This window comes from Phascolarctos cinereus, unplaced genomic scaffold (assembly GCF_003287225.1).
Source record: "Phascolarctos cinereus isolate Bilbo 61053 unplaced genomic scaffold, phaCin_HiC Scaffold_3;HRSCAF=262, whole genome shotgun sequence".
NCBI lineage: Eukaryota > Metazoa > Chordata > Mammalia > Diprotodontia > Phascolarctidae > Phascolarctos > Phascolarctos cinereus.
The window spans coordinates 37197863-37342041 of NW_027555736.1; the positions used below are offsets into that span (position 1 = coordinate 37197863).

At 38.7% G+C, this 144179-nt stretch overlaps 1 protein-coding gene across 4 annotated transcripts; it reads left to right on the forward strand.

The window, feature by feature from the left end:
- Positions 1–14754: 14754 nt before the first annotated feature.
- Positions 14755–119613, forward strand: WAPL (WAPL cohesin release factor). 4 transcript variants are annotated; one of them, XM_020994577.2, is made up of 20 exons: positions 14755–14862; positions 15391–15465; positions 17569–18089; positions 46338–47381; positions 51915–52033; positions 79974–80069; positions 81269–81421; positions 81747–81883; positions 84986–85097; positions 93255–93482; positions 104572–104683; positions 105368–105465; positions 106531–106607; positions 107642–107817; positions 108202–108317; positions 108661–108822; positions 112987–113194; positions 114369–114457; positions 116732–116827; positions 117185–119613. In XM_020994577.2, exons 2-20 carry the CDS (start codon positions 15458–15460, stop codon positions 117248–117250), a joined length of 3618 nt encoding a protein of 1205 aa, XP_020850236.1. In that variant the 5' UTR covers positions 14755–14862; positions 15391–15457; the 3' UTR covers positions 117251–119613. The 4 variants fall into 4 exon arrangements, with proteins under 4 accessions (XP_020850236.1, XP_078006900.1, XP_078006899.1 ...); XM_078150773.1 differs by having other exon boundaries at positions 14756–14862; positions 51933–52033; XM_020994575.2 differs by having other exon boundaries at positions 14756–14862; positions 15395–15465.
- The last annotated feature ends 24566 nt before the right edge of the window (positions 119614–144179 follow it).

Sequence of the window (144179 nt, forward strand, 5' to 3'; positions counted from 1 at the left end):
TACAGCATTTGGTATGTGCCAGGCATCGTGCTAAGCACTTTTACAATTATTATCTCATCTGATCCACACAGTAAGCATGTGAGGTAGATGCTATTATTATCCTCATTTTACATATGAGGAAACTGAGGCAAAATGAGGTTAAATGACTTGCCCAGGGTCACCCAGCTAGTTAAGTGTTGAGGACTCAGGTTTTTCTGATTCCAGTTTGGTTGCTCTACCCACTGAACCCCTTATAGCTGCCCTACACAATTACAATATTACAGAGAAAAGTAACTTTGAAAGATTTTAGAATGTAATGAAAAATTCTGAGTCTAAAAGACTGGAGACAAAACATTTCACTAACCTGCCAAGAGAGTTTGGATTAACTCAAAACATAGAAAGAGACAGATGTTTTCAGATGTAGCAAATGTGGTGATTTATTTTGCTGGCTTAGTAGACACAGATCATGAGCTTTATTTTTCAGGGTTTTCTTAACTTGCTCAGTGGGGGGCGGTGTCTTTGGAGGATTATTAAAAGAAAAAAAGGATATCGGTGCTATGATACACCACATTTATTTTCAACATAATGTACTGCTGAGCAGGGTGTTGCTCTGAATGAAACTCAGGCACTGAACCACGGTGTCTCTTACAGAGGAATAGTGAAGATATACTTCATCATCTTGCTAGTAAAAATAAGTATTTCAGCGCCCTGCTCTAATAAGGTAGGACTATTGCTGATATTACTGTTATTGGAGAATATTGTTATTGGGGAGGAATTCTGTTATTGGGGAATGGGGAATATTTACCGAAAAAAGTAATTTAGAAACCAGTTTTATTGTCCCTGTTTTACAGATGGAGAAACTGAGGCTCAGAGGTTCAGTTGCTTTCTTGAGGTCACATAGCTATAGTTGTACTGTTAGAAGGAAACTATTCCAACCCCTTAGGGATCTGAAGTCCATGTGGCCAAGGTTACATACCCAACGGCAGGAGCAGGATTTGAACGCAAGTCCTCAGACCAGTGCAAATTAACTGCCATCTCCCTTTCCCCAGGCTGCCTCCTCTCATGTCTGTAAACCAGTCAGCTTCAAGACTCACTAAAACAAAGTCTCCTAATTCCAAGTACAAGGCTCTCTCTGTGCTCTCCCACTCTGCCCTAGCAGCCCTCCGTTTCCCCGACTGCAGACTTGCTCTACATGCAACATCAAGATCTGTCTCTCAGTCCTTATTTTAACAGAGTAACCTTTCCAAGAATGTTCCTTTTTCTCAGCTGCCAATTTCCAGGTCTAACTTCGAGCTGTTTCTCCTCAGACCTGGCTAGCCAAAAAGGCCAACTGCCGGTGTGGAAGACGGAGTAATCTTTTGGATATTTAGAAATTTCCTTAAAAAACTGCTCTGTGGATAGGGGGGATTGAGGTGTAAAAGGAAGGATAATACAGGGAGGGAGTAGCCACAAGCAAAACCCTGACCTAGATGATTAAAAGTGAGAGGGGGGAGGGAAGAGAAAGAACCAGGATCTAAGGAAATCTCCTAGACACCTGGAGAGTAGCTGAACAAACTCTGATATATTGCAGTAAGGGAAAATTACTGCACCGAGAGAAATAATGAAAGAAATGATTTCAGAGAATCTTGGGTAGTAATCTTTAGTGATGCCAAATTCTGGGCACTTAAAGAAAATGAACAGAAGGCAGTTCAGAAAGGAGCATAGACAAGGAGGGCAGTAATTGAAGATAAATTATAAGTTCATTATATAGTAGTAGCTGTTTTTAAACCAAGCAACATGAAGGGGAGATTTTCAGTTTCACGTGTAAATCCTCTTGTGTTCTGCTGTGTATATGAAAATGCTCCTTTCTGGTGTTTAAGTTTTTTTATTTTTATTTTTAAGAAAACCAATTTAGTAATGAAGTCATCTAGAAAATGCCCTTCTTTGGGGGTGTTTAAGTTTTTTAAAGTTTTTTTTTTTTAAAGAAATGAATCTGCTAATGAAGTCACCTATAAATGCCCTGTTTGGGGTGTTTACTTTTTTTTTTTAATTAAAGAAACCAAGCTAGTAATGAAGTCATCAAGGAATGGGAAAAACTGCCATTTCCCCAGCTAGCTACTTTATGGAACACAAAACAAAACTCAGCCTTCGCTCCTAGCACTTGGTTCATCAAACATGAATGTGTGTATGTGACTGACAGAATACTGGACTTGGGTTCTGATCACTGGCTTTCCAATTCAAACTTTGCCACTATAAAGCCGTGTGATCTTAATCAGGATACCCTCTGGCTCTGACCCTCAACTTCCTCACTGTGAAACGGGTAGTTGGGCAGGCAGACTAACCAGGTCACCTGAAGCTTATGCCTTCACAATGATCTGAACCTTTGGACCTAAGGGCAGGCGACAGGTATTGTTTGCCAGTCCTTTTGAAAAACCCTGTAAATTTTCTGTAAATTAAATTGAGGCCAAGGCTTCCAGAGAGACATCTGGCTCTGTCTAGGGGGGGTGCGAGGCTGCTTAAAAGTCTCTGTGGAACTTCGGTCTTTGGGCCACAAGATGGCGATGTTGTCAAATGAACCATGGATGGTGCGGGGCAAAGGCTGGGGAGGTCAGAGAAAGGTGGGTCAATGGTTTGGAGCTGGAAGGCACCTCCAAGGTGGTCTAGTTCAATTCCCTTATTTTATGGATGGGGAAACTGAAGCCCAGATGGGTTAAGTGACTTGTCCAGAGTGAGGCAGTGCTGGGGAGACATCTGAACACAGGTCTTCCTAACTCCGTGTGCACTACGGTGTATGCTCTGGCCACCACCATAATGGTGTGGTGAGCTCTTTCCCAATTAGAAGGTAAGCTCCTTGAGGGCAGGGACCTCCCTCTTTGTTCTTTGTCTCCCCAGTGCTTAGCACTCCGCCTAGCACGAGGTAAGTGCTTAATAAGTGTTTTTTCTTTCATTCAATTTTGCCCTGTCCTTGGGCTCTACTTTTTTCTATTTGTGTCCTTTCATTGTAAGTCTAAAACCATTTTTTTTAACCAGACCACAGCCCTAAATGAATATTTAATTATGCACATTCCTAAACCCATGGCTGGAATTGGGCAAAAAACTACACAATGGAGGAATGAATGCTGAGTAAATTCCTCAATTAGGGGCCCATTTACAATATTTACAGAGCCTTTAAATCAGCTCATATTCAGTGGCTAATAAGTATCTGTTAAATGAAAGGTCAGTGAATTGAACTGAGAAAAGTTCTTCGGCCTTTGTTGGTCTAATCTAAGATCTGTCAGTAAAAGCCTTGCATTTTGCCACATCTTGCATTTTTAAAAAAATTTTATTAATTTATTTTGATTTATCAACAATCACTTCTATATGCTTTTGAGTTGAAGGTTTTTCTCCCCCTTCCCCTCCACCCTCCCCAAGACGGCACACAATCTGATATAGGCTTTACATTTACATTTCCTATTAAATATATTTTCACATTAGTGAAGTTGTAAGTAAAAATTAAAACCAATAGGAGGAACCATCAGAAAGATGAAACAAAACTCAACAGAAGGTAAAAATAAGTGATAGCGATTCGACTTCCATAGTTCTTTCTTTGGATGTGGACAGCATTTTTTGCATTTATTTTGATGTGCTGGAATTAAGTCTACACCATAGAAACACAGACGACTAGAGCTAGAAGTCCAATCCTTATTTTACAGATGAGTAAACTGAGGCCATTGAGCTACTAAATGGAAGAGCTGGGACTCCAGTTTGGGTCCTGACTCAAAGCTTGGTTCTTTTCTCATCTGACTCTTATTGAAACTATAAATGATTATTCTTTTTTTTTTTTTTTACCGAAGTCCAAACTGAAATCTGATGCATGAATTGGCTAATTGTTTTCCTTGCCCTGAATGCCAACACTAGCCTCCTGCCCAGTCTTTTCGTCTATGTGATGCTGGCGGAAACTTATTGATCCAAGCAATGATGAATTTCATAGTTAATCAGTGAAAGGACAAAATCTGTGAAAACAAGAGCAATGTCTTTGAACCAGATGAGTACCAGATCTACCCTGACAGATTATTTCTTACAGAAAACATCTGGAGTAAAAGGCGGAAGCTACATTTGCACAGATCTCTCTGGGAAAAACGTGAACAGCCCACAACTGAACTTCAACAAGTCATTCTATGGAACCAAAGATGAGGAAACTGAGACAGATCAAGGTGAAGAAGGGGTTTGGCCAAGGTCCTGTCCACAGAAGAGGCAGAGCTGGGATCTGACAGAATACCCTCTAATGGTAAATCCAGCAAACCGGCCATAGCTCTAGGCTCACTTGCAAAGGTATTAAAGGTCACTTCAATAAATAGTGATTGACACCCTCTGATTTACCAGACATTGTGCTAAGGGATTGGGGCACACAAAAGTAATATGATGGTGCCCCTGTCCACAAGATGCTTCCAGTCTTTGTAATTCGAATGAGACAAGTGCAATGATCACAGTTCTCATTCTTCACATACATTAAGGTCCCCAAAACACCTTGTAAATGAAAATATCATTATCCCCATTTTATAGATGAAGAAACTGAGGCACTAAGCAGGCAAGCAACTTGCCAGGCAGCTAGATGGTTCAGTAGTTAGAGGTGATGAAGACCTGAGTTCAAATCTGCTCTCAGTCACTCCCAAGCTGGTTGCCACTAGGAAGGCCACTTAATCTGTCTTCTTCAACCATCTGGCCAGTAATATATGGATGGTAATAATAGTACTGACCTCGCAGGCTTCTAAGGATCAAATGAGGTGAGGTTGCTTTAAAGTACTTTGCAAACCTAAATGTAAGATTTTATTAATATTGTGTCTAAACTAGAATTGGAACTAAGGGATCAGCATTACAAGTCATTAGGCTTCCCCTTTCCTCGGCCCTCCCCCCAAACCCTCTCAAAAAAGCCTCGGAGGCCATGTATCCTGAGGGAGCTAACCCAACCATCTTTGGAAATTATGCCCTAGGGCTGTGCTATCCAGATTGGTGAGGAAACCCTGCCCCCTAAATCTAGGTGACCCCATATCACCATGGCTGTCTTCCCAGCACATAGTATTTTCATTTAAAAATTTCATTCATTCATTCATTCATTCATTCATTCATGGCAAGGAGAGATAAATGGCCTAACCAATACACAGTGTGGTGTACATCTGTCCCAAACTAAAGGAGCAGGCCTGGACAGCTTAATTTTCACCTGGAATCATCCAGCCTTAATCTGCCCCTTTCACTCCTGGCGTCTAACAGTGTTCTAAAGAAGGGATTTCTGGTTCAGTATCTCAATGTCATGGACCAGCTAACTGAAAAAGAGTATTTGATGGACAAAAATAGCCAGATATAGACTGTGACTCTTCACTGAAATCCCAGAGAAAGTCTATACTTGTGCACCAAAGCTCCACCTCCTTCCTGGGCTGGAGGCAGGCCCGTTTTCCTAATGGATGGACCCTTATCTCCCAAATCCTCCATGTCAGCTATGACAAAGGGTAGGCAAAGAAGGTTCAGGAGCTAGAGAGGTTGTTGCTGCCTGCCCAGCTGGAGCCACACCCCCTGAGTCCCCACCTCCAAACAGGCAGCAGCCACCTCTAAAAGTAGGTCACAGGCGGTTGGCTGCTCTTTGCTGCCAGAGGTGCCGCTGGAGTGGAGCGGGCGCCCTAAGAACCGACGCAGCACAGTGGAGGTGCAGCACAGTGGAGGTGCCGGGAGCTCCTTGGCCCACTTCCTCAAAGCAGGCTCATGGCCTGTGGAGTCCAAAATGAACAGGTCACCTCCTTTGCCTTGAGCTCTCAGAAGTGCTGGATGGCAAGCTCTTGACCTCCTCCTCTTGTGGCCACCAGAGAAAAGGCCTGTGCAGTATGAATTAGGGCACGAGTCGGTCATCCTTGGCAGAGATGCCACTGTCTGGCGCACAAGCCCAGCCAGCCCAGCTTCTCAGTCCTGGGCCGTTATTTGGCCATGATCTGTGCCATAATTTCCATCAACCAAATAGAAGGGCATAGAGGACCACTGTGGGGAAATTGGCCTGCCCTCTACTGCCCCAATCTATGCTCCACGAATATGAAAATATTAGGTACAGCTACGTGATATAATAGACAGAATGAGGGCCTGAGTTCAAATCCTGCCTTAGGCACTGACTAGCTGTATGACTGTGTAAGTCACTTTACTTCTCTGTATGCCTCAGTTTCCTCATCTGTAAAATGGGGATGATAATAATAATAATAATAATAATAATAGCAGCATCCATTTCCCAGGGTTATTGTGAGGATCAAATGACCCAATCAGGTAAAACACTTTGCACAAACTCAATATGCTATAAAATTACCAGTTGTTATTATTACAGTTATTGAATATCACATATATATACATATATATACATATATATATACACACACACACACACACACACCCCTATGAATCTCTAGTTCTAACATGATCCACCCCAGTACGACCGTGAGTCCTTCAGCCTTTCAGCCTCTTACAGTGGGGCCCTTCCATGTCCCTCTGTAGCCTGAGCTGAACTCATCATAAATCAAGTATTCATGAGCACTTCCAGGCAGCAGTGCCTCAGCAGCTGCTAGGAGGACAGACACAAAACTGAGGCAGTCCGCAGCCTGAAGGGGCTTAAACTCTTGCAGGGCTGGGGGCATGGCTGGATAAGCATTTATATAGAACCCACTGTGTGCCAGGAGGCAGCTAGATGGCTCAGTGGGTGGAACACCAGGCCTGGAGTCAGGAAGATCTGAGTTCCAATTCGGCAAGTCTACCCTCTGCCTTAATCTACTGCAGAAGGAAATGGCGACCATTCCAGTTTCTTTGCCAAGAAAACCCCGAGGTGGCACAGTGGATAAAGCACCAGCCCTGATGTCAGGAGGATCTGAATTCAAATCCGGCCTCAGACCAAACACTTGACGCTTACTAGCTGTGTGACCCTGGGTACGTCACTTAACCCCAATTGCCTAAAATTTAAAAAAAGAAAGAAAGAAAGAAAGAAAACCTTATGAACAGCATTGATGTGGCATGGTCCACAGGTCTGACCAATGGTTGGACTAGACTACGTGACTGAACAAAAACAATGAACTAGCACCAAAAAAAAGAAAAGAAGCATAAGTGCTTTTTTACAAATATCATCCCATTTGATCCTCACAATTATCATCCCCACTTTGCGGCTGAGGAAATTGAGGCAAACAGACTACCCCAAAGTCCCACTGTGCCACCAGCTTCCTCTAGTAGGAGGACAAGAGTGTGTATGTGTGTGTGTGTGTGTGTGTGTGTGAGAGAGAGAGAGAGAGAGAGAGAAGTAGAGGATAGGTACAAACTAACTACACAAGGTTTGGAGGGTCCCAGCTACTGGGCTGAAGTCTCACTGCCAAGGCATCCACTATTCATGACCACACGGACCCTGGCCAGAGTCTAGAGTTTCACCAGTATACAAATGTGTGCCTGTGTTTGGGGGAGGAGTGAGTGGAAGGGTCACCACGTGGCAACAAGTTGGTTTGTCCCACAGTAATTTAAGTTTTCCCTGAATTCAGAATTTGTAAATCAACCAAATCCTTAAGCCTGAGGACTTTCATGTTATTGTTCCAAGAGGTTTTGCCTCAAGCTGGGAAAACCCACTGGGAGAAGGGTCATCTTTCAGCCTGAGGAGCCAATACTCATCCATAATGGAACAGTGACCCAAAGAGCAGGATTCTTGAAGAAGGCCTCTCAGTCAAGGGTGCTAATGCTATTTGTTGGGCCTTGGTTTGCCTGAGAAGTGGAGCTGGAGCTACAGGCTGCCAAGAAAGAGCCCCATGGGGCACACAGCGAGAGCACGTGAAGCAGCAGATTGAGAAAGGCCCCAGAGAGACTGTGGCTAATTGTCACAAGGGAACTTAAGCGGATTGAAGCTCTGTCCTTCAAATTCCTTCCCTCTCCACAAAAACTCCGAAACCAAGTTAACAGGAAGCATTTCTTAGAAATCAGAAGTCCCTCCCTTCTTTCCTTTCGGAAAGCCTATTCCTCATAATAGCGCAACCCCTGGCCCCAGGTGGTGAGAAGAGACAAAAAAGAGCAGGCACCCATTTCTAGCAGGAAAACTTGGCTAGGTCTCTGATCTGAAAGGACTGGCTGCTCTTTGAATAGGTCACCTTGTATGCACACAAACTCCTGGATGCTCCTGCTGAGTGGCCCACAGGCCCAGCTCTGAGGAGTTCCAGGGCCTTAGGAAGTGTGGTCTAGATCTCATCAACTAGTCACCATTGGCTATCCCAAATGATAGGGATCCCTGACCATGGTCCTCATGAGATCTGCAATCATGCAAATTCTCCAAATCACATTGGGATTCTAATGACCAGTCATATTACATTAAAGCATCTAGGGACCATTTTCCTTCACACTGCCCCGCCAGCCAGGTCTCTGCATCACAAAAATGGCATTAGGTAACCTGTCACAGCCCTGTATGCTCCTTTACTGAAACAATTCCACGAGTGAGGCCAAGTGAGGAGGAATCTAGGGCTCACAGCAGGGGCCTGGCTGGTTTGGGGTCACCCAGTTCCCCCTAGTCAGGACTGAGAGCCCAATCCAAAGCTCTTTAGGGCAAGAAGCTCTGCACTTTGTTTTTATCAAGAATAGAGGAAGGTCTCAGAAAATGCAAGCCCTGGCTTTCAGATGAGAACTGAGCCCTTTGTAAAGCTAATCAGCATTTATTTCCTCTGTGGCCCTTATACAGTCACACACACCACATAAAACCTTCTACTATTAAGGCGAAAATACCTGCAACCTGGTCATCCTGGCAGAGAAGGAGCCTCCTACATTCAACTGTGGAGTTTGCTTTCACACCGAGGGACAACCTGAGGAGCCTCTCCCTTCCCCCAAAGTCAGCTCCCCATGGGTATCACCTCCTCTCCTCTCCCCTCCCCCATAGTCTAGCTCTCCTATGGAGTCACCTCCTTTCTGCTCCTTCCTAGTCTAGTACCATGGAATCACCTCCTCTCTCTCTCATTTACCTCCTCTGCCCTCCCTACTCTCCTATGAGCCTAGATCCTGGCAGTGCCCCAGGCTTCCTTTCCTATCTGCTTATTCCCGACTGAAGGATCTCAGAGTTGGACTGGGCCTTGGAGTCCAGCCTATGGCTGAAATGAAAACTCCAAGGGTTCCCATGCTTATTGATTTAGAGAATGATTAAATTTAAAGAGTTCGTTCAGCACCAACTCTGTCTCTGCCCTCAAGGACCTTACAGTCTATCAGCGAAAAGACAACATGCACATAACAAGACATACTGGAGACAGTCTCAGAGGGAAGGCGGTAGCATTAAGGGGGATGGGGGAAGGCTTTGTGCAGGATGCAGCATCTGCATGGGTTTTAAAGGATGAGAGGAATTTCAGAGATGGGAGAAAGGACAGAGGAAAAGGCATTCCAGGCACAGGAAACCAAGGAAGAAGTGGAAATACATGTATAGGGAACAGGCCAGCTGGGTTGCCTAGGTAGTGCTCAGAGAGGAACGGGATGAAACAGGAGGTGAAAGGTGGCCTAGGGCCAGAAGCAGGCCTTGAATGACAGACAAGGCTGGGCATTTTCCCCCAGTAAAATGAATCCCTTGATTTTGTCAAAGATGAAGGGAAATTGATAGCTTTTTTAGGTGAGCAGAGGGAGATAGGCTTTAAAAAATTAATGGATAAATCATTTGTGATTGTGGGATTAATAAAAAATAACTTTTTTAACCTGTGAAATCTATTCCATGTTGTATGCCACCAGATTTTCACTTTTGTTCCCCAAAACGAGATCAAGATGCTTTTTTGAATTCACTGATAGGTAGTGAACGGATTAAATAAGCGCTTCCATTGATATCTGGCTCTGCCATGCACTGCTCATGTGACCTCCTGGTCCATAAACTGAAGGCCTTGGGCTGGGTGACTTCTGAGGTGCCTCTCCACTGAAGAGATGATCCCATCCTTGACCAGAGGCATAGGGTGGTGGAGGGAAGCACTGAACTGGGGGATCAGCAGGGGACTCAAAGACCTGGCTTAGTGACTTCCTGCCGTGGTTCCATTTCCTCATCAGTCAGAATGTTCTTTAAGAACCCTACTAAGTCTAAGTCCCATGATGATGCTAGACAAAGGACTTTAAGCTTCCTTTGGAAGACAAAAGGGCCTGAGAAAAAGGTCCATGAAGCGGCCCAATCTAACCAGCTCTATTCCTAAGGACAAGTCTGGGAGCAGCAGGAAGAAGGGACTGAAGGAGGGCAAGTCTGCAGGAAGGCCTGGATGAAGGTGGCGGCAGAAGAAATAGGAAGAGAGGAGGCCAGAGATGTTTCAGAGCTAACAGCCACAGGACTTGGGAAGTCACTGGCTACGAAAGGAAATGTAACACTCAAAGTGAAAGTGGCAGTTTCTCACCCTAGGTCCATTGGGCTTCCTGGCTCAGTAGCCCAGCCTACTGAATGTCTAGCCAGACTCCAGCTTTCAGGGTCTTTCTCTAACATTCCCAGAAGCTCAGTTGTAAGCGTTTTTCTTTAGAACTACTTCCCAACCACGTTTTGCCTTTCCTTCACCTATACTTACACAAATGAGACAGCAACATACTCCCAAAAAGATGTCTCGGGAAGTTTATTCAAATTTTCCTCAAAAGCAAGGTCATTGGGGTATGTTCTAGGGATCCCCACCTTTTGAAATGAGAAAGCAATGAAAATCCTCTATACCAAGAAAAAGAAATTCACCAAACAACAAGCATCTATTATGCACCTACACAGCCAGGCACTCTGCTAAAAAAACTAACAAAAAACAGATATAAAGGTACCCTAAAATGACCTATTTTTCCCTTTATTTCCCTTTATTAAACTAAGAATAAGAACAACGATAATAGTAGCTAGCAAAGAGCTTTCCAAATGTGTCTCTTTTTTCAAAAGGTCCCTCCTGATCTGGTCATTTTTTTAAAGCCTTAGCCCACAGGGCACATGGTAAATGCTTAATGTTTGTTCCTTTCCCCTTCTCTCAAACGACTTTTAAGGCATTTTCCTTTAAAGAAGTTTATACAAATGAAAAACAAATATTTCTCATGAACTTTAATTTGTAACCACGTGCTAGACTAAGGGAGGACAATATAGGCAGTACACCTGCCAGCCATTATTTTCCTCAGCAGTATTTTCTGAAACCTATAATCAAAGGGTAATTGTAAATTCCCTTGGGACTTTCCTTCTCAAAGTCTAGTTGGGGGTGAGAGGCTCTAACCCTCCTTTGAAGACAGGATGGGTGGTCTTTTGCGGAATCACAATTTCTAATGTGACAATACCAATACTTTGGTGTGTTTCTAGCCTTATCGTTAATAAAAACTCAATTTCAACAAGTATTTCTTAACTGCTGATGGTGGTGTTTTCAAGAGACTGTCCCTACTCTCCAAGTTGCTTGGGATAGATTCTCCTTGGGGAGACATGAAAAAATCATGGCACCATTCACTCTTGTATCACCTGCTTCAAAGTTTGTTCGAGTGAAATGTAGATGAAAGTGCTCAGGCAAACAAAGAAAATGGAAATTAAACAAAGGAACCCAAAGGCTGCCACAGGGAAGAGTGAATGAAGTTAAGCAAGGTCGTAGTAGGCATCTTTTGCCTGCCACAGATGCCCGACCAACAGGGCCTGCAGTCAAGAGGGTACAAACAAAGGCTCAGGGCAAGCTTATTTTTCTTAAGAAAATCCCAAGACCTAAATGTAGTCTTTATGTTCTAAGTTAGCTGGATGAATGTAGAAATGTGACTGTTACTCAAATTTGGGTCAGCATGACAGTTGATTAAAGTTGAGAACTACACTCTATATGCACACATTCATTTTAGTCGACATTTCAGTTAGTTCAGTATTTTAAAATGGGAAGAAAACAAGAGACACCTAAAAAGGGCCTCTGGAGTGTTTTTTAACTCCTTGGCCTTTCCAAACAGCCACTGGGCCTACCCCATGAAGAACTTACCTATCTTGAATTCAGAGGGTTAACAGCAAGCTTTATACACCTTTGGTATAAAAATCTTGCAATTATCTCCTTGCTCCTTTTGACTTTTTGATCTTAGCTTTTGCTTCTGATGATAATTACCCCTTAATTAGCACCCACCACTGTATCATCTAAGTAATTATAGTAAGTGGAGCCTCCACCCCAACAAGGAGTCTTCAAAGAAAATTATAAAATAAGGTCCCACATTGACTTTTTAAAGCAAAACTGCTTCAAATAAAACACTTCTGCAGAGACTACACCCTGAAGAACAGAGTTCAGACCCAACTTCCATTCAAGCCAGGTGCAATAAAGTTGGCTTTGAAAAAAGAAAAAAAAAGATATTGTGCATAAAAGTTGAAGGATACAGGTCCAAAGTTAGGATACAGGTTATCTATACTTACACTAATGTATTTGACTGTGGAGCTTTAATCATTCTACTGGTAAGCTGCACCAATGCCTTGAATTGGAACTGTTTTCTGTGGACTTATAGATAGAGCTTCACTAATATACTAGCTACATATTGTTTAAATTATTCTGTATGATTTAGAATCAAGTCACTTTTAAGTGTTTCATAAACAGTCTATTCATAGCTTTAGGCATATGAATGGAAGGATTTTAGGAAAAATGGTAACTAAAAGCTTATTAATTTCCCAAGTAATTACCTAAAGCTCCATTAATTTCCTCTCTTCCCCAAGAATAAGACCACATGTAGATACAGAAATCATGAATATGGTTTTATTTTAATATCTTTATTAAACTTTAAGTGGGAAGAGAAATGATATAGTGATAATTTTTAAAAATCCCACATATACACTGTCAAAGTTGCTAGATGGAAAAATGCAATCTCATAGATGACATTCAGCTCCATTCCCTTATGTTTCAAATGAGCAAACTGAGGCCCAAATTACTAAAGACATGTACTTGTACCTCAAGGTCACCCAAATAGCTACAGGCAAAGGCAGAATTAGAAACCAGGTCTCCTTATGCAATTCGACAGTAACATACAATTGGGTCAAGTAAATCTGGTTTTCCATTGATGAGGTTTTTGAAGGTTTAGTACACAAAAAACTAGGGAACATATAATCAATGTGTATCCACAATGAGTTCGTAGCATCGAGAGTGGGGGGGGGGGAGAGAGAGAGAGAGAGAGAGAGAGAGAGAGAGAGAGAGAGAGAGAGAGAGAGGAGAGAGAAGGAGGAGAGAGAGGGGGGAGAGGAGAGAGGAGAGAGAGAGAGAGAGAGGAGAGAGAGGAGAGAGGAGAGAGGAGAGGAGAGAGAGAGAGGAGGAGAGGGAGAGGGAGAGGGAGAGGGAGGGGGGAGAGGGAGAGAGAGGGAGGGAGAGAGGGAGAGGGAGAGAGGGAGAGAGAGGAGGGGGAGAGAGAGAGAGAGAGAGAAGAGAGAGAGAGAGAGAGAGAGAGAGAGAGAGAGAGAGAGAGAGACAGAGAGAGACAGAGAGAGAGAGACAGAGACAGAGACAGAAGAAAACAGATCTAGTTACCTGATCCCCTACGGATCTGTGACATCAGTTGCTGGAAGCTGTCAATTTCCAGGATGACTCATTTGGAGCACTGAAGCAGTGAGGAATGTTGGATAATAAGGATTTTCTGATCCTTTAAAATTAAAATAAAAAAGAAAAAGGTGCTTGGCTGCTTTCCTCCTTAAAGGGTATTTTAAAAATGTTTTCGAGATATCTTCATGAACGCTGCATTTTGTCGCAGATTATGTGGGTCAAAAGAGAGGCAGGGAGAGAGAGAGACAGAAATAGGGGAGACAGAAAGAAGACACAGACACATAGAAACAGTAGAGTACGGGGTGGGCAGCCCCCGTCTCTCTCCAGCACCACGTGCACCCAGCATCCCAGGGCACACTACCCTCTTTAAGTAGCCCATGGGAGCCCGGACTGACCATACCGGCAGGTGGGCACACTCTGCTCCCCTACTCGGGGCCGGGGCTGGGGCTGGGGCAGAAGTCGGTGCATCCCAGTCGGAGCTCGCGGGCGCCTCCGGGCTCCTGGGCTGCGGAAAGTCCCTGGAGAGTAAGCCATGGACACTGAGGCGTCCGCCACGGCCCCAGCCTTTGCACTTTCTCCCCCGGCCGGAAGCTTCCGAAGGCGCTGGCAGCAGCAGCCCGAGTCCCGGCCCCCCATGGCCCCCCTCCGCCGAGCCCTGGCCCTTCCTCCTACTCTCTCTTCTTCCGAACACCGCGGTTCGCCCCCGCCTCCGCCCTCGCCTCGAGAGTCCAGTCGGGAACTACATTTCCCGTCGGCCCTCGCGGCAGAGACCATGGCGGGCCCCGGCGCGTGTGGCGCCCTGCGCCTGCGCGACGGTTGGTCCGAACGACGCTACGATTGGCTGCGGCGGCCGAGGCCGCGCTGGGCCTGTGGGAAGCGCCGTGACGGAGCTGGCGGCTGGGGGAGGAAGGGGGGCGGCCGGCCGGGGAGCGCAAATGGCGTTGAGATGGTTCAGGGCCCTGCTCAAACTCCTGCCCTGACCACTCACCGGGCGAGGAGGCGGCGCAGGCGGGGGCGACGGCGGCGACGACGGCGGCCCAGCACGAGGAGCTAGTCAGCGCCTGCGGCGCGGACTGGGCGGCCTAGGCCCGAGCCGGCGGCGGCAGCGGCAGCGGCAGCGGGGGAAGTTGCGGGGCAGCCGCCGCCGGCGCTTCCCCCTTCCCCCTCTCCCGCTCCTCCCTTCCCCGCGGGCTCCTTTTGCTTCGGAGCGGACGCCGGTGGCGGCCGGGGCAGCGGCAGCGGAACTCTTCTTTTTCTTCCCCCCCCCCTCCCCCGGCTCCTTCTTTCTCGCGCGCCAATCGTCCGGCCCCCCCCTCCCCACCCTCCCTCGGCCCGCGCGCGCGGGGCCCCAGCGGCCGCCCGGCTCGCGCCGCCCGGGGGCCGCCGGGAAGGCGAGGCGGCGGCGGCCGGAGCTCGGAGTCTCCACCCCGCCCGCTCGGCGCCCAGGGTAAGTGAGGTTCCGTGGCGGCCGCTAGGCCCCGCCCGAGACGGGGACCCGGGAGGGGGCTCGGGGTGCCCGGTGCGGGGCGGCCCGGAGGAAGTTGGGGGGACGGGCGGGCGGAAAGAAGTGTCTCGATCCTCGCCCCCCCTCCCCCCCCGGCCTTTCCGGGCGGCCGCCAAGTCCGGGGCGCCTCCCTTCCCCCTTCCTGTGCTTCTCGGTCAAGTGCACGGCGGGCGCCGGACACGCACCCGCTTCTGCCCCGGAGAATTTGGCTGGGGACGGGGGGGGGGGAAGGCGACTTTTCTTGGGGCGCCGTCGGAGCCTCGGGAGCGTTTAGTTAGTCTAGTCCGCGACCCTTCGGGAAGCCAAGCCCGGGGAGGGGACGATGGGAGAAAAGTGTGTGCACTGGGACCCCGGGCTCGCGGCGAGCCCTCCGAGAGGTCCGGGGGGTGGGGCGGGCGGGGGAGAAGTGGGTGTGGAAGGAAAAGACCCCAGAGATCGGGATCACCGAGTCCTCCTTTCTCTCTGGCCCAGACAGGTTGATTGGAGGAGTTGCAAATGTCTCTGAAGGCCCCAGTGAAAAGTTGAGACCCACGCTCCTATGCACATGTAAGTGAGACCGTGACTGTAAGTTGTCCGCCCACCCCCTGGGGTCCCCTGCAGGCTGGGGTGGTGGTGCCTCTTGTGTCGGGGCGTCCCTGAAGCTTTCTGTGAGCTTTTCCAGTTTAGACCTGAAAAGGCTTGACTCGAGATTGAGATTTTCCACTGGTCTCTTGCTTTTGGCAGACTCTCAGGTGTTAACTTTTTAGGTCACGGAGTAAGAAGGGCCCTGAGAAGTTGTTTAGTCCAGTCTCTTCATTAGAAAGAGGAGAAACTGAGACCCATAGAAGTTAACTGATTTGCTTAAAGCCACCCAAGTAGTAAGTAGAAGATTCAAACCCAAATCCAAGGAATTCCCAGTCCAACACTCTTTCCCACTGTGCCATATTGACAAATATCCCAAGTGTTTATGTATCCTACACTAATAAAAGGACACAGGGATTCATTGAAGTTTTTCTGGGGAAATGACCAAGTTCTTTTGTTTACAGGCAAGTTAGTTAAATAAAGCGTTTTGTTTCTATAACATTTAAGAAAGAAAAACACAAAATTCACCGATAAAATCTGTGGTGCAAGGGGATACAGATATCTCTTGTTCCTACTCCCAAGGTTATAGGAAATGTTCCGAGTTTATCATTGAATTTCATATCTCATAAGGAAAAAAACTCCCAAAAGATCAGTTGGACAGTGATTCCTCATAAATGTTAGTACATCCAAGAAAAAAACCCCACAATATTTGGTTTCAGTGAAACATAGGGCAAATTCTGATACAGAAAACCATTGTTGTGATATTTCAAAATGAGGCAAATCTTTCTGTGTGTAGCTTATAGCCCATTTCTTTCAAGCTCATTAATTCCAGTACAGTGAAGCTGTAGGCCCCTCTAAGAGTTTATTATAAATTCAGTGATTTCAGTAATGTGAATTTAAAAAGGTTTAGTAACAGTTAAATGGAAGGAGGTGGTTAGTGAAAGAATATATGCATGTCATGTGCGGTATGAAAGAAAAATGGTTGCTCTCTCCACCCCCCACCCCACCTCCCCATTTGGGTGAGTCCCTCCTCACCCTTTTGCTTTGTACATTTTCATTTTGGGTACACATTGTTCCTCTCTGGTCCCTTCCTCTCTTCTTCCTTGTACACCCCCCCTCCCCCCCCATTGAATGTAAGCTCCTTGAGGGTAGAAACCTTTCCTAGTATTCCTTAGCTAGTACCTTGAAGTAGCTGGCACTTACGTTGTTGCATGGTATTAATCTTTTAGTTAATGTAACCTATCCCTTTCTGGAGACTTTACATAGAAATACAAGTTTCTCTAAACATGTCTTTTCTTCTCTCTTGAATACATATCTATTGTGTAAATAAATCAGAATGAATCTTTGAAGTTGACAGATAGAAATAAAAAGAAAATGAAGTTGTATATGTCTATGGTTTAGCTGCCCATGGAACTAATGTTAAAGAACCCGACTTAAACTAGTTTATCAAATACAAAAGCAGTAACTTTAAAGTCAGACTAAGTTAGTATAGACCCAATTCTTTTTCTTTTTCCTTTTTATTTTTTGGCTAGGCAGTTGGGGTTAAGTGACTTGCCCAGAGTCATGAGCTAGTGTTGTGTCTGAGGCTGGATTTGAATTGAGGTCGTCCTGATTCCAGGGCTGGTGCTCTATCCACTTCGCCACCTAGCTGACCCCTAGACCCAACATTTTTGAAGTTAACATAGAAGTATACATTAGATTCAGTGTGGTGCCATCTTTTCTTTTTTTTAATCTAAAAAACCAAAAGCTTAGGAATCTAGAAACACAGTGCAACCCAACATTAACTTGTCTGATAGGTAAATACTACTTAATTACATTTTGTTTGTTTTTCATGGCTTAATATGGTACAGTGTAAGAATTGAAATATTCACACTACAACTGTTTTCAAAAGATGAGTATCTAAATTTTAAACTTTTTAATCATTACATTTAACATTTTGAAGTGCTGTATAAATGAGTACAGTACATTGACTATTGGTTCAATTTGGAGCCTTAATGAGTTGTATTATTGTTTGGCAGCTTATTAATTTTATGTGTGGTATTTAAAAATTTTAATTACAATAGTGGTTATTTTCTTGATTTTCCACAGAGAATATGAAACAGGTGTCAAAATGACATCCAGATTTGGGAAAACATATAGCAGGAAAGGGGGAAATGGCAGCTCTAAATTTGATGAAGTATTTTCCAACAAACGGACCACCCTTAGTACAAAGTGGGGAGAGACCACCTTTATGGCTAAACTAGGCCAGAAGAGGCCTAATTTAAATCCAGATATCCCAGAAATTCCTAAGAAGCCTAAAGTAGAAGATGAAAATTCAGAAGATCCTTTTGGATTTGATAGTGATGAAGAGTCTTTACCAGTTTCTTCAAAGAATGTGGCCCAGGCTAAGAGTTCCTCCCAGTTGGAGCCTGGTGAAGCTGCTCATCTGGGTGACTTCACCTCTGTACTTGAAGCTAACAGCTGTATTAGTCAACCAATCACCGAAGACATTATCGTGTCGAGCAAGTGTTTACCTTGTGAGAGTACTTTCCTTGGTTTAAAAGAAAAGAGCACAAACCGAGCCTTAGAAGACGGTGAAAACAAAAGTAGTGCAAAACTAATAACTAAAGGTGAGTCTTTATTTCATACATGGAAACCCATTTGTTATAGTTGTCATAGACAGCTCCTTTTAAGTATGCATGCCCTTTACTTTTATGTAACTTAGAATATAAACCTTCCTTAGTCAAAATTTTTAGCTTTGAAAAATGGGGGATAGATAAGATCATAATAACTCTCAATTTTGTAAATAAATTTCAGAATTTTGAGAAAAACAGTTGGTTTTTTAAAAAGTTTATTTTTGTAAACTAGATAATACTCTGCTATAGAATAGCATTTTGTGTATGCTCCAGATACCTTCTTCCTTTTGGATATCCATAAATTGGATAATGTGGACTAGGTTATTCGTAATTATAAAATACCTTATTTGTTAAACTTAGTATTTGGTGGGGTTATGTGGTTATTGGTAGTGACACAATAACATGAATATTTAAATTATAGAATTAGCCTAAGTTTAAAATATTTAAATAACCTAAAGTCTCGGTTCCAGGAAACAAGTATTAGTCATAATTAATGTTTTCAGTTTTCTTGAGTATAATAAATTAATATTTTACCTTAATTCTTGATGAGATTTGATGTGGGGCTGAGATTAATGTTAAGGCCGGCAGTGCCCAGTTTATGAAAGAATGTATTCTCAAAGTTCATTTTCTGTTTTGTTTTGGAACTTGTTTTGGAACTTGAAAGCTGTTTCCTCCTAGGGTCAATGTTGTTATCAGTGGCAGTTTGGTTTCTAGGTCAGCTAGAATGTAAATGGAATTTTATAGCTGGAAAGGACCTAAAGGTTCATCTCATCAGCCCCACTGCCCCTACCTCTTGCCCTCTTCTACAGAAGAAACTGAAGTACAGAGAGGTTTGTGATTCACAGTTGAGTATTTTTGAGTTAATCCATAATGTAGCTGAAATAGTACTAATAGTTACCCTGAGCCTTGTGTGTGGGAGTGAAATACTGGAGACTGGGTACAGGTTGCAGTGGTTTGGCAACTGCCATAGTGGCTTACAGAGAGAATGAGAATATAGCAAGGAGACGAGGAGGGGGCTCCAGTGACTTCCACAGCAAGGGGCAGAGAGAAACAAGAAAGAAGAAAAGGGTGTTCATTAGGTATGGACTGTGTGCAGAGCAGTGCTATGTGCCAGAAGAGATGCAGAATTTGGAGAGGGATATGTGTGACATATACACAGATACATAATAATGATAAGTGAATAAGGGATATGTAAACAAAAATACCCAGTGAGGTATGATCATCAATAATGATTAGGTTTCCAAGCCAGTCTAATTAATTTAGAAAACTTAAGTCCTTGCCTGCAAACATACGCAGATCTCACCCTTAACCTTTATTTGACCTGGCTATCTCCTTAAGCTTTCATCCTTTCCTTCTTCCTTTTGATCCTAAAAGGAATGATCTATTCTTGCTGCCTCTGCTTCTTGTCTCCCACTCAGCCTTTTACAGATTAACTTTTCCTGAGGTTTCGTAGGATCTCTTTGAGTTGCCAGAATTTGTTGGTCTTTTCTTTATCTGAATCCGCCTTGGTTGGGCAGCTTTTGCCCATTGACTTTGAATCTTCTCTCTCCTTGATATTCTCAACCATCTTGGCATTTGAGACACGACTCTTTTCTGCCTCCTTTGCTGGGTAGTCTTCCTTTGTTCCCCAAGGCTTTCTCCTGGTCCTTTTCCTTCTACATGCTCTTCCTTGGTGATCTGATCTTTTATGTGTTCAATTATCATCTCCAAACATCATCCCAAACATGTACATCCAGCCGAATTTCTGGAACTCTCGCTCCACTTGGCCAGCTGGCTCCTAGAATCTCCATTTGGGTGGCCATTTGGCAGTTTAAAGACAACTTGTCCAAAATAGCTCATTATGTGCCCCCTTTCTCTGCTAACACTCTTGGTTCCAAATTTCCCTAGACTTCTTTAGGGTACCACTGTCTTCCCAGTAACCCAAGTTTGAAATCTTTTGCTGTGACCTCTCCCTCGTCCTCTGTATTTACCTAATTGCCAGGTCTCTTCTTCCTATTCTATCTCAGTCCTGTCTTTCTGTTTACACTGCCATCCCCACAAGTTCAGGCCCTCCCTCACTTACCTCTTGTCTGGCCTATTGTAACAATCTTTTACCTGTCTGGTCTACTTCTGGTCTCTCTTCTCTGAAATCATCCTCCACACACAAAGTAATTGTCACTTCCCTACTTGGAAACCTTCTGTGATTGCTGACTTTATCTCCAGGATAAACTAGCAACTGCTCAGCCTGCTTTTAAAGCATTACAGGGTCTGGCCTCCCTTTCATCCAATCTGTGTTATGTTTGTTCCCTGAACATTTTGTTCCCCATCTCTGCCTTTGAACAGGCTGTCCCTACTTTGTCGGTTCTGAGGTTCACTGCTGGAGCTCCTTCCCTCCTTCAGGTTGTTAGTGTTGTCTCCAACCTGTAATTCGCTTGTACTTACCTTGTTATCATTCAGTAGAACATAAGCTCCATGTGGGCAGAGGTTCTTTTTGTCTTATTTGCAGTGCCTGGTGCAGTGCTTTGTATATAGTAGAAGCTTAAAAACATTTATCGAACTGATAAATTTCTTTCATTTTAGCTGGTTGATGACCTAACAAGGAGGACGTTTGAGAACTACAGGTCATTGCCATGCCATAGGGAGACATCAGAGTAAGTCTTCAGGGAATTAGAAATTTGCTTGCAATGACTGGGAACAGCTGGGGCAGTAACAAGTTCTTTGAATTGCAGATCAATTATAACACTTCTCTATAGGGTTTTCTCCATTCAGACCAATCAAATCATTGGAAAAAGCTCATTCAGACTTATGACTGGTGACTACTGCCCCCACTGGGAAAGTATTTTACTGAATTCAAATTCACTCCTTTATAAAGGAGTGTATGGTTTGGAACTTAAGGTCAGTTAGTCAGTAAGCATTTATTATGTGTCAGTCTCTGTCAGGTATTTCAAGTTAAAGACCTCTGTGTACGTATAAAGGAGAAGAGGTAACACGTTTATTGGAGGAATTGGGCAAATACAGAGACAGGAGTTAATTTTTGGACTAAATTTAAAATGTTTTAGATACTTATTTAATAGTAATTAATTGGATAACATGAACAATTTCACTGTCTTCTCTTCTTCCTCCATTTTACTTATAAGAAAACTAAGGTTCAGTGACTTACCCAAGGTTATGCTGCTTATGTCCGTTCCCCCCCCCCCCCCCCCCCCCCCCCCCCCGTGGTGGAACTCTGACTCTTGGTCTGATGCTCTTTGTATTTCACGAGGCTGCCTGCCTTTTCTTTCAGTTGGCCAAATTTAAAGTAGATCAAGAAATCAAGACTATACACTGTGGAAGGGAGGGATTTTTCCATTGAATACATTTTGCCAAAAGTAGTAACCAAAAATTAATTTGTTAGCATTTTTACGTTGCTAAACTGAGTTGATATTTGTCATTTAAATGGTTTCACAGTAAGTAAACAGTTTGTCTTGCTTCCAAATAAGGGGTTTATCCTGATAGTCAAAATTAACCTTGTACAACTTGAATAAGAGACTAATAATGCATTTATTCTAGATCCATTAAAGTCTTAAATAATTTTAATAGAAATACTAACCATTTTAACAGGTCCTTTTAAAGTCAGCTTTAATAATGTTTCTATTTTGTTTGACAATGAAATGAAAGTAATGTAAGGTATAAATGTAACAGTGGAAAGGTAAATAATGTAAATAGATTTCACCCTGCTGTAAACTAGATAATTTGTTTCATGTGAAAGTTTTTCTGAAGTAAAGAAAAATCACTCATGGAGTTGTGCAACAAAATACATGGAAGGGATCATAAATCAACAGCAACTAAATGCCTAGAACTTACCCATAACTGTGGGAGATACCAAAGAACTGGCAAGCAGTTCTGTACTCCTGAGGAGTTGCCTTGCATTTCTTTGCCTATACTGTTGAGTAAGTGCTTTTAAAAAAATCAAACTGCTTCCCCAGAAGTTAAATCTTGTTGAATTTTGAGGTATATTTTGCTTTAAGACTGATTTTGAGGGTATTGATTTAAGGTGACTAATTCTTAAAAATACTACCACTTCAAAAAAAAAGAAAAAACAAAAATACTACCTCTGTACATTTACATATGCTTTTATATTTTTCAGTGTGCTTTTACATGTTGTCTTTGAGCTGTTGTGAAGTTCTGTAACCCTCTGAAATAAAATGTAGTTTGCTAGCTATCATGTGGGGGAATTACCAAGTAGGCAGAAGGTTTTGGAAATAATTAGCCCCAAGGTTCTAATTAGAATGTTGGTATGGTGGAACCTTCACAGATCCCCACTGCACCCCTGTTATTTAGAACCACAGCTATTTTCCCTTTCTCTCCTAGTATTCTCATATGTACCTTTCGCCCCCAGTCTTCTCTCTTTTGCCTCTTTTTTAACCCATTTTATTTTTTACACATTCCTTCATCCTTAACACTTTTCGTCTTGTATTCATTATAATTCCTGACACTAACTAAAACTTGGTGGTCTTTTGAATACACGACTTTTTCCAGTATTGGGTGTTCTCATAACTCCAAGAGGAAGATAAGGCACCTTTTTGTCCCCCTTTCCCACTGTCACTTTCAAAATCTTTCCGTCTTTCAACGATCTCCCCTGCTTTGTAAGAACATGGATAACTGACTTGTCAGTCAAAATTTGGGACATGCTCCTACTTTTCCTTAATGACTTTTGAACTTGGTTTGCCGATTTTACTCCATCTCAACTCCTGTCATCATTTATTTATGTTGATGACCTCCAGCTGTCAAAGTTCTCCATCTCTACTCTACCTCACCCTTCTGAGAGGGTGGTAGTCAGTTAGTTTTTGCCATCACTCCCCAACTACGTTGTCTCCAAGATTCTGTTCTGGTTCTTGAGTCTCATTGTAACTTTTGCTTCTCAGCTCCTCTCTTGCCTTCATTTCCTTCCCTTCACAGTCTTGACCTTATAGTCAGCTATTTCAACAAGGCGCTATCCTCTTACCCTCAAGTCTCTTGTTCCCCTCTCCTTTTGCTGTTGCAGCTCTATTATTCTCCAGCCCTGAGTCACTCTCAACATCTGTTTCTCTGCTCCTGCCTCCAAGCCATTAATATCATCAGAGGAATTCACAAAATTAAGTTGACTGAGTCCACTACAGAGTCATACTAACTTCAGTCTAACCCCTCATACAGTATAGCCTTTGACATCCCATTCCTATAAATGGCTTTTCCAAGCTTTTCCCTTTGTGGTTAGGCCTTCAGCGTTAGCTCTGTCTATCTCTTCTCTTTCCTCAGAATACTGAGGCCATCGGTCAAGTTCGTCTTCTCTTAGACAAACTTAAAAACTTCTCTAATTCCCTTCAACCCTCCTCTTTTTCTTTGGCCATAGAGGGAATGAGGTAATCTTTCTCCTTGCCAAGGTTAACCCCTGATTTTGTGTTCTTGATCACGTCATCTCCCCTCTGCTCCAAAACCTGCTTTATCTTTCATCTCCGCTCCCAGTCTTCAGTCTCTGCCTACTTAGACTCCTGTTCTTAAAACAACAACAACAACAAACAAAAAACCCACACACACTCCTTTGAACTTGTCATCTTGCTAGCTGTCATTTTAAATCATTCCTCCAAGGCCTTAACTGCTACATTGACATAGAGTAGCCTCCACAGTCGCTTCCCCTTGTTCTTTCCTCAAACCCCTACAACTTGACTTTCAGAAAGATCTTTTATTCTGGGGCAGCTCCCATCTCTGAGGTCACAAGTGTCAGCCCCCTGCGATCTTTCTGTGGCATTTCATACTGTTGACAGTTCCTTTTTGATTCTCTTCTAACTTCCTAGCCTCTGCTGAGCACTGTTCTGAATTGTCCTCTTTGTCTCATTTCCTAACTGTAGGCATCCCACCAAAGGGTCCATCTGTCCTTTTCTCCCTCTATACTTCTTTCCCCTTGGTTCTCTGATCATGTTCCACGGCCTCAATTTAATGCTTCAAGTCTGAATTTCTCTCTTGAGCTCCAGTCCTGAATTTCAACGCTCCGCTAGACAGTATGTCATTGTGGGTGAGGTGGTGATCTTGGAGTCGGGAAGATCTCATTTCAAGTCTTAACACACTGCTGTGTAGCCGTACAATCACTTGGCCTGAGCTTTAGTGTCCTCATTTCTAAAATGGAGTTGAGAGCGTGTATTGTGAGCCTCAAATGAGATGATCTATGTAAAGTTCTTTGCAGACTTTTAAAACATTCCATAAGTGTCAGCTTTTACCTCTGTTGTGATGTTCCACCACAACTCAAACTGAATATAGCCAGAATTTAAGTTACCATTCCCTTCATCAACTCCCAAATCAAACAAGCAGCTTATGTTATAAAGGGGGAGACCTTTGTACCTGTGAAAATATATGCAGCATAAATAGAAACGTAGGAAATATATGCACAGAATAGTTAAATACAAAGTAGTTTGGGAGGGAAGGCACCAGCAGTTGGGGGAATAAAGAAATTCATACAGAAGAATGGTGCTTAAGCTTCATCTTAGAGGTAGAGGGAATGGTGGAGATACAGTATAGGCAACCTAATGCAAAGAGATGTAGTGACATTTTTGAGGAGCAGAGAGAGGGTCAATTTTGGTTGATTCTAGAGTTCAGGCAGGAGACTAATGTCCAGTGAGGCTGTAAAAATAAATTGGGGCCAGATTGTGTGAGGCTTTGAAAACTACACAGAGTACTTTGCATTTTATCCTGAAGACAATAGGAAGCCACTGGATTTCATAGGGGAATGACATGGTCAGATCTGTGCTTAAGGAAAACTACTTTGACAGCAGTGTATAGGATGAAGTAGTAAGAGATTTGAGGCAGGGAGACCAGTTAGGAAGAAGGCTATTGCGTAATCTAGGTGAAAGATAACAAGGACCTAAACTAAGCGGTACCTTTGCCACCAGGTGTGAGAGGAGAGAGAAAGAGATTGGATTAAAGATGTATTTATAAAGGTAGAAATGACTATTTTTCAGCTAATTGGACATGTTGAGTGGAGGAGAGTTGAGGTGTTGAGGCTAATGCTAAGATTATAAACACAAGATATTGGGAGGATGGTGATGGTCCTGTCCTTCACACCTGCATGACTGCAATCCTAGTTGACCAGCCTTTAATCTCTTCTTCCTCCAGTCTGTGCTCATACAGCTGCTGAAGTAATGTTTCTAATGCAAAGATAAAGTACAAACTCATTAGCCTGGTATTTAAAGCTCTCCACAACCTGTTTTTGAGCCTATTTTTCAAGCCTTTCTCACTACTTGCATTCTACTTCCTTTTTTCCCCCACTTTATTTGTTTTTGTTTGTTCATTCATTCATTCATTCATTCATTCATTCATATCTTATTCCCTGATGTCATTCGCCACTTTCTTTCCTCTACATTTGCATTGGTATCTTTCCTACCCAATCCTTCCATATCTGTTTGTTGAAACTTCTTTTTCAAGGTCCAGTTCAGGTGTTTCCATAAAAGCTTTTCCTCTAGCTGTAAGTAATGTTTCCCTCAAAATTTTTTTTATAGCAATGTCTGGATCCTTTCTTTGGCCTTTATCGTATCCCTACCCCCCCCCCACTTCCCTTAAATTTTAAACCCTTTGAGTGGCAAGGTTGGTGTGTTTCATCCTTCCTCCTCCCAACCTCTCATCTACCCCTTACTTAGAAGCCCAACTCCCTTTCAGGAGTCAAAAACAAAAGATCTCCCAAAATGAGGATCTACAGAATTAATTGCTAGTGTATACAAAGAAACTACTCAGAACTTACTAACTTTGACCAACCACAGTTCCAAAGGATTCATGATGAAACATGCTCACTTCCAGAAAGAGATGATGGACCCAGAGTGTAGATTGAAGCATATTTTCTTCTAATTTTTCTTACTTTTTTGGGGGGGTGGAGGGACATGACTAATGCAGAAATTTGTTTTGCGTAGTTTCATCTATTTGTAATGAGTTTCATTTTTTTTGCCTTCTCAGTGGATGGGGGAGGGAGAAAATTTGGAACTAAAAATAAAATTGAATTAAAACTTTGGAGGTAGCGTGATTCTACATAAAAAAGACTCTGCCATTTATAGCTATGTGCCTTGGACAAGTCATTTTATTTCTAGAATCTTGGATCTCTTAATGGGATAGGTGAAAGTTTTGCTCAGTTGACTTAATTGCAAGGAAGGACCAGATAAATTCAGGAGATATCTGGATTACAAAGTATCTTGAAAGAAAAGTTTTAATACCTTGGAATAATTCAGATTTACTGCTTAGAAAATTTATTCTAATCTATATTAATGACTATAGCAAGGCTCATTTGTAATGAATAAATTTCAAAATATGCTGCTGTTCCCCCAATAATCTTATTTACACTATTTACTTGACTTAAGTAAAAAGTAAATTCTTTCCCAGCTTAGGGGAAAATTAATGAAAATCAGTGGATTCCACATAAATTATTGTATATAATCGTTTTAAAAATTATGAGATTTAAGATTTTTAACTTTCTACAAGGTTAAGTAAGTTTCATATGAGTTGATTTTCTGTATGAATGGATAACACTCTTTGGATGAGGAAGGATAGTCTCAAATTTTCTCATTCTTTTGTAATGAATTTGTATTTCCTTGGAGCTCTAGAATTTTGTTTTGCTAGAGGCACATGATAGATATAGATGAGCAGTGTATCTCCAGCGACCTAGAAGCAAGGAGTGGAGCAAGGGATATTATTGAGATCTGAAAAAGAAGATGGGCTGGTCATGTGGTAAACTTGAGAGATAACAGATGGATAGTCTGAATGCTGTGGTAATATAGATTGTAAAAAGTCCTACAGGAAGGAAGGTCTCCACTGCTTTGGGTACACCATCTATGAAAGGAGAATATGGATACTGTTGAGGATATTTGGGGGAAACTGTGGCTGTACTGTGTTTTTTATGGGAAGAGGGGATACTAACATGGATGGGATCATAGATTTAGAGCTGGAAGGATCTTAGAGATTATCCTGTCGGATGATAAAGGTCAGGGATCCATGGAAGTATAAATAGGTACTCCCTCAGTTCCATCTACAGTGGAATGTTCACTGCTTGAAGAACTTAAATCCATCTTAGGCTTTTATGTGTAGTTTTCAGTAAGCTTTAAGTTTATGCAAAGGTGTCAGTTGAGAAAAACATGTCTTTGACTTAAATATTTTAATTATTACAGAATTTCATTTGGAACAGATCAAAGTAACTATTCCAGTTACTTGAATACGCATTCCTTCTACAAAGTATCATTCTAGCCTTTGCTTAAAGGTCTTCAGCAAGGGAGAACCTACTTCTTCTTAAGGTGACCCATTGCACTTTGCCATAGCTCTAAATTGCTAGAGAGTTTTTATTTATCAAGAAAACTTTTCTTACAAGCCTTTCCAAAACGTCACATTTTCTCTTTTGAAAAGCCGTCAAAAACAAAGTAAAATAGCTAAAACAAAATCAAAAGGACGTTACAGAATTGTCCTGTGCAGAATTAACAACATTTAGACTACGCTGTCGACCAGTTTGATTACGGCATCCCCCAGATCCAGAACTTCACTTCATTCCTACATCCTGGCCAGGAACAGAACTGGCACCATGTTCAGATACAGAGAGGAGGCCATATTGCCGGCGAAATAAACTCCAGACCAGAAATGATACTGCACTTCTCCTCTTTTTTTGTTAGGAAGTTTTTCCTTATATTCAACCTAAATTTCCTTTTTTGTGACTTTAACCGCCCTCTCAGGCCAAGTAGAGCAAATTAAAAAGAGAGGGTTTTATGACAGTAGTTGAACATTTTGATTCTGCAGCTCTTTAAAAGAGATGCAGTTTTATTTATCTGGAAGTTTTTACTCCTCCCCTCCGTTTTTCTCCAAGTAGAGATAAACATGAATTTACTTTAGTAAACATGATTATATTTGTAATGTGCAGTATGCAAAATAGTGTGCTAATATATATACTGATTTTGTTTACATTATCACAATTAAAACTACTTTTTCTTAATACCAAATGGGAAACCTTTTGGAAATTTTTAAAGACTGTAATTGAAGTGATTCAAAGATATGTGTAATATAGTTGGGTACAACTTACATCAATGTGCAGCGCGCCCCCCTCTCCCCGGCAAAACAAACACACACACTCTAGGGGTGGGGGATTGCTGTGGCTGAAAATTCTTCCTCTGGCCAATCTAGTGATGAGCCTCTTTGAATTTAGCCAGTCTTAAAGCTGTGGCATAGCTTTTAAGAACTCAAAGTCATTAAATAGTGGTCCCTATCAAGTCATAACTTAGATCCTTGCTGTCAGGAAACTTTCCTCCTCAGCACTCCATTGAAATTGCTCTTTCAAAAGTCACTAGGTGGCACAGTGGATAGAGCAATGGCCCTGGAGTCAGGAGGACCTGAGTTCAAATGTGGACTCAGACACATAACCTCACTAGCTGTGTGACCCTAGGCAAGTCACTTAACCCCAATTGCCTCGCTAAAAAAAAAAGTCACTGCTGATCTTGTCACCATATCTTTGATGCTTTCTTGTCCCTTGACCGCCGTGATAACAACTTTCTTCTTGACTGATTATGTTTCATCTCCTAACTCCTAATAGTTCTCTAATGAGCATATTCCTCCTCTCCCCTCGTGCCACGTTTGCATTCCTCAGAGTTTTGGCCGTCTCTTGGCTCTGTTCAGCCAACTTATAACATTTCTGCTCTTGCATTCTCTCTTGCATATCTCTATCCATTTCTTTGGTCTTGAGTGCCTCTCACTTGGACTATTGAAGTAACCCCACTCTCCTCTCAAGGATAGCCTCTCTTGCCTCTAATGCACACCACTTTCACATAGCTCAAGATTTGGAACCTTTTCACCCTTACCATATAACTTTGTTTTAGAAAAACTGAATTACTTAACTTTTCCCCATATAGACCCTCCAGGCCTCTAAGCCATATAACTGGAACCCTATTCTTTCCATGAGGTCTGTTCACCTCAGCTGAAAGTGAGCTTCCCACTCTTTAAACCACTTTGTATCTTCCATTCTATAGTGATAGCAGCAGCTTATGTTAATAGGTTTGCAAGGTGATGTGCATACATTTTCATTTGCTCCTCTAGGATCCTGGTACTATTATCCCCATTTTATGAATGAGAAAACAAATAAGGCTGAGTTAAATGACTTGCTTAGCATTATAGAACTGGTTAGTGCTGAGGCTGCATTCAGCATTGGTCTTACCACCCTCATCAAGTCCAGCATCCCATTATAGTTGGGTGTTGTTTCTTGTTCAGTTGTTTTTCAGCCATGTCTTTTAACTCTCCAAGATCCCATTTGGGTTTGGTTTTTTTTTTTTTGGCAGAGATGGAGTGGTTTGCTACTTCTTTTCTCCAGATTATTTTACAGGTGAAGAAACTGAGGCAGTTAAGTGACTTGCCCAGGGTCATACAGCTAGTAAGTATCTGAGGCTGCATTTGAAGATGAGTCTTTCTGACTCAAGGCTTGGCACTGTCCACTGAGCCACCTAGCTACCCATTTCTTATTATAACTTATTTATTTATGAGCCTCTTGTTTCCTCATCTGTAATATATGTACATGTAATAAATAAATGTACATGTAATTATGTGTGTATTTTATTTAGCTCCTCTTTTAGACTATAGCCTTCTTTAGGGCAAAAGCCATGTCTTCTTTGTAATTCCCACAGTGTGCTCTCTGTATAGCTGGTGCTCAAAAAATGACATTGAATTATCATTGTCTATAGCTACTACAAAATATAGAGGTGGTGATACCTGTGAGGCAGTTTGTATAGTTTTTATGATACAGCTTCTAATGTTACTATGTGGCACTTAGTAGTTTTCCAAGTGTCTTCATGTATTTTCTTACAAAGGATAAAAAAAAAATCCTGAGTAGAGTAAGTTACGGTATTCATATGTTAGCCATAAGGAAATTTACCTTCAAGTAGGTTGTGACTTGTTAGGCTGTGCCACACAGGTGGTTCCTTGGCAGTTGTCCTGACTCTTTTTAGTCCGTTCCACTTGCAGTGTTATGCTCCCACTTCAGATGTATTAAAACTTAGGAGCAGTAAGTTTAAAAGGGACATGGTTTTGTGTACTATGTACAGGGGTAGGAACCTGTGGCCCTCTAGGTCTTCAAGTGAGGCCCTTTGACCGAATCATTTTATTAAGGGGATTTGTTCTGTGAAGTTTGGATTCAGAAAAAGGTTGTAATCTCAAGTTTCTCTAGGTCTTGGACCCAGAGGGCCATATGTGGCCTTGAGGCTGCAGGTTCCCCATCCCTGTCCAGTAATTTGATTTACTCTTACTTTATTAACTGGGGATTTTTCATCACATGTACTTATTACAAAACATCAAGAGACTACCTCAAGAAGTCCATGTAGCAATTGGACTTAAGTGATTGTTAATATGGTGAAAGTGACATATGTTGGTCCAGCGGGGCAAGAGGTATTCCGAATGGAAGATACTGAATTTTAAAAAATCTGGTTTGGATTTTTTTTTAAATGTAGTTTCAGAGTTGTTCTAGTTAATATTTTCCTTATTGGGGCATATAATCAGCTTCTCTAATTAGATGGTTTCTGGAGGACATTTTCCTGGACTACTTTGTGGACACTTAGTTTAGATGGTATTCATATATTGAAAGAATGAATAAATGAATAGGGTAGATTAATTAGTGAGGAAATATTTACAAGTTAAAGTCCTCTCAAACTGTTTTTTTCTTTTTGGCTAGGCAGTGGGGTTAAGTGACTTGCCCAGGGTCACGCATCTAGTAAGTGTAAAGTGTCTGAGGCCACATTTGAACTCAGGTCCTCCTGATTCCAAGGCTGGAGCTCTAGGTGCTGCGCTGTGTAGCTGCCATCCCCTCAAACTTTTTTAACTGAAGTAATGAACTGTTTATAATTATAGCATCTCTTCACAAAGTATGTCAGAGTTCCTAAAAGTTTGTTCTCTAGTAGGTTATTAGAGCACACTTTGTTTATATGTCTATTAAAATTTACTTAGCAAACTATTGATTATAACAGCTTTTGAAGTAATGTCACCTGATAGTTTATGCCTTAAAGCAACATATCTTGCAGGTTACACTGAAGTATTTGTTATTCTCCCGCACACCTTGTATATGTGTGTGCAGTGGAAATCCAAGATCAGGCAGTTTAGAGAGGTGGAAGAGCAGCAAAAGGAAATTTTGGAATTTGGAAATTGTAACATTTATATAACTAGAATAGTAGCTAACATTTATGAATCCCGTTAGAGTTTGCTAAAGTGCTTTACTTAAATTATCAGTTTGACCTACAGAGCAGCTTTGTAAAGTACATGCTATTGTTGGCCCCATTTTGCAGATGAGGAAACAGAGGCCCATGGAGACGTAAGTGGGTTGTCCAGAGTCAAACAGCTGGAAAGTGTAGGAGGCCAGACTTGAACTCCAAAGGTCTCACTTCAAGTTCAGCCCCATATCTGTCCTTAGCTTCCATGGCCATCAAGTAGGGCCTGTTTTTCTCCTAACTTATTTAGCTTTAATCATCTACATCTTAGACAAAGCTGTTTTGTCAGCATTGATGCTGTTAGAGAATAGAGAGTTGCCAGACATTTAAGAAACTGGTGGGTATGGGAACTCTTGAGGGAGTACCTTCTCTCCTGGATCCAGCTTCCTTCATTAAATCTTAGATGAGATGGTTCATTTTTAAAGGTTCTTAATACTAAAAATGTGCAAAATGCACTAGTTTTACCTTATAGCTTATTGAAATACGTGAGAGAATATATTCAGCACTTACCAAATAGTTTAAATATAATAGGATCATATATCTGAATAAATTTTTTTGATTATAGGAATATAGTCTTAAAGCTGGACTTCTAAATATCTAGTCTGTGACTCCAAATCATTGTTTTTCACTTCTAGTGCTCTCCACCCAACCCCTTTAAAAGAAACGAAACAAACTGTATTAGTGAAACTGTTAAGTAGTTTTGCTTTTGTCCACATTTAGTATCAGTACGTAGTTTTGTGGGGAACAAGCATGCTTAGTTCTTTAATACTGAAAATGCAATGATCATTTGAAAACTTATCAAGAGGAGATTTGTGTGGAAGTAATGAATACTTGGAGGAAGCACATTTCCTTAAGCAGGAAGGATCACTAGAGCATTTGACTCCTAATACAACACACTGTTGTTTCTGTTTTGCATGAAATGAATATATTGAACTGAAAAGTGTATTTTGATTTTTTTTTTACTGTTACCACAATACAGCTAAAGTTCTTTGTCATTGTCATCATTATTATTATTTATGGTGTCCCCTAGCAAAGTGATTTCTTCCTAAAGTTCTACTTAAATTTATTGAAGATGTGGGAGAGCTGAAACTTGAAGCATCTTGACAGAATTGTATGTAAGCCAGATTGGGTGAACCGAACCTAGGGTGAGCTTTGGAACAAAATTATACTTTCTCCCAATATATTTCTTCATTTGCAAAATGGGAATTGGACTAGATTGTTTCTGAGGTTCTTCCAATTGTATGTAAAGTGCCTTATAAACCTTGAAGTCCTATATAACTCATAGGTGTTATACTATGTTTTGTACTTGAGATATTGGCATGTTTGGGTTTTCAAAAGTTATTTTTTCCCCTTGCTTTTGATGTTATTCACTTGTTTCAATCATGTCTGACTCTGTGACCCTATCAGGGTTTTCTTGGCAAAGATATTGGAGTGGTTTGCCATTTCCTTCTCCAGCTCATTTTATGCATGAGGAAACTGAGGCAAACAGGATTAAGTGACTTGCTCAGGGTCACACAGCTAGTAAGTGTCGGAGGCTGGATTAAACACAGGTGTTCCTGACTCCAGGCCTTTTATTCACCTACACCACCTAGCTGCCCCTTGCTTTTAGAAAATTCCAGAAAATGATTGAAACTTCCATTTAAATTATTTTGAAGATAGAGTAGCATGTAAACTTAGTCTGAAAATAGGAATTGTCAGTGTTTGAAGAAAATGCTAGTGCTGGGATAGTTGATATTTTGATATTTTCCTTTGTTTTCTGAAAATTTTGGAGCAATAGGTACTATGTTCTACTTAAGAAAGACCATAAAGACCATTCCTTCAGTTTTTCCAGATGCACAGCTAGGTAGCACAGTGTGGTGGGCCTGGAGTTAGAAAGAACTGAGTTCAAAAAAAAGAAAACTGAGTTCAAAAGTGGCCTTAGACACTTACCAGCAATACGGCGCTAGGCAAGTCATTTAACCTAACCCGTTTACCTCAGTTTCCTCATCTGTAAAATGAGTTGGAGAAGGAAATGGCAAACCACTTCAGTATCTTTTGCCAAGAAAACCCCAAATGGGGTGATGAAGAGTTGGACATGACTGAACAACAATATTAAAAGACTTAATAAAAATTGAAAAGTATATAGGGCACTTGGTTGAAATTGGGGGTGTGGGAGGGCTAAGGGGTCTTCCTTTCTCATCTGGATTGTGAGTGCATAGGCCACTCACCTTAGCTTTCATCAGCATGTAGAAGGTTTGACAATATTGTTTTTCTGACCTGGCCTTGGGAAGGCTGAGCCTTCTGCTCCCAGCCAGTCACCTTGTAGGATGGGGGTGGCAGTAGGGGTGGGGTGGTATTTATGCAGACACCAGAATGGCTTAACTCTACTATAGCTTAGAACTTATTACCTCAGGTTCTCCACCATCCTCAACCTTTGCTCCTCTCCAGGTGTGACCATGGCCAGCCCAATTTAGTCAAATTATCAGAATAATTTAGTAGTTATATTTGAGATGATCTTTGTGGTGGGCTAATGTTTTAGGTCAGACCTCTTTATGTAATTAATGAGCACATATAATGTAAAGTATCCAACACAGGGAATAGCATGTTGTACATAAGTAAGTTTTCCAGCAAATTGTAGTAGTATGGGACAGTGTTCACAACACTGAATTTTAAGTCTTCTAGTGTGGATTCAAATCCTAGTTCTGCTCTGTGGTCTTGGGTAAATAAGTCATTGCACCCCTCTGGGTGTTTTTCTTTATAGAATGGTTGGGTCAGACCACATGATCTCTCTGGTTCTTCCATGTTTAAATCTCTGTTCATAAATTTAATCTTTAAGTGCTAAAATATAGTTATTATGGAAACTTTTCTAGCATATTTTACTCAGTTCCTCATACTAGTAAACAGTATAATTAATGTAATTTAATTATATCTTAATAACTAATAGTCATTATTTTGAAATTACTTGTCAAAGTGATAGGCTCGTCTACTTTCCTGACTCCAGGTGTTTCCATAGACAGTGCCTAGAATGTGCTCCCTCAACATAGCTGCCTTTCGAAATAACCTTTTTTTCAAGACTTAGCTCATGTTACCTCTCCCATGAAACCTTTTTTTTTTTGATCCTTTGTTCTTATCCATTTTTTTTTCTTGTATTCCTCTACTTCCACTAAATTGTAATCTGAGGGCAGGAATTGTGTTCATCTTTTTCAAGGGTACAGCATCAAGTGAGTTGTAGACACTTAGTGCATATTTGTTGAACTAGATTACAACGAATGGAATAATCAATCTTTAAACTATTAAGAAATAGAGATGAGAATTTTTGACAAGGAAAGGCATGGTCAGGCTTATAGATACCAAGTCTTCCACTGAGCATGCTTTGGAAAAAGCATCACAAATTCAAAGCGCTCCAAGATCTTTACTCCTCAATCCAGTTAATCAGACCAGTTTTTTGGTTTTTTAATATGCTAGTGATCCTGAGAGTCCCTTTAGAATTGAATTTCCCCCTCTCCTTTTTTTTTTAATGAGTTCATAAAAGCTTATAGAGCTTTGTTAGTTACTAGGGACATCTCTATAACTCGTGGATGTTCTTCAACTTAAAAATTTCTGTAATTCTGGGTTTTGGGGTTTCAGTTAAATGAATTGGTTGCTTGGCTTTATTTTTTTCTTGTTATTTTTTAATTCAGTTTTATTTCGTTTTCAGTTCCGAATTCTTTCCCTCTTCTTACTCTCTTCCCTTACCCATTGAGAAGGCAAGAAAAACAAAGCCAATTACAAATATGTATGGTCATGCAAAACAAATTCCCATATTAGCCATGTCCAAAAAAAAAAATTTGCTTCACTCTTGAATTTATCCGGCATGTTTTATCATGAGTCCTTTGGAGTTGTGGTTAGTCATTATCAGTTCCCAAGACTTTCAGAGTTGATTATCTTTACAGTATGACTGTTAATGTGTAAATTATTCTCTTTGTAAGTTCTTTTTAATTCACTTTGTATCATTTCGTAGAAATCTTCCCAGCTTTTTGCAAAACCACCTCTTCATAATTTCTTAAGAGCACAGTCCTATCTCGGGTTAGGGATGGCTTTCCTCCCACCCCCACCCCCCTAATCTGGAGAATCCACATAAAAATTTTTGGCCCTCCCTCTGTACCAGAGAAGGTCTGAATTTTTTTCTTTTTCTTTTATGGGTTGTATACATTACCTTATTGTAAAATTTGTTACGTTTTTGGTCATAGGCTATATATAGGTCAATGTTAAATAAAAACAACAGCCTTTGTGTGTCTCCTGGCTTTTGCATTCTTTTCTCAAACTTTAACTTCTTACTGATTTGAACTTTAAAAAAAGAAATTGTGTATATTTATGTTATTAAAAGATAAAATATGTTGATATTATACAATACTAAACATATATTTTACACATTCCTGAGTTTCTAAACTTTTTCTGTGTTGTCTGCTGGCCTTCACATTGTTATCTGTGGCTTCCTCAAAACTCCTCCCAAATTCCTGTTTTATTTCTTATGCCAACCTGCAATAAATCAAAACCTTGATGGGGAAAGTCACGATGTGGAAGAAGATAACTGTACGTTCATGTCACATAACTTGTTCAATCCTTTCCCAGTTGATAGGCATCCCCCTCACTTTCCTTTTTTTTTTGCTACCACACAAAAAGCTGCTATAAATATTTTTGTACAATGTGGATCCTTTTCCTCTTTCTTTGACCTCTTTGGTTTCCATATTTTATTAATTCTGTATTTTAAAAAATCTTGTCAAGTGAGAATTTACTTAAACTGAAAGAATGCCTATTTTTTTCTACTACATTTAAAAAATGTTTTGGGGGACACGTCCATGGTTAGAAAAAGTCTTAACCAGCTAAGCTTTTAACTTAAATACTTTTAGTGTCTTTTGTCTTTATTTTATTGATAACTCTTTTAACATTAGGAATGTTGATATAACTTTGGTAAAAGGCTTATATTATAGATCTTTAAACAGTACTACAGACTGTAAACATAATTTTTTACATCTGTAATGGAAATTAATTAGGATGACAAGAATATAAGGCAATTGGGGTTAAGTGACTTGCTCAGAGTCACGCAGCTAATGTTATGTGTCTGAGACTGGATTTGAACTCAGGTTCTCTTGACTCCAAGGCCACTGTGCTTTATCCACTGTGCCACCTAGCTGCCCCTAAAAGTCTTCATTTTTTAGTGTTTTGATACTAATTTGTTCTCTATTCAGAATGCTCACTGACACCAGTCACTTTTGCTAATGTAGCAGTACTGGAATTTGAGACCCTTTTCCTTCAAATTTAATATTCTTAAGCCAGATGTGAAAAGAAATTCCAAACAAAAGTCAAACAAAAACAAACAAAAAATCCTGCTTAATTTCTGCTGCACTTGGTATTTTTATTTTTAGCAAGGAGGCTCCACCCTCCCAGTTCTTAATTTAAATCCTTTTGTGATGATTTTCCTTCACCTAGGCAGTAATGTTTTACTTGAAAGGAAGAATTTTGGTGATTGTGGGGTAAGTCTTAGCCTGAGAAATTTGTGTCTTTGTCCTTCTAACCAGACAGGGCCACTAAAAGTTTTTGAATACCATGGTAAGACTCTTATCTTTAAAAGGTGATTTTGGCAGTCATGTGGCAGTATGGGTTGATCAGTGAGAGCAATTGGCAAGCGAGCTTGACTTGGGTTCCTGACAATATTTTAGAACAAAATATTAAAAGGATCAAAAGGATAGTGAACATGACAGGGTTACTTTAAGACTGTAGATAAAGGAATTGATGAGTTTACCAGACTTTGACAAAGTCTTTCATACTATCTTTTATAAACCAGAGGGGGAGGTTTAGGCTGGATGATAATGCATTTAGGTAGATTTGGAAGAGGTTAAGCAACCAGGCCTAGGATATAGTCATTAGTAATTTAGTGTCACCTTGGAAGAGAGGTCTCTTACACTAGTGCCTTCAAGGATCTGTCCGTGTACTTGCTCTGTTGAACTCTGTTGTCAGTGACATGGATGAATGAGATGGCATGCTTAGAGAGTAACAGAAAGGAATAGTTAACATGTGAATAACAGAATTATCCAGTATCCAGAATGATCTCAACAGGCCAGGATGATGGAACAAATCTAATAGAATAACATTTACTAGAGATAAATTTAGTCTTATCCTTGAGTTCACAAGTCACCGTTACAAGTACAAGGTAGGGGTGTCTAGAGCAGTTGTCTGAAAAAGTGTGGGGATTTTGTTTAGTTATAAGGGTAGGTAGTTGATATGGCAGAAAAGCTAATATATACTTACGGTACGTTAAGAGAGCTATAACATCCAGAATCAGGGAGATGTGATTCTTACTGCACTCTGCCCAAGTCAGATCACATCTGTAGTGTGATTTAGTTTGGTGCTGTACATTTTGTGAAGGGCATTGATTAACGAGAAATGTCCAGAGAACAGAAATCAGGATGGTAAAAGACCTCAAGACCTTGCCATATCAGAAACAGTCAAGGAAACTCAGGATGTTTAGCTTGGAGAATAGAAGAGTAACAAGATAGTTCTCTTCAAGTATCCAAAAGTCTGTAGTGGGGAAGAAAGAATTAGATATTTTTTTCTGCTTGGCTCCAAGAAGCAGAACAATAGGATAAAAATGGTAGGGTCACAAATTTATGCTTGATATAAGGAAATACTGGCAGTTTGTGCTATCACAAAGTGAAATGGCCCACCTGGGAAAGTAATGTGATTCATGGGGCAGCTAGGTGGTGCAGTGGGTAGAGCATCTGCCCTGAAGTCAGGAGGACCTGAGTTCAAATTTGGCCTCAGACCAAACACTTGACACTAGCTGTGTGACCATGGGCAAGTCACTTAACCCCATTGCCTAGACAAAAAAAATAGTAATGTGATTCCCTTTGTTAGCAGTCTTGTGTGGAGAACTACTTTTCCAGGTACGTAACAGAAGGAATTTCTGTTCAGATGTAAGCTGGACTCTGTGGCCTTCTAATTCTGGGATTCTCTGATTTCTGTGAACTCACTCTTAAAGGTTTGAAGAAAAACCCTTGAAGTATTGAAGAAGTTTATGTACATAAAGTATGGAGGGGGGGAGTTGGAGAAAGGAAGGAGGGAGAGAGAGGAGTGAGATGTCTGTTTCCATTCAGAGAACCTGAGTTCAGATCCCAATTCTGCTAACTATATGATCTTGATTTTATCAGAACATAGTGCCAGAGTACAAAAATATTTATAGTAGCCCTTTTTGTGGTGGCAAAGTATTGGAAATTGAGGGAATGCCCATCAGTTGAGGAATGGCTGAACAAGTTGTGGTATGTGAATGTAATGGAATACTATTGTGCTCTAAGAAATGGTAAGCAAGGTGGACTTCAGAAAAACCTGGAAAGACTTGTATGGACTGATGCTGAGTGAAGTGAGCAGAACCAGGAGAACATTGTACACAGTAACAGTCAAGTTGTGCAATGACCAACATTGATAGACTTAGCCCTTCAGGATCTAAGACATCTCCAAAGATCTCATGATGGAAAATGCTATCCACATCCAAAGAAAGAACTATGAAGTTTGAATGCAGATTGAAGCATATTGTTTGCTATTCTTTTTCTTCTGTTTTATGTTGTTTCCCCTTTCTTGTGGTTCCTCCTATTGGTTCTAATTCTTCCTTACTATGTGACTGGTGTGAAAATCTGTTTAATAGGAATGTATATGTATAGCCTATGTCAGATTGCGCACCGTCTTGGGGGCAGATTTTAAAACTCAAGCTTATAGAAGTGATGTTGGTGAATCAAAATAAATAAAATTTTAAAAAAGCATAGTGCCTGAATTCTAGCTTGTCAGATCCAGAGGTGTGATTTTTTTTTTCCCTCTTGACCTAAGGAATATTACTTCCTTGAAACTTGTTTTTTGGACTTATAAATATTAGGGATAAATCTTTTAGGAACATAAAATCTTTGATAAGTCCAAGGTAGCCTGGTCTCCAGCTGAATGGTTGAGGCATATCCGAAAGAAGAAGAATCTAGCTAAAAATATGTTTTGTTTGACTCAGCAAAGCATTTATTAAGTTTCTACTCTGTGTCAGGCACTGTTCTAAATGCTGGGATTACAGAGGCAAAAAGAAGTAATCCTTGTCATAGCTTCCTTTCTGTGATTGAGATAGTAGTTTTTGAGGGGGAAGGTGCCAGCAACTGAGTGGAGGAGGGTGGTAATCAGGATAGGCTTCCTGTAACAGGTGGCACTTGAGCCTTAAAGGACACATTCTAAGAGTTTCCTCTTCTCTGAAGCAGAGCTGAGAGAGTCTGTTCTAGATGTTGGGGGGCAGCCTGGGCAAAGTCAGAGGCAGGAGACAGAATGGTGTTTGTGAGGAACAGCTAGGGGGCCATGTGGCTTGGATCACAGAATGTGTGAAGGAAAGTCATATTGGGGCAGCTAGGTGGCACAGTGCATAGAGCACAGGCCCTGGAGTCAGGAAGACCTGAGTTCAAATACGGTCTCAGACCAGACATTTGACACTCACTAGCTGTGTGACCCTGGGCAAGTCACTTAACCCCAGTTGCCTTTGGGGGGGGGGAAGAAAGTCATGTGCCCTGGAGAGAGGCAAGGATAGAGCCAGAGATGAAAGGCATTAGCATTTGATCTTAGAAGTAGGGACAAAATTTAAAAAAAAAAAGAAGCAGGGAGGATCACTGTCTTCATTTCTTTTCATGCCTCTTGCTTTTGTTATAAGTGGCAGAGCCAGTATTTCCACCTCAAGTCCTTTGACTTCAAATTCAGTAGGGTTTTTCCCCCCCTGTGCCATTCTATGATGCAAGAGTTATGTTGTCATAAGAAGCGATGACTATGAAGACTACAGGGAGCCATGGGAAGACTTAGATGAATTGATGTAAAATGAAGTCTGCAGAACCAGGAAAATAACCCACATGACAACAGTCAAATGGAAAGAACAATAATAGCAAAAATTGAAACTCAGTACTCCTTATAAAAATGGCCCAGGTTTGTCCACAAAGATGAGATTTGAAGATAGGTTTACTTCTCCTGGAAATGGGAAGCTGTGGACGTAGAACAGTGCATATAATGTTGGACTTGGTTGATATATTGTTGGTTTTGCTAAATTTTTTTTTTTAATTTCTATTTTTCTCTAAGGAATGATTCTCTGGTGGGGGGCGGGTATGGTTATATTAACATAAAAATGTCATAAAAACAAATCTAATCTAGACAAAAATTAGAATGTTAACACTCAAAATGCATTTTATCATCTGAACAGTGCTGTGGATGTTGGTTAATTTTTTTTCTTAAAGGATGCAACACAAAACTCTCTTTGCCCCAGAATGTGGCTGAACTATAATAGAATTTGCCTCAACCCTGAGTCTTCTGAGCATGAAATTTAGGAGCAAAGACCATCTCCTTCTCATTTCCTGGCATTAGGGCTTGCTTAAAATATAATTTGTAATACCATATTGTTGTGAATATGACTTCCATTCTAAATATAAAATTGCTTTAAAATCCAATTCATTGAGTATTTATTAAGCATCTACTAATATGTAAGATACTCTGGGAACTATGGATTCAAAGACAAATTCAAAGTCAAAAAAACACATCTTTAACCTCAAGGATATTGCATTCTATTGGAGAGAATTACAACATATAAAAGGGTATAGGCAGTGTGTCTGTCTGTCTGTGTCATAGTAATTTGAAGTGTGAGAGAGTGCTGACAACTAGAGTTATAGGGAAAGCCTTGTAGGAGGTAGCACATGAGCTAAAGCCTTGAATAATAATTAAATTGCTTAGATAGAGTGTATTTCAGGTAAGGGGTGGGGAGATGGCTTGTGCAAATTAGGACAGTTTTGGCTAAAAGGGAAATAATGTTCATTGAGCTTTGAGAGGTAAGCTGGAGTCAGATTGTGAAGGACTTTAATGTCAAGCTGAGGACTTTGTATTTTAAACTAAAGGCAACAGGGATCTGCTAGAGGGGTTTTTGAGTGGGGCATGTGGTCAGGTTTGTAGTTTAGAAAAATTATTTTGGCATTTTGTGAAGGTTGGGTTGGAGAACGGAGAGCTTGGAAGTACAATTAATAGGCTATTGCAGTGGTCCAGGTTAGAAGTGATGAGAATCTATTCTGGAGTAGTGGCCTGTGAGATATTAGATATTAGATATATTACTAATTTTAGACTAGTTAGCTTTATTGCAATCCAGATTTGGTTAGTGGTGTGTGGTCTATATTTGGAGAAATGTGGTGAGGAGCATTTGACTTATTCTCTTCTACCTTTTATGTATGTTTCTTTATAAGGTACTCATTGTCCTCATGCTATCCCCAGGGGGTGGAGAACCTGCCTCCTTGAGGCCACATGTGGCCCTCCAGGTCTTAAAGTGGAGCCCTTTGAATTCAAACTTCACAAAACAAATCCTCTCAATGAAAGGATCTGTTCTGTAAAACTTGGGCCCCGTCAAAAGGCCATACCAAGGACCTAGAAGCCCACATGTGGCCTTGGCTGCAGGTTCCCCATCCCTGTGCTAACCTATATGCACATTTCTTTTTTTAACAAGAATTTAGTTGAGAAAGTGAGGGGAGATGAAATATAGGATAGCTTGATGTGGTACGGTAAGGTAACAAAAGTTTTTGGATTTGGACATGTCTAAAAGGAATAAGAAAGGAAAGGGAAAAAGATTGAGAGGGCAGTCTGCAGAAAAATGGGAGTAGATAGAATCAAGGGGTACATGTAGAGGGGTTGGCTTTGGCAAAGAGAAGGATATCTTCTGGCAGAGGATGGGAGATTGGATTTTAAAGCAGTTTTACATTTAGGATGCAAAACTCACTCCCTCTGTGGAATAAGAGGGATACAAGCTGAACAAATTCCTACTAATTCATTTATAAATAGCCACCATTGGTTAGGGGAGGCACATTAGCTTTGTCTTGGTCCTCTATAGGATCAGCTTTTCCTTCTTTTTTACAATAAATACTTGTTTTCTTTTGATCCCAAATTCAACTGATTCCTTATAAGTACTGTTTTATTTGTTTGACAGCCATGGTAGAAGACTTTCAACTGTCATTGCAGTGTCTCTTTGTATGTGTCATTTTTATGTTGGAGGATTATATAGACCTACATTTTGTTTTATGAATTGTTGATTTTTTTATCTTAAATTTGTTTTGTCGAGAAGAATTTTTCCCTTTAGATTTTTCTTTTTATTCTTAAAAGTTTCTTATTTTTATTAGCAGCTTTTCTTTTTATATCACATTCATTTCCAAATAATATCTCTCCTCTCTCCCCTTCCCAGCAAACCATATCTTGTAGCAAAGAATAAGAAGAAAAAAAGTAGCTCAGCAAAACCAACCGAGATATGTAACATATATGAGAATGTTTGCAGTAGTTAACAGCCAGAGTGCCACACCCCTGCAATATTCTCAACAGTTTTCCAGGGCCACCCTTGGTCAATCAGTGTCTTCATTTTTGTTCTTGTTGAAGTCGTGTTTATTATTTTCTTAGTATTGTTTACTTAGCATCCTTTCATATAAATCTTTCTATGCTTGTCTGAAATCTTCATACCTGTCATTTTTTTATGGCACAATAACATTCTCTTAACATTAATGTACCACGCTTTGTTTATGTAGCATGACAACACTCATTTTCCCTTCTTAAGGGAGTTCAGCATCTAATTCACCCTCTCTTCTTTCTGCAAACTGGTCCTTATACTTGAGGACTTTATTTTTACACAAACACACACACACACACACACACACACAGGGAGATGCTCCATCACACTCCTTAAGTCTTCCATTTCTTAAATGTATTTCACCATATACTCCTGTCATTGCCTTCCACCCCTTCTGATCCTCTGCTTTGCCCTCATTGAGACCATTGTCTGACAAAGGTTAACTTTCCTATCTTTCCAACCTATAACCCAGTAGCCATTTCAACTCTACAGTGTCTTATAATCTTAAATACCATGCCTCTTTTCTTGTTCCTTTTGCCAAATTTCAGCCTTGGATTACTCTTACCATCTTATATTGCCTGCTCCTATTCACAAACCACAGAATGAAGCTAGAAGAACTTGTAATTATACTAACTGGGTACGTTACAAATTGATGTTATCCAACCTCAACTAGACCCTCACTGCAACAAAGCTTCCCTTTAATTCCTCTCTAATGAATTCCCTATCTCATTTACCAAAGAAGATATTCCAAACCTTCTCAAGCCCTTCCTACTTCTAGCTCCACCCCCAACTCCCTTACTTTACTGAAAAAAATTGAACCTATTCACCATCAACTCCACTTCTATTTTTTTTTGTCTCAAAAGGACATCTCCCACTCACTCCTCCTTTCCCCTTCCTCTGGCAGAGGTTACCCTTCTCTTTGCCAGAGCCAGGCCCTCCATTCTGTGTTCTCCCATTTTTTCCACCAGATTGCCCCCTCAATCATCCTTTTTCCCTTTCCTTCTCTATGCCTTTCAAACACGTCTAAGTCCAAAACCCACATCAAGCTGTCCTGTACCTCCCTTCCCTTTCTCAACTAAACCCGTGTTTTAAAAAAATAAGTTTTTAATTGAATTTTTTTTCCTAATATCCTATTATCACCATAGTATTCCATGTATTCCTCCCACCTTCCCATGTGACAGTATTTTTTGGAGGAGAAAAAGTCAGCACAATTGATTAATACATTGAAAAAAATCTGAAAACATGCACACAGTGTACACCATCTGTGAACTTCCTACCTCCACAAAAAGCTAGGTGGGGATGTCGTCTCATATTTCTTCATTGGAGTTCCAGTTGATCTTATATTTTTACTGTATTGACTTTAATTTTTTTGGTGTCAGTCTTTCTGTTTGCATTGTTGTGGTTAACCATGTATATTGTTTTCTTGGCTCTGTGGACTTTATATCAGTTCATGTAGATCCTTACATATTTCTCTGTATTCAGCTGCATCATTTCTTGTTTAGTTGGGTTTTTTTTTTAAGTTATATCCGAGTCTTCGTGACCCCATTTGGGATTTTCTTGGCAAAGATATTGGAATGGTTTGCCATTTCCTTTTCTAGCTTATTCGAAAGATTAGGAAACTGAGGCAAACAGGGTTAAGTGATTTGCTCAGGGTCATACAGCTAATAAATATCTAATGCCAGATTTGAAAAATGAGTCCTATTCTAGGTCTGGCTCTCTATCTACTGCATAATAATGCTCCATTACATTCATGTACCACAATTTATTTAGCCATTCCCCAATTGATGGGGTTCTACTTTGTTTCCAGTTCTTAGTTACCACAAAAAGTACTGCTGTTAATGTTTTGGAGTATATGGGAACTTTTTTCTAACAATGGCATCCTTGGGGTTATGAGCATTGTAATTCAGTCTCTGGGTTTTCATGATACAACTCTTTTTTGCTAGCTCATCATCTAAATCAGGCCTGCACAACCTTTGACCTGATGAAGGATTTCAGGTACCCCAGGGGAAATGTAGAGTATGTTTTTTAGGGGCCACTTGAAATCCTTTGGCAGATTGCAGGTTGTGCAGGCCTGATCTAGATCATGCTTCCAAACTGTAGGTATCTCAGGGTTCTGTCTTGGGCTCTCTTCTTCACTGTTTTCACTGCTCACTTGGTATTCTCATTGTCTTTAGTGAGTTTAACTTTCACCAATGTAAAGATGACTCAATGAGCTGTATATCCAGCTCCATGTTCTCCCTTAAACTTCATTCCCACATCATCACTTGCTTTTTGGATCCTTCCTTCCTTCCTTCCTTCCTTCCTTCCTTCCTCCCTCCTCCCTCCTCCTCCCTTCCTTCCTTCCTTCCTTCCTTCCTTCCGTCACTTGCCCAGGGTCACACAGCTAGAAAGTGTTATGTGTCTAAGGCCTGATTTGAACTCAGGTTCTCCTGAATCCAGGGCCAGTCCTCTGTCCACTGCGCCACCTGGCTGCCCCTTTTTGGACCTTTCAAAGTGGATGTCCTGAAGGCATCTTAATTTTCATTAAGTATAGATCTGATCATATATCTTTGCACATTACTCCCTTTCCTGTACTCGAATATACACCCAGATTTTGGCCTTTTCCTTGTTCTTCAAACATGACACTGTATTTCCTATCTCCTGTGTCTTTGCTTTGGTGATTACCTCATTTCTGAATGCATTCCCTCTTTATTTCTCCTTATAGAGACTATCTTCCTCAATTCAAAATTACTTTACAGTTGTGGTTGAATAGTTCACAACTTTACCAGTAGTATTAGTGTACAACCTTTCATATTTGTTAATAAACTACAGTCCTTCTGTGAATTGTTTGTTCATATCCTTTATTTCTCTATTAGTGAATTTACTTATTTGCCTCTTTATTCTAAACCAATAGTCACTGCCTGTCCTGCACCGTAACTTCCCTCTCCTCCCTCCCAAACCCCTGTCCCCCAGCAGGATACACAGAAGAGAGAGAGTATGTGCATTTGCTGTAGTAGGATCCCTTCACTTTAAAAGGGAGGGGAAGAATGTGATTTGCATTAGTTCTCACTATTTTCCTTCATTGTTGGAGATTTTTTTTTAAGCCTTAACTTTACCGAAGCAAAGCAAAGATGAACAGATTTTCAGTGAATGCCTGGAAATGTACAGATTGATAAGTGAGATCAGTGTAGTGCACATAGGACCCATTTGTTGAAAGTGGTATTAAGTTAATTTATAAGAGGAAGGTGACGTTCAACTTTGTGTGGGGCAATTTCTGTTCTCATTCTCTTCTCAGATGTTATAGTGGTAGAAGTATCAGCCAGAATAAAGCTCAAATAATCCTTTTTAAGTTTTGCTAAATCGTATTGCGATTATGTGGAACTTGTGCTGATTGTAAATCAAATATGAATTTAAGAGTCATAAGATATATCACAAGTAGGAATTTTTTTAATTCTTTGTGTCCCTAGCACCTAGCAAAAGTGCTTGGCATATTAGGTAAGCCCTTGATAAATTCATGATTGAAAGTAAAGATGATTTAAATTTTAAGATAAGGGCTTGAGCTTTTTGATATAATGTTAAATTTCTTTGGGTGTATATCTCAAGAGTTTTATCATCTTTTCATAAATATTTTGGTAGCTATTCTTGCTAATATTTTCATATCCATTAATTTATGCCTTTTTCATTTTATAGATAAAGTACAGAATTTTAATGACAATGAAAAGAACAGTCACTTTATTTACAAACATACTGAAGGTGGCAATAAACAATCCAGCCCTGAAACTACAGCCATTTCTGGATACAGAGTTGAAGCCAAGGATTCATATGATGCTTGGGATTCCCAAATTGGGAAAAGGTCAGACTCTCCATCAGAAACGTCCCAGACCAAGGTATCCCTACGAACCGGTTTATATGAATGGGATGATGTTGCAGATAACAGACCAGGAGATTTTATTTTAAGTTTGGATAGTGATCATCATTTAGAGATAAAGAATAAAGAGGAGTTTACAGGTAAAGATGAAATGGGAGATCTGCAAGAAGCCATTAATGAAGACCTTCTGCAAAGTGTTCTCAGGCCAAGCAACTGTAGGACGTATTGTAGGTCCGGTAAAGCAAAATCATCACAAGGGGCATCACACTTTGATAAGCTAATGGATGGCACCAGTCAGTCTTTAGCCAAAGCAAATAATGAGTCAAATCAAGATGGTCTGAATCCAGTTCGGAAAGTTGGTGTAAGTTGTGGGACCAGTTTCAGAGGGACTGTAGGACGGACTAGAGACTACACTATTCTGCATCCGTCTTGCCTATCAGTTTGTAATGTCACCATACAGGATACAATGGAGCGGAGCATGGATGAATTCACTGCAGCAGCTCCTACTGACTTGGGTGAAGCTGGCCGCCTAAGAAAGAAGACAGATATAGCTACCACCAAGACCACCACTAGACATCGACCTAGCAATACCAAATCCAAAAAGGATGTTAAACTTGAATTTTTTGGGTTTGAAGACAATGATGAGGCAAAGGTTGATGAAGGAGGCTCTGGAAGTTCTAATTACAAAATTAAATATTTTGGATTTGATGATCTCAGTGAAAGTGAGGATGAGGATGAGGATGATTGGCAATTGGAAAGAAAAGCAAGCAAAAAAAGAACTAAATCAGCACCATCTGTCTCCTTTCAACCTCCCACAGAAAGCAATGATAATTATTCCCAGGATAGTCAATCTAATGCAAATCCAGGTAAGTGATTTTTTTAAATGAATGCTAATATTAAAGAGAAGTTAAAATTATTTGCAGACTTCCAATGGGATGTTTAGTGTTTTGCAGAACCTTAATGCACTATATATGGCTATCATTAGACCAATTTGCACCCCTTTTTAAAAACTTTTTCCTATCTGAATGTGGACTTTACTTTTTTTTTTAAATTTTTGGTCTGGACCTGTGATTTTTCTGTAAGAAAATTCATAGGGAAAATTCCCTCCACCAATGTAGATGAGCACCCATTGTGAATGTTGGTGGAGAGAGTTGCCTGAAGCAGTGAGAGTTTACAAGACTTGGCCAGAGTTATATAGAAATTGTATGTCAAGCAGGCCATGAACCCAGATCTTCTTGACTCTTAGCCTGGCTCTTTGCCCATTATACCCAGCTTCCTTTTTATCATCATGGGCTCCATTGATAACTTAAACATTTTCACATCTAAAATTAAGGAAGCATGTTAATGTTCAGTTCTGAATTGGGGGAAACTACTTGAAAGTTGGAAAAGTTTTTCCAGGTTTTTGTTTTTCATTTTACCATTAGTATTTAAGGAATATAAGTGGGAGAAAAAATCTTAAATGTGGATTTCAATATTTACCTTTTCTCTTTTAGATTTATATTTCATTGCATAGGGAATTTCAATAACAAGACTGATTCGATTTGATTCAGTCGTGTTCGACTCTAGGTGGCTCTGTCTACAGGTTTTATTGGCAAAGATGCTAGAGTGGTTGGCCATTTCTTTCTGCATTGTACCCCATTTTGCAGATAAGGACCTGAGGCAAATAGAGGTTAAGTGATTTGTCCAGGGTCACCTAGCTAGTAAGTGTCTGAGGCCAAATGAGGTCAGATTTGAACTGGGGAAGAAGAGTCTTCCTGACTAGTTCCTGGTGCTGTAGGCACTACAGCGCCACATAGCTACCCCTAGCTTCACCTAGTGGCTAACTATTAATGGTATTGAATATTGGAGGATGTTGTAACCTGGGTTCTGCCCCCTGAGTTGCTGGTTTTCGGTGAAGAAAACATACCCTCCCTGCCATTCCTCTCTTCTTCCCTTGTAAAACACTCAGACCAATCTAGGTTATTGTTTTTTTAATCCAGTGATTTTATTCAGCTATTTGGTTATAATTCATATTGAAAGTTCATTTTGGTTTTGTAGGTTATAGGAAAACATGACTTTAGGATGTTGGCCCCACAGATCTCAGTGACTTTTTCCACTGATTTTATTATTACATATATCTTAGAACGAAAACCAACCAAAAAGATTCCCATTGTGATACGTGTAGGGTCCAATGATCACAGAATTTGAGATCTGGAGGGGACCATACCCATCTAGTTCAACCCATACCTAAAAGGAATTTCCACTATATCATACCCAACAAGTGTTCTGTCCGGCCTCTGCTTGATGTCCCTCGAGGAGGGGGAACCCGACACTTTCTGAACTCCACCATTCCACTTTCTGGCTCTAATTATTTTTATTAAGCCCAAGGCAGTCTTTTTGCAACTTTTACCCATTGCACCCCATTTTGACCTTTAGGGCCAAATAAGTCTAATCCCTTTAGATACTTCAAAATGGCTGTTGTGTCCCCCTCTCAGTCTTTTCAGGCTAAATATCTCCATTTTCTTTAGTTCATTCTTACTTGGAATAGACTCAAGAACTCTTAGCACCCTGGTTGCTCTCTTAGACCATCTGTCATTTATCAGCATCCTACTTGGAAATTGTGTCCAAAAGGGAATACAGTACTGTAGATGAGATGTGACCAGGCCTTCCCAGCTTATACTTGATGATATTTGGGGCTTCAGAATAAAACTCTACATTTATCTCTGCTGGATTTTATCTCATTAGATCCATTCCAGTACTGTAGCCAATCAGGATTTTTTTGGGTCTTGACTTGGTCCGCAGTGTTAACTATTCCTCCAGATTTTGTCATCTGCCAGTCAGCCATGACCTTGCCATCTCTGCCTTGATCTAGGTCATTGATAAACATGTCAAAGAGGGCCTAGCACAGATCACTGGGATTGATGCTGGTTCTAAATCCATCCGATTATGTTATTGTCTACTCCACGCCTTCTCCGCAAGAGTGGTATGAGATTATTTATCAGAAGTTTTGCTGGAATCTATGTCCATAACATTTCCCGTGAGAAAGGGAAATGAAGTTGTTCAGGTGCGACTTGTGCTTGATAAAGCCATGCTGCCTCATCTGGATTCCAATTCCTCGTCTAGATGTTTACCAACTATCTCTTTAATAGTCTGTTCTGTTTAGCTTATAGTTATAGAATCTTCTCTCTTCCCTTTTTAGAAAATTGCAACATTTGCCCTTCTCCATTCTTAGGTACCTTTCCTGTTTTACACAGCCTTTCCTATATCACCAACTGTGGCTCAGAAGTCACAACTGCCCCTTCTTTCTGGACCTGAGGATGTAGTTGATTTGGCTTAAGTGATTTGAATTTCTCAAGGGCACCTAGGTGCTTTCTCTACCTGGCATGCAAATCACCTCAGATTCTTTGCAAAAATGCAAGTATGTATAAACTTTGGTATGCCATAATAAACTGAAAAGACTTCCTGGCAAGAGATTTTCTCTTGAAAGACCAGCCTATCTTGAATTAGGAGAAAGTTGTTTTTGGGTAGAAGATTGTTATTTTATATCTTCTGCAACTCAAGAAGAAAAAGAGGGGCATAATTGGGTTTCAGTACAGTCAATAAACATTAAGTATTTACAGTGTGCCAGGCATTGTGCTAAGCACTGGGAATACAAAGTCAAATGACAGTTTTTCCTCCCAGGGAGCTTACATTCTAATAGGAGAGACAGCGTGTAAAAATGACGTACAGACAAGCTAGGTAGGGTAAATTGGAGATAATCAACAGAGGGAAGGCACTAGCATTATGGGAAATTGGGAAAGGTTTCTCATAGGAAATGTAATTTTAGCTGGCACTTGAAGGAAACCAAGGAGGTGTGGAGATGAGCAGTGAAAGCGTTCCACGTATGGTTGGATGTATGGGGGTCAGCCAGTGAAAATTCAGTGAGTCACAAATGGTGTGTTCTGTATGAGGAATAGCTAGGAGGCTAGTGTCACTGTATGATCGTGTACTGGAGGGCTGAGTAATGTGTAAGAAAACTGAAAAGGTAGGAGGGGACCAAGAAGATCATTTTGACTGCTGAGTAGAAGGTAGACTGGAAAAAGGAAATATTTGAGTTAGGGAGACCAAGCACAATTAAAAATCTGCCATATTGCCTTAGATCATATATTAATTAAGGGTCCTTCAGAATAAATTATGCATTTTGTCAAAATTCATAGGATCATGGATCTAGAGCTGGAAGGGACTTCAAAGCATAATCATGATGTAGGATTTAATTTAATCTAGATCCTCTGACTCTATAACTAATGCTCTTTCCACTGTACCTTACTGGTTCTCTTGTCTCACATTTTTTATTTTGGAAGATTAAATGTAATGGTTTAAATGGACACGCTTGCCAGCATGGCTTATGGAACCTCTCAGCCTGACCATAACAAAACGTGTTGCCAGATTTTTCAGGGTTAGGGCCAGTTTAATTTTTCTGCCTTTCATAGTGTTTTTCATTTTTAAAAAAGAAAAAAAAACTCTTTAGACATTGGTATCCCTAGCCTGTGTTGTGTATCTGTGCGTGGGGTATGGAGTGCTTATAGTAGATAAAAAGCCCATCCACTTCCGGAGTCAGAAAGACCTGGAGATACTTAAGTCACTTACTTAGTACTCAGCAGCATACCGGGTAGCTCATAAGACTGGGACTTGCAGATTGGTAGATAAGAGTTTACTCCATCCAGACACACCCTGGTCCCTCTCCTTCCCTTGCAGAGAGAGAGAGAGAGAGAGAGAGAGAGAGAGAGAGAGAGAGAGAGAGTGTGTGTGTGTGTGGTGCAATATAGTGCAAATGTAGATATAAATGTTTATGTTAATACCTTTGTGTGAGAATTTCCCTCAGTACACACAGAACAAACCCAAACCCTCTAGTCTGTAATTTAGTAAGTTTAATATTTAGAAGTTGCTGTAGTCTTGTTGATTAGGAAGTAGTAGAGAGAGAATGATATGAACTGTATTTTGAACTCAGACCTTCCTGACTCTTAAGTACAGTATTCTCTCCACTGTCATGCTTTTTCTATAGAGATTTAAAATGAAACTCTTGTGCTTTATTTTGGGAATAGGCCTCCTTGGACTCAGGTTGCTTTGTTCTCTCTATAAGAGGTTAGAGAAGTGGAGAACTGCTAGGTCACAGTGTTGTTTGGTTTGTTAGTTATGTTCACTGTATCCCCTGTATTTGCTTGTTTTTCTTACAAAGGAAGGTTTAATTCTGAATGGGTTTTTTTCCCCCTCTGGCGATGACTAAAAATAAATGTGATGCCTTGCATCGATATCCATGTATAATAAAAGCCACTTATATACATTTCTTTCTCTGTCTTCATATTTCTTCATAGTAATTATTTTATTTAGTAGATAATTAAATTAAACTGGTAGAATTTGCTGGTTGTGAATTACCATTGCAGATGTTTTGGACTTTTCAGAGGATTCACCTGGTGTGCCTGGAAACATAAAGAAGACCACAAATAAACAAGGAGATAAATCAAAGGAAAACACTAGGAAGATTTTTAGTGGCCCCAAACGAGTAAGTACTATTGGCAATTTTGTTTATTCTTTGAAGTCCCCCTCTTTTTTTTTTTTTGCTTTGCTTTTTAAAGAAAAGTTCAGATCTCTAAGAAGCTTATGTTATAGAATAAAATGTTTTGCATATGGTTCCTATAGATATGACAGAATTTTTAAAATAGAGAAGCACTTTTTTGCTTAAAATTTTAATTTGTGACATTTTTTCCCCAGTCTTATTGAAAAAGACTAGAATATGTGTGATTTTATGTCTTTTTTCCTGTACCTTTTTATGCCAGTTTCCAAAAATGTTGTCTGAGTAATTCCTCACACATAACTTGTTTGGTGCTTATAGAACATGAACTATTCATTTGGCTTAGGGAAACATGGTCATTGATTAATTGTAGAATCATGTAAGTAGATGGGGAAAAAAGTAGTTTTCTGCATTATACAATGTATAATATGTTTGTGTGAACATGATTGTAGAGCCCTATGTAAATGTTTTTGTTTTTTAACAGGGGAGGTGTGTGTTAAAGGCCTGTCATTATTGGTCTTGGAAAGCTTTAAGTGACCAAAGATACCAATTTATATTGACACCCTTTCTTCAGATGAGGTTCAGTGAGCTATTCAGGATCACATAGCATTTTCATGCGCTTGAGGGGGTGTGTGTGTGTGTGTGTGTGTGTGTGTGTTGAGAGATACATACGCTCTGGTACACATATTAATGACATTTCAAATTAGTTTATTGGACTACATAGTCTTTAAGATCTTTTTCCAGCTTTTAAATGTATTTGCTACAGTACTTTTCATTTAATATTTAAGATAATATATTTGGGGCGGAGGTGGGAGGAGGCGATTATTATAAATGGTTTAGAAAGCAGTGTTTAAAATTAGTTTTGGTTGAAGAATCGTCTTAGTTTAGGCCTTGAATAAAATAAAATGGGCATCTGAATAGTATTTTTAAAATATTAAATACAAAATATCAGTGGTACATCTTTAGACTACTGTTGAATCATTAAAAGTTGTGACTTTGGGGGCAGCTAGGTGACTCAATGGATACCGGCCCTGGAGTCAGGGAACCTGAGTTAAAATCCGACTTGAGACACATAACACTCACTTAGCTGTGTGATTCTGGGCAAGTCACTTAACCCCAATTGCCTCACTCCCCCCCAAAAAAAGTCATGACTTTGCAAAGATGAGGAATTATGTAGAATGTTGTATGTTTTGGCAGACATGGTCAATATGTTGGTTTTTTCAACTCTTTACAAGGGATACCTTGTTACATATCAGTGACTGGGATATATTTGGAAAGGAATGTGATACAAAAGCAAAAGGTATCGCTAAAAGTAAGAATACTTTTTTTTTTTTAGTATATATCTGCTTAAGTATAGGAAAGAAAATAATTCCACATAAAGGGCTTGAATAGCAAAAATTATACTTACATTAAATATCAAAACCAAGTTCCCCATCCAAAAAACCCCAAAAACCCAGCTTGGTATTGTTATCATTCCTTTTGATATATCTAAACAAAAGTCCTAATTGCTATAACTGCAGTGATATTATTCTGGTCATGAGTAATAGAAGCCATATGCTCTATATGTAGTCCAGAAAGGGGGAGGGGGTGCTTTTTGTTCGTATATGCATACAAACATTGTTTTTGAGTATGGTCTCATGGTTTCTATTTTCCTCATAAGAAGAAAAAGTTTACTTCTTTTGTTATGTCCATCCCCCACATTTTAATAAATGAAGAATCTGATTAAGTTAAACTTTGGCTAGTGGTAAAGGCAGAATCAGAAGACACATGATCTCCTGCTCAATCCAGTGGTCTTTCTGCTGTGCTTCAATGTCTCTCCTAAAAAATGCTTTATGAGTTTTTATGAAAGCTCCAAGAGGTCTTTGTAGCTCCCCTGAAGGGTAGTTTCAGTTGTGTGGTGACACATCTGGTTTAAAAGGCCTTTAAAAAATCAGGAATTAGAAGCCATCTGGTAGAAACTGACATCTAATGAGGATATAGACCATTCCTCTACCTTTAAAAGTAGGGCTTTTTGCTCTGTGGCATACAAGTAGTAGGTTAAAATATAAAGAAAACAAAAAGGTTTAAATTGTGGTTGAATTATGGGATGGTACAACAACAATACTAAGAAACAGAAAGGCGCCTACTTTAGAAAACATGGAAGAAAATATCCAGCTAATAACTAGATATGGGTAAACATGGAAAATTAAAAAAAAATACATAAGAATACATTGTGGTAAAACAAAAGAGATATGAGAACTGAAAATTAACTAAGATTTGTGTGGAACGAAGAGGGAACATCTTTTTTGTTCTTTTTTTTCTTCCGTTCTTAAGATAAGAATTTGTTCTTAATCAGTTTGTTTTTCGTGCACAAATAAGGACTAGGCCTGATTTTGGGGGACTTCAGATTCAGTAGACTTCTCTATTAATATAGAATGGTACTTTCTCTAACATTTAGAATCAGAGTTGCTTAGAGCACCTATAATGGTTAAATAACTTTAACCCAGGTCTTCTTGGCCTTCTACCCAATGTGACATGCTGTCTCATTCATAAAGAAAGGAACTGAAAAAGATCTATTGAGAAATTTTGGTCAGGATACTTCATGATACTATAGAGGATCATAAAAGGTGGAGCTGAGCAGATTATAAAAAATAATCTCTGAAGTCTTTACCCACTGCTTTGATATGACCTCCCACTAAGCTGGATTAGAGCTGTAGCTTTATTTCTTAACTGAAAGACTCATTGTCTATTTCAGTAAGGATAACATCTAAAATAGTCATGAGACAATTTATTAAATAAATCTGTGAATATACATCATCTTGATATGAAAAACTGCCGGAAAAAAATCTATTGTAACACAAGAGAAGTAATTTCCATTAACATAGCTTCAGTTTTTAATTTGTTCTCCTGGTTTCTTTTTTATTATTATTATTATTTTTCAGTCAGCAAAATCAACCTTCTTTATCTCCCTTCCCTGTCAGCTAAGAAAAACAAAACCTCTGTTACAGACAAGTAGTCGAGCAAAACAAATATCCGCATTTACCACTTCCAAAAATTTTATCCCATTTTGTACTTTGAATCCTATCAGTAGATGAGTAACATGTTTGATCATGAGTCTTCTGTAATTATAGTTGATTAATAAACTGATCATTGAGCTCCAAGAAAGTTCTTTGTCTTTACAATATTGTCATTGTATATAACTTGTTAATCTGATTCTGCTCACCTTATTCTGCATCATTTCATACAAGGTTTTTCTGAAACCATCTTCATAATTTCTTACAGCACAATAATATTCCATCACATTCATATCCCATAACCTGTTCATTCATTTCCCCAACTGAGGGGCATTCCCTCAGTTTCCAGTTCTTTGCCACCATAGAAAGAGCTACTTTAAATAAACATTTTTGTTTATCCTTAATTATTGTTTATTTTACTTTGGACATTCCTTCTTTAATTTCTTCTCCCTCTTACTCCTTTCTCCTCTAACCTTTACCTCCTTTTCCCGATTAGTATTTCTGTAGCCAACTCTTTTGTGTTTTCTTCCGTTTGACCAGATGATGGGCCTGTTCTTTTTTTTTTCTTGAAAAGATCATTCATATAACTTTTATTTCACTTATATCAACTTAATACTCGTGTTCTTAACAATTAGGAATGTTCTGAAAATTTCATAAGACAGTAAACAAAGCTAGTCATCATTTCGTTTCCCTGTTAACTTTTTATAGCATATTCGTGTTTGGTGACTATCCAAAAAAATCACAAAAATAAAAAAATCTTTTTTAAAAAAATAGTTTAACCATATGGGTTTTTTATATAATGAATTTATGAATATCAAGTGTTTCATTTTTATTGCATTTTTTTTGTGTGTGGGGGGGTGAGGCAATTGGAGTTTCTGCCCTTCCACAGAGTAAACTGTCTTAAGGGACATTTTTGCACCTGTAGTCATAAGTGTGTAGTTGTTGAGATTGTGTATTCCAGAGATACGTATGGCATGGCATGTAATATCTATGAGGCATCTGTTTCTTCCACAGCCATGAATGCTTCAACCCGAAAGAACCATGATAATTTATTCCCCTATAGTATTATGTTCAGTTTGCTGGGTAAGTTATTTTTGCCTATAACGATATTCTTTGCCTTCTGGAATATCATTTCAAGCTCTCCACTTCTTTGTGTTGGTGGTTGCTACATCATATGGTGAACTTGACTGGATCCTCAGTACTTGAATTCTTAATTTCTGGATACTTACAGCACTTTTTATTTTTTTAATTTTTGACCTAGATAGAAGATTTTGGGTTTTGGCTCTGTTTTTGGAAGTTTACATTGTGAGGTTTCTTTGAGGAGGTTACTGGTCATTCCATCCTATTTCCATTTTGCCCTCTGGTTCTAAGAGATCTAAACAACTTTCTTTAAAGATTCCTTGAAATTATTTCAAGTTTTGTATACCAATATTTCTTAATAAAATAGTTTAACTCTTTTGGTCATGGTGTGCAGATATGATTCTTAAATTTTTTCTCAATCTGTTTTATAGGTCAGTTGTTTTTGCCCTGAGATCTTACATTTTTTTTCCCAATCTTTTGATTTTGTTACTATTTCATGTTCTTTTATGGAGTCATTGGCTTTGGTTTATAGTCCATTCTACTTTTCAGCGGTTTGTTGCTTGGACAAGGTTTTGTACGTATTGTGTTAAGCTGTTAATGCCCTTTTAAATTTTTTCTTCCATTGCTCTCATTTCTTTTCTGATTTTTTTCCTCCAGCACTGCTGTTTAGTTGGTTTTTTTTTTTATAATTTAAACTTTTAACATTGTAATTGAATTTTTGCCCAAGCTCTGTTTTCCTTTCAGGTTTTGCTTGTAGGTTAGTAGATGTTTTGGAGTCTTCTGGTTTTGTATCTTGAGAATTCTGTTACTGTGACAGGTTTTTATGGTGCAATTCTTTTTTTTTTTCTTTTGCTTATTCTTCCAGCCTACGTCCTGACTTTAGACGGTATGTTAGGGCCAGGCTGAGTGTGCTGTTAGTGAAAGCTCAGGCTGAAGGAGCTGCAAGCTCTCAGTGCTTTCCAAGTAATCTGATCCAGCGTAAAGTCTTGATTGTTGCTCCCTGGTCTGAGCTGCATCACTGCTGATGTGTTTGTACTCAGTCCTGCTGCTTGTAACTTTCAATCAGGATTGGATCTGGAGCATCTTCTAGATCTTTTTCCGTTGTGCTTTATCTTGTTAATCCACCGTCTTGCTCCATCATTTTCTGATACTTGTATGATTTTGAAGGGGGATGTTGATATGGTCTGAGAGATGAATATAATATTGGGACTCCAGAACAATGGTTTCTTGAGATGATGGGCAGGCTAGAGTAAACAAAAGATATCATTAAGATCAGTTGTGTCCAACTCTTTGTGACCCCATTTGGGGTTTTTTGGGCAAAGATACTGGAGTGATTTGCTGCTTCCTTCTCTAGCTCATTTTAATGGATGAGGAAATTGAGGCAAAGAAGGTTTAAGTGACTTGCCCAGAATCATACAGCTAGTGTCTGAGGCCAGATTTGAACCCAGGAAGATGAGTCTTCCTGACTCTGGCCTGACAGTATCCACTGTGCCACCTAGCTACCCATTTATCATTAAGATAAAGTGTTGCTATGTATATAGCTATATCGAATTGCTTGCCTTCTCAGTGAGGTGCCTGGGAAGGGAAGGAGAAAGGGAGAGAATTTGGAACTCAAAGTTTTAAAAACATTTGTTAACAATTGTTTTTTATATGTAATTGGGGAAAAATAAATACTTTTTTAAAAAAGTTAAAAGTGTTGCTATTTTGGGAACAATCCACATGGAAAATATATTTCCATTATGTATCCATTGGAAACATAATTGACCTCTAGATATGCACAATGACCAGACATTGAAATAGTTTATTTAAATTTTTTAAGTAGCAGGGAATTTTTTATTAACCTATCTCTCCCATTACCCCCTTCATCATTGAGTAAATTTTTAAAAAAATTTCTCATTATATATCTACATGGCCCAGCAGAAGAAATTCCCTCATCAGCTATGTCCATAAACATCTCATTCTGCATTTTAAATTCATCACTTTCCCATCAGGAGGTGAGTGGTGTGGTCCATCTTCATTCTTTTGGACTTGTGGCTTATTGTTGCACAGACAAGTGTTTCAAAGTTTTTTCTCATAATATTATTATATAAATTATTCTAATTCTACTCACTTCACTGTCAGTTCATAAAGTTAGCATAGTATTACTCTATTACATTCATAAGCTATGATTTCTCTATCTATTCCCCTGGATTTTCAATTTTGGGTTGCCCCAAAAACAGTTGCTGTGAATTTTTTTTTTTTTGGTACTTATTTCTTCTTTGTTCTCTTTGGTGTATGAATCAAATAGTGATACGTCTGGGTCAAAGGGTATACACTCTTTGATGACTTTGTGGCATAGTTACACATTGTTTTCCAGATTGGCTGAACTAATTCACAGCTCCATAAGCAGTGCGCTAGTCCCACATTCCCTCCAGCATGCCGTTTTCCTCTTTTCATATCTTTGCCATTTTGATAGGTATGAGATGGAATCTCACAATTGCTTTAATTTGCATTACTATAATTTTTAGTGATTTGGAGCATCTTTTCATAGGATTGTTGATAGATTGAGTGCCTCTTTGCATATCTTGAAGTTTATCTTAATCTTATAAGTTTGAATCAATTATATATATTAGAGCTTTAACCCCCCCCAAAAAAAAACTTCTGAAGATTTTTTTCAGTTACCTGTTTCCCTTCTACTTTTTACCACATTAAATTTATGCCGAAATGTAAAATTTTATGTAATCAAAACTCACCATTTTTTCTTTTCTGTAGCCTTTCTATCACTTCTTTAGTCATGAACTCTTCACCATTCATAGATTTGAAAGGTAATTTCTTTTTGTTCCTCTAATTTGTTTATGATGTGACTTGGTTTGGGCGGGGGGGGGGGGGGGGGGGGGGGGGGGGGGAGGCGAGGCAGTTGAGGTTAAGTGACTTGCCCAGAGTCAGGCAGCTAGTGAGTGCTATGTGTCTGAGGTCAGATTTGAACTCAGGTCCTCTTGACTCCACTGTGCCGCCATATGATGTGACTTTGTGTTTAAGGTCATGTATTCTTTTGGATCTTAATATATTGTGTAAGGTGTTGGTCTAAACCTACTTTCTGCCAAACTACTGTTCAGGTGATAATTTTTTACCATTTCAGGTGATAATTTTATCTGGCTTCCTGTCCTAATATAAATATTTCCGTAGCTGCTAAATTTGAGATGAAGATTGAGTTGTTCTCAGAAGGTAGTTTTCTCTTAAGCATCGTATGAAGTATATTAGAAGTTATTGGGAAAATATTTGGATCCTTTGAAAGAAAAAATGTTTTCTTTTTGATGAAATAGCAAGTATAACTTCAAGAAACCAGTATTTTGGTTTTTCCACTGGTAAAAAGAAAGTACTGGGAACATCAGTGGACATAATCTTGAAGACACACTAATTTTAGTTTGCCTTATGAAAATAACCTTATTGTCCCACACTTCTCCTTCAAAAACATACACGCGGAGCAGGTAGGTGGTGCGGTGAATAGAGCACTGGCACTGAAGTCAGGAGGACCTGAGTTCAAATCTGGTCTCAGACCAAACACTTGACACTTATTAGCTATGTGACCCTGGGCAAGTCACTTAATATCAGTTGCCTCAAATAAACAAACAAACAAACAAATAAATAAATATTGGAAGCAAAACAAAAAAAACAAACTTGCACAAATTGCTGTCTCTCTCCAGCATTGAAGTATTGTAGTTCCTAATTCTAGAAACAACTATTTCCATAATACCTTCTTTCCATTTTCTCCTTTGCTCTGTTCATTGATTTTCTGACTGTGCAAAAGTTAAGCGGTCATTAACTATAGAAGTGAAAAGTATTGAACCACAGGTCTGTTGCCTCCTAATAGCCTTGAGATCTGATACTCATAAAAAATGTTTGCATCTTTTTTGAGGGGGGTGGGATAGGAGTGAGCATTGTCATTCCCGTTATATTTTCTCACCTGTTATCCACACATGTTACCTGGTTAACTAATCAAACTAGTTGTTTCTTCCTTCACAATCTATATAGCAGGATTCATTTGTCCTGGTTTGGAATATTTAGCAATAAGATGTCTAGTAGAAATGAAATATGCATGTGAGTGTGTGTGTGCGTGTGCAGTATTGAGGTTTTAAGAAAATTATACCATGCTTTTTAAATTAGAAGGTGATTTATTTAGTACACATACACATTCTGAAAGTTTTAGATTATGTAAAATTATATGTGTTTAAATGTGTTTGGGGTGTGTGTGTATAAAATTTTACATGATCTACAGTCTTCAGAATAAGCCTTTTGTTAAAATGGCCCTAGTAAGAGTGTTTTGAATGGAATTTTGATTTAACTAAACCAAATATTCTTGGGCATTTAGAATATTCTGAGCAAAAATATTCAGTATTTAGTGAATAAATCATGTTACTATATTGTCTTTTCTAATTTAATTCATTTCAATGTACACTGAAACCTGTTTATGATGTGTTCTAAAGCACTCTATCAATTTGTTCATTTGAAATATTGCATTATAATGGAATTTCACTTAGAATTTTTATTATTGTTGAATGGATTAGAGAATATCATTATAGTGAACCATTAGTGAAGATTAATATCTATAATATGTAGCATCTATATATTAACAACTATTCTGGACATCAGCTATGACTGTTGGCAGTGTCTTTTATAGTAGAGCAAAATGAAGTAGTTCAGGTAAAAGAGAATCAAGACTAGAATGAGGATAATCAGAGTAAAATAAAAAATGTGTTCCTCTTTGGGAATGGATTGTGAGCTTGAGGAAAGATTGAAGATGAGAATGAGTAGGGAAATTCCTGGAGGGGATTTGACATCAAGGACAAAAATGGAGGGATTCATTTAGGCATAAAAATGGGAGGAGATAGTACCTTATCCTTGGAGAGACGTTGGGGTCAGGATTTAATAGAAAGAGACTGGAGGCATAGGCAGGAGTGAAAAGCTGGGAGATTAGAGGGACAGGGGAGTGTGAGTAATAGAACAGCTAATATTGTCAGTTGTGGTCAGATGTGGGTACACAGAAGCTTAATAAATGCTTTCCGGATTGGGATCTGAATGGCTCAGTTTGAAGGGTGGGTATTTGTTTGAGATTTTGCTAATTGACCTTTTCAAGGTCTCCCTGATCCCTAAGACAATGTGTCTTTCTCATCCATAGAGCGTCTGGCTCCTCTCTCTTCCAGTAATTTTTGCATTTTTGTTCGTCCCTAGGGAAATGTCAAGATAGAAACTAATTAATAATAGTCACAGCAAGTTTAAGAATTGTACTTCATTTATCATTTCTAAAAGGTATAAGAAAAAGAAACCCTTAACCTTGATTACAGTAAATAAAAATATTTGCTGAACCTTGTTTCCCAGTGTAAAGGACTTGTGGGACACTTAATAAATTTGGTCATTTTTCTTCCTTGCTCTATACCTTAGAAATACATTCATTTCTAGAGTGATTCATGTTTCAAATTGTGAATGACATGCTGCTTTTTTCACTGTCCTGTGTCTTATACCCAGGAAACATTACTAACTTCATAGTCAAAGATCTATGAGGTGAGACATCTTCTTTTAACAGACTTGTGATTTGATTGGGAAGTAAAGCTCTTTGACTAACGACTTCCCTGCTAAAATATGGCATCACATATTCCAATGAAGACCTTTAAGTCAGAAGATAAATGAGATTAATAAGAAGTTGTTTTAAATTAAATACTGATTTTTTTTTGATAGCAGCTTTAGCGCAGATATGGGCATAGGAGAAAGCATAGATAATTTCTTGGAAAAGAATAAAAAGATAAATCAAAACTGGAGCCTGTTTTAAAGATAACAACACTTGTTTTCTCATTAGAGTATATTGAATCTCAGAGATAGCTTTGAGGGGCGGGGGTGATGGATGAAATGGGTCACTCTGAGCCTAGACCTAGAGGTCTTTGAGCTTCAGAGTAAATTTCTCAAAAACTAGTCAATAGTGTAACTTAGGTGTATTCATGACACCTGCATTGTAATTCTGCGTTGTGTTCTCACTTTTTTTGTGAGGCATTTGGGGTTAAGTGACTTGCCCAGAGTCACACAGCTAGTAAGTGTCAAGTGTCTGAGGCTGGGTTTGAACTCAGGTCCTCCTGACTCTAGGGCTGGTGGTCTGTCCACTTTGCCACCCAGCTGCCCCACGATTTTGCATTATTTTAAACATTAGCTTTGTATTGTAAACTCTTGCTCCATTAATTTAAAAACTGAAGGATGACAGGAAAGCTCTTTGGATTTTCGTAAAGTCCCATCCTGCCCTGCTCCCAGAAGAAGCTAGTTCTCTAATTTGGTATGGTGGGGTTTGGAACTGATGTGGCTGTGACAGTTGTGGAGAGCAGTGAGAGCAATCATCATTTTAGCAATTTCAAGCTCGCTACTCTGGTAGAAAAAATTTGCCAAGAAAAATAGGGAGAAATTGGAATATCCACAGTATGACATCTTTTTCTGTCATATTTTCACTCTTGTGCTGCTGTTCATGTTTAACCTCTACTTTCCATTTCTACTCTGTATTCCACTATCCACCATACTTTTTTTTTTCCCTGTTGGATGAATGATTCTATAATAGAAGTCAGTTGAAAGACATAATGTTCGTTATAAGGAATTTTGCTTTATAGGCAACATTTCGAAAAAATGTAGTAAAGTCCTTGTTAGAAAACATTTTCATATTTGTTTGAATTTTAGGGCCATCAGGGTATAATGGAAAGTACTCTGAAGACTAAAAGTGAAGAAAATTGAATTTTAGTCTCAGTTTTGCCACCAACAAGCTACATAGCTGGGAATAAATCATTTTACTTTTCTGGGTATGCCCATGTGGAAAGTGAGGATGACTAGACAGTCATTTTCTTTGCTTAGGTCTCTTCCATCTCTAAAATTTTGTTGTTTCTGCCTTTATATCTAATTGTGTTTCTATTACGTACTATTTTATATTTTGGAAGTTCACTGCTAAAGCTTAATCATGGGATTTTTCTATGATTTTTTACCCTGGTCGGAAAGGTACTCTTCATTGTTTTGTTTACCATGATTAGTATTCTGCCACTGTCAGATATAAATAATATTTTCTCTGCAGATCCATCTATGATCTAACATGGATAAAAATGATAATAAAGATTGACTTCCAAATGTCATGCCCACAAATGAAAACAGCTTCTAAGATAGCAAGCACCCTTTTGGCTTCTTGTTGTGTAGACCTGAGAGTACTTAAATTTACATTGGTAACTATATACTAGAGTTATTGAAAAACCTTAAACCTTTGATTCTCAGGAGATGGAAACATTAACCTCAGTGAAATTGTTTTAACAAGATTTTATTTTTCAGTGATTAATGATGATTAAGTGATTAAGGAGACTCGATGATTGGGAGACAGTTCCTTGCATACTATACTTGGCTTGTAAAAAGGATAAATTTAAAATGTTTACAACTAACAAAATAAAATTTCTGTGTCTTTGTAACATTGCTTAAATATAAAATGTGGATAACTAGATCAGTACTATATGGTATTTGGTGAATTTGACATTGAACATTTTTTCAGGTTGTGGTTTTTTATTGTGTTTTAATATGAGGACTGAATAGGTTCTCTAGCTTGACAGTTTTTCTTCTGTGTATCTTTTTAACTATTAAAATAATCTTAAATGGGTTTGAATCGCTCTGCTTCTAAAAGGGCAGGTAGTAAAATTTCTCTGTAAAGACCTAAGTCCCACAGGCTTAAGAGTATTGGGGTATTGCTACTCCATGTAGTCATTCTCACTTACTTTGCTTTAGCCTTGATTCTTTATAATTCTTTAATTTATGATTTATAATATAAAATTTATAATAGCTATCCTGCCAAACTGTGATTTAGGTCTTGATTTACGTCAAGAAAGGGAAAAAGCAATTGTTCTCTCCCTAGGTGTTCAGAGAGTAGCTGGTCTTTGAATCTCTGATTCTGTGAATATTGTAGTAAAAGTAGAAGTAAACCAGGGCTGCCATTGTATTAGAACTTTGTTTCTTTCCTGTCAACCAGCTTGTAATGTTTGTTAGTTACCTGGCAGCCCAGAATTTTGTGTGCCTTTTTAATCTTGTGATGTAGCACATTTTGGAGTATGTATCAAATGTTATATTTATGACCTTTTGCTATTAAAACTAGAGTGAGCCTCAGTTTTTCTCATTGTAAAGTAGGGGTAATAGCACTTAAGCTACCTAACCACCAGTATCATTTTGAAGCAAGTACTTTATAAACCTTTAAACACCATATAAATGTGAGTCGTTGGTTTATTGATCTGTACGCAGCAAACTTTCTACAAAAAAAAATTCTTTATAACTGTCCAGAAGATGCATTGGAAATAACTTGGTTGTTATATCATTATAGAATTATGGAATATATAGAGGAAAGCCAGTCTGTAACTTTTCAGTTTGTTTTGTTCCCTTATCAAGTTTTATTTTAGTCTTTTTCTTACCATACTTAAAAATGCCCCTAATCTCCCAGATTCCAAATTCTTGCATTGCAGTATCATGTTAGGTTTATATTATTTGACATTCAGGAAAAAGAGTTTAGGAGCATATTATTTATAATTCTAATCAACAAACACACCACAAGACCAGCTGTTATGACTGTGAAGATGTTGTAATAGATAATTCTTTAGTATTAGTATCTAAAATTTTTAAAGAGTTTCAAATAATTTTACTTCTTTATTTCAGAAGTGATAGTTCTTCAAAGGGGATAATAATAATAGCCCATTAGGTCAATATTTTTTAATAGCTCTTCTAACTTCTGAAGTGAGCTTTAAGGTGATGTTTAAATGCTTTTTAAAATCCCTTTCTTCAGTTAAGTACCCTACTGTTGGTCTGTTTTGAATTTTAATGCCATTATTGGATTTGTTGGGTCATTTTGAAGCTATGGCTCTTCTATACTTTTTAAAAGACTAGTGATTAAGTAAATGTCTTTAAAATGAATCGTAGTTGATGCAAAGAGATTTCATGTTGAATTACTTCATCAAATGTAATTTCAGAAAGTTTCTAATTAAGAAAATAGCAAAGATTTTGTGCTCTAAAGAGTCAAATTAAAAGAGTAAGGGTATATTAATGTACTGTGTATGGTCATTGATGATTGCATATCCTTAGCACCATATACACGAATGAGGAGAGATGCTACTATGCATCTTTGATGACAGTCGTACTGAAATAAAACCCTGCAAAGGTGGATTGTGGCATGTAGCTTCCCATTCGTACAGGGATTTGCACTCTAAATGAATGGAGTAATAAGTAATGGCGCATTCGGTGCTTTGTCACCTCTTTTGGTTTAGAAATGTTGGAGGAAGAACTGCAGCAGAAACAGTCCAGGCTCCTCCAAAGATATAATGTGCATGTATGTCAAATAAAATATATCTGTTGGGTCCTTTAGGAAGCAGTGTGGAATATAGAGAATAGTAAGAAAGCTTGGAGAGCTTCTTAAATTTTGAAGTATTGTTTTCATAAGTCAGATGTAAATTATACTAAGCTGTAAAAATCCACAGTAATATAATACTAAAAATAAATAAAATGAGCAAAACTTATGATAACATCTCTGAGGACTTTTTCCATTAAGTTCTTGATTTTTATGTGTTTCTATTGAGGTTGTCACACAGTGAGGGGCCCAGTTCAATTCAGCAATAAGCAACAGTGAACGGTTTCCTTTTTTCTTGCCCAAAATCAGTCTATTCATTTTTCATAAATAATCATGTGTTACATAGTTTGCCAGCTTCCTTTTACCTCTCATTGTTCTGTTCTTCCATATGATAACCTTTTAAATTACTGAAAGAAATAACTCTATTTTTTGTACTTAATATTCTAAGTTGCTATTCTTTACAATATTTAAGGAATCAGAGATTGATTGGTTTAGATTCTTACCAATGCAAATGGCAGTTGCTGTATACCTTAGTAAATGTTTTCTTGAATCACTGTGAAAAAGTGAGTTGGCTGGCTGTGAACCTCCCTACTTTTGACGTATTCTTTTGAGAATTTGTGTCAGCAAAGAAAGATGTGGACATTTCTTTCCAATGGAGAAAATGCTGTTGCAACTTTAGTCTTTGTTGATGACGTATAGAGTCTATCAGACCTTAAAGAGCTATATAAATGTCAGCTATTATTAAATGGTTACTTAATTTTAATCTCAAAACATAAAACAATTCTGAATTAGATTTTTGTCTCATTCTCTTAACAAGCAACTCCTCACCCACCCCTACTATATCCTATTCTTCTTTCTCTTTGGTAGGCAAGAAAGGAATGCTTCCTTTCTCAGTTTTAGTCTTCTGCTTAAAATCTGAATTTCTGGCTGCCAGGCCTGGCTGTACTAATAAATATTGGGACAAATCATAGAGGACAAAAGCCAAGACTTAGGAAAATCAGTCCTTCTTTGCAGCCTTGGTTTCTGCAGTGTGAAGAAAAGCTACCAGAATCAGATGTCCCCAAAGCACTATTATTACATGCCCAGTACCCAGTCATCTAGATGATAAATGAATGCCACCATGTGCCCACAAATATGAAACCTGATACAGTTAAGATCTAGAGTGTACAATAGTATAGCTAATAAAATAAGCTGATGGTAGAAATTGGGTGGATGGATTAATGACCACCATTCAGTTAAGGATTTTCTATGCTGCTATCCATAGGATATTAAGTAGTAAAAGACAGCTGTAGTAATGACAACAAATGGAGAGTTGCACCCAAATTCAGCTTTCTCTGTTCTTCTTTCAAGACTATTGGGGCCATGAGTGAAAGGCAGTTCTAGTGTCTGTGGCCCTTGATGCTCATTTCCCATTTTGATATCTCCTATAGAAAGAATCATGGAATTGGAAGTTGTTAGAAAACTGAGGGTGATGGTATTATCACTTATGATACCTGTATAATGAAGGGCCAATCCAGGAGTTAGAGGCTAAAAGCTCCACTAGGGGAACTGGAGTGAAGTTGGCATTATGAGTGACATGGAATATTCTTTTTTCCCCTAATCCCAGAATGGCCACCAGTTATTTTCCATCTACTTTGTATATATCTCAATTTGCAGTTTAGTTATGTGCCATTTCCTACCTCAGACTAAGTTCCTGCAAGACAAGGATGGTTTTTGCCTTTCACTGTGTTTCCAGCACATGGAATAGGAAGCACTTAGTGAATATAGGTGGATTTTTGTGGGAAGAAGGGGCATCTCATCTGAACTTGGAAAACTGAGTAGGTTTTAAGCTGGCAGAAATGTTGACTGAGACTAATGAGTGAAAATTGTAAGAAGAGGTGTTGCTCAGTAGAAGAAAACGCTTCTAAGAAAAGTGGTTAGAAAAGACAATGATGTGCTTCAGGAAGTAATGAGGTCCTAGATACTAGGCTTTTCAAGCAGGGGTTGAATTATTGCTGACATGTCAAATGAAGCATTTCCTAAGAATAGCAGGATGTAATGGGATAAATCTTACTATGCTATGCCCTGTTCAGACAATAGTCAGATTATTAACTGCCATTCCAACCTTCAGATTTTAGGAAAGACTAAGAAGCTGTTAAAATGACCAAAGGACATTCCATCATGTCCTATCTCTTGCCTGATTTCTAGCCTCCCTCAGAAGATACTAAAAAGCCTGCTGCAAGTCTCTTCCCTCTTCAATCCATTCTGCACTTAGCTGTCAGTCATCTTCCTAAAGTGTAGGTCTGACCACATTTTTCTCCCTGCCATCCTGTGACCAGGAGTGGAGGGGGGTGGTAATAGAGATAATAATTAATGGCATGTGTTTATATTGTGCTTAAGGTTGCAGAGTGCTTTATATATATATGATCTCATTTGATCCTCACAACAATCTTAGAAGGTAGGAGCTTTTATTATCACCATTTTACAGATGAGGAAACTGTGATTAGCAAGTTAAATAACTTAACCAGGGCCGCATTGCTAATAATTGTCTGGGGCTAGATTTGAATTCAGGTCTTCTTGATTCCAAACCCTGAAGCTTCATCAGTTGTGCCACTTTTGTGCCTAAAAGATGTGAGGTAATGAGAGCCCACATTGAGACTGTGGCAGAGGAGAGAATGGTAGATTAAAATGGACGGATCTTACAACGGATTGGAAGTGGGTATGTGCTAGGTCTCATGGCTTAGGATTTTGTGTAGGAGTCAGCTCAAGAGTTAATGGGAAGCACTTAGGAGTGAAAGAAACTCTTCAGAGTCATGGAATTCTGATGGGGAAAAGCATTTGTCTAAATTAGAGATCAAGAGATAGTATAAATATAATGAACTGGGAGTACAGAAGTGTGGCTTGGAAATACGAGAATAGTGTCAGGAATGCACAAGTTTGGAATGAACTGGGGTGAGGGAGGAAGGGTTAGCTTATATTGAGGGGAAAAGGGTGTGGGGATCGAAGAGGTAGAGGATTGGTAGGTCTCTTGAGGTAGATGGGATGTGATAATGGCCAACAAAGAGTAGGCAGAGCTCAACTCTTAATTTATTTCCTTTGCCAAGGGGAATGGAATAGACCCCTTAAAATACAGTGAGTTGCCTTGGGAAGTTTTCCCTTTATCAAAAGTCCTTGAAACAAAGTTGTGGATGGATGAAAGCAGGGCATGAAGTAGAAAGGAAATTCAAATGTGTTTGAACTATCTGGTCTCTGCAGTCCCTTCTAACTCAGAAAATTAGTGATTTTCTGAGAGCAGCAAGGTGTAATGAAAAAATTATTTGAATGGTAGGAATCTAGAGGCCTAGAATATCACATCTGCATTAATCCTGAGACTCTTAATTTTAATAAAGTCTCTGGGCCTCACTTGTCACCTCTGAATAATAAAGTATTGGACTGGCTGACGTCTAAGGTCACTTGTAGATCTAAAATGGGAACAAAATAATTTTACTTTATTGTATGTCTAGATACATTATAGCTAATCTACATGACATAATTTAAACAAAGCAGTGCAAGTATCAACGTCTCTTTTAAACATAATTACCTGAAAGAGTTAAAATTTTCAGATATTTAATGGAACCTTCTAAAAACCCCAGAATACTACAGCTTAGTGGGGAAATGTTAATTTTATACCACTAGCTGATCAAGTTATAAGCATTTAGTGAACTTGACTATAATTCTGGCAGTTGGCCATTTGTGTGCCATCAAGTCATAGAGTGTGTCTAGCTTGAAATCAAATCCTCTTTCTAATACCATATAAAGTATGTTTCTGGTGATCCAGAATCCAGACATTTAGGAAACAAAAATAACCAGATTTTTCCCTTCATCCACCATGTTTAGTTTCAGCATTAAGTTTATTTTATTGTGTTTGAATATTTAAAAAGCTGAAAATGGTTGGTATATAGTGTAAAAATACAAAAGAAAAAATCTGAATCTCTCAATCCAGTTAAGGAAACATTAAGTGCCTTTTATGTACAAGGTACTGTGCTACTCAGAGGAATTCAAAGATAAATACAGTACAGACCTCTTTTTCTCAAGGAGCTTATACCTTGATCCCCATTGCTGATTCTCAGCTATTCTTCTAACCTTCAGTGACCTTTCCTCTTTCCAGGATTATTTAATCCTTCTATATCACCTACTTCCCATCCTTCTTGTCATCTGCCAAACTATGGTACATCTCTCAACTTTATCAGAGACTTAAATATCCAGTTCATTCACTTCGTTTCCACTTAATCAGTGTAATGACGTCCCCCACTCTCCACCTCTTGGCTTCTTACTGCTGCCTTGTTCCCTTTCTGTCCCGTACACCCCACAGCCCTGTTCTCTTCTCCCTTCCCCCTCCCAGCTTTTATACAGCTCCTGCTTTAGTATGTACCAGCTTGCTTCTATCTTTCTTATCCCTTTTGTTCCTGAGGGATGAGGAGGGTTAAGAGAAAGACTTAAGGGAGGCCAAGCAAAGAGATTTCAAGAATGAGGGGTTGGTCAGCAACATGAAATACTATCTAGATTTCTTCAGTAATTCTAGAATGAGAGGTAGGATGTTGTAGTAGGAAGAGCCTTAGATTTTGAGTTTCTCCGAGTTCTGGTGATCCTGAAGATCTGTTTAACAGTTAAATTTAACTCTTGTATATTTTTTCTCAATTCATTCCTGCCCCCCTAACTAAATTGAGTTGGTATTTATGTTCATAAGGTTCTTTGTTCATTTTTCTAATACTCATACTAGCACTTTCCATACATTATCTCAATATTTAGGAAAACCAAAAGGGATGTTAGTATTTCTCCTTTATCGATGAAGAAGCTAAAGCTAAAAGAGATTTAAAAATGACTTGTCAACTAGTGTGTGTCCAAGGTAGATTGTGGGTCAGTACCCTGAAAACTAAAAAGGCTTCCCATTTCCTTATTTTGGGAAGAATCATTAAAAATAAGAAATTCTTAATTTTAAAAATATTGCATTGATTTATTAGGAGACTATCCATTAAAACCTTTTTAATATCCCAAGCTAATTCCACATCCTTAGCATTAAGAATTGGCTCGGTTCCATTATGGCTTCCAGCTACACTTATATCTCTCCGTGACTGCCTTGAGATTACTTGTATTAATATCATTTTCAGTTTTCAGCTATCCTTTATTTGGCTTGCTTTCTAATCTCTCATATGGACCAATTTAGTTTGGAGTAATCCATTTTTTTCCCCACCTGCATGTTAATACCACTTGAACTCTTCCTCTTGTGTTTCTTTGGCTTCCATTATTATTCTACATATATCCATATTCATAGGCTACTTTTTATTCTTTTGAGAAGTGTTTATTGAATTTCTAATATGTTGTAGGAGCTTCCTTAAAAGAGCAATCCACATACCTGGATTTTTTAAAATCAGCTGTTATTGTTTTGCTGCATTACACATAACAAACCTATTTTGGAGGATTGTGTATTTCAGTTCTCATCATTTCTCTAGCTCCTTTAGTTGTGACCGTATTCAGCACATTCTCTAAGTATACAGAGCACTGTGCAGGGGAATACAGAGTTTAGAAAAGACTTATGTCTGCCCTCTCATAGTTATTAACAAGTCTTTGAAGAGGATCTTTCCCTGCATAATGCCAATGAAACAAGTCTCTAAATTTGGAGAGTTCTTTTTTCTTCAACATGGTATTAACTGTTCTTCCTTTTTTGTGTTGAGTATTTTCAGTGTATTTCAAGTCAGTGTCTTTCAGTTTTGTTTTTATAACATTGAGTCAAGATAAGCTTGCTAGTGGCAATTTGGAAGTATATATGCGTTGGAACTTTGGGAAGTTAGGATTAATGTCACTCATAAAAGCATAGAGTTTAAAGGAATTGTAGAGGTGATCCAGATCTGTTCTAATCCCCTCATTTAATAGATGAGGGAAATAAGGTTTGAAGAGTTTGATTTGCTCGAGGTAAATAGTTGATATTATTTCAAGATCTTAATGACAGCCCTGTGCATTTTAATGAAATAATTGATAACCCTTTCTGTTTGGAAGCCTTCTCAAATCAAAACCTATTGCATATTATGCTTCATCTGTTTAGAAGTTTTAAGTAAATACCTTTTGTTATTAAAAAAAAATACCATCCATCAAACTTTTTTTCTCTCTGGCAGACACATGAGAGAAAGATTTTTACTATTCCAAGTCTGTTTAGAAAATTCAAAACTCTGTTTTCAATAATGAGATCTACATCCTGAGCCCCGAGCTCTCCCTTGAGTTTCTTTCTGCCGTCATCAGTTGCCTCATGGACATTTTGAACTTGATATCCCAGAGACATGTCATGTAGTATGTCCAAAACAACTCATTTTCTCCCTAAAGCTGACCTTCTTCCATACTTGAATATTTCTTTCAAAAGCATAATATTCTTGCAGTCTTCATGATCCTTGACTACTCACTTTTCCTCACCTTGCTGTTCATCCAGTCAGTTGTCAAATCTTGCTGCTTCTACTTCCACAGCAATACTAGCATCCTACCTCCTTTGATGTCTATTCACTGAGCTATCACCTTAGTTCACCTGGGAGAAGATTCCGTCTTTCCTTCAAACTCAGATGCCACCTTCCAGAATCAAAGAACAAAGGAATGAATCATAAAAACTTTTATTAAGCACTTCCTGTGTGCTGAGTGTGCTGTACTAAATGCTGGTAATGTAAATACAAGAAAATAAGATATCACCTGCCCATGTGGAGCTTATATAAGTTCTGGTGGAGGAAGACAGTACATAAAGAGGGAACTGAAAGGTGTAGGGCATATGAAAGGGGGCGTGGTTCGGGGGTGTTTTCTGAGAAATAATATGGAGTCGTGAGTTTAGGCAAGAACAAGTGAAAGCTTACACGTTGATGCCCAGGCTGTTCCATAGGTAGAGCCACGGTTCTAGTGGGAGAGCAGTAGACAGATAATTTATTAACCATTTACCATATGCCAGGCATTGTATTAAGTGCTGGACATAGAAATGTAATACACTTAAGGTGCTAACAGTCTAGTGAGAGACTGGAGAAGTTGCTGCAAAGAGCAAAGCGGGGTGGGGGCCTAACAGGGGAGGTGACAGTGTGAAAGTGGGGAAGAAAGTGACTGTGGCTGGCCTGGACATTTCCTCAAATAAATGCTGCCTCCCTCCTTCCCAAACTGCTTCCTCTCGATTTAGTATTTGTTTGTGTTTATTCTCTTTACAGTGTGTGTATTCTTATATTGGCACTTGTTGTTCCCCATTAGAAAGTAAGCTTCTGCGCAGGGATAGTTCATTTGCATTTGTACATTTTCTGGCACATAATAGGTGGGTAGTGAAACTTTGGTGGTTGATTTTCATAAGAAGGAAAATAATTAAGTCAGCAAACTGTAGACCAGTGAGCTTGACTTGGATCCTGGCTAAACTGTAGGACTATTATAATAGTGTAGTTAGTGAATATCTGGAAAAGGAAGCTATTGTGATCACAGAGAGCCAGTCTGGCTTCATTAGGAACAGGTCATAAAGACAAATCTTACTTCCTTTTTTTAATAGGCTTGCAAAAATTGTATATTACAGGAACTGTACAACACAGAGTTTACCTAGATTTTAACAAAGCATTTGATGTAGTATTTTGTGCATTTCTTTTCAGTGAGATGGCAGAATGTAACCGAATGATAGCATAATGAAATTCATATCTGGTTGGACTCCAAATCATCATTAATGGTCCTTTGTCAGCTTAGAAGAAAGTCTCTATTAGTGTGCCCTGTAGCATTTTTACTAGTGACTTGAGTGAAGGCATGGGTTGCATGCTTCATAAAGCTGAAAGGGATAGCTCTCACACTGGGTGACAGAGTCAGGACAACCAGACTTGAACTTTGAAATGAATGAAATAAGGCAAAATTTGATTAAACTGTGGGTCACCAGTGGAAAAAATTTAAGGAGACTTGGTCTAGATCAATGTAAAATTGCATCTTTGGGTTAAAAAATGTACTTCATCAATATAAGTTAATAGTTCACATTTGTACATCACTTTGAAGTTTGCAGAGTGCTTCATATACATTACTGTATTTCATTTGATCTTCAAAACCTGCTCCTTCTGTAAGGTGGATGCAGCTATTATCTCCATTTAATAGGAGACTGGGCTGACAATAGTTTCAGTGACTTGCCTAGGGTTATGCATCCAGTAAGTGTGAGAGGCACATTTAAAACCCCCTTATCTTCCTGACTCTCCAGTTCTAGAACCATTATACCATGCTTTCCCTCTAATTAGATGAGAGAAGCCTATCTTCCCAGTATATCTTAAAGACATTGGTGGTTTTAGTGAACTGTAAGCTTAGGATGTCAGTGGCCTGGTAGAGAAGTTAGGAAAGCAAATGCCAGAATGAAGAGGCACCTGTAGTAGTCTTTTGTATGCCCTTTCCTCTTTTGCAGAGCACATGTAGAGTTTTGTGTTTAGCATTGGACACCACATTTCAGGAAGGACGTTAATAAATTACTCTGAAGAGTATCCAGGGGGGATGATTAATTGGTAAAGAGCTTCAAGTTAATGCCATATGGGTTGAAGGAACTAGGATGGTTTAATCCACTTCTAAGGAGACTTAGAAGGGATGTGATAGCTGTAGGCGAAGGGCTGACACGTGGAAAGAAGAGTTTAGCCTAGTTCTATTTGACTCCACAATACAGAACAAAGAGGATTGTGTGAAGACTGCAGAAAGGCAAATTTAGATCATGTAGGGGAAAACCTGGTCCTGACAATTAGTGATCTCAGTGTAGATCTTCTGGGTGATCTGCTGATTCTTCTTGTGGAGGAAATAGGTTTCCTTTACTTAGCTCTTTAAGAAAAGACTGAATAAAGATTTATTGGTCATGTAGAGAAGATAATTTTCAAATGCAAATTGAAATAGAGGGCTGCTGCTGAGGTCTTTTCTACTGTAAGCGTGATTCTGTGACAATTGTTTGAGGTTCACAGGCTTCCTTTTCCTTTAAAAGTTTATAAAATATTTTTTAAAGTATTGCTTGATAGGGAAATGAAATAAGAAATCCTCTCTGCCCTTAAAGTTATTGTGAATCAAATTGTAAATATGGTTGTCATTCAACAACGGCCTTCAGCCTTTGGCAATTGTGAGAATCGAATTTCAGCTAGCTTCTTGTGTGTGTAAATTTGCATTTTGTTTTTTCTACATCTATACCAAATCCTGTCAAGTGCTTTTGTGTCATGGTATGATTTTTACTGTATACAATTCTCATTATTCACAGATTGCGTATTTGGGAATTTGCCTACTCATTAATTTATACTCGAAGTACTTTTCTGGTTATTTGAGGACATATCCAGAGCAACAAAAAATTTTGAGTCCCCGACGTGCATGATCTCATTTGAGGTTGAACGAGGTGATGCTTTGCGTTCTTGTTTCAGCTCTCATACTGTAAACAAATGTCCTTTTCACCTCGTATTTAGTGCCATGCTTTTTACATTTTTGTGCTTTTTGTTTGTGATTTCACTCTTTAATGACGAAGTGGAGTCTGATGTTCTTAAGCACAAGAAGGCTGTGATGGGCCTTATGGAAAAAAAATGCTAGATAAACTTCCTCCAGGCATGAGTTATAATGCTGTTGGCTATGAGTTCAATGTTAATGAATCCATGTTATGATACATCCAGAAAAAGGAAGGGGAAATTCACCGTTATCTACATGAGGCCACTCCTGAAACTGCTAAAGTAAATTTGACCAAAGGCTTACAGGAACCTAACCCTGTATTTCCCCAAGGAACAGGTTCGGTATTTCTGATTGAGTGTTAACAGCAACTTTGCACAGTTAACTACCACGAATGATGAGAATTAATTGTATCCATTTGTTAGATTTCCCGTAGTGTTTTCTTTAACTAATATGTATTTACATTTGTCTGATTATGTAGAAATTCAGTGTTGTCGTTTAGTTGATCTGCTATCATGTAGTGCTTTATCTTAAAATGCAAAGGATATAGACTTTATTTCTTAAATAGTGATTGAGAATATTGGGATGAGAAGCTAAGCTGGTTAGAGATGTTTCAAGAATATGATGCATAGCTTTTTAAAAAATCTGCTTTCCTGGGCTATTTCTTAGTCTTATCTTAGTATCAGATTCTGAGAGAGCTTGATACCCAACAATAAGCCTTCCAGAGAATTGTATGAGGGAAAAATTTAAGAATCTTAGAATAATTTAATCTCAGAATTAGAAGAGAACTCAGCAGACCAATCCTCACCCTAGAAATCCCCTCAACAGCACCTCTAATAAATGTTTTCTGTTTTTGCTATAATAGGAAACTCCTGTACTCCCTCTTCCATGTGATAGCCCCTTAAATTCTTGAAGACAGTTATCAACTTCACCTCCCAAGCTTCTCCAGGCTAAAACATCTCTAGTTTCTTCCACTGGCCTTTGGATGTTATGGCTCTGAATATTCACATCATCCTTTTTCCTCTCCACATACGGGGTCATAAGATTTAGTGTTGGAAGAGGGGTCCTAAAAATCATGTAGTCCAACCCTCTCATTTTATAGGTGAGCAAACATGACAAAGCCTAAAAAGGCTATAACATCTCCATTGTTAAGCAGGTTGTAATGGGCAGAGCTTGATTTCAAACCTAGCTCTTTAGATTGTGAAAACAAAAATGTTCTTTTCCAGTTTATCTTTTTATGTGGCCTAACCCAAGCAAAATACAGTGGTTATAGTAATTTTTCTTTTATTCCCTGCTCTTAGAAATCTAGCTCATATCTTTTTAGCGCCTTTTTTTTTTTGCTACCATACTACACTGAAGATTCATTAAGTTTGTACTATATAACCTCATTCCCATGAACTGTTTTCTAACCATACTTTTCTCTATTCCTGAGTTCTGTGCTTTTGCATTTGATTTTTTGAATACACATACAGGATTTTTTCCCTTATTATAAGATCATAAATTTAGAGTTGGGAAAACCTTCAGAAGACATCTGATTTTACAGATGAGGGAATAAGGCAAGAGAAGGGAAGTTTTTCATCTTCTTAAATTCCATCTGTCATTCAACATATTAGCTTTTTTTCTCCTTATTTTCTATAAATTTGAAATACGTTCCATCTATGCCTTCATATTATAAGTCATAAATAGATGTGAATAGGGCTGAAGCTGAACCTTATAATCTTCTGCTAAAGACCTTGCTGAAGATTAACATTGGTGTTTGAGTCTAGTTGTTTAGCTAGTTTAAGCTAACCGTACTGCACTTATCATTCATCCCATCTTGTTCGTAAGGCATATCTAGTTATAGAGCTAAAAGTAACTATTAATTATGAAACTTATCAATTAATGTGGTTCCCTGAAAATTTGCCTGGGATTAGTGACCATAGCATGTGTGTGCTCTTGTTCTCTCTCTCTCTCTCTGTCTCTCTCTGTCTCTCTCTCTCACACACACACACACACACACACACACACACACACACACACACGGGTGCATATATTATATATGGTTACGTATCACAAAATTTAAGATTTGGAAGGGACTTCAGGCACTATCTAGTGTAGCGTATAACTGAAAGGAATTCCAGGAATTCCAGCCTCTTCTTGAGTACTTGTAAGGAAGAAGAACATACCACCACTTAAGAGAAGTAATTCCACTTTTATATAGCTCTAATGTTGAGAAGTTTTTCCTGACCTGAAACCTAAATTGACCTCTTTGTAACTTTCACCCATTGTTCCTTAGTTTGCATTCTAGGGCTGGTCAGAACAAATCTGATCCTTTCTCTACAAGAAAGCCCTTCAAACATTTGAACAGAGATATCTTGTCACCAAGTCTAGCTCCATCATATATAGTCACTGTCTGGATAGATAACATACATAGATTCATATAAGGAAGAAAACTGTATTTTCTTTTTTTGACTAGATCTGAGATCTTTGGTGTATTCTTTCCAAAGATGTATGTTGCAAGTCATCTACCATTTTCCCACATATCAAATTCTCATCCATGTCCTTCAGTAGATTGTCGATATAAGATCTACTCAACATGCTCTTGTTGTTTTAACGGTTTGTTGATGCCCTTAGCTTCATTGTTACGCTATAACAGACCCATTTTCCAGTCATATATGTCCATTATAATATATTTTATGCTATGTCATACATACAAATAAAATGTGTCCTGTGCTGCTTGGGGGGGGAGGGGGGCATGCACAAATTAGTGTTGAGGTATGTGGGATTTTTCGATTATCATTTGTGAAAGAAAATTAGATATGTGTTGTGGGTCTAATTAAGTTTAAATATGTGGACATGTTTTGATGTTTTGAGCCGTATACTAAGATTCAACTAATTTTTGTGGTTAATGTTTTTTTTCCCTAAAAAAACCGAAGTAAGAAATCTGCATATGATTTATTTTAATTTCAGGCACTAATAACCTGATGTCTCTTTATTTTTCAACTTCATTTCTGTAGAGATTAAACCCTATATTAAGCATGTAAGACTTGGAACTATTGTTAAAGGGAAAGTTATATAATAGTTTTAAATTATTCAGCTATTCAATATATTCACAATGTGTTCTTCCTTATTACAAGTACATGTTATGTTGCACTTATGTTTGATGCCTGAAGAGAAAATAACTTAGAAGGAAATGTTCCAGTTTACAAATTAACACTGTTAACTTCTCAAGTATCAGAAGCTAATTTAAGTCGTAGGAATTTTTTAATTTTTTACTGTTTTTGGTTGGAATTCATTTTAAACTGTTAAAATAAACAGACACAGTATTGTTTAAACATAATTAATGTAATTATAAAAGAAAAATGATTCTTCATAATTTTGAATTATTTAATGAAGCACCAACTATAAGAATAGTCATTATAGAACTTCAGAATGGCTTTAGATCACATAAGGTATATTCCATTCCAATTTCCTTTTAATGAAATGATGAAAATTGTGGAGACACGTTAAGGGACTTACCAGCATTGTAGTTTGCATATAGTAAATGGCATAGTAGAGACTAGAATCTGCATCTTCTGGTCTCTGACCACTGTTCTTTCATGCTGCCTCTCAAGTATATAGATAATCTTTGATGACTTTATCCTCGTGTTGAATGATACTAGTTTACAGTTCTTCTTCTTCTTCTTCTTCTTCTTCTTCTTCTTCTTCTTCTTCTTCTTCTTCTTCTTCTTCGCAGTGGGGTTAAGTGACTTGCCCACGGTCACACAACTAGTAAGTGTCAAGTGTCTGAGGCTGGATTTGAACTCAGGTCCTCCTGACTTCAGGGCCGGTGCTCTATCCATTGTGCCACCTAGCTGCCCCAAGCTCCAGGCTTGTAAAGTCCCACCTAAAATCCCACCCACTACATTTCCTAAACAATCTTAATTCTAGTGCTTTCACTCTTTCTATTAATCCCATAGATAGCTTGCTTTGTTTATATTTGTTTGCACACAGTCTCCTTTATTAAGATTGTGAGCTCCTTTGAGGGCAGAGACTGTCTTTTGCCTGTTTTTGTATCCCCTAGCACTTAACACAGTGCCTGGCACTTGATAGGCACTTAATAAATGTTTATTGAATGAATGAATGATCCTTCCAGTTTTTTCAGTTTAGTCTTCTAGTTTTGCTTGGTTCCCTAAGAGAGTCTGGCCCCACATCAAAGATTTTAACCATCTTTTCACCCACCAAATCTACCTTGCCCATCCCTGGATGATCCCTGCCAGCTGCCGCTTGGGTTGCATGGCTGCCTGGTGCTATTAAAGAAAATCGTCAACGGGTATTGATTGGTTCTACTACCATTGTGGTGTATTTGACCGCAAAGGACAGATGTGTAGAAGTTGTAGAGAAGTAGATACATATTTAATATGAGGAGGGCCTTCCTAATGATTGGAATTATCTAAAATTGGAAGGGACTGTCTTGAGACAAGATGGGGTTCCCCTTATTGGGATTCTCTGAGGAGATGAAAGGTTACTTGTCTTACTTGATAAGAGGGGCCGTTTTTTTTTTTGAGGTACAGGTACTTAGCCTCTGAGGTCCCTTATAACCTTAAGTCACTGTGATTCTTCTTCCATTGCTAGTGATCTCATCTGTCCTCTTCCCAGTGCTGTCATATTAGGTCAGAACCTTATTACCTATGTTTTTAATTTATTTTCTGATCATATGATATGCAAAATAAAACTGTTGTTTTCGGAACTAGCTCTTTTAAATCACAGTATTGTGTTCATTCTACTTCCCGAACTATTATAATACCCACCAAACTGGTTTGTCTGCCTCTAGTTTCTCCTCCAAATCCAATCTGTCCTATACAAAACTCTGATCCTGTCATTTTCCTTATATAACACCTACTATCCATCCTTCTTACATGTCTCCTTTTTAAAGAACTCACCGTTAATCCAAACCAACACAAAAACTCTTTAACAAACACGTCTTATGTATTTTTTCATTTTCCTTAACTAAGTTCTGAGCTTGTTGAGGGTGAGGACGATTTCTTTACTAACTTTTGTTTTTTCTTTAGCAGCCCAGTAAATGATTGTTGAATCATGAGAAGTCACAAAGTAACATGAAACTTTTTTTTCCTTGCTTCATTTTTAGTCACCGACAAAAGCTGTGTATAATGCTAGACATTGGAACCATCCAGAATCAGAGGAACTCCCCGCCCCACCAGTATTGAAAACTCAGAGTGTCGCAGTAAGTAGTCTGTATTTCTTGATCTTTGTGTTCATCTTAAATAGTGGCAGGGTTGCCTCAAATTATATTAGTGTTGTATAAGAAATAAAAGAGTAGAAATCAAATTTTAAAAGAAATTTAGAAAGCTTATAGTATAATTTATCGAAGTCTGAGAAGATGTAGAGGTAATCACAGGAAACATTTAAGAATTAGTGAGTTACTTTTTATCTTGATTTAGTACCATCTTAAATGATGTTTATAATCTGAAGTTTCTAATAAATTAACCATTCATTTGAATTTATTGTGTGTTTACGTTTAACCCTTACCATCACTGATTCCATTGAATTCCTCTGACATTGTGGTAATATTGGATTAGGGTATTATGGAGAAGCCCTGGAGATACTAAATGTCTCTCCAAATTGGACAGCTTTTATTTGTAATACCATGAGTAGTATGGAAGACAGAAGCCTTTCAGATATGAAATGTTATTCTATTATAGCATCAAAAATTAAGTAATTTAAATTTTGAGGCATTTTTTCTACTTGCTGAGTTTTATATTAATTTTTTGGTAATGCTATCTTCCACGTGGTAAATTATGCTTCCTACATCTCAGTAATAGTGGGCTAATTCCAAACTTTTTAAAGTTGAAACCTTCTATTTGCAAAGGACTGTGGTGATAATTATTTTGTTCAGAAAGAATAATTCATGTGTTCCCTATCCACAAATTAATATTGCTACATTTGTAGCAAAATTTCAGCTATTTGGAACTCTTGAAATATGCATTATATTCATAGTTGCCATTTCTGGTTGAGATTTTTTTTTTAAATAGGTTTTATCTTTTCCCCTTTTCAGCTTTCACTTCTTGATACAGTTCATATGTCTTTCTGTAGCAACTCCTTTTTATCCCTTCTAATTTGCTACTTCTAATCTGTTATGGGCTTGGAAACCAAATAACCAAAATCATTGAAATTCTGTATAATATAAGATTAAATAGGTTCTGAGTTTAAGGGCCGTTCATTAGTAAAGTGCATGAGCTTTACTTAGTGCATGAACATTATAACATCTGTTTTAGCTGCTCAGAGGCCTTTTTTGCTTCCTGTTTCTTTGCTGTGTTCCAGATGGGTGAGATTGCCGGATAACTAAGTTCCGGATAAGTGTGGTGTTACTCTATATGTATGTACATGCTTAGAACAGCTAATTTAATACCTTTTTATTAATAGGTGAGGCTTTCTTCAAAGGAGGCAATTCAGAGAGATGATGGAGTTTTTAAGGCTCCTGCACCACCACCCAAAGTAATAAAAACTGTGACGATACCTACTCAACCCTACCAAGAAATAGTAACTGCATTGAAATGTAGGAAAGAAGACAAAGAAGTAAGCAGATGTGTATAATTTTATTTTAGATGAGGGATTTTTGGATATAGATATTCATTGGCCGTATTTTTATCACAAATACTGATTTGGTACCCTGAATAGAAGCAATCATGAAACATGTAACAAAAATAAACTTGTCCTTCATCCTTCAGTATTTTATAAAATATTTGTTTTCTACTTTTGAAGTATATTATAATCCAATTTATAAAGAATTCTCAAAGTAACATATTATGCAAAAAATTTTAAATCCAGTGTTTGTATTGTTATGAAATTCCTGTTTCATGGTTGCAAAAGAGACCAACACTACTGAATTATTCTCTTCCAGTTATACACTGTTGTTCAGCATGTGAAGCACTTCAACGATGTAGTGGAATTTGGTGAAAATCAGGAGTTTACTGATGATATTGAGTATTTGTTAAGTGGCTTAAAGAGCACACAGCCTCTAAACACACGTTGCCTTAGGTAAGATTTTTATTTTCATATTACTAGCTTATGCATTATGTTATATATATTTAGATGACAGGTATTCTAGAAAAAGCCTTTTTCTCCCCTCAAAGTACTTTAATAGAACTGTATAGATTAGGGATAATTATTAGGGATAGTTTTTAGTTTTAGAGTTTCAGGCTTCAGACCAATTGGTTTAGAAAAGGTAAGTTAAGACAAAAATATACTGCTTCCAGTTTATCTCTGCAACTAATTAACTATGTGATCTTGATCACACTGGGAGAGAAGAGGGGAAAGGATGCTGAATTTTCTCCTCTCTAAAACCTTCAAACTCTAAAATTCCATAATTGCGTTTCAGCACTAGAGCACTAGAGTTTGTTGTTAATCTGGATTCTTATTTTCAAAGTGTGCTCTGATGAAAGCAAGTAGCCTGATAAGTTAATGGGTCAAGAGATAACTCTTCAAATCTGGCCTCTTAACACTACTTAGATGTGGGACTGTGAGCGAATAATTTAACCTGAGCCTCAATTTCTTCATCTGTAAAATAGGAATAATACCTGTGTTAACTACTTCACAGTGTTGACATGAAGATAAAATGAGATGAATAAAATGTGCTTTACAAACCTCAAAATGTTACATAAATATCAATTATATTATAATCAGACATAAATTTTCAAAGCAGAATTAATCAATTTGCTTTGATGTAACTTAACAGTGAAATGGATTAGTTAATATTGCAATTCATAGACAAATGACTGCTATCAGATTAGGTGGAACAGTCTTCACTATGGTGGTATAAAAAGTATAGCATGTATACTCTCTGTTAGAATATTATCCACATTTTGAAATTTAAAACCCATTAATTTAAAATGTTTCCATTATTTCAAAACATTTCCATTAATTATTTGAACATTTTGTGTGTGTGGGAGGGGTTAATGGGATAGCTGGCTTTTTCTTTACTGGGTAGCAATGTATTAAAAATATACAAAGCCCAGTTTAGGCTTGTTGTAAACATAAAACCTCTATTGATTAGAGCAGTCTCAAAGTGAAATGGTACTGTCCCTTGGAGGTAGTTAGTTCTTTCTCACTGGAGTTATTGAAACAGAGAATGAGTGGGGCAATACTTGTTGGAGGTGATATAAAGGGAATTGTTCATCAGTTTCTGCTTGTTTAGACCTAGATGGCTCTGGAAATTCTTTGATTTTATATTTTCCTGCCTCAGCAGTTTTACCTCTAACTCACCAGTGACAGCCAGTCCACTGGTCTTTGTGACTACATAGCTCTACTGTAGCAGTGTACATTGGTTCTGGGGTCTAGCTGGAAACATGTACAGAGTATACCTCATGTTAGGTCCTGTAACTTCTAAGGAAAGGAAACCAGCATTATTTAAGAGCCTTGTTTGACTTTTGGGCAAAGTCAGGGATATTGCTGCTGGAGAAACTGTGGCATTATTGATACAAGGTCAGGATTGAGCTACAGGAAAGTAATAGCTAGTACTAGAATCAAATCTGAGTCTTTTTGTTTCTGTCGTTATTAGCCTATCCCATTAGGCAAAACAGTGGAATCTGGCTGGCATTGACGGTAGTAAAATACAGTGCAATACTCATTCCTGCTAAACTTTACCTGCATGTGGACCAAATATCTACCAACTAATTTCCACCTTAAATTCCTAAGTTTAGCAAATAGCTAAAGCAAATTGCAATCATTGTGTCTCATCAAACATTTTATTATTAGTTGTATTTTCCTTCCACCTGGATACAAGTATATTTTAACTTAACATAGCAATGTAAATTAGGAAAGATGTTGTATACACATAGTAAGTGCTTAATAAATGATTTATCTAGTGTGATGAGGCCATGCTGCCTCTTATCTCTTCCTCCCTCTTCCTCTCACCCCTTCATAAAAATTCAGCTTCTTGATATGCATTTTGGAAAGGAATAATAAGTTCAGGAAGTTATAAAGGGAGGGAGATGGTAGTCATATGCCACACCCTAGCCCATTCTTCATAAAGCTTTCTTTCCTGCAAGGCAAATACCAGATCTTCTGACATGACAGTCTTCCTTTGGTACCACTATTCCTCTATTGACTTCTCCGCCTCATTTCCCTAGTTTTCTCAGCCTGTGCAGAAATAAAAACTTCGCATTTCGGTTGAAACATAGGGTTTAAAGAAATTATACCCCCCAAAAGAAGGAATTGTCCTAATTGCAAGTGATAGATGGTGTCTATAGCACAGAATGTTGGATTTGTAATTACACAAGTTATTTAACCTTTTTAAGAAAATTAAAGGTCTTTCAACTGGTTTAATCATAAGGAGAGGTAGCGCATAGATGCCAAGATACATGGTATAAAAGGCTTAAGACAGCCAGCTTTTACATGAGCATAATGTTCTTTAATTTGGAACCATTCCTATTTTACTTAATTTGGTTATGATTGGTAAAGCCATTGCTTGGCTATAGTGACTTTAAGCACTTATGATCAGATCATAGAATTAGACTTGGAAAGGGACCTCTTGGGAGTGAGATGGAGCATCCGAAATATATTTGGTGTTCATTTACATAGAAGCGATGTGGTGCAGTGAAAAAATTTTGGTGGATTTGAAATTAGAAGCCCTGGGTCAAGTCCCTGCTTTGCCGATTATTTATTATCTTTGTGGCCATTGTCAAATCATGGGAGATATATGATGTTCACAGGTTGGAAATAAGATACCTGTAAAAGAGACAGGCATAAGTCAGTAGAGAAATCATAAAAGTGGAGTGTCATGAAAACCAAGGAAATTGTGAGACTGGGTTATACTTATCACCTTACTAATACATTGATATTTATATTTGTGGAAAATATTCATGTTGTAAAAGAACCATTCAGCTAGTCTTTTTACAAAATTGTTGTCATCTTAAAATAAAAGGACTGAATCTTAGTCCGTGTATGGCCCCAAAGGACTGTATGTTTTTCCTGCGTTTGTTTACATATATTGTTCATTGTGGCAATATACACATAGCATGCACTCAATAAATATTTTGATTAAAACTTATATTTTGTGTCTTCAAAATGTGTTTTTTGTTTTGTAATTTTTACTAAATCAAAAATTAATACTGTTTGCTAAACTAGCTTATTTTCTTACAGTGTTATTAGCTTGGCCACTAAATGCGCCATGCCCGGTTTCCGAATGCACCTGAGAGCACATGGGATGGTGGCCATGGTTTTTAAAACACTGGATGATTCACAACACCACCAGGTATTTTAATTTTCTAGGATCTGACATCTTGTTGTTTTTAACAAGCATTCATTTTAAAATTTTCAGTTTCAAATTCTGCCCCTCCCTTTGTAATTTCTCATGGAAACATTTATTTCTTGGGATTATATTTATTATAATTATCTTATATTGAAAATGATTGAACTTGATGTTTTTGATGTTTTTTGTTTTTGTTTTTCTTTTTGGTGAGGCTTTAAGTGGGGTTAAGTGACTTGCCCAGGGTCATACGGCTAGTGTTAAATGTTTGAGGCAAGATTTGAACTCAGGTCTTCCTGACTCCAAAGCCAGAGCTCTATCCACTGTACCACCTAGGTGCCCCTGAACTTGCTGTTTTAAAAAAATTCTTTGAGTAGGGAAAATGTTTTCTGACCTGAGTTATATTTTCCATTTCTCTCTTGTTTTTCTAAGCTGTGTTTAATATTTAATGCTTAATTCTGTAAGCCCTGTACTTCTCATGATTGGTAAGATGTATTGAGAAATCCCTATCTTCTAATGCAGTTAGATGCTAGTAGCATAGAGAGATATTGGTCTGCAAAGTAGTTCTAGTGACCGAATGTGTCCCATATGACTTTTTTGTGTCTAGCTATACGGAAAAGAGAATTGCTAAATGCAAGTAGGAAATAAGGATGCATTGATCAGGCCTAGACAAAAGTGTACATTTAAGCAATAATAGAATTCTCCTAGCTACCCTTACATATGCTATATTATATATGAAGCATATTGGCCTGGTGTTTCATTGTGATGTAGAGTTGACAACACTGGTATAGTTAAATATATGTTTACTGTGTAGAATTTTCTATTTAATTTGATTTTACCTAGACAACCCATTTTGTTTCATATTTTGTTGTTGCCATCTTGCTAGAATATACTAGTATGCTTTACTACCGTTGTAATAGTTTTAGTAGTAGTTAAATCTGTCTTTGACTTAGAATCTTTCCAGTGCATCATGGTTATTACCCTATAGTTTTTGCTAGATGGTACCTGAGTTGCAAAAGGTAAGACTGTACACGGACCCTAGGAAATAACCTGGAGGCTCATTTTTGTAATAATCTCCTATTTTTCAGCTAAGTTACTGATTCCCTTGACTAAAAATGTAGTATAGGTTTAAAAAAAAAATTAGGGATTGAATGTCAGTTAATTGAATTGTACTGTCTTGTCCAGTCTGAGATGGTTACTTTGTTCAAGAAGCTATACCAAGTACTTTGAAAAATTTGATTAAAGACCAAAGCGATTCAGATATGATCAAGAGATAATGAGGTGTGTATAAGTAGATTGCTATATTCATTAGACAAAATTAGGGGGAAAGGGGGTAAGGCATAGTGAGTGGAGAGGGACAGGCTTGAAATCAGAAACTTGAGTTTGAATCTCAGTTCTGCATTAGCTGTGTTGACCATATTCAAGTCACATAGCCTAATCTGTAAAATGAGATAATGTGTAAAGCACTTTGCAAACCTTAAAACACTGTATAATTTTTTTTCCTTTAGCAGTTTATTCATTTCGATTGTTTTTAGGATGTGGTGTAGTGCAGAGATGTCAAGCTCAAAACAACATATTAACATTATTTATGTTCTATTATTTTTTGGGGGACAGGGCAGTTGGGGTTGAGTGACTTGCCCAGGGTCACACAGCCAGTAAGTGTCAAGTGTCTGGTCGGAGACTGGATTTGAACTCAGGTCCTCCTGACTCCAGGGCCAGTGCTCTGTCCACTGCACCACCTAGCTGCCTCTGTTCTATTATATTTTTACTTATTTTGTTAAATATTCCCCAATCACATTGTAATCTGATTGGAGCCTACTCTGGAATTGTACTGGTGTAGTGGAAAGAAAGCTAGATTTAGAGCTTGGAAGACCTAAGTTCAGGTCTTCTGTCCTTTCACTGGTCAGTCGTTTCCCCTCTCTAACCATCGTTTTTTCTCATCTGTAAAGTAGGGGTGTTAATACTTGAAACTGCCTCCTATAAAACATATTAATTATGTGAGCCATTATTGTTGTTTTAAATCTGATTTATAGAAGGGCCAAAGGGAAGAGTAAAAGGGGTAACTTAGATGTAAGATAGAAACGATATTTTATAGACTAAGACGAATAAGCAGCAGTGACGATATATGAAAAGAATTTTGAATCAAAAGTCCTGTGTTCAAATCCCAGATCTTCCATTAACTCACTTTGTCACCTCTAGGGCAAGTCACTTCTCCCTGGGCCTCAGTTTCCTCAGCTATGAAGAATGAGGAGGTTGATCTTTGTAGTCTATCCTAGCTCTAAATTCTCTCACCTAAATGGAAGGGGGATTGGGGCGGGGGGGAGGAGGTGTTATTCCAAATGAGTCATGTCAGGGCATGCAGAAAGCTGTATTATGAAAGTTGACTGTTGTGGTCAGTTGATAAATTTCAATTGAGTAACCATTTTTAATAATTTCTGGCCCAATGATTTTAATAGTAAATTTATTTTTATGCTTAATAGACCTAGACCTTAGCTACTGGAAAGCTATCACTTGCTAATTTGTATAGGCATATGTTTACATCTTAAGTAATAAGAAGTTTTAAAAGGACAAGATAAAGGTTGCCAGAACAATGCTATATTATTTCTACTTCTAGCAGTAATTTTCTCAAAATTATAGCAAATTGTCATAGTATCAAGGTTCTTCAGGGCTCTGCCAGGCGATGCAAATGTTTTTAGGCTAAAAGGCCAAGGGTGTGTGTCTAGTAACAGACAGAATGAGTAAGTGCAGAGTAGTTCATCTTCAGGATGAACCATCCAGTGATGAATTCTTTTGGTTATGGCAGCTAGTAAGTCTCCTAATGTCACGGAAGAGCTTTTGTTTTCAAAGGCTTTGAAGGAAGTACTCACACTTTAATATTTTTACAGTCTGAATTAGTTATGTCAAATTAACCTTTTTTTCTCAAGATGAAATATGCAGTGCTGGATAGAGGGGCCAGCCTTGGGATCAGGAAGCACAAATCACTTAACCTCAGTGCCCCCACCAGACACTTCTGTAAGATTATTAGTTACAGAGGAATTGCTACTCTGCCTCATTGGAAGGAGTTTCTTGACCTCCATAGGATTCCCTGTATTGATGAAATTATAGATCTAAGCCTTCATAAAAAAGTTTTTGTTTTGTACAAACTGTTAAAGTCTTAACGTAATTGTTTTACTCAAGTACTCAAAACATGGATCACACACATTTCCCAATGTATCCTTTCCCAGCTACTCTTCCCAGAGAACCATCTCTTATAACAAAGAAGGGAAGAAAACTGATCAGTAAAACCAGCAGATTGAAAAATCTGATACTATATTCTGTGTTCTATGCTCATAGACACCTGCCCCCACCCCATCCATTTTCAAAGAAGGTGGCAACATGCCTCCTTATAATTCTTCTTTGGATCCAAACTTGGTCATTAAAATTTTGCAGCATTCAGTTTAGATTATTTTGGTGGCCGTAGTGTTTGTTTGTGTTTTGTTTTTTGTTGTTGGTTTTCATTTACAGTGTTGTCATGTATATTGTTTTCCTAGTTCTGTTTGATTTACTTTAAATCAGTTCATTTGAGTTTTATCATGTTTCTCTCTTGATTATTTTCTTACAGACAATAGTAATATGTCAATATGTTCATATGGCATATCTTGGTTAAACCTACCCTAATTAATGAACCAATATTTTATTCCCTGTTCTTTGCTACTACAAAAAGTGTTGCCTTTGACACAAATTACATTGCTAGGTGTGTGTATATCTCAAAAATGTCAATGTAAAAATATGGGTGTGCATTTATGCACATAAGTACATACATGTTTATACATTGTCCCAACTAAATTGTAAAATTCTTGAGGATAGAGCCTGTCTTATATGCCCCGAAGCACCTGGAATAGAGCCATGCACACAGTCCAGGCATTTATTAAATTTTTGTGGAATATGAAAATCCTGGGCGGATGAAAACAAGAAATTGTTTAGAAATTTAGGAAGCCTAATATGTTCTTTCATATGACACATCCTTTCAAGCCTATTTAGCTGCTACACATAATAACAACAAAAGTTAATACTAAGCCAGTGAAGTCCTCCGAAGTTAATTATTTTGAAGTGATGTCATTTGGACAGATTGACTTTGAGAGCTTAAACTGTTTCAAGACCAGTTAGAACTGAAAATGGTCAATGATGCTTACATTAGCTACTTTAACTCCAACCCATTTCTTTGTTTTTTAATATATGTTGAATGGGTGGGGGTGTGTGTGCACGTAACCATTTTGCAGTCTCTTTGTCATCAGACTACCTTGAAGTTTCTATTTTAAACTCTCAGTGCAGTAATTTCCTATCCCTGTCAATATATGACGCTTGAGGTTAAGAATAGTGGTTGGGAATGGGCAAGGTCTCAAATATAGAATTTGGTCATTAATGCATAGGGTAAGTGGATCATTAGCCTTAGTGAAGGTCTACTTCTGAAACCATAAAAACATATTTGTCAGAATGTACCAGGTATGTAAGCTCAGTGACTTTGGAGATTTTACATAAATCTAATCATGTTTAAATGAAATCCAAATGTGTTCATTTCAGTTAGTCTACAAGTGCAAAATGTCTCCTATGTGTCAGTTACTGTGCTTGGCACCAGAGATACAAATAGAATGGATGGAATAGGCATGGAAATGGAAGTTGGAATGTAATCTGTGAGGAACAGAAAGGAGGCAAATGTGGCTGAATTGCAGAATGTGGGAGAGAGACTACTGTCCAGTGAGCCTGGAAAGATAGGTTGGCAAAGGGTTGTGAAGGACTTGGTGTTTTATCCCAGAGGCCTAGGAAGCTACTGGAGATGGTTGTGTAAGGAAATGACATATTCCTTGACATGACAGGTCTACTGTTAAGGAAAATTATTTTGACTAGAAGGTGGAGTGACTTGAGGCATTGAAACCTATTAAGAAACATTTGTAATAAATTTAGGCAGGAGGTGATAAGTGCCTGAGTTAAGGTGTGAGTTGTGTGACTAAAGAGAGAGGGCTAAGATGAGAAAGATGTAGAGGTGACACAGTGAGATTTGGTGGCTGATTGGATGTAAGGTGAAGAAGAGTGAGGAGTCGAGGTTAATAATACCTAGAAGACTGGAAGAATGGTGGTGCTTTTGATAGAAATAGAGAAGTATGCAAGAGGAACAAGTTTGGGCTTATACAAGAGATGTTTCAAAAGTAGAATCAACTTGGTAATTGTTTGAATATGAGGAAGGGGTTAGATAATGCTTAACTTGAGAGCCTAGGTGACTTGGAGGATGGTGGTGCCTTGAACACTAATAGGGAAATTGGGGAAAGGGTGATTTGGGAGAGGGGAACAGTAATGAATTTCATTTTGGACCTGCTAGTTTTGAAATGTCTACAGGATATCAAGTTTCAGGTGTTCATAGACAAAGATGAGAGACTAGAGGTCAATAGAGAGGGTTAGGATGGATGAAGAGATCTTAGAATCATCTAGATAAAGATAACCAAATTCATGGGTGCTGATGGCATTACTAAGAGAAATAGTATAGAGAAAGAAGAGGGCCTAAGATAGAACCTTTGGAGAAACCTCATTGAAGATCCAGCGAAGAAAACTGAGGGGTGGTTAGACAAGCAGGAAAAGAATCAGGAGGGAACATTGAAAACCCCAGAGTTGAGAGTATCAAGGAGAAGAGAGTGATCAACTAAGTCGGAGACTTCAGAGAGGTCAAGAAGAATAAAGATTGAGAAAAGGTCATGATTGGTCATCTGCCTCAAGTCTCTCCTCACTCCACTCTATCCTTTGCTCAACTGTTAAAGAAATCTTCCTAATGTGCAAGTCTGACATATCACCTTGCTACTCAGTAAACTCTAGTTGGCTCCCCTGTCACTTTGAGGATCAGATATAAAATCTGGGCACTCAAAGTCCTTCATAACCACCACCACCCCAGTCTTTTTTAAACTTTATGTACCCCAAATGCTGCCCCCACAGATTCTGCTGTCTCTGTTGACCCTAGCCTCCTTCCAGTTCCACAAACAAGACAGTCCATCTCCCAACTCTGGGCATTTTCATTGGCTGTCTTGCATGCCGCTAATGCTCTCCCTTTTCATCTCTCCCTCCTGGCTGCCCAACATTCCTTCCAGTCCCAGCAAAAATCTTGCCTTCTACTGGAAGCCTTACCTCTTCCCCTTGATTCTAGTGCCTTCCCTCTTGATGTGCCCTGTATATAGTATGCAGTTGTTTACATGTTGTTTCCCTCATTAGTCTGTGAACTCCTGGAGAGCAGTCTTTTGCCTTTGTGTTGTCAGCTCTTAGTGTGGTCCCTGGCACAAAGTAGGCATGTAATAAATGTTTATTGATTGACTGAATTTGGCAGTTTAAGAGATCATTGGTAACTTTGGAGAGAACAGGTTCAGTCTAATCATGAGTACAGAAGCCAGACTGGCAGAGGGTTTAGAAGTGAGTTGAGAGGTAAAAAAAATGGAGGTATAGATTGTAGATATCCTTCTCAAGTCTGTTAACTTTCCATAACCTTCCTCTTTAGGAGGAAAAACACAGGACAGCAGCTGGAGAGAATTAATGGATCAAGTAAGGGTGTTTTTTTCTTTGTTTCAAGGATGGGGGAGACTGTTTGTAGGCAGCAAAGAAACAGCCAACAAACAGGGAGAAATTAAGATTAGTGAGTGAGGATGATAGAAGGGATAATGTTGAAGAAGTTGGGGTGGAATAATATTACATGTGCATATATAGGGCTTTACCTTGGAAATGAGGACTACCCCTTCATTTAAGACTGAGGTGGAAGAAGTTATGTAAGTTATGTGAGATGAGGAAGGAGCTCTTAGCAAATTGCCTCCCCCCCCCCCTTTTTAATGAAATATGAGGTAAGGTTCTCATCTGAGTGGGGGCAGAAGATCCACAGAAGGTTTTAGAAGGGATGAAAAGTTTGAAAAGGGCACTATAGTGAGATGATTAAGCATATGTCAAAGGATAGCTTTGCCACCATGATGGCCTAGTTGACATATAACAGATTTATAGTAGACCTGTTCAGCAGTTTCTTGATTTAAAGATTAATTAGGAAAGAATAAAAGAATTGCCTTGCTGCATTTGCAGCAAGGGCCTGGTTGAAGTTGGATATTATTCATAACTTCCTGTAATCCTATAACCACATTTGAGTAGGAGGGGAGGAGTCAGGTGGTAGGAATGATCTAGTGGTGAGTTTTAGCAAGAATTGCCCCAGTTGTAGGACAACAATTCAAGAGATTCAAGAGTAGAAGACAGTGTAGGGAGAGTTCAGCTGGCTAACTATAAGGTCAAGGTTGGAGGGAAGTGAAGTCAGAGCAGGGGTAATGTCATAAGGAAATACTGTTCAGTGGGAGGAATTGGCTCTGTGGATGAGGACAAAGAATTAATTTATAAAGGGGGGAGGCATGGGGAGAGATGGAATGGTAGACACTTACAGATTATGGTAAGATCCAGTATGTGACCATCTCTTTTTGTTTTTGAGGTGGAGTGAAGGAGTAGGTCATGGGACAGCTGAAAATTGAGACTTTAGTGACAGTTTGAGGGAACATCTATATAGATATTTAAGTTTCCTAGGTAAAAAGGCAGGAGAATACAGTGAGCTAGAATTGAATTCCTGGGAAAGGAGGGAGAATGACTTGGGGACAGGTATTCATTCTATAGCCACTATAATATGTGTTTGATCTCACATTACATATGGAAAAGCTGTTACTTTCCAGACTGTGTGTGTGTCAGTAAAAACTCAGTGAACATACATGTAAAAGCTTATAAGGAGTTGAACATTTCAGTATTTTGAAATGCCGTTTCTCTTATCCAGGGTATAAAAGGCATTTAATAAAGATGAAAATGTAGTTTGTTTTCCCAAATGATGACATTTAACTGAAAAATGTTTTATTTGTTTTTCCAAATGTTTAACCCCAAATGGTCAAGCAAAAATTTGACTTACTTTCTATACTCCAGTGAAGGAAAATTTAAGAAATCCTGTAACCTTTTGCATGCTAAAGAACTTCAAACTCATTGTAATAAAAATTCTTTCAATTTGTGAGTTAAAATCATTGTTACACATAAATCAGTTCAGTCTTTTGGAATATTGACGCCATAAACTTAGGAATTTGCCTCATTTGCTCAAAATTTGACTTGCTACTTAAAACTTTTCTCTTTCTTCTTTTTTAAAAGAATTTGTCCCTTTGCACAGCAGCTCTTATGTATATACTAAGTAGAGACCGTTTGAACATGGATCTTGATAGAGCTAGTCTAGACCTTATGATTCGACTTCTGGAGCTGGAACAAGATGCTTCATCATCGAAGCTACTGAACGAAAAGGACATGAACAAAATTAAAGAAAAAATCCGGCGACTCTGTGAGACTGTACACAACAAACACCTTGATTTGGAAAATATTACGGTGAGTCTTCCTTAAAACTATATTTACATTTAGTGAATCGACACCCCTACCTAGAGAAATTGTTTGTAGTTCTGGCTAATGATAGCTATTCACCAAATTGCACTTTTCCTCCATTACTTTCATATTAGTACTAAGAGTAAGTAGAAAGAGCACAGGTACCGGGGTGGAGGGTCAAGATGTGTGTTGTGTTATTGTTTCTGCTGTTAATTGGCTTTGTGATATGTGGTAAGTAGTTTTTCCTCACTGGACTTTGTTTTGCCATATCATCAAATGAATGGGTTTGGCTAATAGATATCTAAAGTCACTCCCTACTCAGATTGTTAGTATGCTTTTGTTCTTACTCCACTGCTTAATATCATTTAAATAAAGACTTCTTTTTTAAAAGACTTTCTTTACCATGATATTTCTGTGGTAGATAGTGCAAACAATTCTAATGCTCTTGTTAACTTTTATAAGCTTTTGAAGTATTGCACTGATCTGTTATAAATAATGTGATGAATTATAATAGCTAGTATTTATGTAGTGCTTTAAGGTTTGCAAAATGCTTTTAAAATATTACCTAATTTTTTTTCCTCACAACAACCCTGGGATGTATGTACCATTATTGTCCCCTTTATATAGTTGAGGGAAGGGAGGCAGATATAGGTTAAGTGACTTTGCCAGAGTCACAAAGCTCATGCATTTCTGAGGCTGCATTTGAACTCAGGTCTTCCTGACTCCTGGACCAATATTCTATTCACTGCATCATCCAGCAGCCACCTAATGAAATTAAGCAACCTAAAGGAAATTCACAATATTATATTGATAATTTACTTACGACATGAAATGAGTACATAGCTATTATCTGCTAAGATATATTCCTCATCTCTAGTGCCATTATATTTAACTGGGATAAAGCTGTACTTTTAAAAGAATAGTCAGTTAGATTTGTTTCGGAGTATTTTTATAATTGATATAATTGATTTAGAAGTAGGTGACATATTCTGCATATTTCTTTGATTCATTTCAAATTATTTAACTAGGACTAAAGTTTAGTTTAGAAAGCATATTCATTTTTTTTCACTTAGGAAAGGTCGTTGCCTTGAAGTGTTGATATAAACAGTTGGGTTGGGAATTGTATAGTTGAAATAAGAACTTACTCATTTACTGGTGGTTGCCAGAAAAGTGTAAATTGGTAGAAGTAGAAACAAGAGCCAATGCAACGTATTCGTTGCTCTATATACCCTTGTTTAAAGTTTCATACTTTTGATCATTTTGTTAAAATTCTTGTGATATATTTTAAAGTGGTAGCTGTAGCTTGTGTGTGTGATTTATGGTTCCTGTTTCCATTTCCCCTCTCCCCCCTCCTCCCTTTTTTTCCTTTAAATTCTATTTTCATTTGTCAAGCCTTTTTTTTTTTAACCTCTCCCTGCCCCCCACTGGAAAAGTAAAAGAAAAGCAAGAACCTTGTAACAATTATATGTGATCAACAATAATAATAATAATGACAGAATAGCTCCACTTATAGTGCTTTAAGGTTTGCTTAAAAAAAAAAGCCAGAAACTTTACAGGTACTCTTCATTTGATCCTCAAAAAGGCCATGTGAGGTAGGTGCTATTATTATCCCTATTTTACAGATGAGGATACTGAGGCTGAGAGTGGTTAAGTGACTTGCCTAGGGTAATTCCCACATTGACCACCTCCAAAAAATAATGTGTCTCATTCTGCACCCTGAGTTCATCACCTCTTTGTCAAGAGGTGGGTAGCATGCTTCATCATCAGCCCTCTGGAATTTTGGTTGGTCATTGAGTTGATCAGAATTCTTATCTTTTAAAATTGTTTCTTTATAGTGGTGTTGTTGTAGTTTTAAGTTGTTCTTCTAGTTCTGCTTACTGTGCTCTCATCAGTTCTTATGAGTCTCCCCAGGTTTCTTTAAAACCTCCCCTTCATTGTTTTATGGCATAATAATAATCCATCACATTCATATTTTTATTCAGCTATTACAGATTTGTTAGATACACACTTAATTTTTAGTTCTTTGCCCCTGCAAAAAAGACCAGTTATACATATTTTTGTACATAAAATCTTTTTCTTCTTTCTTTGATCTTTTTGGGGTAGGGACCTAGTAGACCCATTGCTGGGTATGCAGTTTGGTAATTTTGGGGTTGTAGTTCCAAATTCATATGCCCTTCTTTTCATATAATACAAATCCCATCTCTGATGCTTATGTTTTTTCCTCCTAAATTACCAATATTGATGATCCAGAACACCTCTGTATTTCACATAGGGACACCTCACCCCCACCCTCCCGGCTGTAAAAAATAAAACAAAAACCCAGTCTACTGAACGCCTGGATATTTTGTGGAATGACTTCATTAGAGACCCCAAGTAAGAAAGGAAAACAGTATCATTGAATGTTTACCTTTTCTGGAGCCTTGTATTCTTTACTACCATTGCATTTTAAGACTGTATGATAAGCCCATTGATTGATACCTTCCCAGCACACCAGTGGAAAGTAATATTCCCTGTCTCTTGGGCCTGTTCTGTCAGCACTCCATGGATACAAATGCAGAGAACTTTAGAACTAATAGATAGAAGAGACCTCAAAGGACAATTCAGGTTAGGCCAAAATAGAAAAGGTGTTTTCCCTGGGCCCAGGGGTTTGGAAAACATTGCGTCAGGGCAGATGGTATGACTTGGTGGTCCTCCATCTTATTAGAAGGCTTGAGGGGTAGCTAGGTGGCGCAGTAGATAGAGCACCGGTCCTGGATGCAGGTGGACCTGAGTTCAAATCCAGCCTCAGACACATAACGCTTACTAGCTGTGTGACCCTGGGCAAGTCACTTAACCCCATTGCCTAGCCAAAAAAAAACCAAAAGGTTTGGAAATAATGACTCCCATTATAATCAGCCATGTCATTGTTTTCTACCACTTCCTGCGGCACCCACCCCTCCATGGGTGTCTGAGTATCCTAGGCTGTGCATAAAAGTACTCTTCTATTGTTGATTCTTCTCTCCCAGCCAGTCTGGATGGGGTTTTGCGTGGCCCTGGATTTCTTGCAGTTGGGGTTCCTATGACTTAAAGCCATACTTAAAGCTTTTTACTATCTTCGTTGGCTTCCTGAGTTCCTGCCAGCTTAAATGTTGTTCTTACTAAAATGTGGTACCTAGGACAACAAAAAATTTGTCTCTTACCTTACTTGTGGACGCCATGACATCTCTAAGATTGCATTTCTTTCTTGGCTATAATATCACACTGTTGACTTATATTCAAATCATAGCTCACTAAAACTTGCAGATCTTTTTCAAATGGAATATTGCCCTACCATGCTTCTCCTTTCTTGTATTTGTGACAGCAATTTATTTGGACGTATTACATATATATCCCAGTTGAATTTCATTTTAATGACTTTGGCCCCATATTCTAGCATATTTCCTCTTTTAGAATCCTTTCCTTGTCATCCTATGTTTAGATATACTGCTAAAGTTTGGGTCATCTGCAGGTTTGATAAGCATGCTATTATCCAAGTCACTGATGTTAATTAATTAGTGTAGACCAATTACGGATTCCTGGAATGATCCATTGAGCATCATTCAAGTTTATAGAACCATTAATTGTCTTTTCTTTTTGGGTCTTAAGCTATTCCGACAGTTCCAAGTCCATCGAGTTGAACTATTGTGTACACCCCATCTCCCCCATCCTTTCCACAGTAATAGCATGAGAGACTTTATCAAATGCTTTATCTATAGCATTCCTTTGAACTACAGATTTTGTAGCTCTTTCTTTCTAACCACTTTTCTGGCCTCTACTCCCTCAGAGTCTATCGTAGTCCAACTTGGAACTGGACAAAAATGTCTGACTTTTGGGATAGAAAATGTGCCTTGTAGCTAGTAGAACACACAGCCCTCTGGAGGTTGGAGTTAGAGAACAAATCAAAGATATCAGCCTCTGCTTATTGAGAATTTTCCCAAGAATCCAAGATTCACATTGAGAAGGGTATATTGGAGCAGGCTGTGGCTCAGTTTTATAATGTAAAATGTGAACTGAATTTGAGAAATAAATTGAAAAGTTTTAACCCTTTTCCCAACCAGTCATGTAAAAAAAAAAATTTCTTTTGTACCTGCCGCATTAAAGACATTCTTTAGAATCAGGCAGTGTATGACTGAGGATGAGTGTCATCTCTTGGTTTACTACAAAATTCAGCAGTTCTGTATTGTAAGAGAGTAATACTGCTTTAAGATGATGTAGGAATCTCAAGGCGCAAAAAGTGTCCCTGTCTCCAGACAGTTTGAGATAGATGTGCCAAATTACAAAGTCTAGGTACTGACTTTGTGAAATCTCATGTTAACAACATAGTTTCTGAAATATCATGTTAATAACATAGTTTATATCATGCCATTTCCAAAAACAAAAAGTAATTTTAAGTATTTCTAGTTTATAAGTAGTCAGGGGAAGCCTGGGGACAGGCCAGCCTGTTCTGGCCAAACAGAGACTTCTGTTCGGTGTGTTAAAGATGTCTGTCAAATAATAAATTATTTTAGTAAGATTGTAAAATGGTAAGAAAAGTTTTCAAACTTTGCTGTGAATATTGATTAGTTAAAATTAACTTGCTAAAACTTGCAGAGTAAGGCATATATGACAAATTACATTTCAGCAAAAACCTCACTAATGAAAAACTACAAATCCCAGTTACTATTGTTAATCATGCTGAAAATTTCTATGTAACTGAAATTTCAAGGGTCTAGCCAATATTTATTTACTTTAAGCATTGTTTAATTTAAGAAGCCACTTTGAATGCAATAGAATAATTTACTAATTATCCTTTGAAATTCTTTTAAATAGACTTGTACTCTTAGAACTAGAAGGATCCTTGAAGATCGATCATATACGTCAACCTCACTTTTTTTATAGATGAGAAAGCTGGGGCTTAGTCCTTGTCTCTTATAATAATAAAAATGCCTCACCTAGTTATGTGGCATATCAATCAGAGAAACAAGAGTTTCTTTAGATCATTCATACAGAAATATTTTCTCACATTTCCTTTCCCTATTTGCATTCTTCCTCCTTTTCTTCTTCTCTCTTTATAGATATAGGTAGGTGGATATTTTTCCAGTGAAGGAATTTTGTGTCATTCTCTGATGAGCTTAAGATTTGCCCAGAATGCCACATCTTCCACTCATGCAGCAGTTTTAGAAATATATGATAATCATATCTGTCCTCATTTTCTATGAGGCAAACATCAGAAATAAAACAATTGAAGGTATCTATAAATACATATTTTTCCCTAGGAACTAAACATCCTGTAGAGTGAAGCTTCTTATGAATTAACAAAATAAATTCTTTGCACTTATTAAACCCTGTTTGTTGGATATTAAGTGAAGAAGTAGGAGTTTTAGCAGTAGGTCTTTTGCCAATAGCTTTGTAACCTTTGGCAAGCCATCGAAGTTTTCTGTACCTCTCTTTGTAAAATGATGTAGTTCATCTAGAATATTTTAAAACTCTTTATTTACTTATTAAAAGGTAAATGCGGGAGAAGTGATAATATTTATTTCTCATTGTTAAAACCACTTTAATAATCAAATATGAACAAAACCTTCACACTCCCTCTGGTGGCTGTTTGAAAAATTAATTTTGACCGTTTGGTCCAGAGATCATGCTAACAATGAAACCTTATACCATAGCTCTTCCTATTTTGTCAGAAAGCTCTGGTCTTTAGATTTAAGTAGATAGAATTTTTTTTTCTTTCGTATTTTTTCCAACTACATATGAAAACAATTTTTTATATTCTTTTAAAAAAATTTTTTTAGTTCCAAATTCTCTCCCTTTGTCTCCCATCCCCCCTCATTGAGAAGGCAAGCGATTTGATATCAGTTATACCTGTGCAGTCATGCAAAACATTTCCATGTTGGTTATATTGCAAAAGAAAACACGGAAAGTAAAGCTTTTAAAAATAAGTATGTTTCAGTCTGCATTCAGATTCCATCTGTTCTTTCTCTGGATGTGGATAGCATTTTTTGTAAGTCTCAGAATTGTCTTAGATCATTGTATTGCTGAGATAGCTAAGTCATTTGCATTTGATCATTGTATAGTATTTCTGTTACTATGTACAGTATTTTCCTGGTTCTGCTCACTTCACTTTGCATCAGTTCCATCTAAGTCTTTCCAGGTTTTTCTGAAAATTTCCTGCTTGTCATTTTTTACAGCACAATGGCATTCCTTCACAATCAGATACCACAACATGTTCAGCCATTCCCCAGTTGGTGGGCATCCCCTCAATTTCCAGTTCTTTGCCAGTACAAGAAGAGCTGCTGTAAATATTTTTCTACATATAGGTCCTTTTCCTCTTTAAATCTCTTTGGGATACAGACCTAGTAGGGGTATTGTTGAGTCAAAGGGTATGCACAGTCTGATTGCACTTTGAGCATAGTTCCAAATTGAGATCCAGAATGTTTCGGATCAGTTCACAAATCCACCAAGAGTGTATTAATGTTTCAACTTTCCCACATCCCCACCCACATTTGTCTTGTCCTTTTCTGTCGTATTAGCCAATCTGATATGTGAAGTGGCACCTCAGAGTTGTTTAATTTGCATATCTTTAATCAATAGTGATTTAGAGCATTTTTTTATATGCCTAGAGATAGTTTTACTTTCTTTACCTGAAAACTGTCTGTTTCTATCCTTTGACCATTTATCAATTGGGGAATGACTTCTATTCTTATAAATTTGCCTTGGTTCTCTATATATTTGAGAAATGAGGAGGCCTTTGTCAGAAGCACTTGTTGTAAAAATTGTTACCCAGCTTTCTGTTTTCCTTCTAACATTGATTGCATTGATTTTATTTGTGCAAAAGCTTTTTTAACGTAATGTAATCAAAATTATCCATTTTGCATTTCATGATGTTGTGTTATCTCTTGTTTGGTCATAAATTCTTCCGTTTTCCATAGATCTTGACAGGTAGACTAAAATTTCTTGCTCTCTTAATTTGCTTATGGTATCACCCTTTATGACAAATCATGTAATCCATTCTACTTTTTACTTCCATTTTATAAATGAGTTTATCCCATTCAGAGTTATGATAAACTAACTATATTTCCCTCTATTCTGCTTTTTACTCCTTGTTAACCCTTCTCTTTCTGTCCTATAACCTTGTTCCTCCTCAGAAGTGTTTTACTTCTGGCCACTGCCTCCCCAAATCCGCCCTCCCTTCTCTTATCCTCCTCCCCTCCTACTTTCCTCTCGGATAAGATAGATTTCTATACCCTCTTTGAGCCAGTTCCAATGAGAGTAAGGGTCAGGTATTAGCTATCATGGCCCTATCTTCCTTTCTACTGTAAAAGCTCTTTCACACCTCTTTTATGTGTGATAATTTACCCCCTTCGACCTTTTCCTTTCCCATTTCTCCCAGTGTATCTCTCTTTCTCATCCCTTTATTTTTGTTGTTATCTTCCCATCATAGTCAACTCATACCTGCACCTTCTGTCTATGTACACTCCTAACTCTCCTAATAATGAGACAGTTCTTAGGAGTTGTAAGTATTATCTTCCCATGTAGGAATGTAAACAGTTTAACCTTACAGAATCCCTTATAATTTCTCTTTCCTGTTTACCTTTTTATGCTTCTTTTAAGTCTTGTATTTGAAAGTCACATTTTCGGAACATGAAGAGGTAAACAGGAAAGAGAAATCATAAGAGACTTATTAAGATTGAACTGTTTACATTCCTGCATGGAAAGATGATATTTATAGTTCATGAGACCTTTGTCAGTATTAGGGTAGTTGGAGGAAAAAAATTATATGTATATGTATGTAGATAGATAGATAGAGGGCACAGAGTGAGCTGAAGATTAAGGAGTCATATCTGGGGAATAAAATTAAGGGATGAGAGAGGATGATACTCAGAGAAGAAGAAAGGGAGAGGTAGAATGGGGTAAATTATCTCACAAATAAAAAAAAAACAGAAAAGAAAAGTCTCTTACAGTGGAGGGGAAATGGGGGAAGGTGAGAGGGAATGAGTGAATCTTATTCTCATAGGATTTGGCTTAAGGAGGGAATGATATACACATTCAATTGGGTATGGAAATCTGTCTTACCCTACAGGAAAATAGGGGGAGAAGGGGACAAGAGAGCAGGGGGATGATAGAGAGGAGGGCAGATTGAGAAAGGGGGTAATCAGAAGTAAATACTTCTGAGGAGGGACAGGGTCAAAAGAAAAAATGGAATAAATGGGAGGGCAGGATAGGATTAAGGAAATAGAGTTAGTTTTTCACAGCATGTTTACTGTGGAAGTGTTTTGCATAACTGCACATGTACAACCCATATTGAGCTGCTTGCCTTTTCAGTGAGGGTGGGTGGGGAGGGACGAAGAGAGAAAATTTGGAACCTAAAGTTTTAAAAACATATGTTTAAAAATATGTTTTCACATGCTACTGGGAAATAAGAAATACAGGAAATGGGGTACAGAAGTCTGTCCCTCCCTACAGGAAAATAGAAGGGGAAGGGGAGAGAGATAGAAGAGAGGACAGGCTAGGGGAAGGGATATTCAGAATGCATGCCATCTTGGTGGGGGCGATGGGGTGAAAATTTGGAACTCAAAAACTTGTGGAAGTAAATGTTGAAAACTAAAAATAAATAAACATATTAAAAAAAAGAAGTCACATTTTCTTTTCAGCTCTGGTCTTTTTATCAGGAATGCTTGGAAGTCCTCTTACATTAAATGTCCAATTTCCTCCCTAAAAGATTAGAGTCATTTTTTGTAAGTAAGTTATTCTCGGTTGTAATCCTAGCTCCTTTGCCCTCCAGAATATCATATTCCAAGCCTCTCTTTATTTTTAGTTTTCAACATTCACTTCCGTGAGATTTTTTTAGTTCCAAATTTTCTCCCCATCTCTCCCCACCCCAAGATGACATGCAATCTGATATAGGTTCTACATATACATACCTTCATATTAAACCTGTTTTCACATTAGTCATGTTGTAAAGAAGAATTAGAGCCAATGGGAGAATCCACAAGAAAGAAGAAACAATGAAAAAAAAAAGATCAAACAATGTGCTTCAATCTGCATTCAGACTCCGTAGTTCTTTTTCTGGATGTGAGCATAATTTTCCACCAGGAGTCCTTTAGAGTTGTCTTGGATCCTTGCATTGCTGAGAAATGAGTCTGTCAAAGTTAGTCATCACACATTGTGGCTGTTACTGTGTACGATGTTCTCCTGGTTCTGCTCACTTCACTCAGCATCAGTTCATTTAAGTCTTTCCAGGTAATTCTGAAGTCTGCCTGCTCATCATTTCTTATAGTTGAATTGTTTCTTTCTGACTGCTTGCAGTATTTTCTCCTTGACCTGGAACCTCTGGAATTTGACTATAAGTTTTCATTTTGGAATCTTAAGATGTGATCAATAGATTCTTTCCATTTCTACTTTACCCTCTGGTTCTAGGATATCAGAACAGTTTTCCTTAATATCTTGAAAGATGATGTCTAGGTTGCATTTTATTTTATTTTTTTTTGGCTAGGCAGTGGGGTTAAGTGACTTGCCTAGAGTCACATAGCTAGAAAGTGTCTAGTGTCTGAGGCTAGATTTGAACTCAGGTCCTCCTGACTCCAGGCCCGGTGCTCTATCCACTGCACCACCTAGCTGCCCTTTAGGCTCTATTTTTGGTCATTGCTTTCACATAGTCCAATATTTCCTAAATTATCTCTCCTTGGTCTGTTGTTTTTCCAGTGAGGTATTTCACATTTTCTTCCATTCTTTTCCCTTTTAATTTTGCTTATTGTTTCTTGATGTCTTGATGTGGAGTTATTAGTTTCCCCCAATTCTAATTTTTAAGGAATTATCTTCTTTGGTGAACTTTTGCACCTTCTTTTCCATTTGGCATATTCTGTTTTTTAAGGTGTTGTTTTCTTCAGGTTTTTTTTTTTTGGTGCCTCCTTTACCAAGGTGACTCTTTTTTTCATTTTCTTGTATCACTCTCTCTTCCCCCCCCCCAATTTTTCCTCTGCTGCTCTTGATTTTTAAAAGCCTTTTTGAGTTCTTTTAGGAATTGCTTTTGAGCCTAACTCCAGTTCTCGTTTTTGAGGCTTTTTGTGTAGTCCTTTTAACATTGTCTTCTTCTGAGTTTGTGTTTTGCTCTTTCCTGTCACCCTAGTGACTTTCTATAGTCAGGTTCTTTTTTATTGTTGTTTGCTCATTTTTCCAGCCTATTTCTAAACTTTTAATTTTGGGGTTAAAAAAAAACTCCTGGGCTGGAGGTGGCACTGTCCCAACCTTTAGATTTTTCCTGCTGTTCTTTTCTAAGCTAATTCTGATGGTCTGTAAGTTTTCATTTCTTCCTGGCCTGTGTGATCTGTGAGATCACAAGCATCTTCTTACTCCCTGGAGCTGTGTCCAGGGTCCACATTCCTGTCTATGCTCTTCTTTACTCTGGGACTGTGATCTAGAACCTCGGATGGGCAGTGCAATAGAATCCTGCTCCCAATGCCAGCGAAGGTTCCCTCTAGAAGCTCCTACTTAGTTGTCTGACTTTCTTATCCTCTGTGGGCTGTTAACCACCATTTGCTGGACTGCGTTCCACTCTCGGCCCTGTGAGACAGACCTTTCCTGATAATATTCTAAATTGTCTTGGGCTGGAAAATTGTTTCATCCCCATCCTTTTGTTGGTTGTGCTGCTTCAGAATTTGTTTTGAGGCATTATTTTAACATTGTATAGAGGGGAATTTGGGTGAGCTTAGGTGAATCTCAGTCTTTATTCCACCATTTTTGGTCCACCCATGAGTAGATAGAATTTTGATATTTAGTAGTGATAGCAACTTCTCAGTAACAGACGAGAATATATTTTTAAAAGGAGGGGTAAATAGATTTTACATGAGAAAAAAAAGTCTTTTTTGTCGTAACTTGTTAGTAATATATACAAATGAATGTTCACACAGAATTTATTGTATTTTTCTTTCATTAAGCTCTTTCCTATATCATTCATTCTGTTTAACATTAGTAATATTTTATTGTGTCATTCCATGCAAATGTTATCTTTCAGTTATTTTGGTCTGTATCAATAATGGTTATATATGAGAGTTGTTGCTAAAATATTGTGCATTAATAGTAAATTCTGATTTTTCAGACAGGGCATTTAGCAATGGAGACATTATTGTCCCTTACTTCAAAGCGAGCAGGAGACTGGTTTAAAGAAGAATTGCGCCTTTTGGGTGGTCTTGATCATATTGTAGATAAAGGTATGCAAGACATAAATTTCCTGTAACATTGAAAATTTTTAATTAGGATCTACAAAGGAATGTGTTTTCACCTTGCCTCTGTAAAGAGCATATTTCTTATTTGAAATTAACACAATAAATTAAATGAATTTTTTATATTATCGGTTTGAAAAGCCCAACTACTACATCATTTACCTGTAGTTTGTTGTTTTTTAATTTCTTAATTAGCAGAAAATAATGCAAATTTTCTTCCTGTTGAAATAAAAATTAAAAAAATAAGTGATTATAACCTATCCATGTTTCATCTTTTAAATGGAGCTGCTATCTGGCCCTGCAACCAAAAATACTGTGCTTGACTGTTTTCCTGCTTATGTTTTGATTTTGCAGGAATATGATGTGCACATGTAAGCTAGGATTGGGAGTCTTTGGGAGTGTACCTTTCAAGACAGACACACACACACACACACACACACACACACACACACATATTTTAGTATATTATGAAATTTGTTTAAAACAGGTATCTCTTAGGACCCTGTTACAAGGGGCTTTAATTTCTGACCTAGCGAAGTAGTTATAAGGTCGTCTCACAGTTAAACCCTTGGATACTGTTAGATAAACACCACTTTTTATGCCTTAAGTGTATAAGTTTTAGAATTCTATATTTTCATGATAGATATATTTTTCCTCCTGTTTTTTTCATAGTAAAAGAATGTGTGGATCATTTGAGTAGTGATGAAGATGAAGAGAAACTGGTAGCTTCATTATGGGGAGCAGAAAGGTGTTTACGGGTTTTAGAGAGTGTAAGTACAAGTTCACTTAGGATAAAATTTTGGGGATAATAACTTTTAATAACTATGCTTATCTTTTTATGTGTAAATTCATCAAAGTTCTTTTTGCTCCAAAGATTTTATTTTTATTTCCAATAATTTGTCAAGTAACTAATTGGCAGTGCATTAAGTGAATGGTTAATTATGGATTGTGTTTTGTGGCCAAAATTGTAAGTCTGTATAATTTTCTTTTAAAACCCATCAGATCTGATTAATAGGCAGCATCATTATAGTAGAATGAGCAGCACTAGATTTAGAATCAAAGGACGTGAGTATAAAGTACCATTACAGTACTTGGTCATCTCCAGCCAGTTACTTCTCTTTATACCTCAGTTTCCTCTTTTGAACCAGGGCATTAAGAATCTTCAAATTGCATATGATATAAGCTAATGGGAAGAGCACTAGAATGGAGTCAGAATAAGAGCTCTGTCCCAAACTTGCTGTTTACAATTTTTTGGGTCTCAAACAAGTTACTTGCTCACCCTGGACCTTGGCTTCCTCGTTTCTAAAATTAAAGGATTAAATCAGATGGTTTCACAGGGTCCTAGGAACATATGTGCTAAGTGGTATCATTTTCTTTCTGCCTTACTTGAAAATGAGTCAGAATGTTGTTTTAAAATAGCTTGTTTGAATTGAACAATTACTGATATTAAAATAAGTTTACTGTGTATGGGCCCAGTGTGATTTATTTTTAAAGTATGTCTGTTAAAGAACACTGTGGGTTATTCCAAAAGTGGTTTATTCTCCTGATTGTTTTACTTGACTAGTTTCTAACCAGCTTGATGTGGGCATAGCACCTTGCACATCAGAGGTGCACTCACACTTAGTAAATGGGCTTTATGAGAATTAAGCTGAATTTTGCCTTATTGCATTTCTGTAGTTTAACAAATGACATTAACTCAGTTTAACATCCACTGTAGATTGGAAAGTGTTTTCAGGGAAGGTAGGTGTCGATAAATTCTTCTGTCCACCTAGATAAATACGTAGCAAAATCAAGTCTGTAATACTTTATTAAGTAATATATCTTTTCCTATCCAGGTAACAGTGCATAACCCAGAGAATCAAAGCTACTTGATAGCATATAAAGATTCACAGCTTATTGTTTCATCAGCAAAGTAAGTCCTCAGATAGAAGACAGAACTTCTTGAATGAGAAGTTGTGGTATGAAAGAATAAATTATGTTGGTTTACTGTTTTAGTAATTTATTCTCTTGTAATCAAACCCAGCAAATGTACTGATAGGGTAAAAACTCTGCTAGCTGTTCTTGAGTCCCGGTTTGTTGCCACTGTTGGAATGGAATTCAGCCCAAATGCTGTCTATACATGTAGCCAAGAGACTGGTTTCAGCTTTGTAAGCCAGGATGAACTGGCATCCAGTGTCCCAGACCAAGTGTTGTAAAAGACTAACTGCCCCTCAGTCAGGCCCCCTGCAAAAGATGAAGATTACCACCAGCCTCTCCGATGCCCCCCCGAGCAGCTATTCCCAGCAGACACTGACATGAAAACAGGCATTTTAGGAAGGTCATCCTAAGAAAAGGGTCAGGAAACAATCTAACAAACATGTTAGGAAATAACGGTTAGAGAGTCTTTCTCAGGATATAGTGGAACAGATTACATCCTTCTGTGCCTTACAGAATATGCTTGCTTGTGAAATGCTTAGAATAACTAGAGTCCCATTTGATAAAATTCTTGCTGCTTGCAGGGTGCTCACAGATGAATTAAATGTATTACCAAGACAGTGGCTACAATGTATCCTAAAATGGAGAGGAACATTATCTCAAAAGATATTTTTGTTCTTTTTGGAAGTGTGGGGGGATGGGTTCTATGGTATCCTTTGTACTAAGTGTTGGATCTATGAGGTAGCATAAGAGTACTTGTGGAAGATAATAGTGAGATAGATCAAGAAGAAGTAATTCTTGAAAACAAGGAATTAGACATATGAACTGTGTAAAGAAGAATCAGACTGATAAAATGACTACTTTTACTATCGGGGGGGGGGCTCTAAAAAGTTAATCTAAGTTTAAGGTAAACCACAAAGTTGAACATAGGGAGAAGTAGAGATCTGTGTTTGAAAGAAATTCAAAGGTATAAGTAATTTTAAAACATTAAAGCGAAATGATTTGTATGGTAGCTAATGTTTTTCTTTTCAGAGCTTTACAGCATTGTGAAGAATTGATACAACGATATAACCGTGCAGAAAATAGCATATGTTTAGCTGACAGTAAGCCTCTCCCGCACCAGAATGTAACTAACCATGTGGGTAAAGCAGTACAGGACTGCATGAGGGCCATCATTGGTGTGTTACTCAATTTAACTAATGATAACGGTAGGTAGTCTTTTTTTAAATGTTTCCTAATTACAGTATACTATACTGCATTTTGCAGGAAAAGCAAATTATTTTCAAAACTGTTTAACGTCTTCACTTACATAGGGATGGGGTACCAGAGAATAATCTGTCAATAAGTGTCTTATGATTAATTACTAGTCATTCTAGAAATAAGGGAATTTTCAGAAGTCCAGAAGATGAAACAGGAATTAGCATCGGCAGTTGATGTCTCATGTTTATTGTTTTGAGTATGACGGAGAGAACATTACATTTAAAAACTTTTAGAGATACTCTTACAGCTTAATTTTTAATATCCATTTGTTGATGTGTTGTTTGTATGAAGGAATAAATGTCTGAAAACTTATACTTACAAAATTCTTTCAGAATGGGGCAGCACCAAAACAGGTGAACAAGATGGTTTGATTGGCACAGCAATGAATTGTGTGCTTCAGGTTCCAAAGTTCCTACCTCAAGAACAAAGATTTGATATCCGAGTGCTGGTAAGATGAAATTCCATTTTTAAAAGCGTGTAGGAAAATGAGCATTTGCAAATAACAGAGGAAAAAAACCTCTCTTTGAAGCCTTGTATCAGTAAAGGGCAACAATGATATTCTTTATATTAGAGTTTCAGTGTGCTTTTTTAAAAAATTCTCTTAAAAAAAAAAAGTAATGAAATATGGACCTAAATTTGGGGCATAATTGATTTTGGTGTTTGATAAAGAAACTTTCAGGGTGTCAAGATATAATCATAATTGTGCTACATTTGGCCAAAAATAAAAGAATGCCTAGACTTTAGTTTTATTTCTCTTTGTTAAAAAGAAAACTTTTTTTTTATTTTTGTAGGGCTTGGGTCTACTAATAAATCTAGTAGAATATAGTGCTCGGAATCGGCACTGTCTAGTCAATATGGAAACATCAAGCTCTTTTGACTCCTTCTGTGCTGGAGAAGGAGATGACAGTTTGAGGATAGATGGACAGATTCATGCAGTTCAGGCTTTAGTGCAAGTAAGTGACAACTTCAAACTACAAAGGATATCTTGTCAATAACTTCTATTACAATGAATAAATGTTATAGAATTTTCTGTACTAGATCTTCCTTCCTTTGTTTACACATTTAAGCATTTTGTGGACTTGAAGTATATACATATTTCTCTTGTTTTATTTTTTCTCTTTTAAATGCTACTTTTTTGCAATTTACCTGTTCTTATATATAGAAAAACTTTGATCTAAAGTAGACAGTGTAAGGGGCAGGTAGGTGGCGCCGTGGATAGAGCACCAGCCTTGAAGTCAGGAGGACCTGAGTTCAAATGTGGCCTCAGACCACACACTTGACACTTACTAGCTGTATGACCCTGGGCAAGTCACTTAACCCCAATTGCCTAAAAATATTATAAAAAATTTTAAAAAAATAAAGTAGATGGTGTGGTTGGTTTGAACTAATAATGTTGGTTTTGGTTTAAATTTGATATTGAGGAGTTTCATTCTCTGTGGGCTAGTCCCAACCTTTTATGTTGTTAATAGGTGTGTATAGTGGAAAGAACATTGGTTTACATCCCAGGTCTGCTTACTCACTAGCTTTGTGATCTGGGGAAAGATATCTCCTCTCTGGCTCTCAGGAATCCTCATCTTTATAAAATGAGGGGGTTAAATTAGGTCTCTTTCACCTCTAAATTCAATGGGTGTGGAGTGGGTTTGTGTGTCTGTCTTGTCTTGGTCACAAGGCAATATTGAGCAAGAAAATTTCAGTGGCTCAAGAAATACTTTAACCACAGCTGTAAGCCCATGGCCTAATAGTGTTGGACTGGCATAATTTTCTTTGCAAAAAGCAGTTGTTTTTACAGTTTTTTGTTTGTGTTTGTTTTTTGTTTTTGTATTTCCCAAGTGGATGATCTATAATGACTAGTTCCCACTAAAACGGTAAACAGTTATTAAATACCTTCTATATGCCTTGTACTCTGATAGACACTGGCAGAAGAAATGGAATACCTGGACCTGCTCTCCACAAAACCTTTACTTAGCCTCAAAGATTATGGCTAAATTTTGATGTTGTTTTTTAACCTAGTTTAACCTGAGAGAAGACAGAAGTCTTTTCCTTCTTTCTTCTGCCCTGCATCTTGGAAATAGCACATAACCTATTCCTTACACCTCTCTCTCTCTCTCTCTCTCTCTCTCTCTCCTCTCTCTCTCTCTCTCTCTCTCTCTCTCTCTCTCTCTCTCTCTCTCTCTCTCTCTCTTCTCTCTCTCTCGCTCTCTCTCTCTCTCTCTCTCTCTCTCTCTCTCTCTCTCTCTCTCTCTCTCTCTCTCTCTCTCTCTCTCTCTCTCTCTCTCTCTCTCTCTCCCCCTCCCCCTTGAGGCAATCGGGGTTAAGTGACTTGCCCAAGGTCACACAGCTAGTAAGTGTCAAACGTTTGGTCTGAGGCCGGATTTCAGCTCAGGTCCTCTTGACTTCAGGGCCAGTGCTCTATCCACTGCACCAGCTAGCTGCCCCTCCTTACATATCATTTAGGGTTTTGATCGTAAGCACTATATGATAAAATAACAACTTTAATGATAAAGGTCTTATCAGTTTTTCTTGATGTTTCCCCACTCACCCAGCAATAAGCCCTCTTAGAGCAGTAAGCAAAATCCAGAAATCTAGTGTTTGTTTTCCCTGACAAGTAGCAAAGGCCTGTAGGTGTAAATTAGATCTTTCCATGAAAAGTGACTTCTAGACTGGTCAAAAGGTCACCTTAGGTCACTCCTTTATGCAAAGGGTAATTGAAAGTTAACAAGTATAGTTATCTACCCATCTTCCCCATCACCCCCCCAATAGTTTAAAACATTTTGTTCTAAATTCAAATATGAAATATAGTTCAATGAGATTTTAGTTTTTAAATTATTACGTTGCATATTGTTGTAGTCAAATCTGAACCTCATAAGAAATTGACATTCATTTTGAATATCATGTTGGTCTTCAGCCACTTTTTAGGAAATGCCAAAAATACCATAACTTTTGGTTATATATTTTTAATATTTTCCTATGTGGAATTTTTTAAATTCAACTAAGGAATTTAGAATAAATATGAACTTGTGTAACCTTAATACCCACATGGCATTTCTTCCCACGTGATCCCCTGAATGAGGCTTTCAAGTTGCAGCATGGCATAGAAAGAGCACTGGACTGGGTGTCATAAGACCTGGGTTCATGTGCCAGCTCTTCCACTTACTAGCTGTGTGACCTTGGGCAAGTCATTTGACCACTGTGAGCCTCAGGATTTTTTCATGTGTCAGATGGTCATAATGATTCCTGCCCTTATCTGCCTTGCAGAATTGTGAGAATTAAATGAAGCAGTGTAAAAGCATTTAGCAGTATAGGAGGCCATATAAACTTATAAATGTCAGGTGTTCCTGTGTCTTGTTGTTCAACATTTTAAATCTTCATACTGAGTGACAGTTAGCAACAGCTATTTGAGAAGAGACCAGTAGGCTCTCCAGCTCAGATACTCATTTCTGTCGTAAACATCAAGGGATTTAAATGGAAGCAGTGGCCCTTCATTTGCAGTATCCTCAAGATGAGGGAGGTGTCCCCCAAATCTCCCTATCCTCCCCTATATAATTTGTTTTGCTGTAGCTATGAGTTAATCTAAATCTGTTTGTTTTCAGACTTATTACCCAATATTCTTGTCCTCTGAAAAAGCTTGGTGATACTATAAAGGAAATTAAGTGGTACTTCCTTTTATGTGTCCAAAAATGAAGCCTTTTTATTGTCAAAAGTTATTATTTTTTTACTTCTGTTTTTCCAGGATTGGGTTTAAATGTCCTTTTTCTCCTTCTACGAACTCTTCCTGGATTTATAAACTGTTTGTCTTTCCAGTTTGAGGCATTCTGATTTCCTTAGTCTCTTCTCACATGGAAGCTAATCCCATCCTTTGGTTAGTTTAGTTGATTTTAACATTTCTAGTTCTGTTATTTCTTTCTTAAGATTTGATGACCAGAACTGCATGTAGTCTTACATTATTTTATATACATGAGGGCTACAGGGCACTGCTTTTTTTTCCCCTTCTTGTTTCTAGTACTCTTGTTATATACTTACTGGGTTTTTTTCCCCCTTTTAATTGTTTCAGCATCAAATGCATTGGAGTTACTGTAGAAAAATCTGCAACAATTTCTAGATCCCTTCTCTAAGTTGTAGCTGATACTCAGGAACCATCATGCATAAACAATTGGGGCTTCTCCCCTACTGCCCCCCAAGTATCTTACTTTATACTTGCTCAAATGGAAATTTGAATACTTTTCTGCATGCTTACAAATTCTTCTAAAATCTTCCTGTAATTTGTCTCCTTTGGTTTGACATCTAACCCTAGGTGGATTTTAATATTTGTCTTTTTCATTGTGTACTTCCTTTTCCAAGCCATTGATAAAAATAATCAATGAGATTGATCCCCAGGGTACCCTAATGCTTCTCCATTAAAGCCCCTATTTATACCTACCCCTTTTTTCCTGTCTTTAAGTCACTTCTCTCTGTCATTAAAACATTAAAAAAACAAACCACTGTTTCAATCCCACCATTAATCACTGTATTTGTAAAAACTAACCTTTGATTAGGGGAACAATACCTAAATAAATTACTTCCACTCGTTTTTCCTTGTCTGTATGTTTATTCCTTCAAAAAATTTCCGTAACTATATCAAGAATAATTTCCTTGTAAAGAAGTCACGTTGCCTTTCTGCAGTAACTTGCCGTTCTCTAAGAATTCCATAATTCTTCTCTTGTCCTGTCCCATTCATTTCATCAGATCTAGGCTTACTTTTCTAATGCCTGTCATGCTTTCTCTTCAAAATTCAGACTTGCAACAACAGAAATCTGTTGGGTCTCAAAAATAACGCAAAAAATAAAGTGATTTTTTGAGAACAAATGAGTGTTGTTGCAGTATGGTAGGCCATAGACAAAGTATGGATGCTTTGTGCTATTTATTGGACAGGAGATTTGTTTTGCCCTGATGTTGTGTATCACGAAGGCAAAGGAAAGTATCAATATCATCATTTAGTATTAGTATCTTCACCATTTAGTATTAGTATCTTCATGGAATAACTTTTTGTTTTTTAAAATAGGAAGTCCCTTAAATGCATGTATACATATATGCTATTAAGTGTGATCTGTTTTTAACTGCTTCTAAACTATTTTAATTAGTTATTCCTCGAGCGTGAGCGAGCAGCCCAGTTGGCCGAAAGCCAGACAGATGAACTGATCAAGGAAGCTCCCACTGCTCAGCATGATAAAAGTGGAGAATGGCAAGAAACAAGTGGAGAGATACAGTGGGTTTCTGCTGAAAAGACAGATGGTACTGAAGAAAAAGATAAAAAGGAAGAGGATGATGAAGAACTTGACCTCAATAAAGGTATATTTTATGCTTTTGAGAGGGATGAGTGTAAAACAGGAATCTACCTGCTTTTTGAAGTTGATTTTTCTAGGTATCTGCAGGTTAATTTTAATCTTTTTCCATTACTATTTGCTCTCATTTTGAAACTTAATTGCCTATTTGACTCTAATATTCCCATACACTTACATAGAACTTTACAGTTTATACTACACTTTCAGGTATAGCAGCATATTTGATATTTACAGCTTTGTGGAATAGGGCATGGCAGATGATAGCCCCAGTTTGTGGGGGGTTTTTTTGAACTAGGGAAATTTAAGGTTAAGATTAAGGTGACTTGCCTAATAGGTCCCTTGTTGAGAATCCCAATCTGGCATATGCATTCTGTAGCTTTTTATTATAACTGGATTCTATAATCAATTTGGAATTATTACTTAATATGACAACTTGGCATTGTAGCATTGAAGTTTGAAATATTTGCTTCACTTTTTTTTAAGTAAACATTTATGTACTTATGGGAAAGAACAACAGGGCAGCTTGTTACATAGAAATTTAAAAATCATGAGGTCTGAGTTCTAGTCCAAGCTCTGACTAGCATGGTGTGCCAATTCCAAGGGAACCACCACCTTCAGTTCGGGGTAGGTGCCTTTTCATAAATACTTTGTCCTGTTTGTTCCTTGTTCCTGCTGTATCTGTTACCAATTCAGACTAGCTTCTAGAGTATGATTAAGGTTAAGTTACAGTCTGTCTCCTTTTGGTAGATGCAAGTATTTCGTTGGGCCTCAATTTTTTTCCTTGTATGAAATGAAGGGATTTGATTAGTAGGTAATCTCTAAAGTTTCCGCAAGGTCTAAAAATGTGATCCTTTTATTGTGGTTTCTTCCAGCCTTATTTGGAAATCCATCCTCATTATCTACTCAGGGGCCAGTGAAATAAACAGGGACAAAATAGGGAGATAATTTCTAGCCTAATTATCTTAGATTCTATTACTCAAGGCCATGCATTTATATAGCTGTGTTCCATATTTAAAGTTGTTGTACAAAATGTAGCTCCTTTCTTTGACTTTTAGGCATAAAACAGTTCTTGTAATTGTAGGAAAAGAAGATAATTATATACTATAATAATAAGAGTTCTTTTTTAAAGGAATACAAGATACTATTGTTTTTTCAAATTACATAAAAATACTTATTTTCAGCCCTTCAACATGCTGGCAAGCATATGGAAGACTGCATCGTGGCCTCATATACAGCGCTGCTTCTTGGCTGTCTCTGCCAGGAGAGTCCAGTAAGTTACACAGTTCAGTTTAACTTTGTAGAATTGTAAATTTATTTTTGGACTGGCAATTTAATGCATTTTATATGCGATTTGAGCTTTTTTGTTTTTTGGCCATTTCATTGTGACAGAGAGAAGGCAAGAGATAATTTAGTTTGTGTGTTACTTTTCATATTTTTGTCAAAACTACTGTCTAGGCAAACTCTGTCCCATAGGTATAATTTTATTAAAAATACTTTGTTAGATTGTTTCTTTTTCTTTTGTAAAAGTAGTTTGTGGATCACTAATTAATAAAATGAGTCATTTATAAACCATAGAATCATCATGTGGAAGATAAAAAGGACTAGAAAACGAGCCACGGAGCTTTTAGAATCATGTCTTATTTGAAATGACTCAAGAAAAAAACTAGTTGGTGTATATCAGAAGTGGGGACTTGAACCCAGTTCTTCACAGGAAGCTGGCTCTCTGTCCACTGACAGCAGGTGATTAGTTGGAAAAAGCCCAGCTTTTCCTGACTGGTGTCGAGCAGACTGCCCACGTCGGGCAGCAGCTGAGATGGGGGTCAGGATGAGGAGCAGATGTTCAGGCTGTTTGATTTTTTTTAAATAGGTCCCAAAGTATGGGAAAGTCTATACTTAAAAGTCAAAAAGGATTCTAATACAGAGCCCAAGCAGAACTATTCAGAAAGGAGGAGGTAATTCTCTCTTCCGTAATTGCAGAGGAAATAGTTTGCAGGAATGTGATTTTCCTAATTGACCATGCTGAAAATCTTTGAGTTACCCCTGTTGAGTTCCATTTCTTAATACTCACCGTGAGTTTGCTCAGTGCTTACAGAACAAAGTTTAAAATTACTTTGCCTAGTATTTGAGGTCTCTTCCCCGACCTTTTTTGCTTGATATTTTCTCAAGCAATGGAACTTCCTGCCTCGATTACTACATGCCCCTACCCTGTTGTCTTTTTTTCCTTCTTGCCTTTCCAGGTCCTGGCCCAACTCATACCCTACTTTCTTTTGTAAGATGTTACCGAAAAGCTCTAGCTTTATGCCCATGTCTTGATAATTATTTGTAGTGTCCGTGGGAGTATCACGAGCTGCTTGAGCTGAGGAACCACACCTCCTGTTTCTTTTTTGCGTCTTGCCTGATGATTAGGCACTTGGCATTTATTTACTGAGTCACATGACCTCTCTCCAGTGAATTGAGCGGTCATTAGTTTGATGTTAACAAAAGGTTTGGGGGCCTTAAGGAGAAGAATGCAGAAGCATTGAATGTCAGCCCAAGCAAGAGATGAACAGAAGAATTGCATTACAATATAAGACATGTTAGCTGAGCACAGGAATGTTTTTGTTTCTTGCCAGACCATAAGTTGACATTTATTAAGCGCCTGCTGTGTGCCAGGGAGGCAGCTAGGTAACACAGTAGATAGAGCACTGGCCTGGAGTCAGGAAGACCTGAATTCAAAGACAGCCTCAGACACTTATTAGCTGGGCAAGTCACTTCACTTCTGCCTGCCTGTGTTTCCTCAGTTACAAAAGGATCACAAAAAAGAAATGGCAAATCACTGTAGTATCTTTGCCAAGAAAACCCCAGATGGGATCACCAAGAGTCAGAAATGATTGAGCAACAGTGACATGTGCTGATAGTGTGCGTAATGCTAGGGGTACAAAATTGGAAGAAATTGAAGGTCTTTTAGAGACGGTGACATTTATTTTACCTGTTATCCAAGCCGCTTCATGTAATCTTAAGACACTATCTTAATTGTAGCAAAAAAGAGTAAATTATAAATTTCAGGGACAGAGCAGAGAAGCCAGTCTTTCTGTGACCTCAAACCTTTACACATCTATTTTGACATTGTCAGGTTTGGGGAAACTGGTTAATAACCACCTTAATTCTCAGGACACTAATTTGTAACTAAATGTAGTATTTTATAACATTAGGGTTTTAAGGTTAGGTATCTCTTAATTCCCATGTCTCAGAATCCCAGGTTAGTATTGGTTACCTCTGAAAAGATTTGTTCCTCTAGTTTTCACAGTTGTTCTCCCCCAAGGGTCTGTACCAGCTACTTTTCCTTTTTCCTTTTTTTTTTTAATTTTTTTTTTAAAATCTTTCAACATACATAGCATCTGCCTTATGAGGGCCATTTTCATTTCCCAGAAATCTTGAGCTGACTAAATATAGCAGGTCTTTTGAAAGTATGTGTGGGTCACGTGTAGAAACTTAAGCAAAACATAATTTTATTTTGTATGTGCAGATAATTGCAAATATTTATTGAATTGAAATGTTTCCACAGATCAATGTGACTACTGTGAGGGGGTACTTACCTGAAGGGGACTTTTCAATAATGACTGAAATGCTCAAAAAATTTCTCAGTTTCATGAATCTTACTGTAAGTAGCATATGTTTAAAAGTGTGTTTTTCCTCTTCCTTTCTTACCGTCTTATGGGCTTTTTAATACTCAAATTGTCGGTGCAGACTGAAAAACTGAGGGCTGTGGTGGGAAATTAGTGGAAACTACAAAGTCGTTGTCCTTTATTTTGACTAATTTTATGTATTGTTTGAATTTTTCATCTTGTAGAATTCTAGAACTCTGCTTCATAGAATATTCATTTTTCTCATCAGGGTATTATTTTGAGGTTGGATTACCTATTTTGCAGTTTCCAGCACAGTAAATATGAAGAAACTACGACTTTTGAATGCTTACTTTCATTCATATCTTTGGTTTCTGTTACTTTCCTGCCCACAGTGTGCTGTTGGAACCACAGGCCAGAAATCTATCTCTAGGGTGATTGAATACTTGGAACATTGCTAGATACTTCATTTCCGCTGCGGGCACTCACTCATGCTGGAGCCACCCTTAGACAAAGGAAGAAGTCATGAAAGAAGTCCTTGAAGATACACCGAGAGCATTCATCTGTGTCATTCGTGTTCGGATTTTAAAGCTACTACCTGGTCTCTTAATCATGCATTCTGCATTTGCTAAATGACAGTTACTACATCAATCTGCAGCTATCAAAAATGACGGGGGAAAGTTCTGATGAAAAAATTCAGGCTCTTAATGATGTAGTGCGGTATTTAAATGTCCATATTTTGGCAGGATTTACCTTTGCTCCCCTTCTTTTCTTGCTTTGTCCTGGCAAGTGTAAAGGTGAGAAAACTTGCTGCTGATAATGCAACTGCTGTGTATGTTGAGCCACTGTTGTCATGCCAGCCAGGTGCAAAAGCAGCTTTGCTACTGAGGGATCAGACAGGTGTTCGAAGTACATTCTGGACAGCAGCATAGCTCCTTTCTTGAGTCTCATTTGCTTTTGCTTTTTTGTTGAATGAATCCAAAATCATAAAATAAAGCTTTTATGTAATTTTGTGATTTTTAACTACTGTCTATATTTAAAATTTGTTGGAATCCAAAGAGGCAAGAATTGGATAGTTTATTTTTTTACTCGTGACCAGGTTCAAGTTGTTGGACTATTTTTCATTTCTAAGAACATCCTAAACCATAGAAAATTACATACCATTAAATGTCATAGTTCTAGACGGCATGCAAGAAAATAAGCAATCCAACAGTTTGAAAGGGAATATTATATGAAAATGCAGTAATTCTAAATGTTGTGCCCTGTTAAGGATAAAATGGAATATCAGTCCCAGGGTAGTTTACACTTAATTATAGGTTAAAAAAAATCTTTGAAACACTGTTCTGTTTCAAGGGCGGACTCTAGATATATTTTATAATGCGCAGTACAGTAGATGTAAAGAAGCTAAAACACCAATGTGGAATTCATGTTTCCAGATAACATTTCTATTAGTATATTCTTCTATAGAATGGCAAAATCAAATGCATAAACATAAAGCCTTAAATTGCTGATTTAGAGAAGATCTTTTGTCCAAAGTCTTAAGTCATAGCAAAGCATGTTTGAATACTTTCATCGAACACAAAATCTCAGAAAATGCATTTTTACATATTTGAGTTTGGAACATGGCAGTGATTTCTTGCTTTCATTATTATTATTCAGACCAATAAAACTTGGTAACTTTTTTCTTTTAAATTAAGCTGGTCTCAAATATTTGCAGGCTTTCCAGAGATCTATTTCATCAACATTTTTTAAATACCTGTATAGGTAATTATATCATGTTTCTTCATTGGATTTATAAAACTTGAAGCCATAAAAAAATATGAGTTCGGTGTGTATTGGGGAAAATAGCTAAAAGTCTAATCTTTTACCATTTAGACTTTGTTATTTCCTTGTATAAAGTTACAAATCTCTGCTCTTGTATCAGTGCCAGCTGTAATTATTTTTAATACAGTGGCTGCCTTCTATGTCTTCCTATTTTTGATAATGCAGATTGTTGGGGATTCTATAAGGAAGTAACTGATTAGAGGCAAATCCTGTTTTGCTTGTTTCTTCTTTTTCTTCCCTTTTCTCATCTAAGAACATATGCCAGTGTAACTTTGGGGGAAAAAATGAGGTCATGTTTGCCCTGAAAATAAAAAATTGAGAGCAAATTGGTTTAAAACATGTATATGAGTAAATGATGTTCACAGATAAATCAGCTAGATGCATTTTGTCTCTTGTTTGATTAATTTTAGAATAATGTTTTTTTCATTGATCTTTGGATTTCAGAAAACAGATGTAGGCTAAAGTGACTAGTGGCAGGTGGTAAGAAATAATGAAAAACTTAGAAATAATGAGGAAAATCAGGGCTAACTCCATTTCTCTGTTATGCTGGTAATCGTTTTGAATGGGAATTGATTTACCTCAGTGTTTAACAGTTTTTTTTTTATAATAACCAGTTGTCAAGCACTGATAGAGATGCAGAATTGGATGGGGGGAGTAGGGCAAAGTGGTCACCTTTGAACTGCAGTGCGTTTGTGTGTTTGGAACCCTCAGAGAACTCTGCATTCAAGGGTCTTTGAGGCTGACTTGCAAATTAACTAAAATTTTAAAGTAACTTTTTTTCCATTGTAAATATTTCTGTAAATACTATCAATTGGAAATTAGAACAGTAGAGTACTTTTCTGAATCCAATCCTATTTTTATTTTATACAGTATTTCTCAGCTGTGATCTTTGGAGCAAAAGCCAACGGCAGGAAAAAATAGTTTGTACCAGTTTCATGAAGTATGTCTTTGGGTTTTTGTAAATAATTTTAACTCAAATAAAATTGCTACTTTCAATATATATGTGTATATATATGTAGTCTTTAATATAATGTCTATAAGGTTGAACATTTCATTTATATAACATGGGCCATCCACAAAAATAATGTTCCCATTCAATAATGTTCCCATTCACTCCTTTCTCCCCCACCATGGAAAAATTTTGTGTTTTAGAGTTCTTTCTAAAATGTGAGTTGTTGTTTTTTTTATTTTTCCCCCATTTCCCTACTTTTAAAATATTCTGAGCATAATTTTTTGTTGTTGCTTGTTTTGTTTTGTTTTTAGGGCTAATCAAAACCTAGATGACAGATATTCATAGTAGCCTTAAAGGTCTGTTGAGTTTAGAGGTGGCTCTGCTGTAGTAGAGATGATGTGTGCTGATTAGTTATTCTCTCTTTGCTTTTGGCTGTTATATCTGGCAGCATGTCTTTCTCTGGTGGTTATTGTGCTCTCATGGCTCAAATTTATATAACTCTAGAAAGTTTCAAAATGCTTTTTTCTTGACTCTGTTTGAGTGGATAATGTATCATTAAACCATCTTGGAAAATGCAGAAACAGGCTTAGTAACTTGTACTTCAGGCATACAGCAGAATCATTTTAATCAGAGATAAGTAACTATCCCAGGTTTCTCATATTAACAGTATATAATTAACAGATAATTACCTATAAAGCAAAGGCAAACAGTAACCATCACCTTTTATGCTAATCCCTAGTTATTATATTAGATTCAAATTTATTTGTACTTTTTTGTTTGCTTTAAGTCTTCTTACCCTTTTGAATTCTTGCTGGTGTTCTCTTACCATTTCGTAAAGAACTGCAGTTCAGCCTCTCCCCATCAGTGGGCATTCAGTTCTTAGCTACCACAAAAGATTCTGCTGTGAGAGATGGCACCTGATTTTCCTGAGGTATACACGTAGCAGGAGCATGTCTAGGTCAGAGACTGGACATTTTATTGTAATTCCAAATTGCTTTACAGAATGACTCGATCAGTAGTCCAAAGCAGTGTATTCATGTGCTTGTCTTTGTGAAGCTTCTCTTTGTCCTCAACCATTGCTTGTGAAGTAAAAATGATTATGCTACTAACTCTAGACATCAGATTGTACCAAGTGCTCACAAACAGCTATAATAATAATAATAAAAATTAAAGTATACTAGAGTACATAGGAGAGTTCAAACAGTGTGACTTGAGATTTGGGAATATCAGGGAGCCTGGGAAGGCTTTGGGCAGATCTATTCATTTGGAAGGTTGTACTTTGCATTTTGCCAGAGCTGTTAATGGGTGAATTAAGGGAGATACAGAGTGAAATGGAAGATTGTTGGAAAAGCCATTCCAGTCATTCAGATGGGAAGGGTGGCAGAGGCAGTGAAAGGGACAAGTGCTTTAGTATAAATGAGCCATTACTGTGCAGGACTAAGCAGATGAGAGAAGTGTGGATCGTTTAGTGAAGTAGGTTTTAGAAAGTTACTTAAGAGAGGCATTTCGAGGGCCTGTGACATAGTGGCTTTGTGACTTCAGGTACGTGTGACGTTGGCACAGCAGTGCTTTGAAGTGGTAAGGAACTGAATGTGGATCCACTGTATAGACCTCCGTTCAAACCTGGCTTTCCTTGGGCCTTTGAATCTCACTGCACTCTCCAAATGAAACAAATAGTAGTCAGTGCCCAAAATGTAATTTTAGGTAATTTTTCCTTTAAAAAAAAAAGTGACAGTGTAGAATTAAGAGTTCTTGCCTGGAAAGGGTGGTTCCTTGAATGTGAAATATTTTGATAACTACATTTCAGTATAATTTTGTTCCTTTGAATTCCTATGTATTTGATGCATTTTAGAAAATTATTCTAAGAAAGAGATTTATAGACTTCACCCATACTGATGGCCCAAGGGGTCATGACACTAAAATTAAGAGCGCCTAGGATTTCTGATTAGGGAGCCTAGTAGTACTATCTGTGTAGGTGACCTTGGGCAAGTTGCTTAACTCGGGCCTTCAGTTTCTTCATCTTTTCTTGTACCTTCTCTTGGCAACATTCGGTGATGATCATACTCTTCAATCCCAAGTAGTTCTCCTTGTTGGATTCATAACTCTGAAATTCTCTTTCCTCCAGCCCTCTTCAACCTATTCTTAGCCTCACCTCGACTTCTAGTCCCAGCATCCCTCAAGTTCTACCAGGTTATCAGTTCCTGTTCATTTTCTTCCCCTCTCAGTCTTGACCTTAGAGTTAACCAATTAAATTATACATGCTGTCCTAAATGCTGAAATCCCACACCACTTTTTATGTATCACTAGCTCATAGCATGCCAACTAGAAATCACAATTCTTTGTCACAACTGAATCTCTTACAGTTCTGTTAATCTAATCTCAACTGGGCCCTCTGTGCTGCTGGCCATATTCTTGTCCTTTCCTAATTATCTCAGTTTCATTCTCCATAGCTCCTATTCCAAAACCCATTTCTCCTAAGGAATAGAGGAGAGACAGAGTGAAGGCACATACAGGAGAGAGAATAGAATGTTGTACGGGCAGAAGCAGTGAAAAAGGAAAAGAGGGAATAAGCCTCTTCATAGCACCTACCGTGTGCCAGGTGCTGTACTAAGCCATTTTAACAGATAATCTCATTTGATCCTCACAACAACTCTGCAAGGTGGGGTCTATTGTCCTTATTTTACAGTTGAGGAAAACTGAGGCCCAGGATCACCCAGCTAGTAAAGTGAGGCCAGATTTGAATTTGAGTCTTCCTGATTGATTTCAGTGCTCTCTCCACTGGGCCGCCAGCTGCCCCAGATAAATAGACAGCTGCTTGTGCCTGAAAGGTCAAGCTGAAGCCAGTGTGAAGGACTGCAAACTTTGTAATTGATGCTAGCGGTGGTGGAGGACCCTAGAGCTTCTCCAGGATTAGGAGAGATTCTTCGAAAGGCTAGATCCGATGTCTGTTTTCAGTTGGCATCTTCCTTCTAGACTCAGCATACAAAGAGTGACATACAGTGCTTAGATGTGCAAAACATTTTAGAAATAATGGACTTTGTCCTCTTAAGCCACCACTGATCACCACATTCTCCCAAAGACTTAGGTTTTGTTTTGTTTTGTTTTTGCTAGGCAGTGGGGCTAAGTGACTTGCCCGGGGTCACACAGCTAGTAAGTATTATGTGTCTGAGGCCGGATTTGAACTCAGGTCCTCCTGAATCCAGGGCTGGTTCTCTATCCACTGCACCACATAGCTGCCCCGCAAAGACTTAGTTTTTTAATGACACTTGATCTTTCTTATTTTCCCTGATTAGCCATTCATTGCTTTGCTGGGTCAGCCAGATCTTAAAAATTCTTATGAATCAACAAGCATTTTAATTGCCTGCTGTGTATCAAGGGATGGAGAGAAAAAAGACAAAAGTGGGACAGTCCTTGCTCCAAAGAGCTTACGTTCTAGTGGGGGGATCATTCAGTGCATATACAAGTATTTTCAAACTTAGTGGTACTTTGGTGGGGGGGAGGGCACATAAGCTGGGGAACTCAGGATGAGTTTCCTAAGAAGCCTTACAGTGCCAAAAAGAACACTCCCCAGCTTGGTATTGAAGAACCTTTTGAATCCAGCCTGCTTTTCTAGTTTCGCTGCATGTAGCTAACTGTTACACCTATATTCCAGCCATGCTAACCTGTTTGCCATTTTCTGTTTCAGCACTCCATCTGTTGGCCTCCAAGACTGCCCCAACTACTCCCTCTTTATCTTTGCTTGTTGGAATTCCTAGCTTCCTTCAAGGCTCAGCCCTTGTGCCACTTCCTATGGGAAGCCTTTCTTCATGCCTCTGGTTGTCAGTGCTCTCACATTACTGGATATGAATTGACCTGTTAGCATCCTACGTCCTCCTGTAGAATATAAAATCCTTCTTGAAGGCAGGCGCTTTTTAGTTTCCTCTTTGCATTTCCAGGTAATGGTACAGTTTTACTAGCTGTGTGACCCTGGGCAAGTCACTTAACCCCTATTGCCTCACAAAAACAAAACATTATAGTGCAGTTGCTTAATAAATGCCCTGTTGGATTGGATGGTATCTGTAGTCTTTCCAGCTCTGAATTCTCTCGTCTTGGGACAGATTATTCCTTGACAAAGGGGCAATGTCAGCAGCAGAAAAAAAGTGAATCTAAGAGACCTCTGGAATTTTAGGGGAAAGTGAGCAATTTTGAACGGCATTTAACGTGGCAGCAGATCATTGGTATGGACGTGGCATGTCAACAGTTGGAAAAATAGGATGAGAGCTTGGGAAAAGGGCAGGCGTGGACCTATAGTTCTGGTAGTCTTTTTCATTGATATAATTGTTTTAGTGATTGCTAGATCTGGAGCCAGACAGAGATTGTTGGTTCTGGTCTGTGCCTTGTATAATGACCTTTAGTAAGGGTAAAAAGTGAGTGGGCCGGGCTAGATTGGTCAAAGAGACCACAAACCAGGCCAAAGCACCACAGCTTGGAATAGAACTTTGGGGCTCTGTCTTTGGCCTAGTTCTGGGTTTTAGGTTGACTAAAGTACCAGGAAGAAATATGAACTCTTGTGTTTATTCCTCACATTCACTTAGTTATCTCCCTCTTTTAAATCTGCTGGGAAGCGGGAAAAGGGAGGCCTTTGCTATGTTACAGATTTATTATTAGTAATAACACATTTAGATGACATGCTGAAGTTTATGCAACGTTATCCCTACAGCCTTCCAAGCATTGTAATACAAGTGTTCATGATCCCTGTTATACAGATGAGACTCTTAGAGGTTACAGTTGCTCAAACCAAGGTAACAGCCAAATTGCATCTCTGATGTCAGTGAAGTTAAGAAGCATCCAGCTGAAGTGATAGTCACTATTTCTGAAGCCCCTTCATTGCTATGACTTGATAATAAGACCAGAGTACTGCAGAGTACTATAGCTGTCATCAAGTCTGCCCTTGTGCCTTCCCCTTTCGTTTTACAGATGCCTAGGGTTCCATAGCTAGTGAGTGTCAGAAGCAGGATCTGTGCTCAGGGAAATCATTCAAGATAGGCCCTCCAGGGAGACTGAAGAGGAGTGGTCCATCACAAAAGCCATTCGAGGTCACTGTGTGACCTTGGGGCCTCTAGAGAGAGGGAGAGGTCAGAAGGGCCCAGTATCTTCTCGTGGGATATGAGTGACTCCGTTAATCTCCCATTTTTAGTGTAAGTTAAGCAGACACAACCCTGCTTCATTATGTTGAGGTTTTCTGTCTGCCTCAGTTCTTTAGCAAAGTCAGCCACAGAGGGAAAAAAGCATCCCTTTATGAGTAGCCTAGGCTCAGATGGTGTATGAAGTGCCTGCCCCTGCTTTCGATCACAGCCACCCTATCCCATGGAAAGCCATAGCAGAGAGCTTGTTTTGCAAACCAGCGGCCTGATGGTTTTTCTTCATATTCTGTTCTGATGATGTGGCCTGTTAAAAGGCACTTTGATAAACTTGGTGCCGTGATTGGTCCAGTCATTTTGGAAGCATTCCCGCAAAGTTGCTAAACTCTGTGTGCCCTTTTTGACTCAGCAAGACCGCTGCTGGGCCTAAACCCCAAGGAAAGGAGAAGGACCTCTGCCCATGGGTTGGGGAATTGCTGAACAAATTATGGTATAGGAATATAATGTAGTGTTGTGCTGTAAGAAATAATGGAGACGGTTTCAGAGAAAACATGGGAAGACGTGTGAATTGATGCAGAGTTCAGTGAACAGAAATAGAACAATTTATACTACAACAATTGTAAAAACAAAAAGTTTTGAAAGACTTAATTCTTTATCAAGTTATTGGTCAAACATGATTCCAGAGGATCAATGATGGCATGCTGTCCTCCTCCTGGCAGATGATGGACTAAATATGCAGAATGAGACATAATTTTGGAAATGGTCAAAATGGAGAATTGCCACCTTCCTTCTTACTGCAGAAAGTTAAATATCAAGTGATCCTAACAGATGTGAATGTAATAGGCATAATTTAAAGTCAGGAGACAGCATGGGATAGTTGGTAGGCTGCAAGCTGACCTTTGATCTCAGGAAGGCCCATGGTCAAGACCTGACTCAGGCCCATACTGGTGATGTGGCTTTGGGCAAGCAGTTTACGTCCTGGTGACCCAGGCAGTTCTTAACGACTGTGAGTTGCAGAGGAAGTGCCCATCTGAGGTGGAAAAAGACACCTCTTCCCCCTCACCCCACACCAGTGGTGAAATCACAGGCCTACTTTAAGTAATGACAATAGGGGCAGCTAGATGGCGCAGTAGATAGAGCACTGGCCCTGAAGCCAGGAGGATCTGAGTTCAAGTGCGGCCTCAGACCAAACACTTGGCGCTTACTAGCTGTGTGACCCTGGGCAAGTCACTTAACCCCCGTTGCCTAAATACGTAAAATAATGATAATAATAGCTGGCATTTATATAGTGATTTAAGGTTTGTAAAGCACTTCACAAATATCTTGTTTGAATCCTCAGAACAAACTGGGAGGTATGTATTATCCCCATTTTATAGATGAGAAAACCGAGGCATGTGGAGGTGGTCTGCCGTACCACCTAACTGCCAAAAGTTTATCCATTTATCTGTCTATGGCAAATGTCTTGCTAAATGCCCAGATTTTATGGGCTGATTTAATTAAACTTACTAATAATAGGTAACACCTCTAAAGCGCTTTTTGGAGGGACCTCTTGGTGAGGAGCTTCCACTGCCAATGTAGATTGGTCCTTTCTCTGTCATCGACTTAAAAAGTAGCCTGTACACTAAAAATTCAAAAAACAACAATAAAGCAAGTTACCATTATATAGTATTTTAAGGTTTGTGAAGTGCTTTACAATTATCTCATTCTCACAACAACCCTGGGAGGTAAGTGCTTTTATTGTCACCCTTTTACAGTTGAGGAAACTGAGGCAAACAGGGTGACTGGTCCAAGGTCACCCAGCTAGGAAGCGTCTTGAGGCCAAATTTGGACTCAGAGCTTCCTGACTCCAGGCCCAGTGCTTTGTGCACTATTACCACATTGCCAGTATATATGGCAGGGGACTTGAATCAGAGTCCTCCTGACTCTGAGGCTGGTTTTCTATCCATGCCACATATCCAATCTGCTGTCAAGTGCTGTCGTGTCTACCTTTATATCTCCCATGTAAGTCCTCTTCTGTTCACTCACACGCCCTGGTACATGTCCCTTATTAGTGTCTAGGAAGTGCAGTCCGCCTTGGAGGAGCACAGCGGAGCCTAGTGAGCCCAGGAAAGTCTTCAGAAGCTGCCCTGACCTGTCACAAGTGAAGCAGGATGGCAGCCTAGATGTCCTGAAAGCAAGGGACTTGACTCTCCATTAGACAACCCTACCACTTGGCAGTAAACTTGGTGGGGCCAACACTTTATAGCACCCATCTTTCTGTGAGGGATGCGTTCCTGACTCCACAGGACCTACCACTTCCTTCCCCAGTACCTTCAACTTCCTTTTACATCTGGTCTTCCCCCACTAGATTGTAAGCTACTTGGGGACAGAAACTGTCTTTCTTTCAGCTTGTAATTGTATCCTTAGAGCATAGCATAGTGTCTGGTACGTAGTAAGCACTAAAGAAATGCTTGTTGACTGACAACCACTTTAAATTTGAGCTCGCTCAGGGTCTGAAGTGATAGAGGGAAGTGTACCTGGTTGGGAGGCAAAAAAGGAAGAGAATGGGCATGTTCATACTTTTATTGATTTTCATTCATGATATTGGGGCAATTGTTATTTAGGACATAGAGGAAATATTAACAGCCATTGGGTGATTGATATGGGGGTGGGGGGCTAAAAATGTACCTGAAAGTGGGCTTGAACTGATAGCATTAGAATCAGCCTGTTGGCTTCTGGGTTCTAGGTACCCCTAGAACCAGCCACTCTGCAGAGCCTTGACATATTGGTGTTTGTGTGACCTAAGAAAGTCACAAATCCCACTGGCTATTTCAAGTGCTTAGCACAGTGCCTGGTACATAGGAAGTATGCAATGCATTCTTGCTGGTTGACTGACTGACTGAAGCCAGAGCATTTTTCCTAGGCCGGTCACTTCGAGTCTCTGGGCCTCTGCTTCCTCATCTATAACATGAATGGACTTGATGGAGCTCTCAGGTCACTTCCAGCAGTACTTCGTCAGAAAGAACAAAATTGCTGCCTTATGCTCGTATGGCATTTTGTGTAAAAAATACTGGCTTTGGAGTCAGAAGACCTGGGCTCAAATCCTGCCCCTCTTGGGAAAGCACCTCACTTCCATGGACCTCAGTTTCTTCAACTGTGAAATGGGATGGATTGGACTGGGGAGTTTGTGATGGTCCTCTCCAGCACTGGTCCTTGGTCCCTCTGGTCATACTTTCCTTATTGGGCCTATGCATTGTTCCAATCCGAAAGACTTATGCACTGGCCAATTGAGAGGCATAAGTTTAGAAAGGCCCATCAACAAAAGCTGGACCACCAAGTGATGAATATTTTTTGTAACTCACAGAACCATCTACTAAGTCATCGAAGACCTGAGATTTGCGTCAGAGATGGGTGTAGCCATACCAAGGAAGTTGCAGATCTGCCAAATAACTACCTGGTGAGGAATTAGCCACTAGTTAAACCATGATTATGTGTAGCCTCAGATTTTAGAATGCGCACCTTGTTAGCCTGTCTTCAACCTCATTCCTCAATGCTAGTGTTGTTGCTTAAGGGGGAGCAATAGATGGAACCATGGGGGCTCTTATAAGAGTCTCTTCAAGTCTATATGGCCATATGGAGCGAGGTAGCCCTAAATTTTCCATATTGCTGGTTTCATTCAGGTCACTGGCCATTTACTTCTTTCAAAACCATGTTTCCTAGAAACTAAAAAAAATTTTTTTTTTTTTTTGCAGAGCCTTTATGTACCCAAGTAAACAAGTATTAGAAGTTTACTACTCTGTGAGGTGTAGAAGATAGTAGTATGTTAAAAAAAAAAAAAACTAGTGCCTGCCCTCCACAAGCTTATAAGCTACTTGGGAGACACTCACTAGGAGAGGGATGAGCGGTGCATCAGGGAAGGAGTCACTAGAATGTGGAACTTGTGGTGTTCCCACCTGGTCGCCTTCATGTGGGACTCTGACTTCTCCCTCACTCCCCCAGGAACCTCATCATTGTGAAGATTCATCATGCTGCAAGACAGAATCAGTTCCGATACTCACCTCATCATTACCCTCTTCTGCTCTGACTGGAGGCTGGATTTATGAACTCAACAGCCATTTAAGGAAGGGGCATGCATCTGCTATGTGCCAGAAATGTGCTGAGTACTTTCACAAATATCCCACTGGATCCTCACAACCCTGCAAGATAGGTCCTATTATTATCATCTCCATTTTACATCTGAGGAAACTGAGATAAAACACGTTAGGTGACTTGTGCATGGTCATACAGCCAGTATGCTTCTGAGGCTGGATTTGAACTCGGATCTTCTTGACTCCAGGCTCATTGTTCTATCTACTCTGCACAAATCTCATTTTCCACCTGATTGCAATACCAAATTCCTTTTGAACTTCATGCATTTTGGACTCTCTTTCCTCCACTACACTTTTCAGTTTTCTTTTGGGTGCCATTTTCTCCCATTAGATTGAAAATTCCTTCAGGGCAGAGACTGCCTTTCTTTTTTATTTTTTTAAAATTAAACATTAATTTTTAGTTTTCAATATTCACTTCCATAAATTTTGAGTTTCAAATTTTCTCACCCTCCCTCTCCTCCCTCCCTCGCCAAGATGGTGTGCAACATGATATAAATTCGACTTACATGCTCATATTAAGCATATTTTCACATTAGTCATGATGTAAAGAATTGGAACCAATGGGAGGAGCCGTGAGAAAGAAGACTCAGAACAAAACAAAACAGCAAGAGAAAAAGAGAGCAAACAGCATACTTCCATCGGCACTCAGATTCCATAGTTCTTTCTCTGGATGTGGATAGCCTTTTCTGTGGTGAGCCTCTTGGAGTTGTCTTAGATCCTTGCATTGCTGAGAAGAGCCAAGTCTATCAAAGTCAGAGACTGCCTTCCTTTTTTCACATTTGTATCACCAGCTCTGGCACGGCACTTAAGAAATGTTTATTGACTACTGACTTGTGTTGAGCTTTAAAGGAATTCAAAGAGATGGAGGCAGGGAGGGACTACATTTCAGGTACAAAGGATGGCCTATCCAAGGCAGAGGCACAGTGTATGAGTATATCTATGATACATCCAGTTTGGCGGGTGACTAGAGTACTTTTTTTCTTTTGCTTTTTTGGTGAGGCGATAGGGGTTAAGTGACTTGCCCAGGGTCACACAGCTAGTAAGTGTTAAGTGCCTGAGGAGGGATTTGAACTCAGGTCTTCCTGACTCCAAGGTCAGAGCTCTATTCACTGCACCACCTAGCTGCCCCCTGACTAGAGTATTTATGTAGGGGTTTTATGAATGATAAGCCTAGAAACAGGCTGGAGGTGGTTTTTGAAGGGCTTCAAATTCAAATATAATTTTATTCTAAAGACTATAGTCTTAATATATATATTATATATATATATATATATATATAATTTACTTATATTTATTTTATATATATATACATATATATATATGTATATATATTTATATGTTTATATATAGGGAGCCACTGGGACTCTGAACAAAGGAGTTGTTCAGAACTGGCCAGAACCCAGCTTTAGGAAAAGCAACAGTGTGGGTGTGGATTGGAGAGGGGAGAAATAGGGGTCAGACTGAATGGTCTAAGTTAAGAAGGCTGATGGCTGTGTGAGTAGAGAAAAGAAGACAGAGATGGCAGAGGTTATGAAGGTAGAATTGACAAGGCTTGACAATGGATGTGGGAGAAGAGACAGAGACAGAGAGAAGGAAAGACACAGGCAGAGAGAGAGAGAGAGAGTCAAGAGTGACCCAAGGTTGTGACCCTGGATGACTGGAAGGATGGTAGAGATTTCAGTAGGAATAGGGAAATTGAGAAGCTGGGTTTGGGGAAAGAATAATCAATTCTTGTTTTGAACAGGCTGAATTTGAAATTTCTATAGGATATCCACTTGGAAATATCCAATAGACAGTTGATGACCTGGGATGAGAGCTCAGGAGACTAAGAATACATATATTGATCTGAAAGTTATCTGTACATATGGTGATTGAACTCATGGGAACTGATGATGTCATCAAAAGAAAGGCTGTAGAGAGAGAAAAGATGAGGGCCTGTGATAGGGCCTTGGGAATCCCCATGGTCAGGGGCCAAATCACAGGTGGCAAAAGAGACTGAGGAGGAGGGGCCTGACGGAAAGTGTTGTCAGAAAGAAAAAGACAGAGGCTGCAGTCAGGGCAAGGGTAATCAACGGTGTCACATCCTGCCCAGAGACCAAGAAGGAGGAAGACAGAAAAAGCCATAAGATGCAGCAGTGATGCTAAATGGGAAAATGTCCAGTTGGTTTTCCCCTTCCCCAGCTTCAGTGACCCTGAATCTCCGGTCTGGAGCGGGGGCCTCCAGGGGTGGGAAGGAGGAGGCGCTCCTAGAGTAAGCAGCATCCCAGAGAGTCTGGGAGAGGGTCCATTAGAGGGCCTGAGCCTGCAGGATGACCACCATCAGCAGATGCACTTCTTCCTTATTCTGATACCTGGAGGAAAAATAAGAACAAGAAGAAGATGATGACCTCCAGGGACCTGGGATACCTGCCTTCCATGCCAGCAGACTCCATACCCTACTGCAGAAATAAGACTGCAGGCATATTAGAAGGTTCACAGGCATACCCCCCATACTCCCCTCTGTGTACCTCCTTGGAGTTCTTGGAAGCTGCCCAAAGTGGCTTTTACAAGGGCTGATTTTGAAAACTATCTAGGCTTGGGCAGTGGATAGAGCACTGGCCCTGAAGTCAGGAGGACCTGAGTTCAAATCTGGCCTCAGACCAAACACTTGACACTAGCTGTGTGACCCTGGGCAAGTCACTTAACCCCAATTGCCTAAAAACAAAAACAAACAAACAACAACAACAAAAAAAACACTATCTAGGCTGAAAACTAAATTCCTATGTTCCTTCCTTCCTTCCTTCCTCCCTCCTTCCCTCCCTCTCTTCTTTCTTTCCTTCCTTCCTTCCTTTCCTCACTCTGTAGTAAGCACCAGAAACTATAGTGCTGTAATAAGATCACAGATCCAGTGATCACGTAGTTGGAGTAAGATCCTGTATTGTAATTGTCTTTGTTGTTTATTAGGAAGGAAACTGGTTTCTTAACTACTGGGAGACATTAATCTTTAACATAGAAAAAAAAAGTAAAGATGAAACATTACTTTGGGATCTTTATATGCTACTAACACAGTCCCTTTTCCTAATCAGGTCAGAGGCCCCTTAAAAAAGGCCATGATTTTCTTTTTTCAAAACCCAAACCTAAGCACTGGGAGATTGGTTATAAAAGAAGTGTGGACCTAATTTCAAGAGCTTCTGTCATGAAAGAACAAATGTTTGCAAGCTGAGCTGCTTTTATAGAATTCTTAACTGCCTCTCAAGAGAGCCACACCTGGAGCTGGCTATTCTGAAGCAATCACCTCTGAAAGAGAAAACACTAAGCCCTCTTGCCATAATAGAAGTCAGTAAGTTTTCCTTTTGGAGCCTGAGGTATTTCCACTCCATTAGAAAAAATATATTCAGCCTAATAATGTCTCTCCTGCAGTATATTATTTACCTTTCTGATTTATCAAAGCCCCACTGGCAGTTTATCCCATCAAATCTGATTTCTTCTCTGGATCCGCTTACTCAAATTCAGCTCACTTTCTGATTAAAAAAAAAAAAAAAAGAAACTATATAAAAATGGAGTGGACCAGTTCAAGCTGTTCCATGAGTTCCCTCGAAAGCTGAATTCAATTTTCTTCCACACACTTTTTTAAAGCCGTTACTATTCAGGCACTGTGGCAAGTGCTGAAGATACAAAGACAAGAATAAAAAGTCCCTTTTAGAAGGCGCTTCCAGTCTGCTGGGGGGTAGGAGGGAGTGGAACAACATGGACCTTAATTAGGAGGAAGAAAGGGATGTTCAAGTCCTTACCTGCCTAGCTCATTTTGGTCTGGTGCCTCCCACCTAATCCCCCCAGTAGCATTGTAGCACTTCTATCTGTTCCCACTGGCCATCACTGAGAGGTCATGGAATCTGGCACCATCTCCCTGGGGCAGAAGGCTCCTCCCTTTTACACCAGTTCATTTATATGGATGAACATCTACTAGGTCTGCACTTCGGGCAACTCATAATACTCTACAGTGAAAAGATGATGCGTTGTAGGTAATTAAAGACCATCGGGGATCGGTCAAGGAAGCATAGCTCCAGCTGTAAGAGGTTACCCTCTGGTGCCATCTCTCTACCCTGGATATCTTGCCATCTGCCCTGTCTCCATTTCCTTCTCTCCATCTGAATAGCATGGCTAGACCTAGATCTCCAGAGACCAGGGAGTTAATCCACTCAACTTTGGGATGTGAGCCCGGCAATTAGCCATCCTGACAGGCAAGAGCAGACTGCCCATGTGCAATATGTCTAGCCAGCCCTAGATATCTTCATGTCTTCTCTGCCCTGTTCACATTCCCATTCCTCTTCCTATCTCTTGCTCTGGGAACAGCATTCAAATCAGTACTATCGTTGCTTTTGGAAAGGTCATGACAATTGATTAGCTTGTAGTTCCACCGATCATTCTTGTGACTCCTGAGACCAAATTCTCCCTGGCCACCACCACACTACTGTATGTGTGTGTGTGTATGTGTGTGTGTGTGTGTGTGTGTTTATACATGGATGCATATGTGCATACACACATATAAAATATATTTACTCAATTTGCACAGACACATGTATACTACATATAATATACATGTGTGTATATGTATACATGTTTGTGTGTGTGTGCACGCGCGTGTGTGTGTCTTCTGTATTAGAATATAAAATGATTGAAGGTAGATTCTTTCCCACTTTTTGTGTTTGTATCTCCAGTGCCTAACATAGTGCCTGGTCTTGTAGGTACTTAATAGAAGCTATTTCATTTTATCATTTCCTAAGTATTTACTAGGTGTGAGGCCCCTGAGCTAGGCACTGAGATTAAGCATATAAAGAATGAAACAAGCCCTCCTTTCAGGGAGCTTACAGTCTACAGGTGAGAAGGATTACAGAATGTCCACTTCTCCATTGGGAACCTCCAGGACCCACCCTTCTTGGCATGGGTTTCCATCTCCTCACTCAAATTGAAGAGGTCTCTCTCTTTTTTTTTTTTTTAACATAAAGCAGGATGGGTGGGGGTGAGGGGCTGAGCAAAATGGTTCATTTTCCCCTGACGGAATCTGTCCAGATTCTCATCTGCCTGGTGGCAAAGGTGTCCAAGAAGCCTTAGCTGGCAATAAGAACATCCCCAAAAGGATCTGGGCACCTGAAGCAGCCTTGCCTGGTTCATCAAAGAGATATTGCTGCCTCTCCTCAACCTTGATGCCATGAAGAAAATGAAGTCAGGCTGGGAGTTCTTTATGTGGTACAAGGGCACATAGAGAGAGAGAAAAAAAATTGCCCTCCTTAGAAATACAAGAGTGAGAACCTTCAAATCTACCCCCAAAAGACAGACATCGCTGTTGTGAATAATTTACCATTTACAGAAGAAAGAAAGTCTATTAACTTCGTTCAATTTGGATTATATTCTCTCCAGTGACCCCTTGAAGTGGGATTCTAGGAATCAAAGAGTCATTAATCCTATAATCTAAAATGTAATTAGGTCTGGAAGCCTTTTCCATGGGAAAGGTATATGATTTCTGTCTGCTGCCCCATGCATTCACCAATTCTTCCCAGGAAAGATGTGTGCTCGTTTCAAGCAGGGTGACCCAGGCTGGATTAGGGCCCCCAGAGGTGGGGGTTGAATAGGGAGAAAGATGACCTTGGATGCCTCATCATGGCCTGGAGGTGATCCTGGGTTCTCAGAAGTTGATTGGAAAGGCTTAGCAGGTGGATCCTCCGGATGGACTGTGTGGCCTTTGAGGATCAACCTAGCACAGAGGCTAGTGAGGGGCAATTAGTTTGGCGTACCGCAACTCATCAACCCATTTAGAATGGGGCCTGGAAGGAAAGACAACAACAATGACAACTTACATTTATATAACACTTTAAAGTTTCCAAAGCACTTTATATTACATTATCACATCAGATCCTCACAACCCCATTTTACATATAAGGAAACTGAGGCTCAGAGTTTCAACGTACTCACTGAGGGTCATATGGCTAGGAAAGTGTCCAAGGTGGGACTGGAATAACGGTCTTCTTGATGCCAAAATGATCGCTGTATCTGCTATGCCAGATGAGAGCACTGGAGCTGGAGTTGGGAAATTCGAGTTCAAATCCCTCTTCAGACGCTCAGGAGCTGTTTGACACTGGGCGACTCACTTAGCCTTGAAGAGTCTCTGTTTACTCCTCTGTAAATTGGGAATAATAATATTTGCATTAACTGCTTTACAGGTTTCTTGTGAGGCACCTTGTAGAAAGGAGTTTGGGGTGGTCATAGGTAAGGGTTGGAAAGGTGGTGATCTGTGAAAATTAGGCAGTGCCTGGAAGAATCTCCAGTGTATTTAAGTGTTTGGAACAGTCACCCTTTATACGAACCAATCCTGCCCCAGAGTCAATTCACTGGTTTACAAGAGTGTAGTGTTTCCGAACTCTCAAGTCACGCAATGCCATTGGGTGTAGAAGACTTGGGATATCCAGTGTAAAGCAAGGGCCTTGACTCAGGCTCTCTCCAAACTGATGATCCTGATCATGGGAGCATACTTGTCTGTCTTGGTGATCCGAGGCACTTGAACGATGCAGTTTCTGCAAAGCTATGCCTTGCCAAGTGCTGACTCAGGCCTCCTGATCTCACCTCCACAGCCAACAGGCAATTGGGGGACTTCCAAAGGTGTGGTGTTTCAGCCGCTCCCCAGAGTGGGACTTGTCCTTTGGCTCTTAGCTGAGCAACATGGGCCACGTCACGATGGCCTCCTTGACTGGTCACCACTAGGTTAGAAGAGGAAACGAGGAGAAACGGCTCACTCCTTCTCTCTGGGGACCCTCCACTGCTTCCTCTCCCTTCCAGTCTGAGGGCAGAGATTCCTCTCCCCTCACTCCCCAGAGGCAATGGAAACCACAAGCCTAGGGCAGCGAGGACTTGTTCTTGCCTATGGGAGCTCCAGTCCTCAGCCACCACCTTTGTTTGCTTTTTATTTTCGTCTCTCATCACAGGCCACTGACCAGGGATCCGAGAAATGGATACTTCCAGTCGAGGTGGTCCCCTGCCTCATGAGTCTGAGAGGGAAGGAGTTTCAGAGGCAAGTGCTGGTTGCTAAGCAGAAGGTGATTCCCCATAATAATCAATCCATCAATAAACATTCATTAAGCATTCACTGAGGCTGATGACTTTGTAAAGCTCTGCCTCGTTTAAATCCAGTTCAACCCAAGTGAAGACATCACCCTCGTGATGTCATTGGTCCTCTTCGGGAATGATGGAGGAAAACAGCTGTGTTCAAGGCATTAGTGCAAAGCTAAGCACGAGACTGCTTCTGGGAGAAGTACCAGCGTGAGGAGGCTACTGGAGACAAAGGATTAAGAAAGTGGAAGTCCTCCTCTGATTGATCAGGAGATCTGCACCTTATGTCTTCTTCTGGTCCTTCAAGTCAGAGATAATAATGATAACTAGTGTTTCTAGACAGCTTTAAAGTTTGCAAAGCACTTTAGAAATATCTGATCCTTACAATAACCCTGTAAAGTTAGGTGCTTGTTTTACAGATGAGGAAACTGAGGCAGGTTATGTGACTTGTCCAAGGGCACACAGCTACTATGTGTTTGAAATCAAATCTGGGGGCAGCTAGGTGGCGCAGTGGATGGAGCACTGGCCCTGAAGTCAGGAGGACCCGAGTTCAAATCCGGCCTCAGACCAAAATGCTTGGTACTTACTAGCTGTGTGACCCTGGGCAAGTCACTTAACCCAAATTGCCTTAAAGAAAAATGCTGATATTGAAATCAAATTTGAACTCAAGTCTTCTCAGTTCCAGGTCTAGTGATCCATCCACTGCACCACTTAGCAGCCTGAGATGAAAGTAAAACACTTTTTTCAGCAGTCCCCAAAAGTTGTCTTTTAGCTTCAGTAAAGTATAATGTGTTTAATGAATTGTTATTCGATGTTTATGTACGTGTCAATATGTGCTTATTTACCTTTTGTGTTTTAAGCATTTTTAAAGGTGAAGAAAAAACCCACTATTCTATTCATGTACACCTTTTCTAGAAGGGAATTTGTTAGACACTTTCTGAGGGGGAGAAAGGAGCCTACACTGAGCCATAGCTAAGCTTTCTCTTAGAGATTTCCCTAGAGGTATTCTGGGGTGTGGCAACAAGTCAGAGACAAAAACTGACCTTCTTTGGGGTAAGGACCCCTCAAGATCAACCTGGTTCTTGGGGGACCAGAGCCAGAACCCCTTGCAGGAAGGGTCATGATCCCATTCTCTCTCTCCTTCTCCCTTTCTCCCTGCTTTTCTCTCTTCCCTGTCATTTTCCCTATAGCTTTCTATCTTCTTTCTTTCTTCCTTTCTTTCTTTTTCTCTTTCCGTCTTTCTTTCTCTTTCTCCCTCCCTCTCTCCCTTTTTCTTTCTCCTTCTTTCTCCCTTCCTTCCTCCCTTCCTTCCTTCCTTCCTCCCTCCCTTCCTTCCTTCCTTCTTCTTTCTTTCTCTCTCTCACTCCTTCCCTCCCCCCTCTCTTCCTTCCTCTTTCTTTCTCTCTCTCCCTCCCTCCCATCTCTTCCTTTATTTTCTTTCTTTCTTTTTCTTACTTTGTCATCATCCAGACATCTTTCTCTTCCTCCATCTCTTCATTTGTTCTATTGCTGTATCCCTTCTTTCTTATAAACAATGATTATGTATAAAGTATTACATACATTGCAGTGCAAGATATCATTTTTGTTACCATGGTCAACAGCAAAGATGTTCTTTGAAAAGGTGCTCTTCAGAGGAGAGAGGCAGTGGGGCAGAAGTCAGTCAGCCAGTCAACAAACATTTATTAAATGCTTACTATATGTCACTCACAGTGCTAAGTGCTGGGAATATGACAAGCAAAAAAGATCAAGGAGCTTATGTTCTAATAGGGAAGACAACACTTAAAAGGGGGAGGGGAAGAAGGTACATGGCCTGAGGAGTGTGATGGAGATGTCCAAAGGAGGGAACTTTCCCTGATGGGAAATGAGGAAATGGCTAGCCCAGGAGCCCTCCCTAAATGAAGGTCCTAGGAGGAGCCCTCCACCCTCAGATCAGAGGGAGAGCCAGCCTTGAAGTCCCAAAGATCTTGTATCAAATGACAAACTTCATCATCATAGATGATGGTTGTGTGTTGTTGTTCAACTGTTTCAGTCATATCTGACTCTTCATGCCCCCATTTTGGGTTTTCCTGTCAAAGACAGTTTGCCATTTCCTTCTCCAGCTTATTTTACAGATGAGGAAACTGAGGCAAACAGGGTTAAGTAACTTGACCAGGGTCATGCAGCTAGTAAGTATTTGAGTGTCACATGAAAATGAGTATTCCCTGGGGCAGCCAGGTGGTGCAGTGGATACAGCTCTGGCCTTGGAGTCAGGAGGACCAGAGTTCAAATCTGTCCTCAGACACTTATTAGCTGTGTGACCCTGGGCAAGTCACTTAACCCCAATTGCCTCACCAAAAAGCAAAAACAGAAATAAAAAAAAGCAGACTTCAGAAAAACCTGGAAAGACTTGTATGAACTGAGGCTGAGTGAAATGAGCAGAACCAGGAGAACATTGTATACAGTAACAGCCACGCTGTGCGATGACTAACTTTGATAGACTTAACTCTTCTCAGCAATGCAAGGATCTAAGACATCTCCAAAAGTCTCATGATGGAAAATGCTATCCACATCCAGAGAAAGAACTATGGAGTTTGAATACAGATCGAAGCATACCATTAGCTCTTTTTTTTTTTCTTCCATTTTGTTTCCTCTTTCTTGGGGTTCCTCCTATTGGTTCTAATTCTTCTTTACAACATGACTAATGTGAAAATATGTTTAATAGGAATGTGTATGTATAGCTTATATCAGATTGCATGGCATCTTGGGGAGGGAGGTGGGGAAGGAGGGGGAGAAAATTTAAAACTCAAAAGCTTATGGGAGTGATTGTTGAAAACTAAAAATAATATAATTAATTTTAAAGAAAAAGAAAGAAAGAAAGAAAATGAGTCTTTCTGACTCCAGGCCAGGTGCTTTATCCACTGAGCTGCCTTAGCTGCCCCTAATGGATGTGTGACTCTCTGCAAATAATTTCTCCTTAGTGTTCTTGACAATTCTAGGAGATGATGTTTCAGAGAAGGTGCCAACTTGCATCGAGGAAGAAATCCCCTCACCTAGATTTTGCTATAATTTTATTGGTGAGGAAACTGAAACTCAGGGAAGTCTCACCCTTTGTGTATTTCTTCTTTCTTCCCATTTCTGGCCTCTTTCTTCCTAGGTAGAAGGTGATCCAGTGGGAAGAATTTTGCACCCTGGATCACTGGAGACCTGGGTTTGAATCCTACCTCAGACACTTTTCACTGAGTGACCGTTAATGAATCTAAATGACTCATTGATTCATATCAATGAATCATTACGATGCCCGTTTCACAGAATCTCAGACCCTCACGAGCCATCTGGTCCAACCTATACCTGAGCAGTACTGTCCTGTATAACACCTGTAGCCATCTAGTCTCTACTTAAAACCTCCAGTGACTGGAAACTTCCAATCCTGGACAATTCTGATTATTCAGAAACTGGTCTTTAAGGTAAACAGAAATCTGCTTCACTACCACTTCTACCGTTAACTTCTCTGTCTGCCTTTAGGGATCACGCCCAACAAGGCTGATCTTTCTTCATGCTAGCTAGCCATTCAGATACTTGAAGATAGCTAGCATCTCAAGACTGCCCAGGAGTCTTTTCCCAGCACATCTTGAGTTTCATCAACATTTAATAAGTACCTACTATGTGTGAGGCCCCTGAGAGAGAGAGGAAGAGAGAGAGACAGAGATAGAGACAGGGACAGAGATAAACAGAGAGAGGAACACATCTGGTCAGAGAGTAGGGTTGAGGATTAGCGCAGGTTTCACCTTGAAGGTCACGACTGAGTAGAACATCGAAAAAGGCAAAGTGAGGAAAGACTCAGCATTCCAGACCCAGAGAACAGCCTGTGCCATTCATTACACAAAAGGTGGGAAGATAGAGTGCTAAACTTGGGGAATGGCTGGTCCACTTTTAATGACATGTAAAGTACATGAAGGGGTGGAATTTGAAGTAAGGCTAGAAAGCTAGTTTAGAACCACATAGTGTGTGTGGGGGTCTTTAAATGTTAAGTTGAACAGTCTATGTTTTATCAAAGGAGGTATGTGGAAACACTGAAGTTTATAAGCATGGCCAGACCTGTTTTGGTGACTGGAAGATAGGTTGAAGAGAGAGGAAACTAGAAAGAGTGAAACCACTTAGAGAAATATCGTCAGAGAAACACCGTTTAAAATGTAAATAAAGGCATTAAATATCTGATAGTTGACCTAAGGAGACACATAGAACCTATGTAAATAAAATCATAAAATGATTTTCATAGAAATAAAGACCAAGTAAATGAAGAGATATCCAATATTCATGGCTAGGGTTTGTCGATAAATATAAAAATAATGCTCTACCCAAATTAGCCTACAGTTAACTCTCTGGCAATCAAATTAGCAAGGGAATTCTTTCAAAAATTAGACAAAATAATACCTCCATTAGGTCTGTTTCCCAAGGTGTTCAGGGAAAAAGGAAAATAACTTATATGTTCTAAAATATTTATAGCAACTTTCTTTGTGATTGCAAAGAACCGGAAATCAAAGGGATGCCCATCAACTAGCAAATGGCTGAACAAGTTGTGGTATATGATTGTGATGAAACTACTGCGCTGCAAGAAATAATGAGCAGGTTGATTTTAGAAAATCATGGAAAGAGTTGCATGAAATAATGAAAAATGAAGTGAGCAGAACCAAGAGAACATTGTACGAAGTAACAGTAAGAAGAACAACTAAGCTATTCTAAATATCATAAATCTTCAAATCAACTGCAAAGGACTCATGAAGGAAGATGCTATCTACCTCCAGAGAAAGAATGGATAAGTAGAAGAATGATGCATAGTATGGTTTTACACACATATATACATACATATATACACATGTATATACAGATATATACTCTGTGTGTGTATGTATGTGTATGAAGAGGGCCAAAATGACATCACTATGTCAAGGTCAAGATACAATGTGTCTGACTGTGACTGATCAGACCCATATGAGCTCAGAAAGCTATACCACAGGTCAGGCACAAATAGTTCATATAAACATTTGAAGTGGAGATGTCTCTAAATTTGTGCATCTTTTGAGCTACTGCAATTCTGCTTTGCTTATAGAGCACTGCATCTTCTTTGCTGTGGGCATGCCCATCCTCGGTGGTCCTGTGCCAGTATCTCCTATGTTTCACAATTGATTCCAAAATTTTTTAGAGAGGGGCGAAGTAGATAGAGCTCTGGCCTTGGAGTCAGGAGGACCTGAGTTCAAATTTGGCCTCAGACACTTGAAACTTACAAGCTGCATGACCCTGGGCAAGTCACTTAACACTGACTGCGTCACCAAAAAAAAAAAAAGCAAAGTTTTTTAGAGAGACCTTGAGAGTGTCCTTGCATTGCCTCTTCTGACCTCCATGTGAATGCTTGCTTCTTGTGAGTTTTCCATAAAGTAGTCTTATAGGCAAACACATGTTTGGCATTCAAACAACGTGGCTGTGGCCAGCCTATATGAGTTGCACTCTCTGAAGTGGAGTTTGAATGCTTGGCAGTTTAACTCAAGAAAGGACCTCAGTGTCTAGTACCTTATCTTAACAGATGACCTTCAGAATCTTCCCAAGACAATTCAAATGGAAGCAATTCAGTTTCCTGGCATGGGGCTGGTAGACTGTCCAATTTCACAGGCATAAAACAATGAGATTAGCTCAATGCTCTGTAGATCTTCAGTTTGGTAGGCAGCCCGATACCTCTTCTCTCCCACACTTTTCTTTGGAGCCTCCTAAACACTGAGCTAGCTCTGGCAATGTGTCAATCTCATCATCCATGTATACATCCCTGGAAAGTATACTGACAAGATAAGTGAACTTATTCACACCATTCATATAAGTCCGTGTCAAATGGTGAAATTCTTTAGTATAGTGAGGGTGGGAAATAGTTCGGAACTTGACAGAATGTAACAGAAAAAATTAAATTAAAAATAAAATTACACAAAATAAAATTCATATGCAAAGGAAAGAAAAAGACAAGAAAGTTGGGGAACTAATTGAAAGTTGAATGATAGAGGTTTGATATTGTCAGATCTCACTCAACTAATGTTAAAAAGCAATAATAACCAAAGCTAAAACAAAACAAAACAAAGACAAAAACAAAAAAACCAGAAGTTAATCTGTTAAAGGAAATGGAAATTTCATCTTTGATAAATTCCAGAACACAAAATACTGGGGAAAGAATTCTATATTCAACAAGAAACTATAGACAGACTGTATGAACAAGATAGTTTGTGGAAACAAAAGCAAATTAGTAATTGGGATAATATTCTTTATTCATGGCTTGGCCAAGAGGATAAAAATGGCCTAATTGAATTTGCTCTGGGTGTTTGAATTCCTAGTCATAGCTAGGATAGCAATCACACACACACACACACACACACACACACAGATTATTGGCTCTACAAAAGTACAAACTTTTGTATTAACAAAGTCATCTCCAGTACAACAAAAATAAAAACTGTTGAGTAGGAAAAAAATATTTTCAGGTAGCCCAGGTAAAAGTCTAACATCCAAGAAGGACAAGGTATTGACACACATACATAATGCTAACAAGCATTTCTCAATAGGTAAGCGATCAATGTATCTAAAAAATTCAAAAGAAAAATTGCAAACCATCTAAAAAAATCTGAAAACATTTGCAAAATCTCTAATAATAAGAGGAGCATACATTAAGACAACTCTGAGGTTTCCCTTCACACTCATAAAGTTGTCAAAGATGATAAAAGACAAAAATAGGCAGTGTTGGAGGAGTCAATATATTAATGTACTGTGGGGAGAGCTGTGAATTGATATATCCCTTCTAGAAAATAATGTGGAAATATGCAAGCAAGGTTACTAAACTTTGTGTACCATTTGTCCTAGCAAACTACTAGTGGGCATGTACCCCAAGGAAATCAAAGACTGCAAAAAAAAAAAAGTCCCAAATAGGACAAAAAATGCAGAGCAACAGTGTTTTTGTAGGAAAAAACTGGGAAAGAAAAAAAATCAGTCAAGTGGTGAATGGCTGGACAAATTACAGGGTGTCGCACAAGAATATTATGTTCTTGTTGTAAGGAAAAACAAATATGAAGCACGCAGAGAAATAGAGGAAGAACTATATGCACAGATGCAGAAGAAAGCCAGTAGAGCTACAGAACAATATAAACAATGACTGTAATTATGCAAATGAAAACAACACTAAAAGACAGCTAGCTAACCTCAGGTTAAAGGCAATGACCAGTATTGATTTTGGAGGACCAACAGTGAAACACTTTTTCCTCTGCTCAACAGAGAGATAAGGGACTATGGGAATGGAATATGACACATACTTTTCATGGTCAAACTGATGAAGCCTATGAATCCCTCCTTAGAATGATGCTTTTAAATGCACACAATAAAATACATACAATTACAAAGAAAGCCAATTATAATGAAAATGCAATTGTATGTGTGTGTGCGTGAGTATAAACAAGTTCACAGACCCTAGGTTATGCACCCTTGAACCTGGTAGAGGTTCATTACTAGATGTGGACAATAAATACCATATTTTATCGTTTTGAGTAGTATTCCCTTTATTGATTTCAGACCCACTGATTTTATGATTAAAGAGGTGCAGCACCTCTAGTACAGTCATTAGTAGCGGTGGGAAGAGGTGTCTAGGTGTTTGTGGGCTGAGAGGAGCCTCTGGTGGCTACCAGGAATATTACAGCCTCTTAGGGCATCTATGCCAAAGAGGAGCCAAGGAGAAACTAACAAGGCTGGTGGAGCTCCGAATTGGTCCCAACATTTTGGAAAATAATTTTGAATAATGTAAGAAAAGTTACAAAATTATTCATTCCTCTTGACTCAGTAATTTGTATGTTAGGACCCTGTGCAGAACCAGGCGCTGATTTAGGGGTGGAGTGATATGGGTCTGAGCATAATCTGAGCTTCAGGTCTGAAGGCATCATGTGTCTCCATCCTTCTCCCACTTCAGCCTCAAGATCACCCTACTCCAGAGACTACCCCCTCCCCATCCTCTCCAATTTCACTTTCCTCCTCAAAGACAATTCCATTTTCAAGGAACTTCCAAGAGAGGGAGATTAAGTTACTGGGACGATGAGTGGAGCCAGATTGACAAACCCCTTCCAGGAACAAAGGCAGCTCTTGATTCCAGAATGGGTGGAGGATGGAGAGGGAGGGTCCACACTCGTAGGGGAGGGCATGTAGAGATGGGGAAGATGGCCAGAGAGTAGAGATTAAAATGAAGCATTGGCTGGAGCTTTCCTAAATGAATGGGCCAGGAAAGGCAGCTGTGAAA

Coding starts and splice junctions, on each gene's coding strand:
- WAPL (XM_020994577.2), top strand. Junction 18,090..46,337: donor TGCAAAACTAATAACTAAAG/GTGAGTCTTTAT, acceptor TTCATTTTATAG/ATAAAGTACAGAATTTTAAT. Junction 93,483..104,571: donor TTGATTTGGAAAATATTACG/GTGAGTCTTCCT, acceptor CTGATTTTTCAG/ACAGGGCATTTAGCAATGGA.